The 144,179-nt window shown below is 40.4% G+C and overlaps 2 protein-coding genes across 6 annotated transcripts; one reads left to right on the forward strand and one right to left on the reverse strand.

Annotated features, from left to right (window-relative positions):
• Positions 1-11,771: 11,771 nt before the first annotated feature.
• IRX2 (iroquois homeobox 2) lies at positions 11,772-81,792 on the reverse strand. Of its 5 annotated transcripts, none has more exons than XM_058175467.1 (5): positions 79,738-81,791; positions 77,662-78,079; positions 76,274-77,032; positions 75,150-75,220; positions 11,772-12,032 (listed from the first exon to the last, which is right to left on the reverse strand). In XM_058175467.1, exons 1-4 carry the CDS (start codon positions 79,978-79,980, stop codon positions 75,177-75,179), a joined length of 1,464 nt encoding a protein of 487 aa, XP_058031450.1. In that variant the 5' UTR covers positions 79,981-81,791; the 3' UTR covers positions 11,772-12,032; positions 75,150-75,176. The 5 variants fall into 5 exon arrangements, with proteins under 5 accessions (XP_058031450.1, XP_058031449.1, XP_058031448.1 ...); XM_058175466.1 differs by lacking the exon at positions 11,772-12,032 and adding an exon at positions 73,524-74,195 and having other exon boundaries at positions 75,154-75,220; positions 79,738-81,792; XM_058175465.1 differs by lacking the exon at positions 11,772-12,032 and adding an exon at positions 73,524-74,195 and having other exon boundaries at positions 79,738-81,789.
• An 8,638-nt stretch (positions 81,793-90,430) lies between these two features.
• Positions 90,431-91,903, forward strand: LOC131194451 (structure-specific endonuclease subunit SLX4-like). The gene is made up of 2 exons (XM_058175470.1): positions 90,431-90,715; positions 90,805-91,903. Exons 1-2 carry the CDS (start codon positions 90,460-90,462, stop codon positions 91,107-91,109), a joined length of 561 nt encoding a protein of 186 aa, XP_058031453.1. The 5' UTR covers positions 90,431-90,459; the 3' UTR covers positions 91,110-91,903.
• The last annotated feature ends 52,276 nt before the right edge of the window (positions 91,904-144,179 follow it).

Here is a 144,179-nt window from a genome sequence, read left to right on the forward strand (position 1 = left end):
CAAGTAATCTCAAAGAAAAGAGCACCTGCCACGGTTGTTTTAAAATTAGCCGAGGCACCAAAGTGATCTATGGCCACAGTTCTTCCTGTGATACGGATATCATCCCTATGGGGTTTCATGAAGTAGAATTGTTCATATGGGCAATTCACATGGAGGGCAGGTGGAAAGAAAACAAAATGAGTTGATTTATTGACAGCAGAGACTCATCTTTCTTAGGCTATCCAGATTAGTCACTCATGCACAGAGGTATTATCTCTGCGTCTTTTTCTCTCTTCCTGTGCCTCCATCTGAGGGATTCTTTAAATAATATTTTTCTGCCTTGCAAATTAAATTGTTTCATTCCGGAACTTGGCTGAAGGGGAAGTGCAGTCAGCCCAGCCACAGGCCCCTTGGATACCAGGCTGGTCACATTTGTCTGAATGTTTTAGAAACCTTCTACAAAACAAACAAACAAAGAAACAAACCAAGAAGAGGCTTTGGAAAAGATAATCCAGCACTTCCACTATCAGCCTGATGCAGAACAATCGTATGTGAGATTGACTGGATTGATTCGTCAGATACTTTGACCACTCTTTATACATTAATTTAAATTAAATTAATTACTTGTTAAGCCCATATCGATTTCAGTGGCAGCCTTTAATATTTTTTCACTGAAACTATGGCTTAAACAAAAGGCTAACATTGCATATCCATGTTGTGACTACCATATATATATGGCAACTCAGAAACCACCTTATTTGGATTTATTCCTAAATAATAATGTGTTAAATCTGCAGCCTCTCCCACCCATTGGGGAGGAAATAGTACTATAGTATTAGATGTAAAATTGATTTTTAAACTTTTTTTTTTTACTGTTTGCGTTTTGCTTGGGGGGAAAAAGAATGGGAAGATCACAGGAGGGTCTGCAGTGAACCACAATGATGTCAAAACATTGACATGTGCAGGGTGACATGACATAAATGTTGCTATTATGTATTTTTATCATTGACTCTATCCCCGTGCATGTCCATAGTGACAGCTGCAAAAATTCACTGGGAAAGGCTATCTTCAACTATATGAATACAACCTTAGGTTTTCATCATTATCCCTATTAGAGTACTGTTGACTGATCTTCCTTAAATCTGTTATGTTCCATCAGGTTGTAACTAAGTCTTGGATACTGGATAGTTAAAACTCTTCAAGCTATCCTGTCTCTTGTCACATTACACAGTTTTTACAGATGTTTATCTGTAGGTTCTACTTCTCTGTATAGCCCCTCATGCGCTCTTGGTCTTTTCTCCATCCACTTTGCTCAACATTATATTCTTTTTTTTTATTTAATTTTGTCACAACAGTATACATAAACATTGTCATAGTAAAAAAAGAAAACATATCATGAAATAAATATATATATATATATATATATATATATATATATATATATATATATATATCTCCATATAGATGTCAGTCAGCCTGAAGGATCTAATAGTTTTTGTTTCCTGATCCTCACAGCCAATGAGCATCCAGACTTGATTTCCTTACATTGTGAGATCAGCGGGATATAAATTTGATACGTAAAAGAAAATTAAATAAATAGGAATGCAAATCAGCCCCCTCCAGTACCATCACCCACTTTCACTTTTCCACAGAGTCCCTGTGGAAAACAGGAAAGACTACTGAGTGGGTCATTCTAGCCTGAATTTTCATTGAAATGTCATAATCCTTCGTGGGTTTACGTCGGGTTTCCAGTGCTTTTATGCTCATCATTATTCTATTTTGAGTCTATTTTGTACACCCACTATTGTTATTCGTTCTGGAGAATAGCACCTGTCAATCACTTCTACTTTCTTGTGGTTTATCTTAAATTATTCTAGTTTTCTATCGTACATATATATTTGTTATCTTAAAGTTTGAAGAAAACTCAGCCTTTTTCTTCTCCTGTTTTACTGTTAGAATGATTGTTCTAAGGCCTTCTTCAGTTTCTGCAACCAAAGTGGGATCATTTGCATACCCCAGTTCATTGACATTCCTTCAGTGGGTCTTCCCTCAACTGATTCCAGCCTTCAATTCTTCCAGGAACGTAACATGTATGCTTTATTCACTCTATGGATTGAGTGTGCCACCTGGCCTGATTTTTGCAGTGCTAAACCATCCTATCTTATACGTTGTGGCTTCCTAATTATTGTAAAGATTTCCTATCAGAAAAATCAAGTGCTTAAGTACACTCATTGCTTTGAGAGTCTTCCAAATTATTTAATGAATGGCACAATCAAAACTTTAGAATATAAACAGGAGTAGAGTTCTTTTTAGTATTCTTCTGTTGTTTCCATCAGCTATTTAATACTAGCTATATGATCTCTCCCCCCGCCCCAGTTCCTCCTAAAGTCTTCTTTTTGACTATACTTCCTTTTTAAATCTTTAAAAAAAAATATTTTCAATAATATCTTGTTGGCACATGCATTAAGGACGTTGTCCTATAATTAAAATGTTCTGTTATCTCTCCCTTTTTTAGAAATTTGGATTCAGATATAGTCCTTTTCCAGTCTTTGGGCCATGTTGCTTTTTTCCATATTTGTTGGCACAGAGCTGTCATAATCTTCCATGCCAGCTTTCTTTTAGAGGTGCGTAGAGATTTCATCCACCTCGGGGCTTTCTTATTTGACAATTGATTTATACCCATTTGACTTCCTTTTCAAGCACTGTTGGTTTATCATCAAATTCTTCTCTCTCAAATGTGATCTTATCTGACTCGGTCTTCTTGTATAGGCTTTCTTTGTATTCCATCCACCTTTTTTTAACGTTATGTTCCGTCAGTAAATCCATTCCCTGATTGTTCCTTATGACATTGACATGAGCTTGGAGTGTTTCCATGATTTCTCTACTTTTTCTAATGTTCTAAATAGATTCCTTGTTCTTCCAGTTTTGCTATGTTCTTCTACCTGAACATTCCAAATTCAAATATGTCGTTATCTCTTATTGCCTACATTAAGTTCTCTAGTTTTCTTAAATCAAATCTGGGTTTCACTACTTTTCTTTCTTTAATAATGTCTATACCTTTGTTTGAGAGCCAGCATTGCCTTCATTTTTTCCTAGTTCTTGTAATATACTTTCCATCTTCCTCTTTTACAATTATTAATTATTAATTTCCTCCCACAGTTTTCCAGGCTTTCTATCACAAGATCCAGGTCTTGGAATCCCTTTCTAACCTCAATCATATATTATTTGGAAATGAGTATAAGGATATGTCTCATGGGGATTGGTCCTTTTTAATCTTTGTCAGTCAGTTGCATATTTCTGTGATGAGTAGCTGATGAGTAGTAGTGTTAGTCCGCAAAAAACTTTTTGAACTGTTGCTAAATACTTGATAACAGTGTTATCCATTTGGAGATGTTGTTTGGGATGTTGAAATTAAATATTAGCAACAAACAGGTCATTTTCTGCATATCAACCATTGTCCTACATTATTGCAGTTTCCTAGTCTATAGTTTCCTACAGTTTTTTGTCCAGCCTTTGAATTTAAATCATCAATAATCATTAGAACATCCTTTATTAGTGTTTGATCCATTACTTATGTTCATCTTTTGTAGAATTCATTAACCTCTTTTTATTTAGCATCCAACATTGATACATATGCCTGCATAATCATGAATTTATCCCTGACTCCTTCTTGGGAGTTATTCTGTTGCTGACAATATTGTATCCCATTACACAGGCGACAATATGCTATGAGGGGAAAAAAATAGCTACTCCATTTTTTTCTATGAGTTTTATTTCTAGAATTGACCTTAGTGAAGTTCTGGATATCAGATAAATATTATATAATACTGAAAAAGATGTATAACAAACTGCAACAAACCTTACTGAGGAAAAGCTGGGAAAAAAATTCAAGCTAAGAATTTTTATTTTAAAACTGGTTGCTGTGCTTGCTACATCCATGCTGATGCTTTTCCAGTCCGTATGTAAATTTAAATTCATAGACACAAATATATGTATGTCCAAAAAAATCCTGCTCACACAAATAAAAGCAATTCAGGGCATGAAAAATTGCAACATGAGCAACAGTCGAGGGGTAATTGTTCATCTGTCCAGACTGAACACTGAACAACTTGCTATCAAAGGGGCCCAATCTGCACAAATATTTTTGAAACTGGTTTCAAGGGCAGTTGGGCATTAGCACAGGATAGGAGCACCTTAAGGGTGGATATGCAAGCAGAATGACATATAGCAGGGGTCTCCAACCTTGGTCCCTTTAAGACTTGTGGACTTCAACTCCCAGAGTCCCTCAGCCAGCTTTGCTGGCTGAGGGACTCTGGGAGTTGAAGTCCACAAGTCTTAAAGGGATCAAGGTTGGAGACCCCTGACATATAGCACTTCTTCTAGTTGAGAGTTTAGGAGACATAGATAGATAGATAGATAGATAGATAGATAGATAGATAGATAGATATAGATATATAGATATATATATATGTCACTGAGCTTGTCGATCAGAGAGGTCAGCATTTTGGTTGTTTGAATCCCTAGTACAGGTCTCCTGAGTGAGCAGGGGGTGATGATGACCTCCAAGATCCCTTCCAACTCTGTTACTGTTACCTCTGTTGATGTTACAGCCAACAATTGATATTTAGATGCCTCCCTTCTTGGGTTTTGCTACCTAGCAATTCAGAAATCTTGAGTCAGATTTGATAGCAATTGCAAGAGCACATATGGCAACTTTTGCTGCAGTGACTTATACTGATCCCATAGGTTTCAACTGCTAAAATGAGGGGCAACTGAGATGCTACAGAAGCCAACAAACTAGGGGAGAGAAATCATAAGCATTTAACAACAGGGTTAACACTTTACAGATTTTGTAAGAATGACTTGCCATTCAAGATGAGATACCTTTTCAGGTGAAGCTTTCTTCTGAGACAACAGCAACAAAAAAGCTGCTTCTCTTAATGAATGACACTTCTTGTTGTAACTGTTCTCCACACCAAATGCCTCCAGGCTGTCATTTAGGCATTTGATAAAATCTCAGACCAGGTGCTCCAAGTCTTTCAACATCATAAATTCCACTCTGACATTTTAAAAAAAATAAAATAAAAGGTTAAACTAGTTTGATGGAGAGGCACTCTCCCAGGTGTTATTTTCAAAGTGCCTGACTAATTTACAGCAGTGAGTAATCATTATAAATGATAATGATCATGTAAATTACCCAAATTAGAAATATGCTTCATTTTGTCAGGAAGGCAGTAAATGGTTTTATCAGGCCTTGTATGACATAGTGTTTCTAGAAGATTGTTCAAAATATTTGTTAAGGGGGAAAAATTGAGAATTGTTATGCCAAAGACAATGCATTCAGTTTGAACTGCAGAAATTTGGGTGAACTTTCATTGAACAAATCAGTTGGCCCATCTGGAAACAGGAGATACACAAATTTACAGTATTTTTTTTTAAAGAAACATATTTATATAAGGCAGTTGCATCATGATTTTTTGCAAGGATCTCATTTTTCCTTTGCCCACAACCAATTTTATTCAGTATCTGAATAAAGAACAATATTCAGTGTCTTCTACCATAGCTAAAACGAAATTGCTAGATATCCCCAAGGAGTTGTAGGGAAGTGCATTCTATTCCTAGATCAGGAAGGATCCTCTTTTCTCTCAAGAGCTGAATTTACTTAGATTATTTTGTCTGCAGAAATACCTGAACTAGAGCCCAAAGTTGAAACCACCAGTTATTTCTCCCTCCCTCCCTCCCTCCCTCCCTCTCCCGCCCTCTGTCTCCTATAAGGCAAAGGGCATTCTTGCCAGAGGGGCTAAACAGATCACTTGTAAGTGCTTTTGCAATTAGGCCAATGGCTAGGTGTAAAAGCCAAACAATCCCCCTTTATTTAAGCTCCAGATTGCATGGTAGCCATCACACATACAGCTGTATGCATAAGTACAGGGAGCTAGATATGTCTAGCCTATAAAAGAAAAGGATTTGGGGGGGGGGAGGGGAACATAACTATATTCCAGTACTTAAGGGCAGTCACAGAGAATAGGGGATTGACTTATTCTTCAATGCACCAGAGGGCAAGACAAGAAGCAATGGGTGAAAGCTTGTTAAAGAGAGATCCAACTTGGAAGTAAGGAGAAATTTTCTGATAGTGAGAACAATTAGTCAATGGAATAGCTGGCCTGTCAGACCTGGAAGCCATCTTTCTACCTTTGTGCCTTCAGGCTTCAGGCCTGCCACAAATTCTACTGTGGGAAAATGGGATGGGGGATTGAATAGAGTGAAGAGGATTTGTAGTCAAAATAAAATTCTTTCTAGAAAGTCAAGGCCGTTGTGCCCTGCAACTGTGCTGAGAAGAATGAGGAGGTATCTTCTGTTCCAGAGGGTACCTGATTGGGTGTGTGGTGGACATGTGGATGAGGGGCAAGGTCTTGAATTTTCTTTTGGGTGTGGAAAACCTGGAAGCTCTCAGATTTGGGTTTTCCTAGATGTGCCAGTATGACATCTCTAATAAAGTATAGCTTTGAGCCTTCTAGAATTGTGGTTGTCCCAACAAAAATAGACTGAAAAACTATTTGATTGGGATGGTATTAGACTCCTGCCCTGAGCTGGGAGTTGGGCTAGAAGGTCCCTTTCAGATTTATGATTCTATTTTCTATGTTCTAAATGACTCCTCTTTGCAAAATTTGGCTTGGAGAGTGTTCCCTTTCCTTGCTTAGACATTCATATTCACATACTCAGGGATTGTTCCCCTGAATATTTTCTAAAAGGATGGTAGAAAATTACTAAGTTGGCTGTCACTGAAATTAGTAATTAGTAGGTCATATGTGTGACATCAGTAGACCTAGAATTACAATAGTTCAGTTTATACCCCATGAGGGATCAGGCAGTTGTTTTTGTTAATAATTGCAATGAATAGATTGTTCTCTTCTAAAAACTGAGGAAGACAGTCACAGTATAAAGTGACCTATTGTAACTTGAAGGCAAGGGAATATTATGAATGATCACAAGGAAGTGTTGGATTTTAGTGTTCAACAGCGGAGGATAAAATTGAATTTGCTATGGAATTATTAACTTCCTTTACCCAATTTTCAATACATCAAAAAAATAATTATATAAAGGTTTTTAACCTTCCTTTGACAGTCACATATTATCCATGTAATGTAACATTTATATCTTAAAAATAATGCCAATATATCTACGGAAAGAATTTGGAGTATCCTATTGGGGGGTGTTTCGCTTTTGCTTTTCTAGGAGCAATATGTGGAGACTTCCACTGATGTCCAGACAGGTGCATTTGAAATACAATTTAAATGATTTATTCACTTATACGATAAACAGCTGTGCTTTAAATTAAATATTGCAGAAAACAGATATACAAGTAAAATCATGGGAAATATTTCACATGCAAGATACTCTTGTCCAACATTAGGTTTTCCCTTCCTTGTTTATTTATTTAAAGGCATTTATACATCCCATCCCATCCCACTAAAATCTTAAAGTGACGTGCAACAAAATTAAGTAAGATGTTCATGACAGTTCTAGCTGATAGGGATGGTATGGTAACCTTCAGCCAAGTCTTTTGAAAACCTATTTAGAAGAGTAGACACTGTCATCGCATCACATTTATTTATTATATTATATTCCATGTTCTGACTAAGAACATGGATTCCCTGAGCAATATGTAAAAGCTTGAAATCAAAAGATTAGGTTTGGTAATAATATAGTCACGTTGTGTAAGTGTCCTTTTCTAACTATTTCAATCCTTTTTCCTGATCATCCCAGACAATCAGTATTACATATTGGATATAATTAGTGTCCTATTCGAACATATGGTAGGAATAAATGTGGAGAAGCTGCAGAGTGAAAACTATGAGCCTGACTCCAGTATCTCAGTTCCTGTCAGCATCATTCCAACTTCACATGTTTAGAACATGCAAAGTGTTTAGATGAACATGCAGAGATACCTGATCACTGCAGATATTCCAATAACATAACATAAAATGGTCAAAAAATGGTCACTCCTTCTCATTTAACAACAATATATCATCAAATGTAGAAGGCTAGGGGTGCCCTAGAGAATAAATAAAATGAATAAAACACCCTCACACGCATCTTTAGAATGTCTGTTCAAAGTTTGTGTCACAATATTGTGCCATCAAATTGAGCAATGTTGTAATGTTATGAAAGATAAAAAAGATATTTTAGTTAGCGTGAGGGCAATAGCTCCTGGTAAGTAACATTAAATACTGATAATCCTACACAGTGAATAATTTCACAGTGAGTTCTCAGCACAACTAACTCTCCACTAGGTAATTGTGTACTCTAAAGTGAGACACAAATATATTCACAGAGAGTATAAATGAACTACAAATGCAAGATAATGTGATTGTTTCTCTAGAAGGTCCTTTTGAAATAATAATCAGATTTGCGAACATAAATAAACAAATACTCTTGCTTTTGTTAAAATATTAACACAGTCCAAAATAGTTAAACAAAGCAGAGATTCATCATGTTTCAGCACTGTCTCACAAAAAAAAAAGTTGCCTGAATGTAACATATATGTTTCCAGCCAATTATCATCACAAAAGCCTGTCTGATTTTGTAGTCGGTGTCCACATAACCCCAAACCATACGTATTTCTCTTCATGTTGATTGTACCCTAATTCCAAATCCTTCTTCACCAGAAGAAGATAAATTCAGAGGGGAAAAAAATGAGGCTGGGTTTTCACTTTCCATAAAATGAGGCAGATTATATAATATATAATATATATAACATCAGAGTTGGAAGGGACCTTGGAGGCCTTCTAGTCCAACCCCCTGCCCAGGCAGGAAACCCTACACCATCTCAGTCAGATGGTTATCCAACATTTTCTTAAAAATTTCCAGTGTTGGAGCATTCACAACTTCTGAAGGCAAGTCGTTCCACTTATTAATTGTTCTAACTGTCAGGAAATTTCTCCTTAGTTCTAAGTTGCTTCTTTCCTTGATCAGTTTCCACCCATTGCTTCTTGTTCTACCCTCAGGTGCTCTGGAGAACAGCCCAACTCCCACTTCTCTGTGGCAGCCCCTGAGATATTGGAACACTGCTATCATGTCTCCCCTAGTCCTTCTTTTTGTTAAACTAGACATACCCAGTTCCTGCAACCGTTCTTCATATGTTTTATCCTCCAGTCCCCTAATCATCTTTGTTGCTCAACTTGTACAACTTCAGAATTTCATGGCCTCCAAATAAACTAATACTCCCTGGATGTAGACAGCTAAGAAAGCTCAGACAATGCCAGACTGCCTGCTGGGCCACATTTATGCAAAAGGAGTCTTTATTTTGTTGTTTAATATGTGAAAGCATTCAGAAAGACTGCTTCTTGTACCTGTAATCTCATTTTGTTGTATTTGTCAGCTTATTCTTCTGGCAGAATTTAAGAGATGAAAGGGAAAAGGAAATATGACTTAGATGATCCTGCAAGGTGCACTTAGCCATGTTGGTTCAGTAGAACAATTTAAAAGCCATAGCCAAACAATACATTTCTGAGAAATGAAGGATCACAAATCTGTGATAAGAAAAAATACCACTACCTCTCAAATAACTTCATTTCTAATTCAGGTAGTCCTCAACTTCTGACCAAAATTGAACCAAAACTTTCTATTGCTAAGCAAGACATTTGTTAAGTGAATTTTGCCCTATTTTACGACTTTCTTGCCATAGTTGTTAAGTAAATCATAGCACTTGTTAAGTTAGTAACATGGTTGTTAAGTGAACTAGGCTTCTTCATTGCCTTTGCTTGTCAAAAGGAGATCACATGACCCCGGGACACTGCAACCATCATAAATATGAGCCAGTTGCTAAGTCTCTGAATTTTGATCATGGGACTGTGGGGATGCAGCAACGGTGGTAAGTGTGAAAAACAGTAGCTTTTTTCAGTGCTATTGTAACTTCGAACGGTCACTAAATGAACTGTTATAAATTGAGGATTACCTACAGTTTATTTAATAAGAAAAAAAGTGAGAATTCAAAACAGGATGTTGTGTTTAATTTATATATGGTATTGTAATGATATAAATATTAATATATGCATTATGAAATACAGTTAGGTCCTATGCAACTGTAGGGCCTAAAAATTAAGGTCTAATTACCTTGCCTACATTTATTTCTGAATAGTTTCATTGTTTTTCCTTCTGCCAATGCCATTTAACACACCATCATTAGCAAATTTTAATATATATAATTTATGTCTCCTCATCCGCTTTTTTATGACTATGGAAACTGATCCACTTAGTTATTTATATAGAGCCATTCAGCTCGCACACATTTTTAGGTTTCTTTAAAAAGTATACTATTCAAAGTAACTTTCCAAAGACCTACGGATGCATGTTTTCATTGTGGACAAAACTACTTAAGCTATACAGCTACAAATTGAAAATAGGCAGTAGAGATCTTCCTCCAGAGTGAAGAAATTGGAAGATGTAAACAGCTTGGTTTTGAATAAATGACTGAGGTAGGGTGGGGACAATGTATTTCAGAAAGTTAAAGATGTGATCACAAACATGTACAAGGAGATCAGGGTTAACCTTCAATCACTGCAAAGAGAGAGCGAAATGGAATTTGGTGTTAAAAGAGGTGTGAATACATCCACAAACATTTAGATGCCCTTCAATTGTAGAACACTAAGAGCCACATGTATTTCTGCAGGAATGCTCAAAGCCATAAAATGTTAACTAGGTTGCAATATTCATCTTGAGAACCTCAACCTTCAGCCATTCTGCTTTTATACCATGAAAAATTTGTACTCTAATATTTAAATAATATTGCAGAAAATAAGTCACCTTTCTAAAATTAAAGGTCCAGAGGGATATGTTTGAAAATTCATTGCCTCGTCCAGATATAGATAGTTCTCAATTGGAACTACCTATAGGTACAGTATCTATAAAATTTCCTTTTTCAGGTAAGAAGTTGCCCAATAGCATGGGTGAAATCCAGCAGGTACTGACAGGTTCTGGAGAACCGGTAGCGGAAATTTTGAGCAGTTCAGAGAACCGGTAGTGGAAATTATGAGTAGTTTGAAGAACCGGCAAATACCACCTCTGGCTGGCCCCAGAGTTAGGTGGGAATGGAGATTTTGCAGTATCCTTCCCCTGCCATGCCCACCAAGCCACGCCCACAGAACCAGTAGTAAAAAAAATTGGATTTCACCACTGCCCAATACCAAGTCAATCTGCTGATTGGTCTAGCCATGTTCTTCCTTAATGATAGAAATGGCAAATGTGTACTTCAAGATATTATTGAAGTCTAGTTCCCATCAACTTTATTTAGTGTGGCCATTGTTAAGTGTTTATGGGAACTGGTCTGTTTGTATACATAGTGTGAGGTAAGCAGGAATATTTTCCAGATAAAAATTAGAAATTTTTATTACCTTGATTCTTGCTTCATTCAAACAAATCATCTGATCATGTTTTATTTTTATTTTCCAGTTCCAGTTCACTCTCAATCTATTCACAATTGGCCATGAATATGAACATGGGTATTTTTTTTCTAGTTAAAAATTCAGATATGAATAGCAAATTATACTTTTTTTTATCTGAAATGCTATATTCTGTCTGGAAATCAAGATTGTGAAGAAACTTCTGCTTTGCTTTGTTAACAAATCCCCAAAAAAAGGGATCCCTCAGCTCATTCAAAGAAACCCTCCCCCCAAGTAACCCATAAGGAAGGTTCAGCAAACAAAGAGGACAGTTAAGAAACATGGTGATGGGCATTAAAACTGGCACATTTATTTTCCCCCATTGACATTTACAATGGCCATAACAACAACATATATAAAAACATTCCCTTCTCAACTTTATGGTTGGTCTTCAAGCTTATGGCTGGTCTTCCTCAATCTTGGGTCCTCTTCTGCAGAGGTCTCCAACCTTGGCAACTTTAAGACTTGTGGATTTCAACTCCCAGAGTTCCTCAGCCAGCTTTGCTTCTTCTCCATGATACTTCTCCAATTTCTTGTACTCCTTTTTCCTGATGTTACTGTCACTTGGGACCCACACATCTATTACTATGGCTGTCTTCTGGTCTTTGTCTACTGTTACATATATAAAAGAAACAGCAAAAAATCAATGAAACATAAATGTTTTTTATTAAAGTAGTCTTACATTAAATGTCATCACAGGGAACAGCTTGTTTAACAATGTGAATGGTGCATATGAATTAACATGGGCCACCCACTTTTCTAAGTAGTCCTCAGATGGGGCTTCTGGTAGCACTCTAAAAACTTTGTTCAGATATAGAAAGACAGATGAACTCAATGGGCTAATGCATAATTGATGGAATATGATTATTTTTCCTTCCTCGTAATATCCTCTTTTTTTCCCTCGCAAACTATCTATTTCCATTGTCTTCCTGTTTTTAAACTACTGTTGAACAAAGAGAATTTTGTTGCCGCAATTATGTACATGATCCCCTTGTCAGAGCACTGTTTTTCTTTGAAGAGCAGCTTTCTATATAATGCAAAGTAACAATTATTATCTCTCTGATGTAGTCATAAAGTTTACTAAATAAGCACTGGGACTAGTTATGATCTCCTATTTGCACAGTAATCATAAATGAGATCCAGTCACTCAGCTCTTGATTTCAATACACTTCTAATGGCAAAACCAGTTGGCTCTAGTGCAGGGGTCTCCAATCTTGGCAACTGCAAGCCTGGCGGACTTCAACTCCCAGAATTCTCCAGCCAGCTTTGGGAGTTGAAGTCCGCCAGGCTTAAAGTTATCAAGGTTGGAGATCCCTGCTCTAGTGGTTAAGACACCAAGCTAGAAAGCAGGGGATCATGAATTTGAGTCCCTTCCTAGCCATGACAGCTGGCTGGGTGACTTGGGGCCAGTCACTCTTTCTGAACATAACTCACCTCTGAGAGTTGTTGTGAGGAAAGTAGGAGGAGAAAGGATATGTTCACTGCCTTGAGCTGTTTGTAAAAATAATAAAGGGTTCCAAATAAATAAATGGAAAATATCCATGCCAAAAAATACTGCCATCAAAGAAGGAGGAGAAAAGAATGACCACTATTTATTCAGATAATCGCCCAGCCACCCTGTTTAGGGTGACCCACTCCCTGCTCACGCAGGAGGCTCGGGAAGACCCCTTATAGGGACGCGCTGAGGATTTTGTTCAGTATCTGTCTGATAAAATCGCTCAGATTCGGGACGGCTTGGACACTGATTGGATAGATTCAGGTGGGATGGCGGAGACAAGTCTTGAGAATGTTATCTGGGCTGAGTTCGATCCTGTGACTCCTGAGGAAATGGACAGGTTGTTGGGTAGGTTGAACTCCACCACATGTTTATTGGACCCGTGTCCCTCCTGGATGGTGCTGGCCACTCGGGAGGTTACACGAGGCTGGCTCCAGGAAGTTACCAACGCTTCTTTGTTGGAGGGTGTCTTCCCCGCCACTTTGAAAGAGGTGGTGGTGAGGCCCCTCCTCAAGAAGCCCTCCCTGGACCCGGCTGTTTTAGCGAACTATCGTCCAGTCTCCAACCTTCGCTTCTTAGCGAAGGTTGTTGAGAGTGTGGTGACAAATCAGCTTCCTCAACACCTGGAGGAAACTGTCTATCTGGACCCATTCCAGTCCGGTTTCAGACCTGGTTACAGCACCGAGACGGCTTTGGTCGCGTTGGTGGATGACCTCTGGAGAGCCCGGGACAGGGGTTGTTCCTCTGTCCTGGTTTTATTAGATCTCTCGGCGGCTTTCGATACCATCGACCATGGTATCCTGCTGTGACGGTTGGGCGGATTGGGAGTGGGAGGCACCGTTTATCAGTGGTTCTCCTCCTATCTCTCTGACCGTTCGCAGACGATGTTGGCAGGGGGGCAGAGGTCGGCCCCAAGGCGCCTCACTTGTGGGGTGCCTCAGGGGTCTGTTCTCTCGCCTCTCCTGTTCAACATCTATATGAAGCCGCTGGGTGAGGTTATCCGTGGTTTCGGGGTGGATTATCATCTGTACGCTGATGATACTCAGCTGTACATTTCCACCCCAAACCACCCCAATGAAACCGTTGAGGTGATGGGCCGGTGTCTGGAGGCCGTGCGGGTCTGGATGGGGAGGAACAGGCTCCGACTCAACCCTTCCAAGACAGAGTGGCTGTGGGTGCCGGCATCCCGGTACAGTCAGCTTACACCATCGCTGACTGTGGGGGAGGAAGTACTGACCCCCAAGGAGGGAGTGCGCAACTTAGGCGTTCTCCTGGACGATCGGCTGTCCTTAGAGGATCATTTGACAGCCGTCACCAGGGGAGCTTTTTATCAGGTCCACCTGATCCGCCAGTTGCGCCCCTTCCTTGACCGGGACGCCTTACGCACGGTCACTCACGCCCTTGTCACTTCCCGCCTGGACTATTGCAATGCTCTCTACATAGGGCTCCCCTTGAAGAGCACCCGGAGGCTCCAGTTAGTCCAGAACGCGGCCGCGTGGGTGATAGAGGGAGCACCGCGCTGCTCCCATATAACACTTATCCTGCGTGGCCTACACTGGCTACCGATAGTCTTCCGGGTGCAATTCAAGGTTTTGGTTACCACCTTTAAAGCGCTCCATGGCTTAGGACCGGGATACCTTTGAGACCGCCTTCTGCCGCCGATTGCCTCCCAACGACCTGTGCGCTCCCACAGCGGGCCTCCTCAGGGTGCCGTCGACCAAACAATGTAGGTTGGCGACCCCCAGGGGGAGGACCTTCTCTGTGGCGGCACCAGCCCTGTGGAACGAGCTTCCTCCGGGATTACGACAACTCCCCGACCTCCGGACCTTCAGACGTGAACTGAAGACTCTATTATTTCAGCGTGCGGGACTAGCCTAAGAATAAAATGTTTTAGCTAAATTTTAATGGGGGTTTTACCGGTTTTTACTGTTTTAGTGATCAGGCCATGATAATATTTAGTTTTAACTGGGTTTTACTGTTTATTTATTATATTGTTTTTAATATGCCTGTGAACCGCCCTGAGTCCTACGGGAGATGGTGCGGTATATAAGTTTGATAAATAAATAAATAAATAATTCGCTTTATTTATTTATTTATTTGCTCATGCATTCACTCTTGCATTCACTCATTCAATTTATATGCTGTTGATCTTACTCTGCAAAGCAACTCCTGGCATGTCTGCAATGACCTCATATGCTCTCAAACATAATTTAATGAATTTCTAAAAGGGAGCAATGTAAAGGTTTCTGTATGCATATGTATCTAGTTTTAAAATTCTAACACTGATGTGAAAAATCAGATGTCGACGTTAAAACGTGAATTTTGAATTCTGACATTCAGTTCATTCAAAATCTTGTGCCTGTTTAACCTGTATAGATCAACGATACAGAATTGCTGCACACTCTGCACCTCTAATCACAATTCATTGTTGATGTTTATACCTTAATTATTTTCAAGACTCTCCATTTCTTGACAGCAATATGTTTAGAGACCACACAGAAACTGAAGCTTGGAATGGTGAATTCAGAAACCAACACCCTTTCAAAGTATGATTGTTCCACAGATAAGAACTTCAATGGAAATCATCTATCTGATCTCTACAGGTTGATTCAAGTCTTTCCACATAGTCTCCCACACAGTCATTTGACTTCATACAGTGCTTCTTATAGCACTAGCTTATCAAGAGAAAATAAATTAATCTGCTTTTAACTGTTAAGCATGCTCCTTAATGACTACAAATCATTTGAGCAATGGCCAGGTTTTAATTATTAGTAATAAATCTAAGTTCATGCTATCTTTGAGTTCCCATGGCAAATGAATTGTTGGGACTTGATTTAGTCATCCTATCAATGATTCCATCATCCAGATGAAAACTTGCTGATACCATGATATGGATAATGAAGGTAATTTTGGATATCCAAGAAGGATTTATATTATTCCAGAAAGCAACCTAAATAGATTGCGTGCATGGCCAAATGATTTGAGCAAGACTTTTCCTAGTAACAATAACAAAAGTTTGGAAGCCAAATTTAAGCTTTGGGGTTTAACCCTGGCTTTAATAGGTGCTTATTGTGATCCCAAGTGATTCCAAAGTGACTCACACCTGAGGAAAATCCAGCTACATATAATTAATATACAACATTATGAGGCCAAGGGGGTATATTGTTCTTATCAAAACATGGTTGTATACTGTTAAAACTACAAGTGCAAACAAGGCCTTCATTAGAGCTTAATGGAAAAAAAATCACATAACTAAAAGGGGTTATTTAAGTCATTAAACTTTTTCAGTACAGAAATCCAAATTAAAATATTGTTAACAAATAGCTGTCTATCATGCATTTAAATGCATCCAGGGAAGAGGACCTCATGACATGCTCTGTGTAACTTATTGAATGTTAGAAAGCTTTTTTTAAAGCCTTCTTATAATTTTAACCAATTATTCTGTGGTCTTGTACTTTGAAGTGACAGATAGTTTCAGTGTTTCAAGAATGCTGTAATATACAAAGCCCTTCTTTACTCATTGTTAAAAATCACCATTTCCACTTCTCTTTCTCTTCATTGGATTTAGTATCTTGAAGTACTTTTAATACCTTAATTTAACTTCTAGTACCTTGAAGTACCTTTGGTAGTTTATTGCCCTTCCCTAAACTTATCCCAGTTTGTTTGAAACATTTTAACATTTTCTGCTGAAAACTAGAACCAGTGTTTGATATTAGATTTAATTAATACAGAATATGGTGAAACAATTGTTATTCAGAATTTAGAAACTACTCTGTTAATGCAACCTAAATTTGGATTTGCCTTTTATGTAAAAATAAAAAGTTGAGGCTGTATATTATTATCTTATTCTACTGTGCTAAAAAGAATTGGAAATCAACGCTTTTCTTTCTTTTTCCCCCTTTCCCCCTATACTTTCTTCCTTTTTTCCTCCTCTATTTTTCCACTATTTTCATTTTTCTTTGTATTTTATATTTTGATAAACTAATAAAAATAGGGAAAAATGGAACTTGCTGAATATATAGGAAATAAAGCATGAATATTGAAATAATGTAATAAAACATGAACAGAATGCTAGTGGGAAGAACATTATACTGTCAATTTCTACAAAAGATCAAGGGGAAAGTAATTTTGGCTGCTCAAAAGCAGGCTACTTAAACCGATGCAATTAAGGCCAGAACTGAAAAAAAATCATCAAATGATTTAAAGTGCAGAATGTGCAAAGAAGCAGAAGAAATAGTAGATACTATTACCAGCTCATGCAAGAAAATTGCACAGAGTGATTATAAACAACATAATACAGCCTCCAAAATGATTCATTGGAACATCTAGGAAAATTACAACAGAACAGAACCAATGAGAATAGAATAGAATTCTTTATTGGCCAAGTGTGATTGGACACACAAGGAATTTGTCTTTGGTCAAATAATAAATATCATGTGCCAATAATAAAAAATTGGTGGGAACATATAGTTGAAAAGTAGTTAAAAATGAGCATATTAAATTATTGTGAGATTTCCAAGTACGGACTGATAAAATCTTGGCTCATAAGACACCGGATATCACTATAGTTGAAAAGAAGAAATTGTGGATAATTGATGTGGTAATATCAGGGAATAGTAGAATTGAAGATAAAGAATAAGATAATAAAGTATCAAGATCTAAAAATCAAAGATGAAGATTATGCCATAAACCACCAGTGGTGGTCGCTGTAGTTTATTGGCAGACTGGATGCTATACCAGAAAACCTTGGACAGTCTTTAGAAAATCTGCACATTGACAAAATTGTCATCTATTAATTATAAAAGACTAGTGTTCCTGCTTCTTAAGAGCTGCAGTGGCACAGTGGTTAGAGTGCAATACTGCAGGCTACTTCTGCTAATCACTGGCAGCCAGCAGTTTGGCAGATCGAATCTCACCAGGCTCAAAGTTGACTTAGCTTTCTATCCTTCCATAGTTGGGAAAATGAGGACCCAGATTGTTGGGAGCAATATGTTGACTCATTAAAATGCTTAGAGAGGGCTGTGAAGCAGTATTGATATTCCTATTCTTTCACTTCTTATGCTAAGTCTTCTTTATTAGATAGCATCTCTTTTGGTTCTCTTTCTCCTCACACAATTTTTTTAGCAGCTTCTGCTTATTTAGCAAGAAGCAATCATTTAATCAGGGACAATGGGCAATCAGTGGCATTCAGGCCACCCTCTTTGCAGTGGCAGAGATTTAAGAGAGTGAGAAAAAAATTGAGAGCTAAGGGAGATAGGAGAGATAAAGCTTTAAACTGAGATAAGTTTACTCATAAGTCAGAGATAAGACAACAGGGATGTAAGATAGAAAATAAGTGACAAAAATACTTGTGAGTAAGAAGTAAGATAAAATGCTCAAGGGGTTTTGCTCTGCATATGCCTTGCTGGTGTATCTGCCTATAGATGGAATTCAAGGACAGTGGATTAGTGGGCAAAGGACTCGGTGCCTCAGCTGAAGAGACAATTGAGACCAAAAGAGCCAGAAGAACACATTTTTATTTATTTATTTAATTTGTCAAAAACATACTAAACAATATATTGCATTTTGGAACTATCATTAATTGTCATCATTTTTGCCACTCGGAGACGGACCCCCTTTTCGCCGATCTTAACTTCTACTGCTATGCGCTACTCCTCTTATGAACTCTTGCAACTGCGAGGTGCCCCCGCCTCGCAGGAATGGCCCTCCACACTAGCGAGGGCCGGCCTCTATGACGGGTTTTGGGACCCACAGAGGTGGCATGTGAAAAAAAAGAACCTGTGGGGTTTTTTAAATAGGGAATTTTTAAGGGGTGGGAGGGTAAGGTCAGGTAATGGGGGTAACCCGTCGGGGTTTTTTTTAAAGGGGGGGAGGGGATTGACGGGTAGGGGAGGAAGCCCATCAGGGAAGGTATGTCCAGTCCCAGTGCATGCTCACGGCACGATTTCATCGGTTCCAAAGACAGGGGGGAGGGGGATTTTCAGAGCGTAGTGCGTTATTCCATCTGTACGGTAAGTGGGAGAGGCAAATATGGCGGAGGCAAGGGGTCGTATCGTTCTCTGGGAGCACGTGCTCGATGTCTTAAAGTGATCACATGCTCCGGCCCCTCAGTCCTTACTCATTCCCCGGATGGTCAGGATCCTCAGAGCTTGGGTCTTCGGCTGATGCTATGCAATGCCCGTTCCGTGGTTAATAAGGCTCCCTTGATTTGTGACCTTATCCAGAGGGAGTCTGCGGACTTTACAGGCATTACGGAGACCTGGTTGGGCACAGAGGGGGGTGTTCCCCTGGTTGAACTGTGACCGCCGGTTTTCCGTGCATTTCATCGGCTGAGGGCTCAAGGTAGGGGTGGGGGGGTGGCGGTTGTGATTAAAGAAAGCCTAGAGCCGAGGGAGTCCACTGTGCCTCAGATAGCTGGTTGTGAATCCCTCCTTGTGAAGTGGGGCCATAGGAATCAGATGGGTCTGTTGATCGCGTACCTGGCTCCTTGCTGCGTGACTACAGCCCTACCTGAGCTGCTGGAGGTGCTTGCCGGGGTGGCAGTTGAGATTCCCAGACTTTTGGTCATGGGGGATTTCAACTTGCCATCGGCCGGCTTGTCATCGACAGTGGCTCAGGAGTTCCAGGCTTCCATGACGGCCATGGACCTGATTCAAGTAACTGATGGCCCTACACACACGGGGGGAGGCACACTAGATCTGATTTTTATCTCTGGACAGTGGATTAATGATCTGGAATTAGGAGATTTATTGACGGAACCGGTGTCATGGTCAGATCATTTCCTCCTTCGCCTGGACTTTCGGACCACCGCTCACCACCGCAGGGAGACGGAGCCAATGCGTTGGTTCTGTCCCAGGCGCCTGATGGACCCTGAGAGGTTCCGGATGGAGCTTGGGCCGTTCCCTGAGGATCTTGCCCACGGCACGACTGAAGAACTAGTTGCGGCCTGGGAGCGGGCCGCGGCTGGGGCTTTGGACCGTGTCGTGCCTTTGCGGCCTCTGACCCGGTGTAGATCTCAATTGGCTCCTTGGTTCTCTGAAGAGCTGAGGGAGATGAAACGCCGGAGAAGATGCCTAGAGAGTACCTGGAGGTCTAGCCGTTCCGAGGCTGATCGGACACTAGTGAGATCTTTTACTAAGACCTACCTAGTGGCAATGAGGGAGGCGAAATGTTTTTACATTTCCACCCTCATTGGATCGGCAGATAACCGCCCGGCCGCCCTGTTCTGGGTGACTCGCTCCCTCCTTCATCAGGCGGGGCGGGATGACCCCCTACAGGGATGTGCTGAGGAGTTTAACGGTTATCTATACGATAAAATTGTTCAGCTTCGGGATAGTTTAGACCAAAATTGCGATGATCCAAGTGGGATGGCAGAGGCACATCTTGTTGAGGTTGTTTGGGATGAGTTTGAGACTGTGACTCTCGAGGACGTGGACAGGTTACTGGGGAGGCTACATGCGATCACATGTTTACTGGACCCGTGTCCTTCCTGGTTGGTGCTGGCTACTCAGGAAGTGACACGAGGCTGGCTCCGGGAAATTATAAATGCTTCATTGTTGGAAGGGGTTTTCCCCACTGCCTTGAAAGAGGCGGTGGTGAGACCCCTCCTCAAGAAGCCTTCCCTGGACCCATTTTGGGAAATTATCGTCCAGTCTCCAACCTTCGCTTTGTGGCGAAGGTTGTAGAGAGTGTGGTTGCATGGCAACTTCCCCAGTACCTGGATGAAGCCGTCTATCTAGACCCGTTCCAGTCCAGCTTCCAGTCCGGTCACAGTACGGAGACAGCTTTGGTCGCGTTGGTCGATGACCTCTGGAGGGCCAGGGATAGGGGTTGTTCCTCTGCCCTGGTCCTATTAGATCTCTCAGCAGCTTTCGATACCATCGACCATGGTATCTTGCTGCACCGGTTGGAGAGTTTGGGAGTGGGAGGCACCGTTTATCGGTGGTTCTCCTCCTATCTCTCCGACCGATCGCAGACGGTGTTGACAGGGGGGCAGAGGTCGACCGTGAGGCGCCTTACTTGTGGGATGCCTCAGGGGTCGATTCTCTCGCCCCTCCTGTTCAACATCTACATGAAGCCGCTGGGTGAGGTCATCAGTGGTTTCGGGGTGAGCTATCATCTGTACGCTGATGATATGCAGCTGTACTTTTCCACCCCGAACCACCCCAACGAAGCTGTCGAAGTGCTGTCCCGGTGTCTGGAACCCATATGGGTCTGGATGGGGAGAAACAGACTCAATCTCAATCCCTCCAAGATGGAGTGGCTGTGGATGCCGGCACCCCGGTACAATCAGCTGCAGGCGCAGCTGGCTGTGGGGGGCGAGTTATTGGCCCCAACGGAGAGGGTGCGCAACTTGGGTGTCCTCTTGGATGGGTGGCTGTCGTTTGACGATCATTTGGCGGCCGTCTCCAAGAGGGCCTTCCACCAAGTACGCTTGGTGCGCCAGTTGAGCCCTTTCCTTGACCGGGATGCCTTATGCACGGTCACTCATGCCTTTGTCACTTCCCGCTTGGATTATTGCAATGCTCTCTACATGGGGCTGCCCTTGAAGTGCACCCGGAGGCTGCAGCTAGTCCAGAATGCAGCTGCGCGGGTAATAGTGGGAGCAACTCATTGCTCCCATGTAACACCAATCCTGCGCAGTTTGCACTGGCTCCCTGTGGTCTTTTGGGTGCACTTTAAGATTTTGGTTACCACCTTTAAAGCGCTCCATGGCTTAGGACCCAGGTATTTATGGGACCGCCTGCTGTTACCTTTTGCCTCCCACTGACCCGTACGCTCACACAGAGAGGGCCTTCTCAGGGTGCCATCCGCCAAGCAATGTCAGTTGGCGGCCCCCAGGGGAAGGGCCTTCTCTGTTGGAGCTCCTACGCTTTGGAATGAACTTCCCCCTGGTTTACATCAAGTGCCTGATCTTCGGACTTTTCGCCGTGAGCTGAAAACGCATCTATTTATTCAAGCGGGACTGGATTAAAATTTTATTGGGGTTATTTATATTTTAAGGTTTTTAAATTGTTTTAAATTTTTGGCCACCTTATAATATGTTCTTTTTAATCTCTTTTAATGTGTATATAGTGAATTTTTACTTGGCTGTACACCGCCCTGAGTCCTTCGGGAGAAGGGCGGTATAAAAATCGAATAAATAAATAAATAAATAAATAAATAAATATATAAGCATGAAATAAACACACAAAAAGAATACAACCAAAGGGAACATTAGGACAGGAACGGTAGGCACGCTGGTGCGCTTATGCACGCCCCTTACAGACCTCTGAGGAATGGGATAAGGTCAACAGCAGACAGTCTTAGGTTAAAGTTTTGGGGATTTTGAGATGAGACCACGGAGTCAGGTAGTGCATTCCAGGCATTAACAACTCTGTTACTGAAGTCATATTTTCTACAATCAAGATTGGAGCGGTTCACTTTAAGTTTGAATCTATTGTGTGCTCATGTATTGTTGTGGTTGAAGCTGAAGTAGTCTTCAACAGGAAGGACATTGTAGCAGATGATTTTATGAGTTATGTTCAGGTTAGGCCAAAGGCGGCCTAGTTCTAAATTTTCTAAACCCAGAATTTCAAGTCTGGTGGCATAAGCTATTTTGTATTTTGTTGCGATCTTCTTGTAAAATATTTCTGGATACACTCAATTGTATTAATAGATTTTTTTTTAATTGGCCAAGTGTGATTGGACACACAAGGAATTTGTCTTGGTGCATATGCTCTCAGTGTACATAAAAGAAAAGATACGTTCATCAAGGTACAACATTTACAACACAATTGATGGTCTGATATGAAGTGTGGGTTCCAGACAGATGAGCTGTAATTGAGAATTGGTCTAGCAAATGTTTTGTATGCTTTAGTTAGTAGTGTAATCTGTCCAGAGAAGAAGCAATGCAAGATTAGGTTTACAACTCTTAATGCCTTTTTGGCAATATAGTTGCAGTGGGCTTTGGCACTTAGATCATTGAGAACTCCAAGGTTTTTGACAGAGTGAGGGTCATCTACAAGGTCATGTCCGTCTAGCTTGTATTTAGTGTTCTGATTCTTTTTTCCAGTGTGTAAGACAGAGCATTTGTTGGTTGAGATTTGGAGTTGCCAAAGTTTTGACCTTTCCGACACAAAGTCAAGGTCTTTTTGAAGGGTAGCAGCATTGTTGGTAGTGTTAAATAGTTTAACATCATTGACGAAGAGAACACAATTACTTATAATATGATCAAAGAGGTCATTTATGTATAATATGAAGAGTGTTGGTCCTAGAACGCTGCCTTGGGGGACACTGCTATTAACAGGAGCAGGATTTGATAGGGCACTGCCTATTTTGACCACTTGTTGCCTCTTTGACAGGAATGCAGTTATCCAATTATGGAGGGGGTCGGAGATGACGAAGGATTTTAGTTTTAGAAGTGGTTTGTCGTATACCACTCAGTGTACCACTGAGTCAAAGGCTTTACAGAAGTCTATGTAAATTGCATTTATTGCTTTGCCCTGATCAAGATTTGTAGTTGCGTGGTGGCTAAGAAAACAGACCAGGTTTAGGCAGAGCCAAAGACAGACAAGAAGCTGACCTTATCTAGAGGAGTCAGCAAATAGCAACAGCAATAGCACTTAAACTTATATAGCACTTCATAGTGCTTTAAAGCCCTCCCTAAGCAGTTTACAGAGTCAGCATATTGTCCCCAACAATCTGAGTCCTCATTTTACTGACCTGGGAAGGATGGAAGGCTGAGTCAACCTTGAGCTGGTCAGGATTCAATTCCTGGCAGTAAGTAGAGTTAGCCTGCAATAATACATTTTAACCACTGTGCCTTGACCAAGTTCAAGAGAGTGCAAGTCACTAGAAATGAGACATTTTGGCAAGGCAGCTGTGGTGTGAGCATCCTTGCCAAGGAAAGAATTGGACTCACTGTGTGCATCCTATGTGGCTGAAAAAGTATTTCCCCCTTTAAGGAAACTGTTGGGATGAGTGAGAGAGATATTCAGCAAGCCTCCAGACACAGAGATGTGGCCCACTGACTTCAGTAGTTAGTGCTATATGAAATTATTTTTAAATTTATGTAAATCTGGCTTCAAACAGTACAGTTATTGTATTAATGAATATAGTAAAGTGGAATTATTATTTAGCTTTGGTGCCATTACACATAACAAAACAAAAGTTATTTATTGATTTGTTCACAATCAGAAGTTGGTTTTGGGACTTACTGGATCTGGGGGGAACACCCCTTAGAGCCCCCAGTTGGTTGCAGATTTGACAGCAGTTTAGTTGAAGTATTTTGGTTGGAAATTAAATTTTAAAAAATGATCCTAACAATTGGGAGCTTTCCCTTGAGGGACAGTTTCTCAAACTCAGGACTACAATAGTCAGTGTGAGGCAGGGTGGGTTCTACTTACATCCACTACCGGTTTTCAATGGGAGCTCACATGTACACATGCACAGAAGCTTCTGCACTTGTGCAGATCATTCATGATGACGTCTGGGCGGGTGGGCAGGGCCTCCCACCACCGTTACTACCGGTTTTCAAGAACCAAACCAGGAACAACCCACCACTGGTGTGAAGGAAGAACAGGGGGGTGCTCAAAGAACTATATTTGATTTGCATATTTCCTGGAAATCACAATTTAATATAAGTTAAACCAGTTCTTTGAATAAGTGTTTTATTTGCATTAACAAAATAAGCGGGAAGCTATGAATTCACCAACATGTGCCATTATTGTTCAATGGCAAAGGAGCCATGGTGATTTTATAACACCTTTATGTCCCTGCTTGTAAAAACAAGCATACAAACAAACATAGGTTTAATGTATATTGTTTATTTATTTATTTGCCTTTGAGTCACTGTTGTCTCCTGGCAATTGTCCGAAAGTAATTTGCCACTGTTTCCTTCCTAGAGCTGAGAGAAAGGGATTGGCCCAAGATCACCCAGTTGGTTTTGTGCCTACATCAGGACTAAAATTCATGGTCTCTCATTTTCTAACTCCATGCCTTAACCACTACACCAAACTGGCTCGATGTAATTTATTTACTGAATTTATAAAAGCTGCCCATCTCACACATGTGAACTCTCAACAGTGCTAAACGATCAATACACAGCAACTCAAACAAAATTATTAAAATACAATTTAAACATTTTCAAAACTATATTTTGCCTATGCTTTCTATTTCCTCCTGTTTCACTTCAGAGAAACTGAGCATCATCATCAATAACATGTTGCACAAATTCTTCCAAATATGTAATTTATCTAGAGTTAATATATGAACTTCATTTGAAAGTACTTGTTCAGTTAGTTCCGCCCTTTTAAGAAAAGGGATTAAAATTTTATTTGAGTTCAGATTTTAATTGAATTATCCATGATGCCTCAGTGTCATCTTCCCATCCTAGAGACCGCATAGCTCAAAATAACCTTATATATTTAGGGGAATATGCCTATATGCAATAGGGAAAGGATTCTTCCTCCAGGTCCTTCCATCAGCTTGGCTGCTGTTGTAAACAGAATGCCGTCCTACCTTGGACCCCCCACCAGCTTCCTACCAACCCATTTGATGTGCACAGTGTTGGGGGAAAGTATTAGTGGAGATAATAATGGAATGCTACCCAGATTCAGTTGTCACTCTGCACTTCCAGGAGTGAAGGCAAGCATGAGACTTCTGCAACTGCTAATTAGGAAATTACACCACCGTGAATGGTTTGGATTCTACTGGCAGCAAACCTCTTCCCCCCAGTGTTCTAAAGTATTTTTTGAATTGTTTGCTGTCAGCAAAACAAGCCAGCTACCTGTGATTCAACAGACAACAAAGCCCAGCAGCAAGATTTCAGTCAGATGATGTCACCCAGGTAAAATTGTACTGACAAGCTTTTAATTAAAGTTTTCCCACACATCTTTTGCGGCTGGTCCCCAAGAGCTATTATTCATTATGTGCCGATTGTCAGCCAATTGTGGGTTGGGAGGGAAATGTTTTATTTCCAAAGCCCTTGCTGACAGCTACAGAATACTTTGTTATGCAATGTTTACTTCCCCCCACCTTCTTTTCCTACAAGCGGGTTTAAAAAAAACACACACACACTAAAGGGGAAAATAAGCAGGTAGTTGTGTTTCTTTTAAGTGGAAATCATATTAAAATGCATCTGTGAGTGGAAGCTGGGAAGGAAGGATGTGTGCAAACCAAGGTCTTGTGGGGAATGGTGTCCGCTCTGTCTGGTGAACGGCAATACATGTAAGTACACCTCTTAAGGCCCGAAGCTTATTGTGGGCTCATTTTGGGGGGGAAAGACAGGTCTTAACAAAAGCATTTTAGAAGACAGGGAAAAATGAAGATGTTCTGAAGGCGGAGGGAGGATGACATATTTATCTGAGACAACTTTTTCCATTTTAAAAATAAGACTTACAATATTGTTTCAAAAATAACCAAGATAAACACAAGTAAGTAAAATCCAGCCCAGTGTATGCAAGTCTGCAATGAGATGAGGTTTCCTGCTGAAATCTATGAAGCTGAAGATGCTTTATATTTACAGAAAGGAAAACTTTCTGAACAATCCATCAGTGGAGAATAGTCATCACAAAACAGGTCAAGTCCCAAATAGCAACATGTTTCAAGGTACAGTAGTGGGCCTCTGGTGGCTCAGACTGCTAAGACAGTCTGTTATTAACACAACTGCTTGCAATTACTGCAGGTTCAAGTCCCACCAGGCCCAAGGTTGACTCAGCCTTCCATCCTTTATAAGGTAGGTAAAATGAGGACCCAGATTGTTGGGGGGCAATAAGTTGACTTTGTATATAATATACAAATGGATGAAGACTATTGCTTAACATAGTGTAAGCCGCCCTGAGTCTTCGGAGAAGGGCGGGATATAAATGCAAATAAAAAAAAAAAAGGTACAGTAGTGAACACAGAAGTATGTCCAAACATGTCAAAGCCTTGTGATAACGGAATGGGCAGGAGAGGTGCACAGGTTAAAATAGTTAGAAGGGCCACAATTTCCTCTTCATGCCAATAAAATTGCTTGTAGTAGATACAAGCAACTACAAACAATACATGGAGGTCCCTCCCCATTCAAGTGGCATCTTGTGGAGGATAAAATGTACCCTCAGCACAGCTGAATATCTTGCCCAGTTCATTTTCAAATAAGGTCATATACTTATGCAAATGAGTCAGGTATATGGCTTCCTCCCCACCATGCTAATTTTCTAGACTTAAGGAGTGAATCTCCTAATCATGATTGACTGAGTGGCACAATACCAAATTGTTGTATGAATAGTCAGATGTCAATCTTACCATCTGAAATATAGCAGTGCCAACTATTCTATTGTTCCTCTTAGAAATCCATTTTCTAAGCAAAATAATCCCTATCCATTTGTCTCTTTGTACCTAAGAGATTTCTTACAGCTGCTGGCCTTGCTGACTGAAGCTTTGGGGATTTGTAGTTCCAACACATGTAGAGAACATTTAGTCAGGAAAAGTGGGTGTAAAACATTGCTGGAAAACTATGTGTGACTATGTCAAATTTCAGGTGAGTGGTAGAAGGAAGAATATTTTGGGTTTTTTTTTATTTTTTGGGAAAGTTTGTTTTTATTATGTAGTAAATAAGTACATCAAGCAAAATATCTGTCATTTACACAGTCCTTCATACTTTCGAAAGCATTTTCTATTAATGTTTCCAGGAAAGCTTATTAGAGGATATGACAGTATTGTATCTTGCCCATACTATGGATAAGGTGGAACCAAGAAAGAATAGTTTGCAATAAAATCATTGCAAAACACAAACAAACATACATACAAACAAACAAAACAGATCTTATTTTACCTGCCACTAATCTGGAACTTTAGCAGTTAGAAGGTTTTGTTTTTCAAATGAGATTGTTTTAAAAATAAATCTGATCCAATCACTCAGAGGAGCCATAATAAAAAAATCAAATAAAAGTCCCTTGGAGCTCCATTCTATCATTCTATATAAATGGCTTGCAGTTGGCAACCAATGAAAGTGTTAGTTTTGGCTGCCTTTTGAAAGATGGCCTTAAAAGCCAAGAGCTTTATTATGCCCTGGTTCATTTTATTTCTTGTAATTAAAATCCAACCAATGTACATTCTGTATAACTACTATGACTATTATATGCCCTTTAAGTCTTTAAAACTCTCTCTGGTATCTGCTTCTAGAATATAAATAATTATGTATTAAAGTAAAAATTGTAATGGTCAGTGAAATGCTTTATTATTGCAAAATCAAATGTAAGTACTTTGTTTCATTGGAGAACTGCCATAATCTTGTGACAGTTATACTGTAAGTTATGGGCTGGGAGACAGATCAGTGCATTAGATTAATTCCTTGCCTTTTAAATCTATTAATCTACCACCTTTGGGACAAGTTTTTAAATCCACTCCAGACTGAAGTGACTGAAAATCATTCCCGCCTGACAGTTTTAAAAGATCAGAAATGAAATGTGTTAACATCTCCTCTTGGCTGATACTGAACAGAAAGAATCGTATCAAAATAGAGTCAGTATAAAAACTATTTTCATATTTTCGTCTCTTAAAAATAGAGAAACACGTTCCCAGAGTATATATATATTTTCTCCCAGGCTGGAGTCTATCATTAATACCAAGACTGAAATATACTGTCTTGGCATACAGACTAAGGCTATTCAAAAGTTAGTGATAGATTAAAATATTGGACAGAAAAAATGCTTTTGTGTCATAGATATGGTATTGTTCAGAAGTTTATTTAATTATGCCCCAAATTTTCTTTTCCAAATTTCCCTATTGAACTGAACAGGATCAGTGTTATAACATAGGCTAATTCCTGCTTGGGCGTACAAGGCCAGGAGTCTTGCATTGTTATTTTGCAGGTTAAACCAGGACCATAATGCATGTTTAAAAAGGCAGACTTTGATTGTGTGGTTGTGCTCACCATCTTAATATTTATTTTAGCTCCTATCACCACGGATGCCCCTGGAGCTGTGTGAATTCTGTTGCATGCAGATAAGCTGCAAGAACAAGTTCTACTATTCATACAAGGCACAGAGCTCCATCAGAGGCTTTCTGTTAAAGAGAGGAAACATTTACAGATTTCTCCTCTTTCCCTTTTCCTCACAAAAGCCCCTTTTCTGAAGCAAAGACACAAGAGGAAAGAGGAATCACAACAATCTCCATCTTTTTCCACTTGTGCTGACAAGACATGGATCTGCTTGTGATACATTTTTAATCTAGTCGATGTAAATCCACTGTCAAGGAAATCTGAATACTGCAACCCATATATGTTGCATATTTTTTCCTGGTATTCTCTTTGGTATATTTTATTCTACATTTTTATAGTTTTGTGAGATCTGCTTGAATTTGTTTGCTGATCAAAGGGGAAAAGCTACAACCTCGTGCTTAACCAAGAGGGCTTTTATTTTGCCATTTTATATTTTGTGTCTGGGTATTAAGTTTCCAGCACATTTTTCTATCCATAATGATAGGTATACATTTTTGATGGGGTTGTTTTTTTTTTTTTTTGCAGCTAAATACTGCATTTTGAAAAAACTGTTGGCTATGAGCCAATGTGGGAAAATACATAAGGTGCTTGGATGAGGAACAAGAGCCAGAGAGAGATCTCAGCCACATTACTTAGTGACTTTGGGCAACTCTCACTTCCATGAGCTACTGGAGAAAAACTAGGATATAGTTCAAATGAATGAATGACTTGATGTGAGGGACAAATTGAGGAAATGAAGTTGATAAGTAGGTGTCTTACAATTTGCGGTTAAATTACTTATTTTACAGTTTAATACTGTTAAAATATAAACAAAACATAAAAACATCCTGATTTTTGTGTTTTTAAGACGAGATTGGACAGCCATTTTTTTCCAGAATGGTATAGGGTTTCCTCCTTGAGCAAAGGGTTGGATTAGAAGACCCTCAAGGTCCCTTCCAACTCTGATATTCTATTTGCTTAAAGGTCAGATTGGTGTTTTCAACTCTGTAGGCTTAAAGTACCCATTTCTTTCTTCAAAGCCCTCTAGTTTTTTTTTAAGGTAAACCACCACCTTCAAGAGGGCTTTGGTGCTAAAACTGGTTTTTTGAAGGGCGCCTTCAAATCAGTGTTGACTCCTGGTGACTGCCTGGGCGGGCCCCCACGTATTCTTGGCAATGTTTTGGAAATGGTTTGCCATTACCTCCTTTCTAGGGCTGAAAGAGACTGACTGGCTCAAATCACCCAGCTGGCATTGTGCCTCAGGTGAGACTAGAATTTTCCCAATTTCTAGTCTCATGCCTTAAGCACTACACCAAACTGGTTGTCTTTCTCAGGTTGTCTACTCATGCCATAAACATTAGTAAATTTATCTTATCAAGAAAAAACAAGAGCCAAGGTTCTCAAGATGGAATCTGCATCTAACATCATATTTTATACTTTTTCCTGAATTCCTGAAAAATCATGCGATAGAAGATAGAAGAAGAAAGCTTATTCAGTCAACGACCAGCATATAACAGAGTACCATAAAACAGTCAGGCAAGAATAAATAAAATATAACTGGATTCACAAAATACTGACTAGGTTTAATATGAGTTTCAAATTGCTGATTGCAATGTAATTACTAGATGATGTTCTTATGCACACCTTCTGCACAGTGCTAGTGTACTAGCCTTTGCACTAATGTAGGAAAACTGATTTCCAAAAAAAAAACAAAAAACCAATGTGGGTATATAAGACCATAAGATCATTAAGCTCAGAATTATCTGCACTATAGGAAAAAAGCTTTCCAGAGCTTCAGATAGATTGTTGCTCAGTCCAACAAGGAAAGTCCAGGGATTAAGACAGTAAAATTCTGTATGACAGGCAAATTCTGCCACAATAGATCTCTTAGCTTCCCTGCATGGGAAGAAAACAAATGTTGAGGAATTGGATCACCTTCTTTCTTTCAACCTAGCAGTGTCATCAGGAGCACTCTACATTGTTTTTCTACCACTCAGGCTTCAAGCTACATAAGCACATAAGAATTTTTTTCTGAATTGTCTCAGCCCATGGCTAGAATGCACAGGTGGTAAGAGCCATGGTGGCACAGCAGTTAGAATCAATAGTGCAGGCTGAGTCAGAATTGAAGAAGCTTCTTGGATGAGAAGTGAAACGTCTTCAAGGAAAAACAAGGATGTCCAGTTGCCTTTTGAAAAAGCACCTTTGGGACATATAAACCAACTAGATTCATTAAACAGTATAGAGGCTTATTAGCATAACCTCTCAGGTCATGGCTTCAGTCCTGTCCCTTGTACAGATTTTTACAATCATTTTCCTTCAAGAGGATTTACAAAGGACATTACTTCAATTTATGTTTACAAAGCACCAAATACCATTACAACTATTAATACTTTATTGTGTCAAGGTTTACATAAATACTGTAGTAGTCTTTTCCCCATAAATTTGAATGGGGAAGACTCCAAGCAAGCCCATTCAAACCTCCTTAGGAGTAGCCCTAGTGAATGTAATAAACATATATTTTTAGTGTAGTCTTAAGAACACTATAAGAGAAAACAGAACCCAGCACTTAGCTCAGAAAGGTTAGGAATAAAGTACAACTCCATCTGCTTTAGTTCTGATCTGATCTTAATTAATTAATTAAAATTATTAAAAAAAAATTGAAAATAATGTAGATCAGAATAGGGTAAATCTTTTCTGATCTGTTAATCTTATTTGTTATGAATTAACTACACAATGGGTAATGTAGAAATGCATAATATTATGCCCCATCATTCTTTCTACTCTTTTAGACCAGGCAGTATTTAAGTGGCCTCATGCTACCACTGCCTCCTCCTTTTCTTCCTCCTCCTCTTATTTTCCAGTGTAAGCCTCCTTCTTGTGTCTGCAATGTAGGCTTCTCTTTGTGTTTCCTCCAGCTTCTATCAGTCAAATTTTCTCCCTTAGAAAATGAGGGTACATTCAGATACAAACAAAAGCAGCATTAATTAGTGTTTCTGAATGTCATATTTTAATTAAATCTTTCTTACTTCAGGGAACAATAGCAGTCTTCTTTTAATAGGATCTTCCAGATGTTGTTGCTAAGGCTAAGCATAAAAAGAAGACATCTGGACATTAAAGTGTAAACATATTGTGAAGATTTGAGAGAAGGCAAACTCTAGTTTCATGCTATCACAGTAACTTCAAGATAACATTGTAAAAAAAAAAGCCAACAATTGTCCCCTAGCAACAAATAAAATTGATAGTGTCCATGATTCCAGTTTCATATCTTTTTTTTTCATTTTAAACTACTACAAAGATATAGCTATTATATTGGTCTACAGAATGCTCAAAACGCTTCATCTGCATTACATCAGATTTCTCCTATAGTTGTAACTTCTTACGTGCTTTAGAAATGTCAAGATTACAAATTTCAGACTGTCCAGTTAATATGACTGCATCTCTCCCTGCATTTTCTCTACCATCCAGGCTTCCAGGTGAAAGTTTGAAGAGAATACTTTGCTCTACAACTCTTCCTTCTCTTTGTAGCATCCTGGTGATTTAAAGTTCTTTGTACAGGCTCATGTCTTCCACTTTTGAATGATGGAGAACAAGATCAGTGAGGATGGAGCCAACCAATACACCCTATCCCATTCTTCCACTCACATAATAGTCTGATGAGAAATGACTCTAGATATTATATTGGGGGAAAAAATAATTCTTTCTTGATCTCACTAATTCCCAGTACATATTTATATTGTAATAACATTGAATCAATGAATTTTATAGGATTGATGGGGGGAACATATTGGGCAGCAATACACAGAAAAAATATTTGGGTGCTTTGGTAGGTTACAAACTGAACATGAGTCAACAGTAAAATGTTTCCACAAACAAAACAATGCAATCCATAGATACAGGCTGTATCAACAAAATGTAATATCAAGATCAAAAGAACTTTTCTTTTTTTCTATATTTTTCATTGGTCAATCTGTATCTAGTTCTGGGCATCATATTTTAGAAATGATATCATTAGCAGGCTGGAGCAGAAGAGATTAACCAAGATGATAAGAGGCCCCACAGGAAAAATTTACAAGGAATGATTGAAAGTGTTGGGTATGTTCATAAGACTTCAGGGAGACATATAGCTATTTCAAGTATCTGAAGCGTTGTCATGCAGAAAATATGGCAGAATTGTTCTGCATTGTTCTGGAAGAGCAGAAAATGAACAATGGAAATACAATTACAGAGAAGTAAATTTTCATTCTACGTGGAGATAATGTTCCTAACAGTAGGAGCTGTTCAACAATGGAATAAACTGCCAAGGGAAATATTTAAAAAGAGGTAAAATAACCTTCTGGGTGAAATCCATATTAGGAACACAGATTATTGTCTTATCCTAAAGCTTGTTCTTGGTGTCTTGCTCAGAGTTAGCTACATTGATGGGTAGAGAGGCTCAAGTCTTCAAGTGGGAGGAGAGATACCAAGAAATGTACCTGGATTGATGGTCTCCCATTGTGTATGTCAGAATGACTTTGGGAGACTGTAGAATAGAATAGAATAGAATAGAATAGAATAGAATTTTTATTGGCCAAGTGTGATTGGACACACAAGGAATTTGTCTTGGTGCATATGCTCTCAGTGTACATAAAAGAAAAGATACGTTCATCAAGGTACAACATTTACAACACAATTGATGGTCAATATATCAATATAAATCATAAGGATTGCCAGCAACAAGTTATAGTCATACAGTCATAAGTGGAAAGAGATTGGTGATGGGAACTATGAGAAGATTAATAGTAGTGCAGATTCAGTAAATAGTTTGACAGTGTTGATGGAATTATTTGTTTAGCAGAGTGATGGCCTTCGGGAAAAAACTATTCTTGTGTCTAGTTGTTCTGGTGTGCAGTGCTCTATAGCGTCGTTTTGAGGGTAGGAGTTGAAACAGTTTATGTCCAGGATGCGAGGGATCTGCAAATATTTTCACGGCCCTCTTCTTGATTCGTGCAGTATACAGGTCCTCAATGGAAGGCAGGTTGGTAGCAATTATTTTTTCTGCAGTTCTAATTATCCTCTGAAGTCTGTGTTTTTCTTGTTGGGTTGCAGAACCGAACCAGACAGTTATAGAGGTGCAAATGACAGACTCAATAATTCCTCTGTAGAACTGGATCAGCAGCTCCTTGGGCAGTTTGAGCTTACTGAGTTGGCGCAGAAAGAACATTCTTTGTTGTCCTTTTTTAATGATGTTTTTGATGTTAGCTGTCCATTTGAGATCTTGCGATATGATAGAACCCAGAAATTTGAAGGTTTCTACTGTTGATACTGTGTTGTCAAGTATTGTGAGAGGTGGAAGTATGGAAGGGTTTCTCCTAAAGTCTAGGGAACAGTCTCTCCTAAAGTATAGGGAACAGTCAGCTAAGAGACAGAATTGTCTACAGCGGGATAGTGGACAGGGCAAAAGGCTGAGAACAGACCCTCCTAGTTTCTCAAGAGACTGATGAGAACTGTACTTTCAGACTTGCAATATAGCCTTACAATGAAGTAGAATTAGCTCATCTGGTCATGTTTCTTGTCTGGTCTACCTGGTAAAGCTGACACATTGAGTTGCAGCTTTGCTAAGATAAAGCCAATCACAAGTTGCCACCCCCACAAATTGCAGATAAACTCCAGAGGGAGTTATTGCCATCATTACAGTTCTCTGTCAAGAATGGTAAATAACAGCAGTGGGATGTGGGAAGGATTGTCTGTTTCTTGGGCTGCACAGGTGGGTTGAATCCTCCTTGCTGTATAAAAAGCATTTGATGGCTTTGGCACATATTATTTATTTCAATTATGATAATGTTTTATAACATGTTAGTAAATGTTCTGCAGTGTAAGTAATTATTATTAACATGAGACATCACAGCAGGCCTCTGCTATTAAATTTCCATCTATTTTCTGTGGCTGAAATTACAGGGTGTGCCTATTAGCAGTATGCAAATGAATGCCATTCTTTAGGCAGAATTCAGCAAGGAATACATATGTTGCCATTCCCCAACATCCATTCTTTGTTTCTCTCCTGTAAACATAGAGGAAGGAACTTCCATAGCCAGTCATCATGCCAAGTGATAGTTATATTTTGCAAAATCCCCACTTGGAAATTGTGCAACCAACTTTGAATTTGACTTGTTTCACCTCTGATATATATGGAAAGATTAGCCCCCTTGATTTCTGGGATGTGGTTGTGGCTATTGTCTTAATGTACCCTAACGTTTGAGCCAGGGGAGAAATCCAGCAGGTTCTGAAAACCAGTAGCGGAAATTTTGAGTAGTTTGGAGAACCGGCAATACCACCTTTGGCTGGCCCCAGAGTGGGGAGGGAATGGAGATTTTGCAATATCCTTCCCCCAGGAGTGGGGAGGGAATGGGGATTTTGCAGTATCCTTCCCCTGCCATGCCCACCAAGCCACACCATGCCCACCAAGCCATGCCCACAGAACTAGTAGTAAAAAAAATTGGATTTCACCACTGATTTGAACATTTTCCCACTGTGGGAATTTAGTGCTTCATAGGGTTGCTCTTCCTAAACATTTAGGTATCAGACCATTAAATGAAAAGGGAAAATATAGGGAGAGGGTGTCCAAATTTTAAGTAGAACAATGGATACCAAATGCATCACTGGCAGAAATAAGGGGAAAGACTGATATACCTGAACTAAGGTTTAAAGAACTTTAGCCTTGTATATGACATCCTACAAACATGCCCACTCAGTTATATTAGGCTTTCTGGCAGCATCTGATAGACATCTAAAAAAGCTATAAGTCAAAACCAAATGCTTCCATGTTTAAGCTCTTGCCTGCATGTAGAATTTCAACCTGTAATCATGGAGGTAGCAGCAGTTGAGGCCATTGTGGATTGCCATAGGATTCAAAACACCCATGTTTTTTTTAATAGGAAACCACTGGAAGAGGTCATTTGGTGATTTGGGGTAAAGTGACATCAATATAAGAATGAGACTCATTTATATATTGCACACTGACTCAGGAATTCTGGGAGTTGAAGTAAAGTTGGCCTTAAAGTTGCCAAGGTTGAAAAAAAATGTTTTATGCCGAAACCAATAAAATACCTTATTCCACCAGACTTGATATCCTGGGTCTAGAAAACTTGGAACTTCGTCGCCTTCGGCAGGACCTGGGTTTAGCTCATAAAATCATCCATTGTAATGTCCTTCCTGTCAATGACTTCTTTAGTTTCAATAACAATATCACAAGAGCTACCAACAGATTTAAACTCAATGTCAACCGCTCCAGTTTAGATTGCAGAAAACACGATTTCTGTAACAGAATTATATATGCTTGGAATGCATTACCTGACTCTGTGGTTTCTTCTCATAACCCCAAAAGCTTTACTCAAAATCTATCCACAGTTGACCTCACCACTTTCCTAAGAAGACTCTAAGGGGCGTGCATAAGAGCACAAAGTGCCTACCGTTCCTGTCCTATTGTTTCTTCCCCTATATATATATATGTTTATAGTACCTTGTTTTTTTCCCTCATATATATGTTTATATATTATATAATCCTTTATGCAATGCTTGTATATATTGTTACGACAAATAAATAAAATAAATAAATAAATAAATATGCTGCCAATTACGTACAAGAGCCAGCTTCTGATACAAATGCAAGGTATTTATTGCAGACATTAACTCTTAGTTGCAATAATTACAAACTTTCTGCTTATAGAATGAAGACACAAAAGTTTACTTTTCAAATAATCCAGAAAGGCCAAAAAAAAAATAAAAAATCAGAAATGATCCTGGTCAAGTTCCAGTCCAAAGTTTAGCTGGGAAATCTAAGGAACATACAGTTAGGACTATAGATAGGCAGTGGAGTGGATGTGTGTCAGTGGTGAAATACGAAGGTTTTTTTACTACCAGTTCTGTGGGCATGGCTTGGTGGGCATGGCTTGGTGGGGGTGGCAGGAGAAGGATACTGCAAAATCTCCATTCCCACCCCTCTCCAGGGGAAGGATACTGCAAAATTCCCATTCCTTCCCCACTCTGGGACCAGCCAGAGGTAGTATTTGCCGATTCTCCAAACTGCTCAAAGTACCTGTCAGAACCTGCTGTATAATTTGGTGTTTCTTATTACCAGAGATTTGACTAGGATGTTTCTATCTACATGTTAAAGTAACTATTCTACCGTGCTTTTAATCATGTTTCTGGATGGCATCAGGAAGCTTGCTCTTAACTATATACCTTGTTTCTCCAAAAATAAGACCCTGTCTTATATTTTTTTGAACCCTGAAATAAGCGCTTAGCCTTATTGCCATGCACTCAAAAGCCTGATTGGGCTTATTATCAGGGGATGTCTTATTTTGGTGGAAACAGGGTATCATTCTTTTTATGTTTTTGTTCTGTTATATACCAACCAGAAGCTATATCTTGGGTCAGGTTACAAAATTGTGAAATAAACAAAGCCCTCATTTCCTGAAGTGGTTATTCATTTCTTCTTCAGGATTCACCCACTGAATGAAGCTCTATGATAATGAGATATCTGACTAGATGGCTCAGTGGCTAAGACCCTGAGCTTGTTGATCAGAAAGGTTGGCAGTTTGGCAGTTGTAATCCCTAGTACAGGTCTCCTGCATGAGCAGGGGGTTGGACTAGATGACCTCCAAGGTCCTTTCCAACTCTGTTACTGTTACTGAGGTCCTTGCAGTCTTAAATTTACAAACTAAGATATTGGATCAAAAACACAAAAAAAGTATTCATTTCTAAAACATTTGTTTGTTATTTGCTATAATTATTGTTATGATAATTATTATTATTATCATCATCATCAATAGTAACATTACTTTTGAATTCTTAAATGCTATCCCCAGTAATTATTAAGAAAACAAAATTTAACCCAGAAATATTCTCAATATCTGACTGGAAAAGTGGAATGAAGGGGAATCTCTGCCTGAATAATTTTATATAAGACTGGGACTACTGATCTACATTTTCAAGACATACATAGAACCTGTTTGCTACTGAAGTTGTTGCTTTGAACCACTAATCAAGAGGCGAAGCTCGAAGGACAGAAAATTAACAGCATTTCTGTGAACCTTTTTTTCCCTCTCTTTAGCTGCTCATGGAACCACATCCAGTTCTCAAAAAATCTTTGCATTCCGTGGAACACAGCTTGAAAAAAAACTGACCAAAAAGGATGACAGTTAGTAGAAGTGATGTTTCCATATAGCCTTTTTTCTCCTACTCTTCGTGACCGAGGAAATGCATAATTGAATATGCATCATCAAGTTATGGAGAGGAGAAACGAACAAACACAGAGGTGCCAATTGGGCATGGTAACCCAATTTCATTTTAATGCTAGTTTTGTCACTGATTGATTGATGTATCTGACCAGCTATTGTACCATTTTACCAAAAATTGCCTTCCAGGCAGCAGTGAAACCAAAACCATAGACATCTCTTTCAACCCTTAAATAGCACATCTCTAGTTTTCATTCAAATAAATTCCAGCAATTCAGAATATTTCATTGTAAGTTGAGGTACTAATCAAGGATCTCCAATTTCACCGTTATTGCTAGCTATGGAAACCACCAGCGACAATCTCTTTTTTTAAAAAAAAATCAGTTATCAGAAGCATGAAGATTAATGAGAGGAACATCTGATAAGTCATTTTGTAAATAATGTGGCCTTATTCATTTCAGGAAACATTTGGGAGCTGAGGGTGGAGTGGGGATTTGCTTTCCAGAGATCTTTTGTTTACGTTTTTTCCCTTTCAAAACCAAAACCGAAAGTAACCAACAAAAAACCAATAACAAAATCAGATCACCCTGCTGGCCATTTTGTCACTAAATTTTGTGGTCCAAAATCGGGGCAGAAGGATTCCCTGTGGGGGTGTTGGAGGGCTGCATAGGATGTATGGGGCCTAGTAGCTCATTTTATACCAGAGAGACAGACCAGGAAGCAATAGCCTGTTTTCTACTGGATTCAGTTCTGATTGCATGAGGAGATTCAATTACTACAGCAAGTGAAAGGGATTCATGTTGTTCCACTTGTAATCAAATTATTCTTGCCTTTACCTTTTATTAATATAGGTTAATTACTAGAAAATTCCTCTTTAGGAAAAGGCTGGAAATTGAACAAAATTGGAATAAGAATTTTCATCCCTGTTATCTGAGAAGACCTTTGGTTCGCGTATCTTGCTAAGCTATAATGGGAGGGGTTAGTTGATGTGTGAGCCGCCAATTATGGCTTAGCATGATGCATAAAACTACATACACATGCAACCTTTCTAGCGACCTTGAATTATACTTTAAATCGTGCTATTAGCCCAGAATCAAGGCTAATGCATATCCTCTGATTGGAGTGAATAATAAATTCAGGCAAAGCAAAATGACAAATTTATATTCACTTTTAAAATACATTACAACAGTTGGTAGTTATTTATGGGGTTTACATTCTACTTTTATTAAAATAAATCTGAAAGCAATTTATATTAAAAATAAACAGCAGATTGGCTAGATTATCTGAAAACCTTTCTATTTTTATATAAAGCCACTCCTTAGGTTCTTGTGCTAAAGAAGCTTTTTTATTTATTTTTCCCCCTTATAGATTTTTCAGGGGAAATGTTCTTAAAGTTTAAAGCAGATTTTCCCTCCATTTATATCAAAATGAGTGCACATATGCCATTATGCTGTGCCAAAAAAGTTTTTTTAAAAGAGACACTTGGTTCCTCTTACTTGTACAGTTTCGTTTGATGGTGCATGTGGGTTGCAGAGATTGTAACATTGGCATGTTATTGGAAAATATGGATTTCATCTGGTCCCATTCTAACACTGTCTCATCTACTAGTGTATACATCTGCTGGTTGAAGTTTTCCTCCTCCAAAACAACATTGTTTCTATGTCAGGAAAAGTATTAACAGAAAACAGGGTACGAGCATAGACCTAAGACTAATAGTTTGTCACTTGATTTATTTTAAACTCGCATGTTCAGTTATGAGATGGCAGGGAACAGGGAGAGAACAGAAACCGTGCTACCAATTTCCAATTCTTTTACCATTTGGTAGGCGGCTTTTTTGACAGTATCCTTCTAAAGCATTATCATGCTCCACTTTCCCAAACCAGGGCACCCATTTTCTTTTGGGGGTTTTAAATAGAGAATAGGTTGAACAATTAATGACAGAGACTCTGCCTAGAAATAAATAGCACCAGTCTCAATGGTGGAAGGTAGTTGAACTAAACTGGTATCACTGGACAAAAAAGATTTAGTTTCCTAAATACTTTTAGGTGTATCTTACAGGTTTTTGGCTGCTAATCCCAAAAATAACCTTTAACTTCATCTTTCACATACCATTTTATATAAATCTTCTGTTTTTACAAAGTGGCAATGTATACCCTTCAGTACTTGTTGCCTTTGCTGCACGCAAGAAAGAAATATATGAGAACATGAAACTGTCGTTGAAGCACATTCAGTAAAACTGGAATATCTGTGGAAATCTAAAAGTAGTGGCTGTGCTGGTTGGAATGCAGCTCAGATATGCCAAGTACTTGGTTGTTACAGATATGTGCATTATGTGCATGGGACAACTATGCAAGAGAATCACATTGCATTAAAAAAATGGCCACTCTGAAAGAATTCGATTCCAGGACAGAAAAATGTTGGAATGGGACAAACATCAAACAAGAAGACGACCTTCTGCACACAAAATCCAATCGCGCTTTCTATAATTTTGTAAACAACAAACTTAAAGACTCGAGATCCATCCCACCCCTAAAAGGATCTAACGGTAAAGAATGTAATGATGAAACAGTTAAAGCAAACCTCTTTAACACTTTCTTCGGCTCAGTCTTTGTTAACAGTGATGGCTCATACCCAAAATTCCCCAGTCGTACCAACAATGATTACAACGATCTAACACAAATAGATTTCACAGAAGATAATGTTGAAAAGGCCCTTCACAGACTGAAACCATCTCTATCTATTGGACCTGATGGTCTATGTGCATACTTCTTAAAAAAGCTTTCCACTGTTATAGCAAAACCCCTAAGCATAATCTTTGAAAAATCTTTCAGGACCAGCTCCCTTCCCAAACTATGGTCACTAGCCATGGTCATCCCTGTCTTCAAAAAAGAAGACCCTAGCGTACTTGAAAATTACAGACCAATTTCTTTATGCTGCTAAGTAATGGAATCAATCATCAACCAATCCATCACCTTCCACCTTGAAACAAACAATCTACTCTCTAATAAACAATTTGGTTTCAGAAAAAAATTATCCTGTAATTTACAACTTCTTCACTGCAAAAACATATGGACTACAAATCTTGATCAGGGCAAAGCAATAGATGCAATTTAAATAGACTTCTGTAAAGCTTTTAACTCTGTGGTACATGACAAACTTCTTCTAAAACTAAAATCCTATGGCATCTCCGGACCCCTCCACAATTGGATAACTGCATTCCTGTCAAACAGACAAGTAGTCAAAATAGGCAGTGCCCTATCTAATCCTGCACCTGTCAATAGCGGTGTCCCCCAAGGCAGCGTTCTAGGACCAACACTCTTCATATTATACATTAACGACCTCTGTGACCATATTATAAGTAATTGTGTTCTCTTCGCGGATGATGTTAAACTATTTAACACTACCAACAATGCAGCTACCCTTCAAAAAGACCTTGACTTTGTGTCGGAATGGTCAAAAATTTGGCAACTCCAAATCTCAACCAGCAAATGCTCTGTCTTACACATTGGAAAAAAGAATCAGAAACTAAATACAAGCTTGATGGATATTATCTTGTAGATGACCCTCACCCCATCAAAGACCTTGGAGTTTTCATATCAAATGATCTAAGTGCCAAAGCCCGCTGCAACTACATCGCCAAAAAGGCTTTAAGAGTTGTAAACCTAATCTTGTGTAGCTTCTTCTCCAAAAAGATTACACTACTAACCAGAGCATATAAAACATTTGCTAGACCAATTCTTGAATACAGCTCGCCTGTCTGGAACCCACACCTCATTTCGGACATTAATAAAATTGAGCGTGAGAAATATTTTACAAGAAGAGTTCTCCACTCCCCTGATCACAACAAAATACCTTATGCCACCAGACTTGAAATCCTGGGTTTAGAAAATTTAGAACTACACCGCCTTCAGCATGATCTGAGTATAACTCATTAAATCATCTGCTACAATGTCCTTCCTGTTGAAGACTACTTCAGCTTCAATCGCAACAATACATAAGCACACAATAGATTTAAACTTAATGTGAACCGCTCCAATCTTGATTGTAGAAAATATGACTTCAGTAACAGAGTTGTTAATGCCTGGAATGCACTACCTGACTCTGTGGTCTCTTCCCAAAATCCCCAAAGCTTTAACCAAAGACTATCTACTATTGACCTCACCCCATTCCTAAGAGGTCTGTACAGAGTGTGCATAAGAGCACCAGCGTGCCTACCATTCCTGTCCTAATGTTCCCTTTGATTGTATCCAATTCGTATGGTTATTTCATGCTTATACTTATATATACTGTTGTGTTTGACAAATAAATAAATATAATAAATAAATAAATAAAACTTGCCTTAGTTAACTCGCTGAGGTCAATTGCCATGGCCATTTATTTAAAATAAATAAAAATATTTTAATTTTTGCCACTCATATTTATTCTGTCCTTTCTTTTGCATTCTATTCCACTGTTTCTTTGATATTAATGTAACTCTTGTCCCGCAGCAAGTTGTCCTGCAGTGCGTTGGTTGTGGCAAGTTAGCTGTGGTGAGATGGCTCTGGCAAATTATCATACACCCAAAAAATGTGGCATATGAACCACTTGTTGACCCAACAAAGATATTTTTGCCTCCGCTTCACATAAAACTCAGATTGATGAAAATTTTTGAGAAAGCGATGAACAAAAGACAAAGAACGTTATGACTGTTTTGCATATCTATTTCAGAATTAGTTTTTTTTTCACTCTTGTTTTCTTCTCCACTTCATTGATGATTCATTGTACTTTTGTGCAATACACAATAATGCATCCATAACCTGGTGAAAATATGAATCTGGCTGTAAAGCCTGATAAAGTGCTCCTCTTGAGCTAGGTTGGGGGCAAAATATTTAATACTGTGGCTGTTTCAACCTTCATTTATACATTAGAGAGAAAATTAAATATGAATAAACTTCATTGGATCAGCAATGTCTTAATAAAATGTAGCTAAAAGAGGATAACATATGACAGGGCCATAGTAATTATATGCATTGGCCCAACTCTCTGAACATAAGATAATATGGCAGATCCTTGAAGTTAAAAAGCAGTATTTACCAACTGAATTTATCACCTTTGGGTTTTTATCTTCTAAGAAGCAACAAATATATTTTTTTAAAAAAACCAAATATATACTGTGATGTAGCAGGACAATTGAAATAGATGATTATTGGGTTGTCCTACATAATGTACCAGAAGGTTGAAGTGTTTTTTGTTTTAACTGATTAAATTAGATGTTGCCAATTTTGAATGGTTGTTTTCCTTTTCTTTTTATTCAATACACTTTAAAAAAAATTCTTTTGATTCAATCAGCAAATTTCCATTACTAGAAATACTGGTCAATTAGTGTGAGTTAAAGATGAGATAATTTAGATGAATTGCACACATGGGAAATAAAATATGTCCCATGCCTACAGCTCATACTGAGCTTCACTTTTTCCTGACAACCTTAGGTAACCAATCCTGATAAAGGATTTAGTGCAATCCAATCAGAGGTGGGTTTCAGCAGGTTCTGACCAGTTCTGGAGAGCCGGTAGCAGAAATTTTGAGTAGTTCGGAGAACCGGTAGTAAAAATTCTGACTTGCCCCGCCCCCATCTATTTTCTGCCTCCCAATTATTCCCAGCTGATAGGGAGGAAATGGGGATTTTGTAGTAACCTTCCCCTGGATTGGGAAGGGAATGGAGATTTTTATAGTATCCTTCCCCTGCCACGCCCACCAGTCATGCCCACCAAGTCATGCCCACAGAACTAGTAATTTAATTTTTTGAAACCCATCATCAAGTGTGAATAATAAAAAGTGTGAATAATAAAATCACTGAATCCAATCCATAATTTCAGTGAGTGGAGGGATAATTTTATTCTTCCATCAAGAGTCTCTGGACTTGCACAACTATCCATGAACTACATAGCTGTCAGGTTTCCCATGATCCATGGGACATTACTCTGTGTGCCAGACCATGTGACCCCATATGGAGGTGTTTTATTAAGTATATTGTCTTGATATATTACACTATGCTCAGCAGAGAAGATAGAGAAGGTTTAGCGCTGTTGAAGATGGGTTCTGGGTCTAAAAACATAAAGGATATACAGAAGTATACCTATGACTAATCAAGAAACCTTTGAAAGAAAAATATTAGTCAACTTCATGTGGCGTTATGGTATATGAGAGGAATTTATCTAGGCTGTGAAGGGCCTTCCAAGAAGAAGTGGCCAGTTATAACTTTCACCTATATTCAGAAGCAGAAATATATAATAATTAAAAAAACCTTTAGAGCTACACTAAGTTTAAAATAAAAAGCAATATGAAATCAATGCAAAGATTTAATCAAAGGAGGATAACTTAACTATTGGTTGATAAATAAGCAGAACATATAATGTAATGCATTATAGTTTACATTTCTATAATTAATAAGAAAAAGCAGGAAATAAACCTGCACACAATTGTTCTTAGGAAAGATCTGGCTCATTTGTACATTTTACTGATGATTGTTTTCAATTCAATTTACATACTCCATCTCACTCTGCTGGGTAAAGAGTGCATTGGAATTAGCTTTAGCCATTTAAACATCTTCAGATTATACAACAAATGTTAAACCAAGTGAAATCCCATTGATCTTCATAGGATTAGCAAAAGGAAAATCAATGGAATATTTTTGCTTAATGTTATGTCTTTTGTTAAACCAATTCCAATATTTCTACTATGAACTTTGGAAATTAAAATATTTTCCATAAGAACTTCCAATTGTCAAAGTTTTAAAAAAAGGTTACATAATGTATCAAGAACTGATGTTCATTGCTTATGATTATCTTTCAGATATTAAACATTTAACATCGTTTTTCTGAATCGCTATGAATATGCTTGACTTGTTCTCCTCAATTTAAGAATGATTGTACCATCCAAACTAATTCACATCAGATCAATTATACCAAAATCTGACCATTTAGTTCTATACTTGCTTAAATCTACTTGCTCCAGGAAAAAAAGTTGAAGAAAAGTTGTTAAAGCAGGAAAATACAACTCCTGGTTTGCTCCTACTGCTTCCTCTTGCTCTTCAGTCCAGAACCAAATATATTATTACTGAGAATCTAGCACTGGGATCTTATGGCAGAATAACTTGCCAGGAATACAAGCAATGTCAAGCTAATGTAAGACTTGGGTATCTGTGGGATAAGCTGTTTTTGCTTATTACTTATGTGGTAACAGATAATAATAGGGTTACTTTCTGCTGGATTGGTTCTAAAGTTTTCACCCTCAAATTGTTCTAGTGTGTTACATCCATTTCCTCCTGATATCCGTTGGTTTCTTCAGCAATAAATAAGTTACGATTCAGGCTTACCACCAAATAAGTAGATTCCAGTTTCTTTATAAGTGAGGGACTTAATTATTTGATTATAGATAAATAAGAGAAGAAAATGAGAGCAGCTGGCAGAATGTTCCAGCTGACGGAGGCAAAAGCTCACCAGAAAGAGTCAGAAGAGAAGATACATGGTTAATCAGTCTAGATAGAGAGAAGGAAGAAAAAGATGACTTGAGGCCCCATTGCTCCTTCTCTAAATTCTCAGTGAGGTACCCAGAGATGCCAGTGGTCTCAAAATAATCCTGGCTACCTTTCTGACTCTTAAAAAGAACATTTAGGTTTACATTAAAAAAAAAAGCCTTGGGAAATGATAAGGTCTGTTTAAATCAGGGGACTCCAACCTTGGCAACTTTAAGACTTGTAGACTTCAACTCCCAGAATTCCCCAGCCAGCTTTGGCTGAGGTATTCTTGGAGTTGAAGTCCACAAGTCTTAAAGTTGCCAAGGTTGGAGACATCTGGTTTAAATGGTCTGCCCCAGACAACTGATAGACTCAATGGAGTTCCAAGAGAAACTTAAGGTTTTCTCTGGGGATATAGTGGCTGGTTCAGTCTTACTCTCTGCCTATAATGGGCAGCTAGCTGGGACCTTGGAGTGCATTGCCCCAGTGCAGCCTCTGTATATGAACCCAGTACATACCTTGGTTTCCTGAATGACTTCAGGAGTTGCAGCATCAGAAGAAATGACTGGGGTGCTGCTGGAGGAAAACTTAGAACAAAGTCAATCAACAAAAAAAAATGCAGATAAGAGCCCATATTAGGGGTTACCTTGTGGCAATAAGAGCAGTGATGTATTAATATTAATTAATATTAATACCTTTATTGCATCTGCTGACAGCCATTCATTTAGAATGAACTGATCTCTGATGGGCAGAGATGGACCTTGGGATCCTTTGTCCATGGGCCACAAGATCATTTGCAAGGCATCTATAAAGAATATCCTAGTCATCTAGGCAGATAAAAATGCTCAGACCCGATCCACATTTCACTCAGATTGAGCAGGTGTGACCAAAGGGCCAGCAGCCTGCTCTTGTAGTAGATGACTTTAACCAGTGGTCTTGATGAGGGGGACTGGCTTCTTTGTGCTACAAGTTTGGTTTCTTCTTTGTTAGATGCAGAGTTGTGAAGAAAGCTAAGCAGGTGACCTGTGTCAGTTCCATACTGTGATGATAACCTCTTTGTTGGAGGAGGTGGTGCCTCTGACCTTGAAAGAAGTAGTGATATACTTCCTTAAACAGTTATTCTTTGACCAAACAGTCTTGGAAAATAGTCTTCCATTTTCTCTTTCTAGGAAAGGTGCTTGTAAAGATGGTCATAGTGCAGCTCCTAAAAACCTTGCAGAAAATGGATTATCTAGAACCAATTCAGTTAGGTTTCAGGCTGTTATCTGGTATGGAGACAACTTTATTTATACTTCTTGATAAGTTGTGGTGGTGCTGGAATGGAGGTAGCGCATACATCTTTATGCTCCTTAATCTCTCAGTAACTTTTCATACCATCAGCCACAGTATCTTTCTGGACTTCTCCGGGAATTTGCACTATCTCTAGCTCTATATCTAGCATTACGTTTGTCAAGGGAACAAAAGTAGGACCCACCTCTGACAATAGTTGCATTACGCATCATGTTCACAGAGAGGCAGATCCCTCGCATCCTGGACATAAACTGTTTCAACTCCTACCCTCAAAACGCACTGCACACCAGAACAACTAGACACAAGAACAGTTTTTTCCCGAAGGCCATCACTCTGCTAAACAAATAATTCCCTCAACACTGTCAGACTATTTACTGAATCTGCACTACTATTAATCGTTTCATAGTTCCCATCACCAATCTCTTTCCACTTATGACTGTATGACTATAACTTGTTGCTGGCAATCCTTATGATTTATATTGATATATTGATCATCAATTGTGTTGTAAATGTTGTACCTTGATGAACTTATCTTTTCTTTTATGTACACTGAGAGCACATGCACCAAGACAAATTCCTTGTGTGTCCAATCACACTTGGCCAATAAAATTCTATTCTATTCCATTCCAGAGACTTCTTCTTAATTCTTAGGAGGGTGTCTCATCAAGCAATCAGACCAGAAGGGAAAATGTGGCTTTGATAAGTGTAAAACCAAGAGAAGAACCAGAATGAAGTCTAGAGATTGTTTTTTACCCAATTGAGTAATTTTACAGGAATAACTATTTGGGAGACCAGAGTGGATGTATATGTCGATATATATGTTGCTCGAAAGGTTGGCAGTTCAGTGGTTCAAATCCCGAGTGCCAGAGTGAGCTCCCATTACTTGTCCCAGCTTCTGTCAACCTAGCAGTTCAAAAGCACGTAAAAAATGCAAATAGAAAAATAGGGACCACCTTTGGTGGGAAGGTAACAGCATTCTGTGCACCTTTGGCATTTAGTCATGCCAGCCACATGATCACAGAGATGTCTTTGGACAGTGCTGGCTCTTTGGCTTTGAAATGGAGATGAGCACCGTCCTCTAGAGTCGGGAACGACTAGTACATATGTATGAGGGGAACCTTTACATACATATGTGTGTGTGTGTGTGTGTACATATATGTACACACACACACAGATATATATATATATATATATATATATATATATATATATATATATATATATATATATATATATATATTTATATATACAGAGAGAGAGAGAGAGAGAAGAGTGTGAGAGAGAGATGCTGTAGAATTCAGAAGGCATTTTTGAATATTTCAGATTACCTGAACCAGTTGAGCAAGGTAATCTGATTTGCTATGCTGAGATTTAAAATCCTTAAAATACTGTCCCTGATATCCTTATGGATTTAATCATGAATGTTCCATTGTTGTAGGTGAATACTTGTCTATATGCCTCAGGGGAAAAATCTAAAAAAGATGCATCTAGAACAGGGAAGAATACAAAGGAACAAGTATCATAACAAGAAGGAACACTCTGCTGGGAGGTTTTTACAGTTTAATTCCTAAACAGAGAAGCTAAAACTCCTTGGAAAGGGAGCAACTGATCCTGAAAATCCCCTGCACGTAACAATGTGGTGTTAAGGCAACCACTTTAGGGACACATAGCTACAAAGGCTAAAGCAGGATCTCCTCTGGTGGTCCTTTGGGATCTTCTGAATTTCAGGAGGGATTTCCTGAATTCTCACACGTACATAACCCAAAGGTTTTGGGAATGGGACTGATCCTTTAATATGAGTCCATGAGATGTCATTTTAAATGATAAGTGAGATAGCTGTAAACTCTGAATCAAGACAAGTCAACTAAGCAAATGCTGAGGAAGAATACCCTTAATCTGACAAAATTACAAGTTGATGCAACCTCTTGAGGAGATAAAATTTTTCTTCTCAAAATCCCAAAAGCTTTAACCAAAAACTGTCCACTATTGACCTCATCCCATTCCTAAGAGGACTATAAGGGGCATGCATAAGAGCACAAAAGTGCCTACCGTTCCTGTCCTATTGTTTCCTTTCATTATATCAAATTAGTATAGTTATTGAATACTTTTGCTCATATATATGCTTATATGATGTGTTGTTTTATGTTGATGCTTGTGTATACTGTTGTAACAAAAAAATAAAATAAAAAAATATATATAGTGGCTAAAGGGGCTGGAATGGAACCCAGGAACATAATCTAGGTGGTGACTTTGGTCTAGTCACACTTTTATTAGCTCTAGGAAGAAGGTGATAATAAACCACTTCAGAAAAATCTTGCCAGGAAAACTGCATGGGCTTGTAATTGCTGGGAGTCAAGACTGACTTGGAGGCTCAGACAAATTAAAAATAAATAAATAAAAGTCCTTAAAAATTGTATAGTGCTATTATTTTGCAACCCCCTCACATAAAGTATGAATCTCAATGTTTAGTCTAATCATATGACAGAAAATGCATGTCTTGCGTCCTACGTGAAACTGATTTCCATAGCCAAAGAAAAGAGATTCCAAACACAATTCATGTGATGACCCAAACTGACTTTCGTACGAGATTCTTTCTCTCAACCTTTGATCATCCTTCCTGTTTTGGTTGTACTAGTTCTGATGAGGCAATCTGAAATTAGGACTCTGAGAGTTTTCCTCATTAAGAAATGCTACTAATACTTTATCTTGTTTGAATGAAATGTTGTAACTATTCTTACAGAGTTGAACAGAAAGATCATCAGATGAATCACCATATCAAAAGCGGTCTGGAATCAACTATCTGGCATGTAAGAAGTACACATCCAGTTGGGAAATCTGCATGCAGCATGATGATAAACTTGTTCTATGTCTTCACATGAATGAACATTTCTCTTGATATTTGAGAATGCAGGACAATCAGTTAATTAAAAGGAAGTTTCCTTTCCAATCCATATTTTCCAGTTGAAAGAACTTATGATTAATCATTTTAAGGAAAGCTGTGCTTGTGGAACATAACACTGGGTGTTACTTTCCCATAATTTGCTTCTGTGGAAAGTATAGAATTAGAGAGAGTGAGCAGGGAAGACTCACATTTCTAAGTTTAATAACAAAGTAATAAATTTAGCGTTTCTCATCTACAATTAATTTTGTGCACATATCAAATGGATCATGTGTAATATTGATATTGTGTAAATATCAAATGGATCATTTTACATTAAATGTTCAAATATTCAGGGCATTTTGACTGTTGATATGCAGATTTATATTGATATTGTTTCCTGATTGCTTATTTGTAGCCTATGACTATCATTAAGTGTTGTATCATTAAATGTTAAATTTGTACCCTATGACCAGCATTAGTGTTGTAAATGTTGTACCTTGATGAAGGTATCTTTACTTACGTACATTGAGAGCATATGCACCAAGACAAATTCCTTGTGTGTCCAATCACATTTGGCCAATAAAAAACTATTCTATTCTATTATTCAATGTCTTGCTATATTTTGCCTGCAGAAAGTGTTTGTGAGACTTGCCGTACTATCCTTTTATCAAAAATAAGATCTGGATTATCATTCCTGATATTCAGAAAGCTTTTAAAATGTGGCTTTTCCAATCTGAATTTGGATATTGAGAAATCCACAAGAGATGGTGAGAAGGTGGAAGTGATAAAATATGAGTCATGCATGTTCTGCCGCTAACAGATATGCAATATTTTGCCAGGTCATATATAAATGGGTAAAGTTTATGTTGTGATGGTAACATGCACATTTTGTCGTTTTAGTATCATCATCACTAGCTGCAGACACCTGATTCAGGGACTGAAGCATGAATAGTTAGATATCTACCCATGACATTAAATCTAAAGGACTGACAATAATAGTGGCAATTTTAAACAGATATTGATATATGTGATGATATGTTTTAAAGATAGTGCTATATTTTATAATCAGGAATAACTAAGACTTAAACTACTACATTATAGTATAGTTCTATGATTTGGGTCTTCGCTTTATGATCATCGTAATTTGAATCAAATTTTGTATTTTTCTTCTTGAGAATCATTTATTATAGAATTATTGAAACTGCATAAACACATTTATAATAAATGAATAAATTTGGAACCTTGACTTGTATTTATCACCCCAAATATTTGTTAATGGGTTGACTTTGTTTTTCTTCTGTCTTCTCATTTGAATTGTAAGATTTTGGTTAATGTGAAATACTAATAAACAGCAAATGGTTTTTTTTTTAAATTATTCAATAACAAAGTTTAGGATATAGATTATTTTCATCGTCAGTGAGAAAGTTCTGTGAAGGGATGCTTTGTTATTTCTCATTTGGGATTTCCTGACAATGAAATTCTTCTATAACCATTAATTTTATTGATCCATCACTCTTCTGAGCTCTCCATCTGCTCAATTCCTGCTGCTTTCTCTTGTGAGTATCCTTTGCTGTGGCCAGATGAGTCTCATCAGGAAGATGAAATAAAAGTTCTAATTTTCCCTGAAGCATTTACCATAATGTGCGTCTGCTTTGGAAGCCATAGTAGGCCAGAAGCCTACTATATACTGCCACCTTCTCATGTGTGGGAAAGTAGGAGGGGGGATTTAGTAGAGGGGTTGTCTTTAGACATAATAGCATTCTTCCTGTCGGTCAAGGTCAAGCCGATCCTGCATCTGGAGGAGGAGTGGTTGGAGTGCTGTCTCGAGATGGGACGTATAGTGATTGGAGCATGTGATTGACTGAGGAGTGAGGGGATAGTTTTGGGGGTTTTGATTTACTGAGGGAAAACCCGGACCTCTCAGATTCAGGTTTTCCCAGATGTGCCAGTTTACCTATTCTAGTAAATAGAACTTTGAAAAATGCTTGCTTCAGAGTTTTTACTTGGAGTTGGGGGGGTTTTCTGGAACGTTGACAATGTGCTTATTTTGAGAGCTGTTATGTCTTGTCTTAAATTCCATCCACACTATTGAGGTTCTGAAATCAATTAATCACTACTCACAGCTGTTTTGAGTGTGTGTGTGTATGTATGCGTGTGTGTGCTAAAACCAATTTCTACTGTCACAGTCCAGTTGTATTACAACCATGCTCACACAAAATTATGCTTTCACATTTATATGTAACCCTTGCCCCCTAGGGTCTACAACAACTCACCACAGCCAACTTGCCAAAAGACAATTCATTATGGCCAACTCACCATCAGACAACTTGCCATGGGACAAGAGTTACACTGATATTGAAGAAATAGTCTAATACAGGAGTGTCAAACTCAATTTCATTGAGGGCTGTATCAGGATGGTGTGTGTCCTTGGGGCGGCTAGGGGGGGCATGGTCAGGGTGGGCATGGCCAGCTCAACATCACTCATTTGGGGGCACCTGTGGCAGCCTGAGTGCTCTGCCAACAAAAACGGCCTCCCAAGCTCCATTTTCGGCTGCAACAGCCTCCTGCAACCCTCTCTCAGCGAAAATGGAACAGCTCCATTTTCCCTGGCAGAGGCGCCATGGGCTGGTCCTTTGCTGCTTCCAGGGCAGCCCGACAGGCCAGTTCTAAGCACTCTGTGGGCCAAATCTGGCTCACGGGCTTTGAGTTTGATACCCCTGGTCTAATAGAATTATTAAAGAAAGGATGCCAAAGAAGGGACAAAATAAAATGTAAATGACAAAAATTAAAATGTTTTTTAAATTATTTTAAATAACTAAATTGAATTGTTGAATTGTCCCACAATTAGTTGTCCCGTGGTGAGTTGGCCATAGTGAGTTGTCCTGTGGTGAGTTGACTGTAGAGAGCTGGCCTTGGTAAGTTGGCTACAGCAAGGTGTCCCATTCCACCCTGCATGTCTATAAAGTCAGAGTGAGAACAACGTGCACCTAATTTAGTGGGATTTCAGTCCATGAGTGTCCATAGAAGTACAGCAGTAAACTTTTTACTTAACAAAAAGGACAGATATACTGCTGGTATCTATTTCTGTTGGCACTGGTATTTTACATCAAAACTGTATAGAATGCACTATGTTTATTCTCATACTATTAAACTACCATTCCAGTCCATATCATCAACAGCATTAGATTTGGAAGAACTGTCCATAAGAGTGGTGATTTACATAGCAAGCCAGCTCGGAAGCAGTGACATTAAGGGGAAAATATGTTAAAAGATGTCCAGAAATAGAAGCAGTAATATAAGCAAATTAATCCCTGTCCTGTCAAAGTGAATGAGATTTTTGGAGTTGGTGAAAGTATATCGGGAATGTGTTTTGCAAATGAAATACCATTCCATTGGTTATTATTTAGTTAGTGATTTTTGGATCTTAGAGTTGGGGTGTAAGAGTAGTAGACACCTGGGTTCCTTACTTCGGTTGTGAAACAATATTTCTCATCCCCCCGCCCAATAATTCCCATTTTTTAAATATATATTCCCAAAACACAGCAAAAGAAAATATCTCTCAATCCAGATAAAAGCAAATGCTTTGAATACATGCGTTTTCATATTTTAAATTTAAGGAGGCCCCAGTATGATTACATGTTTAATATGGAATTTAATTCTGAATTTCAGGCTGTCGTGATCAGTATTATCCTCAGTGGGTGCAAGGATGCCCAGATCAAGTAAGAAGTTAACTCTGGATTAGTTACCATCTATTGTTCATAATTGTATGGAGTTAGGGGCCATGGGCCAATGCAACTATACCATTGCATTTAATCTTGGAAGGCAATAGGATTTGAAAAGATTCAGAGAAAAAAGTTTATTGGGTTTTCTGCTCCCAAGCTAAGAAGCTCCCAGGGTAACCCATAATTTATCAACGACAGCAATTAGTATCATCCTTCAGAGACAAACAGATAACTCTTGAAAAGTTATTTTAGTGTGGCCATTATTTGGGGTTGGTAGTTCTCAGTTAACAAAAGTTTCCAAACAGCTTCTTGAAACTTGGTGATTGTCTAAAGATAGAAAAAAAGCCAAAACTTTGTGAAGAAAACATAACATTTAGGTAACTATTACCAGAAGTTTTATCACTTATGATGTGGTCAGTATATTAGAAATATAGGAAACTGACAGCAGAAAACACCTAATGATCTACTGAGTCTGCCCTTTGAGCTTCTTACTTATTTATTGTATTTTTTTCATTTTTTGTTGAATAAAGGACATGTGTTCAAAGCATGTTTAAACTCAGTTACTGATGATTGACCCCACTACCACCACTGGAAGTTGTCTTCAATGTCCCACTACTTTTCATGCAAAGCAATTCCTCCTAACATTACTTTTAAACTTCCTTCCTGTCAGTCTGAATTTATGCCCCCATGTTCTTGATTCTTGCTTAATATTGAAAATAATACCTTCTAGAACCTTATTCACACCCTTAATGCATTTAAAGCTTTTAGTCATGCCACACACACACACACACACACACACACACACACACGTGCACACACACACACACACACACACACACACACTTTCCCCCTTCTGTCCTCCAGGCTATACATATTCAGTTCTTCCAGTCTCTCCTCTTATGTTTTTGCAAGGTTTCTCAGACCTTGTATCATTTTCGTTGCTTGTATGAAATCTCATTGTACAAATCTCATTGACAACAAAATTATAAATTATGGTTTGTAAAGCCCAGCAGTTGGCTCATGTAATACACTAAGCAACAACCAACCCAACCCAATTACAGCTTAGTTCTTGGGCAAACCAGGCTTTATAACAGATTGACAAGATAAGAATCGAGGCTTAGGGAGATCACAAGTTAATGCCCATTAAAAGAAGGGTAAGATGACAGTGCAGAACAGAGACAACATAAGACTGCGTTCATTTGATGTAGGCTTCATTTAAAAAGTAAATAAGGAAACTTAGAAGGAAAATGTAGATAGAAATTTGTTGCAAAGAAAAGAACAGGAGCAGGTGATGAAGCAGCATGCAGCTATGGGTCTTAAGCTCCCTGCTTCATGTGATTATTATATATGAAAAATAGTTTTTAATTAAAAACTAGCATGCTACAAAATAGTCCTCTCTCTCTCTCGCTCTCCCCCCCTCTCCCTTCCTCCCTACCTCCCTCTCCCTCTGTCTGTCTGTCTGTCTCAATTTTCAAGGCTACTTCTTAGACTTAAACTAGTTTTCTTACAAAATAAAAATGATGGATGGCTGTATATATGTATTCATCTGCCTGGAAAGAGGACAACGTACCTCCACAGGATGGTGGCAAATAGCATTCTGGTGCTTTGTGATTTTGTAAGATTCCCCATGATACTCATTTTGTTAATTGGCAATCACTCCCCTGGCAGCCATTTTGCAAAAGTGCCTTCAACATATACTCAGAATTCTAAATATACCCATTACAAAATAAAAATAAAAATCCCTGGTTTAAGTTATGGAGATGGCAAGCAGAAGAAACTTAGATAAATGAGGTAGCTCAGTGTATATGTAGGTACCAAGCTTCAAGAACTAGAATATATCTAAGAGGAAGCACTAGAGGAATAGAACAATTAAAAAAAAACTGGCTGCCAAATGCTTCAGGTTGCTATGAAAGAGCACTCAGAGTCAATATAAATATTTAAGAAAAGGGAAGGATATAAGGATAGCAGGAAACTAAATTTTGTCTGCATAATAAAAATTGGTTTTATAGCATCACCACAGTCAATTTTTAAACAAACCTGAAGTGCAGAAAATTGTGCCTGACCCATTCCAAGCTAAGGGGGCTTTCCCAACACAACTAGAAGATCAAAGGGATAAATGCCATTGTTGATCTTGACAGCTACATGCCATGGGGAGATGGAGATCAAGTGTGCTTCAGATGGAAGAGACATCGTCAAAGACAGCTTTTCCCAATCTGCTGCTTTCCAGATGTGTTGGGACTACAACTCCCAAAATTCTGAAACAGAGTGAGCCTGTAGGGAAGAGTATGCTAAAATAAGATTATAAACTCCATTTCGGTAGGGGAAAAAGGGACAATTTTTCATTTATATTCAGAAAGTGTAGGGGAAAATGATATTTATCTATATGATCCATCATTCCTTTTACAACTTTATCACTTTCAAAAGTATGTATGGCTAGAAACATTTCTATTTTTGAAAAAGCAAATGTGATAAGAGTGGGAAACTGTATTAGAAATCAAAATATAATATATTTCATATTGAGAATCCCACATGACAGCTACAATTCTAGTAGAGCTCCCCTCCAGTTTCAATATTATCAAAAATCAAAATTTTAAGGGAATCTTAGGTCTGAAAACAAATGATAATAATGTAGAACATAATTATAAACCAAAAGAAAAACAAGATAAATGTTTAGGGAGAAAAATTAATTTTTATTTGAAGCTGACGACCAAATTATTTTATCTTTATAAGATTAAAAAAAGTATGTAAAATGCTCTACAGACAGAAAGAAACACACGTGAGAATTAAAGCCGAATGGTTTGGGTGCCCTGTTAGGATGTGTGCGTTTTTCTTTGACACTTTCCCATCCTGTAATGCAAAAATGCTTCAAATCCATTATACTTAGATAGAAATTTCTTAATCCTTCCTATAACATTTTTCTATTCAAGATTAGCCCCCAAGCTACTTTTCTCTTGGAGATGGGCTACATAAAATGCAATCCATGGCTGTGATAGATGTAACTGAAGTTATAAATATTTTTACCGTACACAATTAGCAAACTAACTTCTAGAAAGCTTCTCCATTTATCTCTGGAGAAGGTTTCAAAAAGCTAGTCCATATTACTAATAAGCTTCCTACAATACCTCATTAGGTCATATGATATGCTTAGCAAGTTTAAATCAACAGAGCCTCATGGATGTAGTTAGCTGTTCAGGGTCTATGGAAGAGTTGATGATGGTAGAGACATGGAAGTCAAGCTCAATGATTACTGGGAAAGACTGTATTGTTGGAAAATCACAACATAATGATGGAAAAGAATTGGAATAAGCCCTGGGTGAAATCATCCATCACTATTGGTTGAGCATATCAATATGCTGATGATACTCAACTTTACCTCTCTTCATCTGGTGAGCTGAGTGATGTTGTCTCTTTCTTGGTGCCTGGAGGCTATAGAGAAGGGGATGGGGGACAATGGGCTATGATGAACCCTGACAAGATCAAGTAGCTTTGAGTACATGAAGCTTCAAGATCCAGATCTTTGACATCTGTAGTTCTGGACCGGGTTGCACTACCCTGTTCAGATTCAATTTGCAACCTAGGAGGGTCTCCTGGACTCACAAATCCTGCAATTAAGATCAGGTGGCAGTCATGAGTAGGAAAGCTTTGCACAACTTTGGTTAATGAACCAGCTGCAGCCCTTCCTGGATCAGGACTCCCTGCGCTTTGTCACTCAAGCCCTCGCCATCTCCTGTTTGGATTGCTGCAATGCCCTTTACATGGGGCTATGCTGGAAATGCATTTGGAAGCTTCAACTGGTACAAAGTGAGCAGCATGAGAAGTCTTTGGGACCAGTAGAATGACCACTGTTACACCACTGCTTCAGAAGTTGCACTGGCTGCCGGTTTGCTTACGGGTGTGGTTCAAGGTGCTGGTTATGATCTTTAAAGCCCTTCATGGCATAGATCCAGATTACTTGATGAACTGTCTCATCTGGCTAAGACAGACCTATCCTATTTGTGCCAGCAGAAGTCTGATGATGATCCTGCCAGTCAAGAAACTCTGACTGACAGAATCCAGAAGAATGTTTGTACAGTAGCACTGGCCCTATGGAACATCCTGCCCTCTGAGGTTTGCCTCCACCCTCTTGTCCTTCTGCAAGGGCCTGAAAACCTGGCTCTGCCAACTGGCCTGGGGACCCAATAGAGAAGTACATCACCGGAAGTGCCTGTTGGACTAATTAGCTGACCTCTTTCTGCTCCACCTACACCCATCTTCCTTAATTTCATATTATTGCACTTCCTTTGTTTATTGTTATTGTTTTATTTGTTTGCTATTGTTATCTTTACATTTTTATATTTTTTCCCCCATTTTATTGTTATAAGCTGCCCAGAGTAGTCCCATGGGCAGCAAACACTTGTGACAAATAAATATTTAAAAGGTAAAGGTTCCCCTCACACATACGTCCTAGTCGTTGCCTACTCTAGGGAGCGGTGCTCATCTCCGTTTCAAAGCCGAAGAGCCAGCGCTGTCCGAAGACGTCTCCATGATCATGTGGCTGGCATGACTCTATGCCAAAGGCGCACAGAACACTGTTACCTTCCCACCAAGGTGGTCCCTATTTTTTCTACTTACATTTTTACGTGCTTTCGAAACTGCTAGGTTGGCAGAAGCTGGGACAAGTAACAGGAGCTCACCCCATTACATGGCAGCACTAGTGATTCGAACCGCTGAGCTGCCGACCTTTCGATCGACAAGCTCAAAGTCCTAGCCCTTGAGCCACCGCATCCCTCTAATAAATATTTAGAGGGTTCCAAATTGTTAAAGTAATTAAGCTTTAGCTTCTTTGTCCATTAACGGTACTCCATATACAAGAGGAGGTGGATATGTTTTGAATAGGCATATCCTCCTGGTCATCAGTCCTGTAAACACTAATATGGTCATATGACCCAAGAGGACAATGTGTTATTTGTAATATTTGCTGTGGGGAAAAAGTTGGGCCAGTTCTCTCTCTCTGAACAGGACTGAGTCCTTGATTCCCTGAGGTGGCAGCTATGTCGTTTTCAAAGATTTAACAAACAGTTCTACTGTTTACAATTTCACAGCATCTGTGAGATCATTTCCATTCATTAATGCTGCTCATAACAAAGGGTTTAAACCATTGTTGGATAATTTTTTTCTGCTATAGTATATTTCCCCCACTCATCTCCCAGTCTCCAAGTTCTGCAGGGAAAGGCGGGGGGGGGGGGGTTTCCACCTAAAAATATATAGAATTTCACTAGAAAACATTTTAGACCAAACCTTGATGCAATGGTTGATGACTTTTTTTAAAGAGAAAAAAAAAGACGTGGAATCAAAGACCACAATTTTATTGCTGAATTTTGTAACACAAGAGGCTCTGTACACCGCAAAAGTGAACTGATTTCAGACATACAGGATAGTGTATTCAAATGCCCTTGAGCAATAAACTTTAATACTGTAGAATGGAATATAGATAAGATGTTGCCTGTAAAAAAAACAGAATGAAAACCTTGAGTTTCTTGAAAGTATTGTGCAAATGGACATGAAACTGAATAAAAACTATCTTGCCTCCCTCCATCCAGAGGCCTGAAACCTCAGGTGAAACAGCCCCTCCACCAAACCCATGTATACACTTCGGATAAAATAGAAAGATGAAAAATACCCTTGCCCAAATCTATTGTTAGATAGCAGAGAAAATATTTGTGGGAAACGTAGAATTTCTCCCCTTGTCCTTCCTCTTCTTCTTCCCCTTTAGCATTGCCTGGTTGTGCCCTCAGGCCCCTGGACATGGTGTTGTGACCCAACGCAACACAGTTCAAAAAAAAAAGACTTTATTAGAACAGCTGAGAATTAACTCATTCTCAAAGTAGTCCAAACTAAATCAAAACAAATTCTTCATAACACAATTCTTCAGTCTTATCACCAACCTTGGTCTTAATTAGGCAAACTGCCAAAGGCTTTTCTTGGCAAAAGTTCAAAAGCAGAAGACGCCGACAAGAAATAAATGCAGCAAGACAAGGAATAAATCTATCAACATTGTTTTCCGACAAAGAGTCCAAACGCCGTTGCTGGTCTTTTAAGCCTTACTCTTGGCCGTACTCCCAAGTCGTCCTCTTTGCTTTAGTTGCTCTTGCCTTCTGGCAGCTCTTCTCATGCGTGCATTAGGAACAGGCTCCTCCTGTTCCTCTGCCTCACTACTGTCAGCCTCTGGAGGCTCTGGAGTCCACACATCACTCCCAGATGGCCCTGGCCCCATCTCTGCCTCTGACGCAGAGCCCTCATCTGGGCCTTTCCCAGCCTCCAGGACTGGCCCATGTTCTTCCTCAGCCTCATCACTGTCCAACTCTGCTGCCAGCTCCGCAGGCTGCTGGCAGACCACAACACATGGATCAGCAATGGGGAAAGCACATATCACAGTGATACAATTTTCTGTTGGGTCAGTATAGATGTATAGTGCTACTTCAGTGATGAAGAAAGACCATCCCCCTCAGAGTGATGTTAAATTTATGTCTAGCTTTTAGCATTTTGTACTTCAGAAAGGGGGTCGTGTCCTTGCAGGCTTTTCCTCACAAACAAACCTTTCTGCTTACAGAGAAATAAATGCTGTCAAGCATCCATATTCCTTGGACTTTTTCTTTGCATTGGCAGCTTGTATTGTATTGTATTGCTTTGTTACATCATATCTGAACTCTCACAATGAGCTCTGATAGGCCTGTTATTACAGAATATTGATTTGTTAGTTAGTTACTTTATTTGTTTATAAGAATTTATTACCTACTCAGTTCCAATGAACCCTGAGCAATGTGTTTTTAGTTTATTAGAATTTACTTACTGCATTGATGTGGGTGCTCATCTCATGACAGTAACTCTGGATGTCATTCAGTTAAGATTATTTAATTGCTAAAAAACACTCACCCACCTGTGATATCAGTCTTATCACTCTAATGTTGCCTTGTAATGAACCTGTATAACAAGATTTGCAGGAAAATTCTTTCAAGGCCATCCCTATTAATAATTGCCTATTTGTTGGGCCTACCTGAAAAAAATGTGTGGTCATGGCACCACATGAATGCCTTTCTTCTAGAGCAGGGGCATCAAACTCACAGCCTGTGGGCCGGATGCATCACATGCTGTTGATGCCCACCCCCGGTTTAGCGAGCGGGGAAAAAGTCACAATATGTCATGTGACGACAACGTGTCATCATGTGTTTGATACCCCTGTTCTAGAGCAAGGTTTTCCTTTCAGGTATTTAAAACAGAGTTGAGACACTTCCCTTTAATCTTTAGCATTTAGTAACCACAACTTTATAGTTTTAACACCCCCTTTATGTTTTTACAGTTTGTTACCAGGGGTGGGTTCTACTTACCTTTACTAATGGTTCGCAGCGGGATCGCACTCGGGCGCTCGCTTCAGTCTCTCTCGCTTCCTTCTGCACATGCACACAAGTTTCTGCTCATGCACACCAAGCTTCCTGATGATGTCGGGGTTGGTGGGCGGAGCTTCCCCCCAGTTTTACTACCGGTTCGCAAGAACCAGTCCAAACCAGGGGCAATCCACCACTGTTTGTTACTCTTTCCAGGTAACGTTGTTCCTACTTGTGTCCTGGCAATGTTTGCCCAAAGGTGGCCTACCGTATGTGAGCTATCAGAGGGATGCATTCCTTGGTCACCCTGCTGGAGAGGAAACAGGCCCCAAACATGTCTTCTGGGAAGTCAGTGAGGAGCATATTTGTTTTCTTCCCCCCAGGTGTTAAGTGTTGAGAGCAGACTAAGTTTGCCTTGTTGAGCCTTGTAACACCCCCCCCCACTTCATCGTGTAAATGTCTGTGTCAGCAGAAGAGGAAAGAACTTCAAAAGGGTCAGCACAGCCCCGGGGGAGGTTGTGCAGAGACGCCAGCAAAGAGATCCTAATCAGGCGAGCAAGCAATTGGGGGTTATATTTGTCTCAGAAGCTGGGACAGGCCAAGCCTTCTAAGGCAGAAAGAGGAGCTTGATTCGGCCTCCAAGCCCCTCAGAGAGTATTGGCTTTTGCTGGGCTCCAGGCATCGCTGCAATGCCAAGGGAACAGCCTAGCTCAAACTCAGGAGGCAGAGAGGAAGGGAGGGCGAGAAAATGAAGTACAGGAGCTGTTGGAGATAATGGCTTTCTAACAGGCTTGGGTAGACCTTGGACAGAAGCAAGAGATGTTATCATCCAAGCCCAGCATTCCTCTCGGAAGGGGGTGGGGGTGGGGGTCGGGTAAATGGTTGTCTCCCACCATTCCCTCCCTGTGCATTTCTTCCTAGCTAATATTAACATTCCAGCCAGGGCTGCTAAGCAGAATCTTAATTAGAGCTGATACTCTTGTGCAAGGATTTTTCTTAACTAATGGTTGCTGTCAGGGTATCTTGCTTCTGCTCTTCTTTGCGGGATATTGTATTCAGCTGCAAAAAGCATGACTGAAATGTAATGTGCATGCCAGGAAGAGAAGGGAAAGGAAGGGAAGGTAGGGGGAAGGGCAGAAGGAGAATAAATATCAGCAAAGCTGGAGTGGCTTGTCGCCTCCACCTCATGTCAGCATCACCCATCTCTTTCCTGAGAAACCCAAAACATGCTGTTTAATCAAAGAACACTTTGCTCTCGCTCACCTAAACAAAAAAAATCCACCAGCAGGGCATCCAGTCTGGTTGCCCATCAGCCACAGACACAGCAATCTGTGAGGAGAACTTAACTTTCTTTTGGGGGAGACAAGATGTTCTTTTTGGATTAGGAGGGATCTTTTTCCCTGGATTATATTACCAACACAGAATACCTAGACACTTGCTAGGAAGCAGGCACAGACTTGGATCCAATATCCTTACGCAGAGCAAACTATATGTTGTTTGGTTCTAGTCCACACAGTGATTTATAAGATGAATTGCCTATCTGGATGACAGTGCTGAGGCCAACCTTGGCTGATCTACAAGAAGTGAAACATTGCAGGATGTAGTTATTAGTCCTATAAAGTGATTCAGTTTATAGTTATTAGTCTATATATAGTATAATATAGTTATTATAGTTATTAGTCCTATAAAGTGATCCTAACAGGACCATAAGGGGCGTGCATAAGCACACAAACTGTCCTATTGTTTTTCTTTTCTTCTTCCTATATATATATATATATATATATATATATATATATATATATATATATATATATATATATATATATATATATATATATATATATATATATATATATATATATGCTTATACCTTTATATACTATATAACCTTTCTGTATGATAGTTACATATATTGTTGCGACAAATAAATAAATAAATAAAAATAAAAAGTTTGATTTCAGAAAATCACACCTGGGAGTATGAATATAGAGTTTGTTTGGAACTCTTTAAAGCAGCTGTATCTTTTCCCAAGCAGGAAGATCCCAGGAGAATGATGTGACTGCTTTAAAGAATGTGAAGGTCAGATCTATAATTTTTCTCCAATTAACTGAATGCTACCTTGATAGCTAAATTTGTTAGTATTTGGATTGGAGGCCACCACAAAATCCCAGAACTGAAAAGGATCCCAGGGGAAGGAGATAGCAAACTACTTCCATATTGTTACCAAGAAAAACACAACAGCACTTGCAGCAAATTGCAATGCCACTAAACTGTCAAAATGCACATGAAAAATCATTCACACACAGCCTGCATCACACATCAGGACATATGTAAGTAAGGAATGCCAGCAATGGCATCTATCGCAGCATTGGGATGATGGTGTCATCATGAAAATTTTATCATTTCCTCTCCTGTTCTTCTCGTGGATGCTCATGGGTGGATGTGCCCATATTTTCAATGGGAATTGAGTTTGACTCAAGAAAGCTTGCACTTCCAGGGCATCATGTAGCAATTGCTGTGATCGTATAAAGTGTCCTCGCCATTCAAGCTGTTTTCTCACTAGTGGCTTATAGCACCTTATGCTATCAACCAATATAAGAGTAACAAGGGCACACTTTACATGGCTAAAGGTGTGACTATAGCAATAGAAATAGCATAACTTATATAACAATAACAATAGCATTTAGACTTATATACTGCTTCACAATGCTTTATATCCCTCTCTAAGCTGTTTATAGAGTCAGCATATTGCCCCCAACAATTTTGGGTCCTCATTTTACCTACCTCAGAAGGATGGAAGGCTGAGTCCACCTTGAGCCTGGTGAGATTCAATCTGCCAAATTGCAGGCATCTGGCTGTCAGCAGAAGTAGCCTGCAATACTGCACTGTAACCACTGCGCCACCGACTATAAATCCTTGGGCACTCTTACCTGTAACAGAACTGCATCTTGCTACACTCAGCAAGATTCCTGAATAAATGTACTGTTGATTTGCATTACAGAGCATCTTAGGTTCTCAATGCTGTAGATCTCTTCAGTCCTGAAATCACTAGAGATTAAATTGTTCTAATGCCTGCTTTTAATATATGGAGAAAATAGCAATAGCACTTAGACTTATGTACCGCTTCACAGTGCTTTACAGCTCTCTCTAAACAGTTTACAGAGTCAGCATATTGCCCCAAACAATCTGGGTCCTCATTTTACCAACCTTGGAAGGATGGAAGGCTGAGTCAACCTTGAGCAGGTGGGACTTGAACTGCCAAACTGCTAGCAATCAGCAGTCAGCAGAAGTAGCCTGCAGTACTGCACTCTAACCACTGTACCATTGTTCCCACTGGTGTCCCTAGTCCCTGTTGAACGCCTACTCCCACAGCCTGTCTATCCAGCAAAGAGGCCTCTGAAGTCTTGGAATGAAGAAGAATTGGAAGTCTTGGAATGAAGTCCTAGCCTTGGCATTTGGGTACAGGGATCATTTGTGCCTGGCTGTCTGGAAAGTTTGTCCATAAGGGTGTCTGCAGAGGAATCCAAAAGTCAAGATGGCCAGAGCCGTAGGATCAAAGCCCAGAGTGTGGCCAACGTTTTTTACCCTTCAGTAAACAGCCCTGAACAGGTACTCCTCGACTTACGACCACAAGCGAGTCCAAACTTCCTGTTGCTAAGCGAGACATTTGTTAAATGAGCTTTGCCCCTTTTTACGACCTTTCTTGCCAGGATTGTTAAGTGAATCACTGCCGTTCTTAAACATTAGTAACTCAGTTGTTAAGTGAATCTGGTTTCCCCGTTGATTTTGCTTGTCGGGAGATCTCAAAAGGTGATTGCGTGACCCCAGCAGGCTGCAACTATCATAAATGTGAGCGTCTGAAAATTGATCACGTGACCATGGAACTGCTGCAACGGTCGTTAAGTGTGAAAAAATGGTCATAAATCGCTTTTCTCAGTGCTGCTGTAACTTTGGACAGTCCCTAAACTAGAGTTCTTCGAACTTGGCCGCTTTAAGACTTGTGGACTTCAACTCCCAGAATTCTCCAGCCAGCTAATCCACAAGTCTTAAAACAGCCAAGTTTGAAAACCTCTGCCCAAAACGAACTGTTGTAAGTCGAGGATTACTTGTATTGTCCACCTTCTTTTTCGGTTCTTGTGCACCACCCCAGTCCTCCCTCCATTTACTGAAAATTAGCAGGGCTCCCTTCTCGGTGTCTGGCCCATTAGCTCCTCCCCTTCCCGGCGACCAATAGAACCCAGCAGGCTCCACCAGGCGTCGCCTAATGGTTATCAGCCCTAGCTGCAAACCTCCAAGCTCTTCTCACGGCCTTCTCCCCTCTTCCGGCCGGCCCAGGAGCGAACCTGCCTCTGTGGATCGCGGCTTCTTCTTCTTCTTTCTTTTTCTTTTGCCGTTTGATGTCCGCGGCGAGAAGAAGGGAGGTGGGTGGGAGAGGCAAGCGCGGCCACCCTTCAACCCTGAGAGGCACAGAAAGCCGAAGCCACTACAAAGGACTCGGCTTCTTGCCCTGGGATCCCATTTCTCGGGAAAGGCTCCAGAACAAAACAGCCCTTTGTCTTACCCACCGGCCGTCTGCCACCACCCAGATTTTTTTAAAAAAACACAAAACCAGGTAGATTAGATTTTGACGGTAAATCCCATCCACAACTGCAACCGAGAAAGAGGGGGTGGGGGGCGGAAGCAGGTTGTATGGGAAAAGGACTTTTTTTAAAATCCCGGATTTCCCTCTGTGCTTTGGCGTTTCTCTGCCCTTCGGAGGTTAGGCTTTTTTTCCTTCCCATCTGGAACGGGAGGAAAGGCGGATTACAAAACCGATGGAAAGCCGGAGACGAGATTTCCCGCGGCCGCTGTCCCTTGAGCCTCGCTCGGCCGCCCGCCCGCCCTGCTGCCGTTCGCTCAACCAAGAGAGTGGTTGACGTGGGAATACCGGAGTGCGGGTGTTTAGGGGGAGGGGGGGTGGAGATGGGGAGAGACACCAGACGGACGTTCGCGGCCCTTTAATTGCCCCCTTTAAACTTGTTATTACGACGTTCACCGGCTAAGTAAACGCTGCTGCCTTTTATTGCCTTGATGTGACAAATTAAAACATACCCCTCTGAAAAGCGGTATTCTTTGGTGGACGGAGAGGACGGGAAGGAAAAGGGGTGGGGGAGTTCGGAGAGAGCTGTCAGGCTAAATTAATGTGTGTGTTGGGGGGGGGAGAGTCGCGTTTTGCGCCGCGAACCAAAGCGTCTGCGGTTTTGCTGCCGTTGCAATCCCGAACGTGCGCGGGTTTGAGGAATTTCTCCAGCTACGCTGGATTTCTGGTCTCGCCCACTCCAGTTTTTCCATCCCGACAGTATGTTATTGCCTTTGATTCGCTGTATACAGACGAATTAATTGGGCATATTATCCGCCTTATGGATCAATATATAAAGGCTTCAATCTAGTAAGAGCTGAGTTAATAAAGGCTATTGAGCCTAAAATGGTAAAGTATGGATGCGCCTGGAAGTAGTAGGAAGGTCAGCTGAGGTCACTCCCCGCTTAGTCCTATTTCAGTGAAATGCGAGGAACAAAATCAAGATCAAAATACTTGCTGACAGAATTTATCCAGAATGCTAAACCTTTACAAGTTTTGCCCGTTTCATGGACTTACATTAGGACGTAAGGTTAAGTGCATAACAGACCATTTTGGTTTGTTCAAAAAACAAACCATGATTTCAGAACAATGTATCGTCACTATGTGATAAAGCCAAGCAATTCAGAATAGTCGGTCTAGTTAATCCGAATTGGAAACACATTCAACGAAGAGTTTAGGATCCAAATAAGAATTACTAATGCTACTTTCTGAGAGGGGTTCCCCTTCCCCCTCTTCTCTACTTTCCAGCCTTAGGGTTTTTCTTCAGTGGGCTCACTACCGGTAGTAGTTACTCACTGAGCTGTTGGTCTAAAGAATACAGTCAAAAGTACACTCTCCCTTTGCTTTATGGGTGAACACAAAGATTTTTTTAGTTCATAAATATGGATCCCAGGCCTCTGATTGGGTGATACAGCTGAGAGAACCCACCACAAATGATCATTATAGAAACACTTCTGCCCTTGCAATGCAACTGTGATTATAATTGTGTCTGAAAACCCAATTGATTCTCTGAAATTTATTTGGTCCTACTTCATCTACCTGAACTTTGTATTTCTTGGTGAATTTCCAAAACCCTACTTGGAAAGAACCCCCTGAGGATCAGTGCCCTGCTTGATTCCAGTCCAAGAGCAGTTTCTACTTTCATTCTAGGCTTGGAGAAATGTTCTCAATTTTTCAAAAGTCAGGATAGGACAAGAGAGGGGAGGGGAGCGGAGGAGAAGAGGGGGAAAGGGGAGGGGAGAGAGGGAAAGGGAAGAGAGAAGAGAAGAGGGGGGAAGAGGAGAAGAGAAGAGAAGAGAAGAGAAGAGAAGAGAAGAGAAGAGAAGGGAAGGGAAGGGAAGGGAAGGGAAGGGAAGAGAAGAAGTTTGTTTAGCTTGAAAAATGACTGGACTATTTCACAATTGATATTCAACAAGGACATTTTTAAGGAAGCCACGTCCATTGGTGAAAAATGCTTTCTTTTTATCTTTCCATTTTTCCCTAGCGGGGGACCAAGACAGTTTAGCCGTGAGTTCAGAACGCTTTAAATGTCCCAGCCAACTCAACATTGCTTGGAAGGCTACAGTGACTCCGAGGAAACCTGCCTTTAGGATCGGGCTGAATGTCAACACTGGCCCTTCCTTCCTTCCTTCCTTCCTTCCTTCCTGGGTGGGGAATAGGAGCCGTACCCAATACTGTCCGGCTGCAGCCAAAGGGGAGGCTCTTGATTCCCCGAGGGAATGCATTCGCGTCCTCGGCTTTCCTCCGAGGAATGGACGAAAGAGTCGCCCTCGCCTCTCTCTATTCTACTGCGGCCTCCGCAACTTCTTTGGAGCTCTTCCTTTCGCAGCAGCGATCCCCTTAGCTGCCGTCCCTCCCCTCTTGAGCAAACCGATTCTGTGAGAAGAGGGAAAGACAGCGATGAAATCTTGGAGCGGCGAGGGGCGAGGGGCGCTTCCCCCAGACCAGACAGCCAGAATTGCCTGCCCAGAGGAGGCAGGGAAGAGCGCCGAGGACACTGCTGACATCCGAATGAAATCAACTCGGAGTCCATTACACTAGAGGATTAGCTAATTGCCAGATCAGAGAGACGAGGAAGAAAAATAAATAAATATGCCTTTAAGTAACCGAAAGTAATTATAACCCCATTGTTGACGCTAACGATTAATAATTGATCGGCTGTTCTACACAATGAAATGTCAGTTTACGCTCCTTTGAATGCACATATGGTTATTTCTTTCAGGGGAGGGGAGGGATCTGCCATTGCGGACCCTAAACATTTTATTTGGAAAGGCAGCCGGTAAGAGAACCTTGGTTTTTCGCAATACCAGAAGCTGAATATTCAGCTGGGTGCCCCCTCAGGGAAAGAATGGGCCCATTTTATTACATTTCAGACACTGCTTATTACAACACAAACTACTTGTTTAATTACAAAATCAAAGCTCTGAGCTCAGGTTCAGTTCTGACGAGGTTATGGTTATCTTTCCTCTCTTAAGGGCGAGGAAGCGAAAATGCCCCCACAGAAAACGATCTTAGAGGATCCTCTTGTCTGTCTGCCTGATAATTCAGCGCGGAGATCACTTAATGCCCGTCGTCTGGAAGTGGCGCGTGCAGGTGAGGTCCACCCTGAGCGGCTCTTTGCTGTCAAGGAAGCACAGGGAATGATGATGGACTCAATTGGAATAAGCAGGTCGCTAAAGACGTCGTTTTTTGGGGGGGGGGGAATACACGTCTTCTGGAGCCCACGGCGTTCCAACAGTCCCAGGAGGAGAATCCTGTCCCTTTTGAGAGGAAGGATCCTGTGAAGGGAGCGAAAAAGTAGGCCGACGTTGCACAAAATAGGCAGCCAGGGACAGCCACGCTTTCTCGAAAAAGAGCCGCCGGGTCGGCATCACAAAACGCGGAGTTGTCACCGCTTTTCCCTGTTCGAAAAGCCGCATTATCTCCCGCACATGCAACTCGGGCTTGGTTGTCGGGGGGGAAGAAGGGGGGACCCGACACATGTCTAGTCTTCAAAATTACAAAGGTCTATTGCTGAGATCTTCGAGGGTGTCATCTTCATCATCTGTATGTATGAACACAGTTTTAAGTGCATTGGTCAGAGTCTGTATGTTCTCTTGGGGTCTTTTCAGATACCACAGTACCTGGAGCTGTGGCAGTAAATCCACCCGGCTTACTCCCGGGTTAAAAACAAGCTCATCAGCCTTAACCTTTCCTTTAGATATAATAAGCAATCAGAACAGCTAAACTAATTCCGACCACACTTTCTTCCGACGACAGCAGCGAGTAACGTTTAGGATAAATTCATTCTGCGTTTGTCCCGCTTCAGGATCAGGGCTGCCAACAAACGGCGGCAACTCCCAAAAGTTTCTCTGTCTGCTTTTTGGGCTGAGGAATGAGAATCGATGCCTTCTAACACACACACACAGAGAAAGAGACGCACCATGTTGTGGCCCGCGCGCTTTGAGACGCGAGATCAGAGCCCTGCGCTAACTACAGGCACCCTCCGAAATAACCGCCACGATCCACTGCGCTCTTGGCAGGATCCGATTTTGCGGGAGGCTGCGGATGTACGCCTCGGCTTGCTCTGCTTTCTCCTAAGTAGATGCTGCAGTCGACAGGGAATGGAACGGCGCGTTTACCTGGAACCCCACCGGGCCAGATCAACAGAATCAAGAGACCCAGGAGCAGCGCCGGCGAAGGGGATCGGCTGTACTCTAGGAAAGGGCCCGGTGCACGTCGCCTGCAGGGTTATTGCAAATGGGAGAGAAGCGCGCTGGCGGCTTCCAAAGCCGTCTTAAAGGCAAGCAGTCTTCTGCGGGGGTGGGTGGGTTTGCTCAATTGCAAGCAATCTGCGAAGCCTCTTGTTCCGGGCCCTCTCCTGGACAGCTAAAACCCTCCACCTTGCAGCGTTCCGGTTTTGTTTTGTTTTTTTAAGCAAAAGCACCAAAACAGCAAAGCGATCACAATCTTACGCTTGACTGGGGAGTGCGGGGGAGAAAAAGGCCCGCGGAGGACTCTCTTAAATGCCCCTCTTTTCCCCACCCCGCTAGAACAGGACAAGTTCCGTTCTTCAAGACTGTTTCTTTCCTAGAAACAAGTTTTGTCTTATTGCGACAACACACGTTGTTGACCTTTGAAGTCAGGGCAGATAGAGAGCAGCGAAAATTGGGGGACAAGCTCCTCCCCTTCTTTTTGGGACAATCAGCCCAACCAGTTTCAGAGTGGCAGAAGAATGGAGAGAAGGCAGCTACCGGCCTCTGGACGCATTTCGTTCAAATTAGAGGCAGGCAGGGGGTTGTGCTAACCTAACAGAAGCTGAGTTGCAAAAGAAACTTGGAGAAAGCTCTTGGAAGGACAGTCGGATGGTGAAAGATCTGTGCCACTGTCTGGGCTGCAAAGCAGTGGGATATTACAACAATAGCACCGTTCTTTAACATAATTTAAGAAGGGATTGGATAAACCATTTCTGTGTGAAACGGTATAGGGTTTCCTGCCTAATCAGGGGGTTGGACTAGAAGACCTTCATGGTCCCTTCCAGCTCTGTTATTCTGTAATCTAAATGGCTTCCTCATGGTGTGATGGGGGGGGGGAGGAAAAATGAAACCAAAAAGAGCCAAATATGAGAATTGCCACGTTGTCCTTTGGGGGCACGTCAACACTTTTAATGTTATCGCTAGTCTCCGTCTTCATCGTCTCCAAACTTTTTTCAAATACAGGTCTGTCTAATCGGGGGGAGGGGGAAATCCCTCCGAAAGTTTTCCTACGAGTTGAAAGAGACTGAAGTGAAACTTCGGGTGATCTAGCGCAGGATTTCTAAATTAAACCTTCATTCAAATGCAGCGGATACACGCACCAGATTGTGCGGATTTAGTTCAGAAGAACTGCCCGGTAATTTTAGCCGTATTAGATGGGAAATGGATCCTGCTCTTCTCGGAAGGCGCTTACACCGCAAAACGTCCGCAAGGAGGGCGAGAAGAGCTTCCATTAGGGACCGCTCCGCGTTGGTATTCTTTCTCCGCTTCGACCCCGAGATTACACCAAACCGGCTAAAACTGACAGCGAAGAGGGAAGCATTTCTCAGCCTCAAGTCTTCCAACTTTTCCTTTCAGGGGGAAAATATATATATATATCCTAGATCTAAATTCCAGCAAGGGATTGAGTAAATTATGGAGATCCGAGATAATTCGTGAGCATATAAACATCGAAGTTAAAGATTTCCTAACCTTTGACACGAAATGAATTTAAAATAAAACCAAATGGAATGTGCATATTACCTGTAAAAAAAAAAAAGCTGAAATATAACAAGGAGGGGGGGAAAGGCAAAAAGATAGAAAAGTGGAGGTGAAACTATTATATAAGTGATAGATTTTAGGGGGAAAATGTTTCTTTATAAAGATCCCCAGAAAAAGGAAAAGAGGCAGTTTGGTCCAGCGATTAAGGCACCAGGCCAAAACCCAGGAACTGTGAGTTCTAGTCCAACATTAGGCATATAAGTGGGCTGTGACTTTGGGCCAGTCACCTCTCTCAGCCCAACTCACCTCACATGGTTGAAGTTGTGAGGAAAATTGGAGGAGGAAGGAGTATTAGATAAGTATAAGTTCAGGACTTAGAGTTATTTATAAGAATAATAAAGGTGATTTTAAAAAAGCGTTTTCCAGTCTCAGTGGTTTCCCCAATAATCTGACTAGGAGAACTGATTTGTACCCTAACTGGAGTGGGAGATTGTAAGGCAGTTCTTCAACAAGTTTCAGTCTGGATTTTAAAAAGAAAACATCACTGTGTTGTGTTTAAATATGAAATTATTTTAACACCACGTCATTCCTAATAAGAAATCTGTTTTGCCAGCCACACAGCAATGCACGTGGTTGAGTGTTATTAATTCCAATCTCGTTGTAATCTGGGCTGGTAGAAATAAAATGAATTGAAGGGAGGCAAAGCTAATATAGCACCTTTTATGTTAACCCAATTGAAACAAAATTAGGCACACCTTTGATTTCCATTCAGCTGAAGCTTTTGGGGTGAGTTTCTCCGTGGGCTGGTCCTCTACTGTTTCCCACAGATCAGTATAAAATATTGAATACTCTAAATTATTTCTTAAATGCAAATAAATAAATAAATAAATAAATAAATAAATAAATGAATGAATGAATGAATGAATGAATGAATGAATGAATGAATGAATGCACAGGCACCCTACAAAATAAGGAGTGGGGGAAATCTTTCAATAAATTCATTTGTGTCTGTATAATGAGCAGTAAGCAGTTTTTACTTAGTTGGAATAACTTCTAGAAAGGAGGATTAGCCTGAATAATTTAATTGGACATAAATTTAATTGCCTTGCCAAAATCCAAAGATGTATTTTAAAACATATTTATTTTGAAACCCAAGTAATTTATGTATGTGGGAACTTCAGGTAAAGAAAGGGAATCCCATTCGGATATCTCTCTCCCTCCCTCTTCTCTGCAAATTTGTCAACGTGTCCCGACAGTGTCTCTCATCTTTTGGTTAAGCTATTCTAAGCATCAAGGGACTAAGCTGCAAATACCTAAAATGTTTCTAGCCTTCCTGTAGCTGCAGCCTTCCCCTCCTTCCACCAGCCCTCTTTCCCTTTCTCTCTCTCTCTCTCTCTCTCTCTTTCTCACAACCCCACATTCTTTATCCAGTTAACATTCCCTTGGCTGAAGTCTGAACTATCTGAGATCACTTTCAAATGCCCTTTCTAACAAGCCCCTGAGCCAGAGGCCACTAATTTTCAGTGAACAAAAAGCCACTGGAGAGAGTCCCGTTTGTCAATATCAACTGTTCCAGCCATTTGCCATCTTCAGACACATCGGCCTATCTGAGCTGGCAGATGTTTAGACAAGATTTTATAAATGGTTCAATATCAGCCCATAATGAACCCCAACTGACCATTGCAAAGCAGCTAAAAGCATCCAGGATCTCTCCTGCTGGGATCTAATAATGCTCTCATGCCGGAACATTATTAATCATGGAATAAAATAGATGAGCCTCTTGAAAAATAAGTGTATGATTGATTAAAGGGCAGTCTAAGAAGCTATTATTCTTGTTTCATAACTGTAAGTTATATTCACTCAATTTATCTTTGGAAAAGAAAATAAATGGTTGTTTGTCTCTTTATTGAAATTTTTACTATATGGGAATTCTCATTATTTGCTGGGTTGGGTGGGAAAAAAGAGACTGTTGGGCTTCTTCTCCTTCTTTTTCTTTCTTTTTTGTTTTTTGAAAAAAAGCCCAGGATGGATGTCTTAGGTGATTAGTGCGTAGAAAGTGCTTGAAATGAGGGAGAGTATTTTTTACTGGGAGGATTTCTTACATTGTTTTTACTTTTTGATTAAAAACATAACTGCATTTATATAAAATTTGGGTTAAAACCACATTTTATATGAAAAATGTTGGTTATTTCTATATGTGTAAATTGATTAAATTTGAAGATTTTTTATTTTCCTAATAGTTTAACTAAGTTTTATTTAATCACATTAAACATCAAATTCAAAAGATTTGTATCTGTAATGCTTTGCAGATTATCATAAATTACCAAATATGCATATTTATAACCAGTAAAATGGAATAAAAAGGCAGCACCTTGTTGTAGACTAATCTGTTTTATTTACAATTATAGATATAAATTAGTAAAGAATTCTTGTTAAACAACAAGGGATTGTATAACCATCAATGTTTCAAATAAAAACCAGGCATAATTTATTTACAAAAGACTTGGGATTCCATTGCAATACAACTTGCATAAATTACTAGATTTTATATCATTACAAAAATAAATATCAAATATGTTTCATTTTGTAAGTACTTGCAGTTTCTTTAATTAATCCCTACTGTATGTATCTTTTACAAAGAATTTGTACAATAAGTCCTATCACACCTACAGAATATAGATATATAGATATATATAGATATATATGTATATACCGTGGCAATGAAGTGATCAAGTCAAGATATCCTGAGAAAAAACAGATTTCCATTTTTGTTTTTGTTTTCCTTTTTTTTTTTTTTTAAATCACACATACATTAGGGAAACTAGACTATACCAGCAAATGCACATTAATGTCCAACAAAATTCTGGTTCAATAATTAGAGAGAGTCTGTAGATCTAAGAGTGCTCTGTGGTCTTCTTTTATACAGTGGCACAAGATGTGATCCGGATTTAGAGTTTTGTTAGAGTTACAGATAGAGATAGATAGATTAGCTTGGGGAGAGATGATGGCTTGTTGACTTTTCTCAAAGCAATTGTGACACCTACCTGTGGACCAAGGAAAACACCAGATCATCCTCAATCTTTCATTTTACACAGAATGTGTTAAAACTGGCAGCAAAGTGAAAAGGTTATTCCCCTACCTTGCCTGAGAAAGACTGGGGTGGGGTTTTTGTTGTTTTTAGGGAGTAAAGAATATTTGATCATAAGATTTTTATTATTATTATTATTAAAAAAACCAAATTAATTGCAGCAGCTTGGAAATAGATGGGGCATAAACCTAGGTAATGAATGCAGATACCCTTTGGAACCTGGCCAAAATCTCTCTCATTGTCTGTCTCTGCTATTTGAAATGTATATCAGTATACCAGATAAATTAAAGGCTTATTTTGATGCACAGTTCTTTAAATTTAAGATCTATGTGGATACCTTATTGTACAGCTGCCCAGAATCAATTGGAGTCAGAGGGTGCCTAAACTGAATTAAATAAATAAATAAATACAAACAAGTAGGAAGTTCTCCTGCATTTCCTACTGGTAATATAACAACAAAGGCTTCTTGCAAAATCTATTATTTTGCATGCTTACTTCAAATAGTGGAGGAGGACAATGAGATCCATTCTGGCTGGATTGCAAAGTGAACACAATTCTCTCTTCCCACCACACCATTCATTTCATTGAGGTCTTGGTGCAATAACTGTCTACTCCCTTATATCTTTAACTTGCAAATAACATTTAAAAAGTCTAATTTAAGTATCCATTTCAAAATGGGCTGTGCTAGGTAAAGATGGTGTTCATATAAAACAGATGAACCGTTTTTTTCTGAAAAGTGAAACAAAAGGGTAAACATGCAGTTGGAGGTTCTGGGTAAAGTAGCAAGAAATGAACATTAAGCCAATTTACAGGCCTAGGCAATGTGTCTTAGGACCTGATGCCAACTGGTCCCCCTAACTAAGTGCAACAGAATAAAAGGCAGAAAGAAAAAGAAGGGTCTCTCACTTACTTGCCTGGCTGCTGTGTGATTGCCCTTCTATAGGTATGGTTGTACTCCTACTGTGCACATTTCAGTGGGGTCTGTCAAAATAGAAGCGTCAGTTAGTCACAGGACACAGCTGGCTAACTAGATTATTCACTCTGGGCACGGCTAGCTCCTTCTTGCACAAAAGCTCAGAGCTGGTTGTTTGAAAGGCCTGCCCCTATGGCATCATTTCTCAGCTGATGGAGATTTAAAGGGAGGGGTATAATTGCTCATTGGGAGACCACCTTTCCTAATGATCTCCTATTTAAAGCTAAGTAAGCTCATAAGGGTTTGACACGATTGTTGAAGCTGCGATCCTGTGCATCCAGAGTTTAATAACCCACTCTGACATTCTGCTGACTAAATATACTTAGGGAGGGATCTCATGCACACTTTCCTACTGAGAATTTACTCCTTCACAGACTGTCAAAACTTCTGCTTGTTTCAGAAAGTGAGGGTAATGAGTGTTATTGCTACTATACTACTGTCACATTTACTACTATTAACATTGTCTCCAGAATCTGAGATTTAGGAATATTAAATTTGTCATATTTATCCAAGCTGGCATTCTATCTGTGTATCTTTCCATTTTTTCAGGTATAAGAATTCATGACATAACTTTTTTTTTTTTAAACGAGTTTTAGCACTGGTTTTAAGCAGCTTTAACAATTTAGACTCCAAATTTTGTTTGTTCATTGTTTTTCTTTTTGTTTTGTCAATCTAATTTTGCTAATTTTGGAAAGGCATATTTGCATTTCCTTCCTAACATTAATTCTCTTGTCATCAGTGAAACGCGCTTGGGGCAGAATCTTGATTAGGATCGCAGTCCAGGACAAGGGCTGTGATCCTAATCAAAACAAACCGGAGGCTAGGCCAGTGGCGTCTCAAGGAGTTGATGCTGCGGACCTGATCTTTTGCTTTGCCTTCCTGAGCAACGGAAAGGCCACCTCTCCCTCGCCCTCAATTGCTGGACGGTCTACTCCGCTCCCCCCGCCCGCCGTCTTATCGGGTGACCTTGTGGGCTGATCAGCAAGGCCGCCTACTCTTGGAGTAGGCTAAACGGCTTTTCTATCCTTGGAAGCAAAACGAGAAACAAAGGATTTACTTACCTTTCTTGGGATCGGAACTGGGAGATTTGTAATGCTGTTCGAGGTGGCCTGTGATGGTTTTCAGCGAGTTTTCCGATCCCGCCTTCAGAGCCGCGCCGCCGCCGCCGGTTAAGACCGCTTGGTTGAGTCCCTCGTTGGAGGCCACGGCGGCCGAGTTGTACCTCAAGATGCCCTGTCCCTGGAGGGCGTTGAAGTTCCCGTAGTTTGTGTAATTGCTATAAAAAGGCGACGTGTAATAAATATGCCTCCCCAAGAGCGAAGAAGGCGAGTAGGCAGCGTTGTGTGGGGTGGAAGGCGGTGGGCCCGAGGGCGGGCAGCTCTGGCCCAGGCTGTGGGGATGCGAATGCGGATGCTTAAGGTCCGAGGTGGCGATTTCTGCCAGCGACCAGAGTTTGGGCTTGCTGGCTTGCGTGGTCTGGGAGGCCACCGAGGGTGAGATCCGGGCGTCCAGAGCAGCTTTGGCGGCGTTTCTGGCAGAATCCTGGCCGTGCGGGTGGCCCAGGAGCGGGGCTTCTACCCCAGTGAGAGGAGAGGAGGTGACGGGCTTGGGGGGGAGGCCTCTGCCCGCATCGTCGTCTTCCTCGTCCTCCTCGTCGTCCACATCCTCCTCGTCGTCGTCTTCCTCGATCTCCTCGTACTTGTCCTTACACTCCGAGCCTGACTCGCAGAGCGGGTCTCCCGCCCTGCACGGGCCCTTCTCCCCATCCGATTCGGCCGAGCAGGAATGGTCGGTGAGGGAATCCACCTGCAAGCTAATCCCTGCAGCAAAAAACCAGAGGAGCTGTCAAGGGAAAAGGGCGACAGGATCAGCAGCCCCAAATCCCGGCTCTCCTGCCCACCACCAGGGAACTCCTTCGAACCCGAAGCTCGGGTGACTCTTCTAGCGTTCCGTGTCTCAGCGCCCGTCTCCCTACCCGGCTCGCCAGGCCTTAAAGGGGATGCCACCCTCCGCAAGGCCCTGGTCTGGTTCAAGAGAACGGTCGCGGCTCATCTGGCCGGAACTAGGCCGGGAAGAATCCCGCGGAGCGGCCTCCCCTGGGCTTCCCTCTTTGCGCCTCTTAGTCGTAAGGCCGACCTTTTCTGCCGCCTGCAGACACTATGTTCCTAAAGCTTTTGGAAATGTAGCGTAAGGACACCGGCATTGCTACCATTATTCCTCCAGCTCTTCTAGACTATGCAGTAAATGAGGCCCTACCGGTGGGAGAACATTAAAGTACAAAAACTTCCGCTTAGTGGTGCGCTGATTGCGGTGTGTGTGTGTGTGTTGTCAACTAGACTGGAGAAATAGACGGCCGCTAACCCGGCTGTGTTCTTGAACTCAAAATGGAACGGTCCCGAAACAGGCTGCCAGCCGCCGGCGCGTTCTCCCCCCCACCTCCAACTCTCACCTTCATCCTCCGCCGACGTTTCGTTGCTGTCCCGTCCTTTGTCCGAGCCGGTCTCCTCCTTGCTCCGGATCCCGCCGCTCTCCCCTTCCAGGTCCTCGTCCTCATCCTCGCTCTTGTTGCGGGGCGCCCAAGTCATCTTGTTCTCCTTCTTGAGCCTCCTGCGGGCGTTGGCGAACCAGGTGGAGACCTGCGTGAGGGTCATCTTAGTGATAATGGCCAGCATGATTTTCTCGCCTTTAGTTGGGTAGGGGTTCTTGCGGTGCTCCTGCAGCCAGGCCTTCAGCGTGGCCGTGGCGTCTCGCGTGGCGTTCTTCCGGTAGGCCGGGTCATTTAGCTGATAGGGGTAGGCTGGGCTGCCGTAGGGATGGTAACTGATGGCCCCGCTCATGCCCGTCGTGTGGGCGTCGTAAGGAGAACCCTGCCAAGCGCCAAAGCAAAGTGTTTACTCAGCTATTTCTGCAGCTGGTGGTCGGCACAAATATATTATTATTAATAATATAAGCAAACAGAACAGTACTATATATAATGATTTATTTTTGGGGAACACTCCTACGCATTTTCCTTTATATATATATATATATAAAGCCGGGATAATATTGGAATCAGATTCCCTTCGCCTCCTGGAAAAACTGCTGAAATTTCCATTTAATAGTTTCAGTTTATTTAACACATTTGTTTATTTTCCTCTCTAAGACTTCTTTCTACTTTCCCCCTCCATGTCTACATGAATGGCTAAGATATTTTCCTTTTTGCTGGGGGGGGCGGGGGGGCGGGCGAGCGGGGAGGGAGAGATAGGAAGAGAGAGACAACAAAACCCCCCACTTAGCAATTCAGTCCGCTAATGCATTGCAAATCCAATTTGCAAACCAGGAGATATGCACCGTTTCGAATTGGTCAAATACGATATAATTAGCATTTTAATTCACCCTTTAAACGTTTAAATTACGCTGATTTAAAGTCTGCGTAATACGAGAGTATGGAGAAGGGAAGGAAATTAGTTGAGCAACTAGGTAAGTTTTATAGCCGGTTCAGGAAACAAAAGTACAATATGCTCCAAATCTACCTAATGTTCTTAAATAATCCATGGAGGAAAAAAAGAAAGACTTGGCAACTTGCGGGTGCTTCTCTTTTGCCACGAGAAAGTCAAACAGAAGAGCATTTGAGATGGGGCTCTCATTATCCTAAATAAAGATCGCCCGGCTGGGAGAAAAGGCGAAGGTTATGGGAGAGAGAAAGGGGGAGGGAGAGAGGGAGGGAGGGAGGGAGAGAGAGACTCCAGCCAAAGACTCTGGATCTGATATCTTGTGTGTAGTGAAAGAAAAAGAACCCTTCGCCCCACTTTCCCAGGACCAATTGGCTCTGCTATCTTTAATCCTTCATCGGTTTGCAATAGCTACAAAATACGCACGAACGCCGACATTAACATACTTTGCAGCAATCGGGAACTGGTGGACGTCTGCCCGAAGCTGCGCGAAAAGAAGTGGGAGCGCGCGGGCACAAGCACATACACACACACACGCGCCCACACACGCCCCGGCTTGGGCTCCTTTAAATCAGTGAAACGTCGGCACTGTAAATTACACAATCAGAAGTAAAAGTGGAGACAAAAGAGACAAATAAGAAAAAAACTTAACAGAAAAACAGCGAAAACATAAAATAGAAAGGAAAATGGGAAAGCAGAACCCAAGGAGAAAAAAAAATACAGAGGAAAAAGGAGGAAGTTTTTTAAAAACGCGGGGATACAAAAGGGAAAGAAAAGGAAAAGAACCGAAGAAAGGAAAAGTAGAAAAGCAGGGAAAGGTGGCACAAGCGAAAGAACAAAAAAAAGAAAAGCTTCCAGAAAGAGAAAGCCGACGAGGGAAAGACAGCTGCTCCCTCCTTTCCTCGGTTCACACGGGGAGCTTAGCGCGGGGTACATTCGCACGATCCGCCAGCCTAGCCCAGATGGTCTCGGAGATTCGAGTGGGGGGAGCGATGGATGCGGAGGAGGAGGAGGAGGAGGAAGATGGAGGAGGCGGCGGCGACGGTGAAGGATGGCGCCGAGGCGGGTCGTTCGCTCGCTCGTCAGTTACCCACCATGTAGGAGGGGAATCCCGTGGCCGGGTCGGTGGAGTATTGAAGCGGGCTGCTGAAGCCGGTGGCTGCCGCTTGGGCCGTGAACGCCGCTGATCCGGGATAAGGGCTGAACGCCGAGCCCGAAGATGATCTGGCCAGCTCTTCGCTCCTGGGCGCCGCCAGCGCCGACGCCCCGTAAGCCGGGCAGGAGTAGAGCGCCAGCGAGCCCGGGGGCTGGTAGAGGTAGCCCTGAGGGTAGGACATAGCTGGCCGGCCGACTGTCAGCGGGCGGGCAAAAGGAACGGAAGCGGGGGGCCCCGGGCGGAGAGGAGGACGGCTGGCGCTTCAGCGGCTAAGCTGCTGCTGCGGCCGTGGCCGCGGCCGCCGCTGCTGCTGCTGCTGAGCACTCCGGCCGCGGAGGAGCTCACAGCGTCCGCTCCATAGGCAGGAGAAGCCGGAGCCAAAAGGAGAGCCGGGCGCGAGGCGGAGGAAAGCCGCTCGCTCTTTCTGGGCGCGCGCGCGCGCGCTCTTTCTCCTTCTCCTCCTTTCCCACGCAGAAGTCACCCACTGCTGCAGGAGGAGGAGGTAGCGGCGGTGGGCATCTGGGCAAGAAAGGCGCGCGGGAAGAAAGAGAAGAGGAAGAGGAGGCGTCTCCCCAAACCCCGGCAGGGAAGAGGTCAAAAAGAAGGGAGAGCGGGAAGAAAAACCAGCCTCGACCGGGCTGCACCGGGTAAGCAGTCTCCGCTGGCTCCGCAATTCTTCCCTCCCTCCTGCGCTCGTAGCCCGCCAGTAAGGCAAGGCGAGCTTTCCCCCCCAGCGCCTGCGACAAGTCTTGGATTTTGGAGCAGGCATAGGAGCTTGGGAAGGCGAGGAGTTTGTGGGGAAAGGAGTTTCGGAGGGACATTGGCAAGGCGAGCTGTCCGTCACGACGACTCATCTGCATATGCGGGAAGACACGCCCCTCGCCCGGCTCCTTCCCAGATGGAACCAAGGAGGGAAGGAAGGACTTGGGCGGGACTCTGGGAAAACAAAATAAAATGAAATCCCGCCCCCCTCCCCTCGGCGGCTGCGGCTCAGAGAAAATCGCGCGCGGCGGCTTGAGGCCCAGCGGCGGAGCGCAGCGGCTGCAACTGAAGAAGCTGGCCGGACGCCGAGCCACGAAATGCATTCTTGTCTTCCTCTCTCCACCCCCTCTGTCCCCCCCCTCCCAGCTCAGGAGGGTTATATAGCGTCACGTAGTTTCAAAGCTGCCCGCGAGGGAGGCAGGAGGCGTTGAGGGAAGGGGAGAAGAAGAAGGCCTGCCAGCCCGCTACCAAACTAAAGGCATTCCCCATTGGCACCAGGCTGAAGCTTTGACAATTGGCATGTGGCTTCGTTCCGTTGCAGACCAGCCCCGGATGAAGGCCTGCAACGGACCTCGCCTCCCCTAAATAAATAAAGGAAGGGAGACTTGCATTCGGGCGGGGCGGGGCGGAGACTCGCTGCAGTGCGAGAGACTTGCTCGTTGAGGAAATACCTCTGGGACCCAAGAAGTGTTTGGGACGCGTTTGACAGGCTGCAATCCTAAACCCAACAGAAACTCGAATCTTAAGCTTTTTGCCTCGACCACGGGGCAAAATTACACGGGGACTGCGTAAAGCCGAATCAAATTCCAGGTGTGGAGCGCAACTCCCATTTGGAGGACTAGGACACGTGCTTAGGGTAGGGTCAGGAAATCTAAACGAGCAGCAGTCGCAAAAACGGTCGGCGGAAAAAAAAAAACCGCAACCATTAATCTGAGTTTCATGGGAGCATAAGCGATGGTATTGGCAGGAAGCAGTCCCTATTCCAATGAAAAGAGAAGCTGTCTGTGCAATTAATCCGTAGACATTTTCTATTGGGACGGTTTTGTTTTTTTTAAAAAAATTCTAACCTCAAGTAATTCTTTCCAAAACCCCGCGCCCCCTCCAACGAAATTCTGCCAACCCCTGGTACTTTGGGGTAGCAAAGGAACTCCATCGCCTTCTATTTTATCACTGACCTCTTGGAGGATTTTTCTCACGCTGGAGAAAAATCTATGTGGTCGCTAAGAATCGACACAGACTTGGTGGTATATAATCATCGATGCGTTGGGGAAATCGGATAATTTGTGTTTGTGTGATTAATTTTGCGCACTCCGTTCTGCTACGTTTGCTTCAGTGGGATGGGTGAGGGGACTTGAGGTACCTGGTGGTCTTTCTTTCCATTTAGCCCGTTTTCCCTGCCGTCCGCATTCCATCCAGATTGGCTTGAAGGAAGAGCTCTTTACTCGAGTGTCGTCCTTACGGCCTGCCACATGCTTAAGCGCTTGGCCCTAAAAGCCACTCTGATCACTTAGCTGAAGCCCTCGCGGCATTGCCCTGAATTACGGAGTATAAAGAAATAGTTTAAAACGACTGGCGTTCCTCCGTGATTCTGCACAGGCACAACGCGAGGCAATCTCGATGGGATGTCTTTCCGCTCAGTGACTCAACTCAGGGTAAAGATCTAAAGAACACCGCAACATCCATCCCGCCTGGTCGCCGAAGCTGCTCGGAAGCAACAATTTGCTTTCATCATCCAGCAGATGGCGGGGAGGGTGACCTGAGGTTTCATGGGGGAAAAAAAAACCCTTAAAAGTGACAGGTGGATTTACAAATTGTGGCTGAAGCTTCCCTCGAGTCTGATCGATTACCGAATAGGGCAAATCGAATCTGCGCACTTGGGGGATTGGCACTAAAGTGGCTTAATAGCAACCTGCTTTCTAACTTCCCTGGAACCCAGTGCTTGGCACTTTCTGTCTCTGCACAAAAGCGGGAAATTTGGTTCGAGATGCGCTACCGACCATTCTTTTCCTTCGCTTCACACCCTTACATTTGACTGCTGGAAGATCGTTCTCACTTTTCTTTTGCAATGCAATGGTCAGGCAGTAAGTCCACCCGCTCATAAAATTGGTAGCTTGACATCTTATCTGTATTTTAAATATATGTAACCGCAAATATGCAATATTACCTGGATGAATGTAGACAAAACATGAAGCATAGCTCAGAGAACAAACTTTCTCCCATACCTAGAGTGCCTGCGATTTGAACGCTCTTTGGAATTAAGTCAACCTGCTTACCTGTCGATTATAAAGTTTAGGACCGAAAAGTCAAATGGCTGCCTTTGCCACGAGTTGTGGCCTCTACATGAGAGACCCCTGCCCCAACCTCCTGCCCCCCTCCTGCCTCCTTATTCTCGACGCCCTTGGCAAGCTGGCATTGCAAAACGAATTGGGACCCCCACGCAGCTTTCCATTTCTTTTCTATACTAAGCAAAAAGGAATAAGCCGCTCGTTTCTTTTATTTTCATTTTTGACACTTGGTAAAGGTATTCCAAATATTCGCCTTGAAATCTCCTCGAATTGGAGTCAACCGCCATGTGAGAAATGGGCTACAAAGAGGAACGTCCTTGTCCTTTCCCTCTAAGAATTACCGAATATGATAATTAGAATCAAATACAATTGGAGGAGGGGAGATGCGATTATCTTCATCGTCACCCTGGCCAGCAGCCCAAAGTCCTTCACCCAGAATGGTTTTCCCCATTGCTTCCTCTGGTATATTGGACTACAATTCCCATCATTCCTGTTCCTGCTGGGTATTGGTGCAGGATGGGAATCAAATTATGATGAAACATGTGCGTGGAGGGGCGGCGGAAGAAGGTTAGCGAGGGTGGGTTTAGGAGCAGGTTCCAGCGATTCCCGACGGATTTTTCTGCTAATAATGTGTCTGAAACTGGATTCTTACAGTCACCGGGCTCGCAGTGGGAGATGGGATCGAAACATATCCCGGGTGTAGCAAAGAATTATCACTACATTAAAGGGAATAATCAAAGAACACCCCCCCCCCATAATATCTAGACAGTTTATATATCCCGTGTCATGTTCGTCTTCTTTTCTCATTATTTTGCTCTTCCTCCGAAGAGATAATGTTGCTTTTCTTGCAAAAAAAGAAAAAGGAAAAAGAAAGAAATAAAAGAAAAAAGAAAAGAAAAGAAAAAAATGGGGGAAGGGTGGTGGTTGAAGGGGGCGGAGGTGGAAAGCGGCTAGTTTTCCAATAAGTACTTAATGAATAGAGCATTACCATTTCAAAAGGCGATCGCTTGCTTTGGGGTTGATTTGCATAATTTTTCTATGGCTTCAAAACAGCAACACTACGTTGTTGCCATGCATTTCCAAACGCAAGCAGAACGCAGGCGGTGTGACAAAGAAGATTCCCCACCCCACCCTACCCTCCGCTCTCCCACCCACCCCCCCGCGTTTGACTCCGGGGAAGAACTAACCGGAGCGTTTAGCTATAAACGGGACATTTGGTCTTGTTTCGGAGACTGTTTACTGTAATTCTTTCTCTCCCGGAGTTGGACTGTGCGGGTTTGTAAGGAAACGGCGCGTTAATCTTCCATCTCCCACGCTTTCGGGGAATTTTCTCTTGAATGGCTAGTTTTTATTTATAAAAAAAACGCAAAACAAAACCCTACGGCCTCTTCGAGGCTTTAATTTCTCATTCCGCTATGATTATGCACCCCGTCTTTCCTTTTCCTTTCCAAAATTCGCGTAACAGGCAGCGTTACACTTCAGGGCCGCCTTTCGTGCGTCTATTACTGCTAATAAATGAAAGAGATGCAAAGCGACCACAGACGCTTCGACCTTGCCAGGAGGATCCTTGTTATTTATCTAAATATTTGTTTCTTAGCAGAGGACATTCGCCTCGTGCTTCTAAGCGCAATTAAGCGAATATCCAACATTTCTCACGGTGCACTTTAGCAGAATTGAAGAAGGCGCAGCAATCCATTATTTCTTGTCGATCAGATCTAGAAATAAAATCTAGGGCTGGGTGGAAGTACTAAGCTCCTTTTCCCAATAATTCATCCGCTCTCTGGATGACTTTAGAGCCATCCCAAGTATGAGTGTCTATAACTGGATGCAGCCAAAGTACTTAAGATCTCTTTAAATCCCATTGATTTCAGGTAGGGGAGAGCTGACTTAACTCTCTGCCACTAGGATCAATGGGATTTAATAATGCAAGCTGAAGATGGTCTGGGAAGACCGTCTCGTGGAAATCAATGTGGTTTATTTTGAAGGGTATCTGCTTGAGATCGGCCTCTGGAAAGAATATCAGGATCGTGCAGTTTGAGTGATTTGATTGGCCTTGATTAACAATATAGTCTTCTGTAATCTTCTCTGTGTTGGCCAAACTAGGAATACATCCCACTGAGCTCAATGGGGTTTGCATCTCTGTAATAGATCTGTATAGCGAGGCGCTGTTAATTCCCTGAGAAAATTTTGGATGAATCTGAAAGAAAAGGCAGGTAGGACTTGCTTCACTTATGAGACTGGGTGTCCCCTTCTCTCAGTGGGATTTTGAAGTGTACTAAAGGAACTCTTGCAAGCATTCTCTCTCTCTCTCTCTCCCTCCCCCCCCCCTTTAGTTATTTCTTATCTCAGCTAATCTTTCCTAGATAGTGTGAGCTGCGGAAGTGGGTGACATAGTCCAGGATGAGTCTTGCCAACCTGATAGCTTTCAGAGAGGATGGTTGCAGCGTCTGGGAATCATGAAACTGCAGGCCAGGTTTTCAAGAAAATCCGCAGGTGAAAATGTCTAACTTCAAAATTTGGCTCCCAATTCTAGTCCCAGATAACTCAACCCAACTACAGATGTTAAATATCTCAATAGTATGGACATCCATGGTACATCAGAGTAAATATAATTCAGGGTGTAGGGCTCAATCCAATGCATACTTCCTTGGGTGTAACATTCACTGAATACAATGAGATAGCCAGTGGCATCCAATATAATTTACATGCTAGTAAATCTCTTTGAAACAAGAATCAGACTTCCAAGTAAATATAATTACAATCATCCTGGAGAAGCACAGTGCAACCCTTCAAATGTTTACCTAGAAATTGCGTTTGAGCTAGGCATGTGGGCAAAGGGATTGCACTCATATTTGCAAGCCCCATGCTTTAGAAGCAGCCGTCTCCATTTCCAAACTGGATCACCCTAATCATCATCACGAACAACTAGAGGAATCATTTCAAGGATCAGTGGGTCACAGAGATGTTAGTGAGGTGAGAGTGCAAAATTCTTGTCTTGTGTTGAAGATGTTCAAGATTACATTTCAATTCCAAATCATCATCCAGGCTATTTTAATAGCATTTGGATAACAATACTTTATAATGCTTTATATTCATGTTAAAGATGTTTCTGAAGAATGTGATCTGAATTATAGTACTGTGTGAAGAAAGAGGATATTTTCTCCTCTGCACTACCTTCCCCAAGCATTTAATGTAAGGAAAGTTCAGTCATTCTTATTATGACCCGGCAAAGTGCCTCACAAATGATCAAATTTGCCTTCAAACAATACCTGTCGAAGTGGAAATAAATACAATGGTTCCTAATTCCAGCTGTATTGCTTAGCTTAATTGAGGCACTGCAATCTCCTTAAATATACGTTTAGCCTAAACACACTTGCTATTTATGCATGGTTACCTCAGGGCATGTATCCGTAGTGCCCATCCCTTTAAAAGCAGCTACTGCAAGAAAGCTAGCTTCATGATGTGTAAGTTGCTGGGATGAACTCAGGTGATCTGTGAGGGTTTAGCCTTAGTGGCTCCCTTTAGACTCACTATTCTAAAACTCACTATTAAAAGAGGTCCCTGCAGGGATGGGCCTCCAAGGGTAATATTCACAGCAAGGACTTCCGCACAACAGTATTCAGGGGAGTCACAAGATCACAGAAAGCTTCGGCCAGCTCTGAGAAATCTAAGATGCACGTGTGAACCAGCCACTTTGTTCCCTTAGGTGGCAGCAAGTCCCTTTAAATTCAGAACTTAATCTCTCCTTGATGTTATCAGGACTGTCCCTGCAGGCTGCGATCCTTAGAGGTAAAAAGGTTTCCTTCTAAGGAAATTCCATTGCAACAAATTAGGTATTTTTAACTAAAGAAATGACTGTCCTGCAGCCAAATTGGGCTGCGGATGGTGCTGAACTGATAGCAGCTCTGCAGGCATCAAATCAATGCCAATATATATTCACAATTATTTGAATGTATCAGATTAGAAATTTTAAAAGGCCACTTGGGCCATGGTTTACTGGTTTACTGAAGCGGGTGTAAAGGAAGTTCCATTTAATTCAGCCTTCCCAGACTGTCCTTCCCAGATGGGTTTGACAATAGCTGTAACAGCGAGCAAACCCAATATCATGCTGTATGTGAGTGATGGGGACTGTAGTCAAACACTTCCAGAAAAAACACAGGGCTAAGGAAATCAGGCTTGGTTCAAAGGGAAGCTGTTTGGATCTCAATCTGAAAAGCCGTTTTGCTTACAGGACCCTGAAAGATTCAGTCTGCAGATGATGGGACAACTAATCAAAACTCTCAAGTAGATACCTTAGAAAACTCTGGTTTTGGACAACTTCTCAGAAACAGAACCAGTCCTAACACCACCAACAGTAAACTCCCCAACAGCAAAATGGGTTAGGTGTAAGGAAAGACAAGTTTTGATTTATTTATTTATTTATTTATTAGATTTTTATACCGCCCTTCTCCCGAAGGACTCAGGGCGGTTCACAGCCATAATAAAATAGAACAATATACAATTAAAACAACAATTAAAAAACTTATTATATATGGGCTGAGATATAAAGCAATATCCTATTAAAATTAAACTCTCTAAAAATATAAAATTATAAAATTTAAAAATCACGAAGCCAGTCCCGCACGGATGGGTCTTGAGCTCACGGCGGAAGGTCCGAAGGTCAGGCAGTTGACGTAATCCAGGGGAAGTTCATTCCAGAGGGTAGGAGCCTCCACAGAGAAGGACCTTCCCCTGGGGGCCGCCAGCCGACATTGCTTGGCAGACGGCACCCTGAGAAGCCCCTCTCTGTGTGAGCGTACGGGATGGTGGGAGGTATTCGGTAGCAGAAGGCGGTCCCGTAAGTACCCTGGCCCTAAGTACCCTGATGATGATGATGAATAATGCTGATGCGAAAGTTTTTAGATAGACTGTTCCAGTGCTAAGGAGGTTACAGTATTATATCAGGCAAGCAGAATCCCTGCCCGCCCCCATCCATTGTCTGATACAACTAACCCACCCCCACCAGGAATGCTAAGTAAGTTGGATGGATTAGGTTGTGTGCACATGACAAATCAAATTCTGCCTGGCATGCTGCCCTTCTTAGGCTTCCCAGTAATCAGAATTGAGCACTTCATTAGTTAATTTTGCATAATTGAAGGTTGCACAGAGATTGCAAACTTCTGGCATCCATTTTGTACTCCTATCAAGGCTCCACCCAAAGCAGACACTTAATTCCTTGTGTTATGCTTCTGAAGTGTTTTTACAAATCTCATTGCAGACTCATTGAATTTAGTAGGCCTATTTCCTGCTAAGTCCACCTACCACTACTTTAAGCATGTTTATCTAGTATATTCCACTGTATTCATTTGATCTCCTTTTCATAAGTCTTAATGAGCACACACCAAGAGCCCTCCAAATTAGATCAAAAGTCTATTTGTAGCTCCACCAAGCATGTTTACTAAAGAACAAGGCTTATTTCTAAGTACAGGTATATAAAATGGTACTGTTAATCCAGCGCTTGGTTTCCAAAAGCCTCTGGAAAAAGCCAAGTATGAAATGTCTACTTTTTATCTCCAGCATAGATACTCTGCCTCTAAACAAGGGGACTCTGTTTATATTTTTTTATACTTGCTTAATACAGGGGTCCCCAATCCCCAGTCCCCGGTCCATGGATCAGCACTGGTCTGCGGCATGCCAGCAACGGGTCTAAAGCCCCATCCATGAGATGCAGGCAGCATGCAAAACCATGCTCCCCCTAGTCCGTGGAAAAATCTTCCTCCATGGAACCTGTCCCTGGTGCTCAAAAGGTTCGGGGCCGCTGGCCTAATATCCTTTTCAAAGCCGGAATGAGAAGCCAGAAGAGAATTACACAAATTATGATTTTGCTAAAATAGATCTTCCTTTTGTTTGCATGGTAGGCATAAATCTATTTTTGACCAGTTAATTTAAATCCAGTGACCCCAGGCTATGGGTTAGGAAAGGGAAGCCCCATAGATATTTCTGTCCTACTGTTGAGTATCTCTAGATAGGTTCAGGACAATTGATACCCTTTTCCTTTCTTTCATATAAGGAACAGCTTGCTCTCTCCCTCTGGCCTTTTCTTCTTCCTGACTAAATTTCACTTCCTCTTTTTCCTCTTTTTTAAAGCTAATAAAAACTGAGCTACCGTCCCTTCCATGCCCTCTTTTAGCTCCACCAAGTTCATTGTTTGTATAGTATGTCAGAACCATTCTCTAATGTCTTGTTTTATCTTTTCTCACTCTGTTTCAAAGTGGCCATTTGACAGGATTATCATCAGAAAAGTGAACTAAATATTAAGGCAAAATAACCCTTCAGCCCCACTAAAAAGATGCCAATGAGCAGAACTGGATCCTTGGTTGTCATTGTCATCTTCATCATCATCATTGACGATAAGTCCTAAATCTGGATGATTCATCCACAGCTGAGCTTTAATAAACGGCTTTCCAAATCTTTCTGCAAGCCCATATCATGTTTGGGTTAATTTTTTTTTTTTTTTTACATTTATACCCCGCCCTTCTCCGAAGACTCAGGGCGGCTTACAATGTATAAGGCAATAGTCTCATTCTATTTGTATATTTTTTTACAAAGTCAACTTATTGCCCCCCCAACAATCTGGGTCCTCATTTTACCTACCTTATAAAGGGTGGAAGGCTGAGTCAACCTTGGGCCGGGCTCGAACCTGCAGTAATTGCAGGCTCTGTGTTTTTAATAACAGGCTTCTCTATTGCCTGAGCTATCCCGGCCCCTATAATAAATCCTAATCTCCTAAATCAACATAAAAAAGTCACAGACACAAAGCAAAGTAGGGGAAGAGTGAGTGGAAGGTGAAAGGCATTTCTCTACCTATCCATTGACCTCAGCAGAATACTCAATGTGCCCCACTGTTGCTAATGACCGAGGTGGATCTGGTGAAGACAAAGAAGGTGGTGCGGGCATTTCCCCCTTATACCCATACCTTCAATAAAGCTGGTGATTTCCCCAATGTGAGCATCATGCAGGAGCAGCACAGAAAGGAGGAGGAAGTGAGGGACTTCCTCCTCCTTTCTGCCACTGAAACTAGGAATACCTGAAAGCTGGGTGAGGAGGGCCCAGAGTGTGTGATGGAAATGTGTTTTGACCTAGGCTTCCTTAGAAATTAAACAGCACAAACAGAGTCCCGCAAAACCTCTTTTATTTATACAACTGTACATTACTTTCATTTACAGCAGGGGTGTCCAAACTACGGCCCGCGGGCCAACTGCGGCCCGCGGGTCAGTTTTTATTGGCCCGCAGCAAATTCTGAAAATATAATTGAATATGGCCCGCACATGGCGCTTGAGCTCAACTCTGTTGCACTTCTCAACCAGCCCCACTACTAGAAACTCAGCAGCCGCCTGGGGCTGCCGCCTTCACCATTCTGCCCAGCTTCCCAGGTGGGGTGGCCTGGTGCAATAGAAGGTTGCGCAACGTCTCGGGTAAAATATGTAATAAAAATCGTAGATGGCTCCTGTTTCTGTACGTGACTCTTCCGTCCCGGCGCGGGGCTGTTGCAAAGAGGGTTGGGGCAGTTCAGCCGCCGAGCAGCAGGGGGAGCTCGCGCAGCGACGGAAAGCAGCTACGCAGGCGCCACCAAAATGGGCGACTCTGAGGATGAATTTCGGTGGCGGGATCCGCTGGGGCGGCGGCGGGGGGAAGCGGCGCGCGGGATAGGCACAGGCGCTGCTCCCGCCGCCGCCCCGTCCCCCGTCCCCCCAGAGCGCGGACTGAAGCGAGGCGGTGCCCCTCGGCTGCCCGGGAGGAAGAGGCGGCGGGAGGCGGACGGAGAGCCGCTGGTGGTTCCGGCCAAGTCCCGCTCGGAGGCCGGGCCAGGCGGGAGGCGGCCCAGGGCTGGTGAGTCAGGCGGGAGGCGGGGAGTGGGGGGAAGAGGCTGAGGGGATCGCCGCCTGGGAGCCACTGACTGCCACCTGCTCTCCGCCTAGAGACGAAGGGCCACGGGAGGCCGCCGCCCCCGCTGCTGCTTCAAGGGCCGGAGGACGCCAGCCGCGGACTCGAGGCCCGGGCGGCCCTACTGCTTTTGGAGGCCCCGGCCGCGCCCCGCACGCCCCCGCTGCCCACCAGCCGCTGGAAAGGGGCCCCGGCTAATGCGAGGCCGGGCTGGCTGTGGGAGCTGAGCTCGTTGACGGGCACCCCGGCCGTAGCTCCTTGGGAGGCCGATCAGGTGCGTGGCTGCGGCGAAGCGTCGGGCTCTTCTCCGGGGTCCTCCCTTCCCCTTGGGGGCAGCTGAGCCGTCGCTCTTTTGCGGCGTTTCTGTCCCCGGAGCATCCCGAGGCCGAGTTCGCCTTCAATCCAAAGGACAGCATCACTGCTCCCACTGAGAGCAATGTTCTTCACATTATAGGTGAGTTAGAAATACACACAGTAATCATGTGTCAATATGTCACCTCTTGTGTGTGGCCCGGGCCACACATGAATTTACTAGGCTTATATACTGTTTGTTGTCCAGCCGCATGCCTTTCTGAATAATTATATTTAAAAATATTACATTAAAAATCAACATAACACAAACACACACGTACACAAACATAGAGATACACACGCACATATATATAACTCACACACATATAGTATACTTAAGCCTAAACTGTGCATAGGGACTACCCAGACGGCTGAAAAAAGTGATTTCTGACAGGTTCTCACACTTTTGACCAGTCCTCACACTTATGACCGGTCATCATTTATGCCTGTTGCAGCATTTTGTGCATAAGGACTACTCAGAGGGCTGAAAAAGTTATTTTTGACCTGTCCTCACACTTTTGACTGGTCCTCACACCTACAACTATCTTTACATTTTGCACCCTATCTTGTAACCGTGGTGAAGAGAAGCAGTTGTGAAATGAGTGATATGGTTGTTAAAAATGCTGCAATGGGCATAAATGTGAGGATGGTCATAAGTGTGAGGACTGGTCAAAAATTACTTTTTTTAGCCCTCTGAGTAGTTTCTATGCCCATAGCCACATCCACTCAGTCACATGAGCAGTTAGCCATGCCCACCAGTCACATGACCACCAAGCCACACCCCAAAATAAGCCACGCCCACAGAACTGGTACGAAAAAAAATTAGCGCCCCCCCCCGTTCAATGGTGTGGCCCAGGCCTTTGCTTATTTTTCTGTATTTGGCCCTCACCAAAAAAACTTTGGACACCCCTGATTTACAGTCTGCAAGGCTTGATAAACAGTCTTTCAGAGGAAGGTTATCAACACCCACCTATCTCACATGGAACGCTGCCAAAGAGCTAATTTCCAGATGCAGGGCAAGGCCACACTTGGCACAGAGTCACAAACAGAAGTTTCAAATCTTGAATCGGCCAGATGAACTAATTGCTTCCTGCAAAAGCTCATAGCCCATTCATTTCTCTTTTATGTCTTATGGGACAGGCCAATCAACTCCAAGCCTTACCCCCAAGTCGACCCTGTTTCTTTAATTGTTCCTGTCTCCTGTCAGGTCTGCGCATGCGCACACTGGGAATAGGCTCACTCTGTTCCTCTGCCTCACTGATGACTCTGGAGGCAGCAAAGAACTAGCAGATGGCCTTGGCCCCCTTTCTGCCTTCGACTCAGAGCCATCATCTGAGCCTTCCCCAGACTCCAGGACTGGCCCACGTTCCCCCCAACCTCCTCACTGTCCTAATCTGCTGTCAGCTTTGCTGGCCACTGGTGGGCCACAAAAAAATGGACCCTTCGGAGCCTTTGGCACTTTCTCAGGTTTCAGATGTCAGGCCTGCTTTGGCTCTTCTCTTGAGATCCTCATGGGACTCAGGCAGCAGCAGTGGAGGAAGAAGGAGACACACAACCCTTGCTCTCAGATACTCAACCTGTGGAGATGGATTTGGCCCCGGTTTCCTTCTTTCTGAGGCTGTTTTTGCTGTGGAACAAGCAAAAAACAGTCACATAATTCTTTATTTCATGTTCTTTTAACTTTGGAGATGCCCATCTTTGGATGGGTGGGTGCATAGCCAACAAATTAGCCTAGGAAAGCTCAATCATTATAAAATCAAACCTCCTTGCTTAGTGGTGCCTTGATCTATGTTCTTCTATGTTCTGTGATGAATGGATATTCTCCATGTCGATTAGGGATATGCTGAAAAGGGTCAAGAGGAGAAAACCAATTACCTTGCATCAGCAAGTGGCAGGCTAAAACATCTGGACAACACAGTTTAGCAGTGATTCAGAAGAAATGTAAGAGAGACTGCACAAGAGTTGGCAACATTGTTTTGTGCTGACTCAAAAATGATTGGAGAGCACTTTAACTCAGCAGTGGGAAAAAGCCCTCCATCTGAATCTCAAAATGAAGTTCTAGGGCAGTTTATAGAGAGACCTGTTGCAGCCGAGACAATCCAAAAGCCATTTTCTTACTAGTGATTTACAGCATCTGGTGACATTATCCAACTATGGCTCTGCCGATATATCAGTAATGAAGACAGGCTTTTTTATTGTCACAAGGATGGTTGGGTGATACTATAAGACGCTATAAATCACTAATGAGGAAATGGTCCAAGACTCCCCAGACTATAAAGTTTACACTGCTCTTGCAGTATACACTTTCATGGACTAGCGCTCACTTTATCAGATTTGGAAAAGATTCTCCCTGACCAGGTCTATAAACAGCATAGCTTCTTGCATAGAGTTGGCATCAGTCTTCTCAACTTGGCAGCCTCCAAAATAGTTAGACTACAATTTCCACTTTCCTGAGGTCACTCCCTTAATTGAAGTTGAAGGAATTGTCCTTCAACATATATGCAGGACGCAAGATTGAAAAGGCAAAAGAATGTTATAAGCAATGAGAATAAAATGAATGAATGAAATAACAACAGAATAACACTATAAAAATAACAGCGTTGGAAGGGACCTTGGAGGACTTCTGGTCCAATCCTCTGCTCTGGCAGAAAACCCTATGCCATTTCAGACAAATGGTTATCCAATCCAGGGGTGAAATACTCCTGGTTCGGACCGAATTGCCTGATCCGGTAGCAATGATGGCGGGTGGTTCAAAGAACCGGTAGCAAAAATCCCTGCCCCCCCCCATGGCCAGCTGAGCCACGGGATCATCAGAGGTGGTTTTTTTTTACTTTTAAAGCATTTTTTCTTCAGGCAAAAAAATGCTTTTAAAAGTAAAAAGAAGAACCTCTGATGATCGCGTGGCTCAGCTGGGATCATCAGAGGCTTTTAAAAGCATTTTTTTACAACCTCTTTGGCCGAAGAGGTTGTAGAAAAAGTGCTTTTAAAAGTTAAAAAAAAAGTTGGCCACGCCCACCCAGTCACATTACCACACCACCACCAAGCTACACCCACAGAACCGGTAGTAACAAATTTTACATTTCACCCCTGATCTAATCTCTTCTTAAAAACTTTCAGTGTTGGAACACACAACTTCTGGAGGCAAGTCATTCCACTGATTAATTTTTCCAACTGTTAGGAAATTTCTCCTTAATTCTAGGTTGCTTCTCTCCTTGATTAGTTTCCACCTATTGCTTCTTGTCCTGCCTTCAGGTGCTTTGGAGAATAGCCTGACTCCCTCTTCTTTGCGGCAGCCTCTTAGATATTGGAACACATATATTGTGTCATCCCTAGTCCTTCTTTTCATTAAACTAGACATACCAAATTCCAGCAAATGAAGAACAGTTATGCAAAAATGTATATACATTCCCTACCCTGATAATTCATTACACAATAATTGTGCATTAGATTAAAGGTGTACAAAATATCTTATGTTCAAATTATCCCAAGCTGAAAATATTTTATTCCAACTTGATAATAGGCTATACTAAGACACCAGAAGTGGTATGAGCTGTTACAATCTTGAAACAACAGTTGGAAGTTGCATCACTTTTGTATACCTGGGGTTTTCTGGTCCTCTTTATAAGATGTTTCTATAAAACTCCTCTCTGTTGTTAAGCCCTGGACCAGCTCTTTTTCCAGTTTTGCTTGTTTGTCTGTTTTCCAGCACTTGGTTAAAGACTTTCATTATTATTATTTCATTATTATTCTTTTTTATGGACTTTATGTTTTATAAGATGACTTGAGGGATATACGTATTTATAAAAATATAGAAGTCATTTTTGTGGGCAGCTTTCAATCTGGAATTTGGCAGGTAGCAGCCCAAGAATGATTTTTTTTTTTAAATTTCAATGTTTCTTCCACTTTCTACCCTAGAAAGTTCACTGGACACTTTTTTTTTTTGCTGTTTTCTGGGTATTTGGTAAAAAGGTGATTCTGGTATTTGAAACATAGTTATGAATAAATGCATTAATAAACGTATTCGCTTTTCAGGTGCTTCAGAAGTCTCCATTCTTTTTACTGTAATGGAATACTGTAATATAGCCCACCCTCCCTGGAAATTTAGTATTTTTAATACTTTAAGGACAGGTACTTTGGTGCTATAATATTTTTCATTTAGTCTACCAGTCTCTGCAATCTATATTACATTTATTTTTATGCTATAGTATAGCTTATTGATGTATTTCTTAAAATATTGTATTTTAGTGGGCATGCACTTTTAAAAGTAACATCTTAAAACAGCATGTTTCAGAAATATCTGAGCTGCATATTCTGTCCCATGAGATAAAACGGGAAACATATTTCATGTTTCCATATCCCGTGAATTTTACAAGTCAATGAAGAGCAATATCTTAGAACAGTGCTTCTGAACTTTGGTAACCTTAAGATGTGTGGATTTCAACTGCCCAAAAATGGTACCGGCTGGGGAATTTTGGGAGTTGAAATCACACATCTACAGTTGCTAAGGCTGAGGCAGACTGTCTTAGAGCAGATACAAACCTTAGGTTTCTGTCTGAATTATTGTTTGAGGTGTGTTTGTCTCCACATCTGCACCTTTTGATACAGTGATGGGACAGAGGAATAAGTAGAAAAAAGAAAGAATCAAGCTGTTAACTATGTGTGGGAGTAGCAGGTAGATGTGTAGAAATGACATTGGGTTTGTAGGAAACATAACGTTTTAATTAATTTCTTACAACACATTCAATATTTGCATGCTTATTATTTATTAAACCTATTGGGCTGCTCACTATGCAAAGTTGTTGGTCTTTTGGGGTTTTTTTGCATAGTTATGCTATAAAGTTTAATAACAAAAGCATTTTTCGGCATTTCTATGATTATATTTAAAGTAGTTAATAAAATACAATCTTAAATGCATGTCAGACTATCACAGAATCAAAGGCGGTGCTTTAAGATGCAAAATATTATTGTATTAAAATCTCAGTAAAAGAACTGCATGAGGGAAATCAATGGCTTCAGGTGGTTGTTTCTTTTGTTTCTCCATTTTCTTTTTCTCATAATTCTCAAACTGATTTATAATTATAGATCTATTTACATTTGGGACACTTTGATTCAAATTTACACATTATTCTCCTTGAACTCCATTTTCAATATGGATTATAATTTATTTTCAAAGGCATTTACCCACACTCTCTTTTTCTCTTTCTGTCCCTCCCTTCTTATCTCCCCCCCTTAACTCCTCTATCAGAATTAGTGAAAATGGAGGTATACCTTATGCAGCAACCTAATCTAAAATTTCTTCACTCACTAAAATCCTTGCCATCTCTAAAAATGTTAAACGCAGTTGACACCCATGAAAAGATAATTCATCCCAAAACTAAATGAATCACTCATATTAGATTTATAAAAAGAAAAGCTGAAATAAAATATAGTTATTCATATTTTAATTTATATAGGATCCCACTTCCACAGAATAGGATACTAGTGGCCACTGTCTGTATCTTTATTTCTTCATGATGGGGATATTGCTGCTTACCTAATGATTACAACAAAATACTAAGAACAAAAATTTGAAAACAATAGCTGCAACACAATGAAAGGGCATCTCTAAAACTCAAATCTCAGAAGGCCCGGGTGAAGGGGGACGGGGAAGTGCATCTTAAACAGTTTGCAAAACTGGGCTTGAGTAGTGCTTCCAGAAACACACAATTTTATTGAAGGAGTTTCTTTGCCAAAATGCTGCCACCTCCCCACATAAGACAGGGGTGTCAAACTCGATTTCATTGAGGGCCACATCAGGGTTGTTTTTGACCTTGGGGAGGGGGCAGAGTGGGTGTGGCCAGGGTGGGCGTGACCAGCTCGATATCAATCATGTCAGGGGTGCCTGTGGTGATTGAGCACTCTGCCAGAGAAATGGACTCCCGAGCTCCATTTTCAGCTGTGACAGCCTTCTGCAACTCTCTGTCAGTGAAAGCAGAGCTCGGGAGGGCCACGTCCGGCCTCCCAAACTCCAATTTCACTGGCAGAGGCACCACAGGCCTTGAGTTTCCTTCACTGTTTCCAGGGTGGTCCCACTGGCCAGATATAAGAACCCCACAGGCCAGATCCGGCTCCTGGGCCTTGAGTTTGACACCCCTGACCTAAGACATTGCTCATTAACAGCATCAAAAGCAAAAGCACCTCTTCAGATCTTGCTTAAAAATCAGGACATAGAAGAAGCAGCCATTATTTAGACTTCAAACTATATAAGCCAACACTGAAACCTTGGCAAGTAAACTCAAAAGTAAACAGTCAGCCAAAGCAGGTTACAATGAATAATTTTTCACTTCCATAGCTATCAAAAAGGGTATGTTGGGAAGGAGTTAAACTAATATTGCTATAACTTTCTCCACCCCATATCACCATGATGTCTAGCATAGAACATAAGAGTAACAAGGTTGAAATGGTCCTTCGAGGTCTCCTAATCCAACCACCTGCTTGAGCAGGAGACCTTGGCCTATACCATTCCAGAAAAAATGACTGTCCAGTCTCTTGTTGAAAACCTTCAGTGATGGAACATCCACTTCCGAAGCTAAGCTGTTCCACTGATTAATGTTCTCACTGTCAGAAAAGTTCTCCTTAGTTCCAGTTAGCTCTCTCTTTAGTGATCTTCCACTCATTACATCTTGTCCTGCCCTCATGTGCTTTGGATAGTAGGTCAACGCCCCCCCTTCTCTGTGACAGCCCCTCAAGTACTGGAAGACTGCTATCATATCACCTCCTTCTCTTAGCTAGTCTAGACATACCAGTCCCCTCAATTGTTCATCAGTTCAACAAATCGTTCAACAGATTGCTTATTCCAAACTTGGAATAAAATCTACAATTTCTATGCCTTTTCCTTGCTTTCAAGATCTGTGATTCATTCCAATCCTAATTGCCTTTCCAAACTGCCCAGGAGTGATGGCAGGGTCAGTAAGGACGCCGGAAAGGTTAAAGGTCTGTTCAAGAGAAGGCAGGCAGGAAATACAGCTATTCTCTGAGTGGCAGCAATAGAGACTCCAGGAGAGAGAATGTACGATGCTTGGCTCACCTCTCCTCCTTTTTACAGTGCCTCTGTTACGACGTCCTCAAATAAACATGCAGAGGACTACTGTTTTAAAGAGCATTACATAGCATATCTGTCTGTCCATCCCTCTATCAGTGAAGAGAATCTTAAATGTACAGCATCTTTAAATCTAAATGGCAAATCTGTCCCCATTGACAAACAGTGATGTTTGATACATTAACTGTAAGGCATACTAGATATTGAAAGCTTATAAAACATCATTTGTATTACTGTTGGTTTATTATGTTCTTCTTCTCCACCACCACAAAGAAAGTTTGCTTTTGGTTCTCACATCCCTTGAGAAGAAGGAACATTCAGCAAGTGTTATCTGCTTCCTCAGGATCAGCAGACAGAAACGGTATGGGGGTAGGCAAACTTAAAGATACCCAAGCCCTGAACTATACAGGGCTTGATGGGCAATGATCAGAACCTCAAACAGCATTAGGAAACAGTGCAGCTCCCAAGGTAATGGTGTTACTTGTCAGTAATAAGACTGTCTAGTATGTGTATGACAGTGGTGGTATTCAGCCCATTCTATTCGGTTCCAGCGAACCGGTAGTGGTGGCTGCAAGAGGCTCCACCCACCTGCCCGGATGTCATCACGTCCTGTTTTTAACGCTCTGCGCATGTGTGGAGGTGGTGTGTCCTCACATTTGCAAACCAGTAGCAAAGGTAAGTGAATACCACCCCTCCACTATGTAAAGAAAATTATAGTAATCCATAGGAGGCTGTGAGTGACCATTTTTGATACTCCTGTAAGGCCATAGTCATCCATAGTATACTGGGGAACTACAGTATAGTGAGAGATGGTGTGATCCTAGAATCACTGGGCTTTCAAATGAATAACCAATTAGTCTCACTTGCTGCTTTTCATACAGATCCAAACAGTCATCAAAAAGTCCCCCCCCCAAAAAAAGTCTTATTTGCTACTTTCAAAGGTCAATGATATGCCCTGATACACACACACACACACACACACACACACACACACACACACACACACACACACATATATGAGTGGCCAAACTGCAACCCAAAACCCACTTATTTATTGCAAAGTGCCAACATGGCAATTGTTCTGTCCCCCCCACCTCAGTCTGGGAAACATGTGAACTGACTCAGTTAGCCAGCAATTTAATCCACGGCAGCTATCAGCTCTGGCAGCAGACCAGCGAACATCTGCCAAGGTTTTCTTTATCTTCCCTGATGCTGGCGTCACATAAGCTCGTTACCGGAGCAACCAGGAAGTCAGGAACAAACAGCAATCCAGGCCCAATGCTCAGTCAAATAGTTCAGCTCAAGTTTTCTCCAGTCAGTTTGTTTTGTCCGTCACGAAGTAGTAGAGCAGCCCCTCCTGCTTTTATACCTGTGGGGTGTGGCTCTGTGACTCAGCACTCTCTAGGCCTGCCCACCCCTTCTTTTGCTGTTCGTGCCTCTCTTGTCTATGAAACCTGGGATCTAACCAGGACTGATTGTCCACAGCTGGGTCTGGAAGCATTGCCTGGGCGGGGGGAGATACAGGAGACAGAGGCCTCGTCACCTCCTCCACCTGGCCTGCCTCTGGCTCCTGGAGCTGAGCCAGAGAGGCCGGTTCTGCAGAGGGGAGCCCTGACGGCCCTTCCCCTCACTCTCTAAGTCACTTTCTGGCAGGGGGCCAGGCCCGGGGGGGGGGGGGTGGGGCCACAACAGCAATTTAACCTGAATAATGAAGTTTTACTACCTAAAATAATGATAAACAAAACAGAGTTCAGCTAATTGTTCTAAGAAAAATGTGATAAATGCACTTTTATGCCCCTTCATTTATTTATGCTTTTGAAATATTATGTTTAGCAATAATATAAAAGAAAAACTTTTGTAATATCATTTCTCTTTTCCTCCCTCTTTCTCCCCCCACTCTCTTTCTCTCTCTCTCTCTCTTTCCTTCCCTCCCTCCCCCCCTCTCTCTGTCTCCCTTTGTTTCTATGTCTCTCCCCCCCACTGCATGTGGGGTGGAGGAACCCCTGTGTCAATGTTCCAGAAAACCCCTCCTGGAGAAAAGACTCCGAAACATCTTTCAAAGTTCTTTTACTAGCATAGGTAAAGCTTTGCTAGCTGAGGAACTCTGGGAGTTGAAGTCCACAAGTCTTAAAGTTGCCAAGGTTGGAGACCCCTGTCTAGATAGTCTATTTTTCCTGGGATTCTCTGTAACTGTTGCTCTATCAATTACCATACTCTATTACCTTTCCCAGAAAGGAGAAGTTGGATATACAATGATATTTGTCTAATACAATTGCCTCTTGCAGATTTCATCAAGAAGGGTTTGATTAGTTCTCCCTACTGGCTCCTGCTGGCATCACCCTCTCATAATTGACTGCCTGAATCCATTTGCCTGCCCACTCCCATTTGCTTAAATACCCAGAAAGGTAGGGGTCAAATCCCACAGTGGCAGAGTTACGGTTACAAACCTTAGGAGCCACTTCCACACGCCAAATAGAAAAAGCAAACACCTAATAGTCACAAAAGGTTCGACTAAACCATTGGGACTTAGGAAAAAAGAAAAGGTAAGACACAATTTACCAAAGAAGGTGTGGGAGGGACAGAGACCTTTCACATAAATATATCCCAAGTGTTCAGATTCAATGTAACATTAGGGAGCGTTTCTGCAGTAGTAATTTATAGTGTCACAGAGCCATTGATGTAGTGATATAAAGCCTTTCGCCATTAGTGATTTATCACCACCATGATGGCTGGATAACAGTATAAATCATTAGTGTGGAAATCTTTCTTGTCACCAGCTGCTTCTATTCTCTTACTAATGAGAAAACATCTGTACAAAAGTCCCATTGCATTAATATTGGCCTCTAAATCTGGTAACCGATATAAGCAATCACAGATCTAGAACCTGGACCTAGTGGGCCTTCTTTCCTTGCCTAGTATAAGATATCAGAGAGGTCCCAAAGCAAAGTCTTTGGAAACCAGCCACCCAAGCTCCTCCCATGCTTGCTATGGCTTTAAAATACCAGAAGGGGGAGCTGCTGCTTTAGTCCTGCTGCACTTCTGGACCATCATTGATAAGGATCAAAAGGGACCCGTTTTAGAAGTGGGCATATGCCAAATGGTATCCCTGTTTTTCCATTCAGTTCTATATTGTTTCAGAGGCTCATGTAGATTTTTAGGCTGTCCATCCCCAACAACCCAATCCAGTGTTCTGATTGCCAGGCTCCTTCCTACAGTGCCAAGGAACCCAGGGGATATTAAGTGACCTCCATTATCTCTGTTAGCAATGCCACCAAACTATGCAATGGTAGGGTGTGGAAAATATCTTCAATGTGTTCATAAAAACTATTGTTTTGAAACAAGCAATCCCTTTAACAGATCTTTGATTTGGCTTGTATTTCAAGGCAAAAAAGGCCATGATTTCCTCTTGCTCTTGCCATTCAATCACTTAAACGTCACTACAGCAGTGTAAACGAAAGTGCAAATTCTCCTCCTGTTTTTCCTTAGAACCAAACAAATGCCATAAACTTCTTCCTTGGTGCGTGCCAATCTTCTCATCCTACTTGTCCTTTGGGAAAAAAAACAATGAAACAGCAAGGTGGTGAAATGGGAACTTTAGATCTAATGTTGTCCAACTAATTAATTTTCTGATTAATCAACTGAGGTTTTAATCAATTAGATTCATGGTTGAGTTGATGAAAATTTTTTACATAGCTGATAATTTACTTTCCTTCCTATCAATTCTGGAATTTAAAATGACATATAATAATTTGGCTACATTAAACAATTTCTCTCTCTTTCTCTCTTCCCTGCCCACAAGATTAAAAAATTAAATCCTGTTTGAAAGATAGCAAAGTCTTTAGAACAGATAGAGAATTTGGGAATCAATAGATGGATAGAAACAGAGTTGTCTGTTTCTTCTTGGATCTCAGGAGGAAGTCACACGTTTGTGATTTAATTTTTATCATACTTTTTATCATATTGGAAAACCAAATAATTCTGATCCTGAATTAAAGATCCCTTTCTTAGGTGAATTTCCAACAATAACTGTTGAATGAATTACAAACTCTATTATAAATTTTCTACGGATGGCTATATTAAGTTAATATAGCTACGGGTATTATGCAGATAAACAACTGAGTGACAATACAATAAGAATAAATTTGACTTGTATAGCACCTACAATGTAAAAAACTGAGTTATAAATCTAAAATTGTATAATGAAAATGATGAGAACAAGACAAATGATCAATGCTTATTTTGCATACTGTAGATGCTGATGTCTGATATTTACTAAATACTACTAAAGAAATATGGGAATATTGCCCAAGTTTGCTTGTTATTCAGCATTAGAATGCGGCATCACACATGACGAGTGATGACGTCGTGATGTCACAGATGTGTACAAGTCCCATTTTTTTGGTCAGTTAAGGAATGACAAGAAGAGATGGATGTCACCATTTGTCCTCTGATTCCTTCCCCCATGGATGTTAATGATAGAAATTGACATTTGATCATTCTGCAATTTTGGTTAATATTTGACAGCATTTGAAAACTAGTATGCAGTGATCAGTATTACCTGACAGTGAGTAACACGGGGCAATCAGTGTCGTAGGAGATTGGCAGCTGACATACAGCAGTGATCATTGCTTGATAGCTCCCTTTCTTCCTGACTGCCTTCCTTCCACTGATTTCTGAAGTGGCTAACAAGAATAAAACCAGTCAGTGGGATCATAACTCCCCCCCACCGAACTTTGGGATAATTCTGTGGCTTTTCTTTATTTTTAAAAACAATTTAAGCATATTTCCCATGTTAATCACTTTTTGCCTTAACACAATTGGAAATGCCAGTGATCAAAAGGCACCTCCTTCCCCAAAGAGGTTGGTGGATGACGTCTAGCCCTAAATAGACCACTCCATAATTTACAATTATTAATGAGTTAGCAACACAGATCCATTAGATTATTTTTTAATTTAACAGATTTATATTAATAGGTTGATTTATTCATTTTCATGCTGCTCTTCAGGCTGGAAACAAAATAAAAAAGGAAAGGAGAACAGATTAAGTTGGAGACCAAGATCTGTTATTAAATTGTTGGTAGGCGGATTGGTACATTTCAATTTTAAAGTTCAAGTGTCATGTTCAGAATGAAGCTATTCTTTTTTCTTTCTTTTCCTTTTTTAAATATAAAATGCTGCATTTGGATTTTTCCCCAGTTCATTTCTTTGGAGCACAGGGTTCGTATGCAGACAATCAGAAACAACCTTTCAGCCCTTGACTAAAAAAGAAGGGCCTGTCAACTTACAGCCCCATTTTCAACACACCTTCCCATGATTCCCAAGCCATCTTTTTAACAATGTCTCTTTCTTACTTTTATTTTTTGCACTTTCACAGTTCAAATAAATAACATCCATACTAATTAAATTATGTGAGGGCAACTAAAAAAGTTCCTGAATATTCTTGTCTTTTATATTATATTAACGCATCATATTAGTTATTTTCTGACTCTAACTTAAGTAGACTACTGTTTGATCCCTAATAAAATAAAATAACTACCCAGTCCTGAGATTAGTGTGAGCAACTATGGGCTGCTTGGGGGTGAATTACTTTGTTGAAATCAGACTCATGGGATTAAAAATGAGTATATCCTCTGGGAAATCATAGTGCTTTCTAAATCCATTCTGAGTTTTCTTCAAAAGAACTTGTAAGGGAACAAGTAGTGCAGTATATAGAATGATTTCCCATGATCTTTGAGAAGCAATTCATCTAATTGTGTTACATTTACATAACTCCAATGCTATCTTTCTCTGCTGGGTTCTTTCCCCCCATCCATCTGTCATATTTTATTCATTAGAACAGAAACCACAACAAGCTTCAGAAAGTTTAATGATTAAAACTATTAACAGCACTTTTGCATACAATAGATACAGCCAGTGGTGTAAATATTATCAGGGAACATTGAAGAGTCCAGAATGGGAACCAGGAGCTTCAGTTCGTGCCCATCTGAGACTAAGTCAAGGAAATAGGCATTGATTAGTTCTGCTAAGATGCCAAATCTGCCTAGAATAATACTGTAGCTCAGCAGCATTTAGAGTTGGCAGGCGATATGAAGCTTTTGGATGGACACAATAAACATTATTGCCTATGTTCTACTATATGGTAACTGAAAGCTTCACCACTTTCAAGTTTTGAACTGACAAAAGTTGGAGTGACTCCCCTGTGAAGGTGAACAACGTTGTTGTTCTTTTTAAATCAAATCAAAATCAAAAATCTATTGTACACTACAAGTTAGTTCATTCAAAGATCAGAAACCTGATCTTTCGACAGGTATTATAATAAGGAATATCTAACTCGCTCACCCTCCTGATTCCATAAGTGTGCAACAAAAGGGGTATTCTGAGACTTCTTTTGTAATGGAGCAGAAAGTTGAAGCATACTTTTATTTAGGAAGATTTGACACCTGTAAATAGTTTGCCACTTTAATCCCATAATTGGAATTCTCAACACAGATAACAGGGAACAGATTTTATTTGCTTGAGATTGCATATTTTGGAGCTCTAAATCCCTAATTCTCTGTGACAGTAAAATTTTAGCCTGATTAGCTCCTGACATTATTAAAACCTCAGGGGAAAAAACGTAGTACGTATATCTTGTTTCAAGGAATTTCATTGAAGCAGAAATGTAAACTTCACTATGTAGTTGACCAATAACCCTTACTGTAACAGAATAACCTGAGGCACAGTAATAGGCCTTAGATCTCACTAGCTGGAATCCAACCTCCAGATTAAAAGCTAAATCCTCAACATATCCAAGAAAACCAAGAACAGAGCAGGGGCCAGTACCTGCAGCAGATGGCCCAACGTTTTCAATCAAGTTTGCAGCTCCGAATAGCAACTGGATAAGCGACTTAGACTGAACATGTTTGAGTGTTGAGAGTAGATGGGACACAGCTTTAGAATAAACAAAGCGAACAATAGAATTTGAAAGCTTTGTCATGCAGCCTTAATTTTGTCACTCTGTGACACCAACATTGGAGATTTAAATGTAGTCAAATATAAATAAGACCTTATCAATCACCGTACCTTTTCATTGCACTTCTTCAGAACAATTCTCAAATCTTTAGAAGATTTTGCAGTGTTAATTTCCTCATAATTAAACAACCATTGTTAAAATTGTAAACCCAAAATTATAAAAATTGGCATTTTTTGGGGGGGGGGAAAACAAAAATAGTAGTTAAGAAATGGGCTATCAAACAAGGATGTCCCCCCAAACCCTTTTTCTGTGGCTTAAAATGTTGTCAAATAGGCTTACTATACAAATGAAATTTTCTCCCAGAAATGAAAAAGATCTTATAACAATTCCTCGCTCTCTTTTGATGCCATAATATCTTTGCCCACATAGGGAATTTTTTTTTTTAAAAAAAGTGTAACTTTTGGTGCAACCTTGATGTGACATTAGAATTGATGACAACCAAGATGATCCAAAGTTTTTGCATCATCTTCTGAAAAATGTATGTAAGTGAATAAACACAGAAATGACAAAGGGGGGGAAATTCTCTTTCTCCCAAACAAAAACAGAGTCAAAGATGTGTTCTGCTTGGCCACGATGAAAATATAAATTCAAAACTGAAAACTCTATTACTGTTAGCCAGTTCCTGAACTACAACAGTATAGAGGTAGAGTTGACTAAATCAAAAGCAGTTAATGCACCTAAAGTTGACCCACCTTTACTCTGCTTGCAAGATGAAAGGAAAGGAAGCAGTAAACATAAGGAAAGAATCCTGGTCTAAAATCAGTTTAAACTTGATGAACTGCCTTTTATAAATCACTCCATACAGTATATACAATTATGCTATTTGGGGTAAATACGAGGCAGAGTGCAGAAAAGGTATAAGAAAGAGTCAGGCATAAGAAATTAAAGTGTAAGATGAGAAAGAGAAATGGCAATATAGATTAATTTCATTTTAACCAACACCATTTTTTTATACCATCCTTGGAAAGCTTTCTTGCCTCTCTTAAATTCATACATTGCTCCATACTTTGCACTTGTTCTTTAATCTTCTCATCTCTCTCTTCTTGAGGATTTCATCAACCCCCGTTTCTCCTTCATCTTCTCCCATCTACTCTTTCTTCATATGTTTGCTTTGTCAAGCCTCATTGATCGTCTCTACATGACCAAACCAGTTTGAGATCTCCTGGGACAAAGCGACAACAATGGCTTCTTCTTATGAAAAAAGTAGCTTTCATAACTTGTTAAAATGAGTCATTTGCTGACCCTACAAGCAAACTGTATCCACAGTTTAACAATTCTTTAATTATATCATCTATGCCCGCTGCCATATCATTTGGTAATCTTCTCATAGCATTTTAATTCCCTTTCATCCGTTTCCTTTTCTTGGACACCAACCTTTGTAATTTTTTTGTTTCAACTCCACTCTTCCACATAGCTCTGTTATCATCACATTCCAGCATTCCTTCAATTCAGTTTTATTAAATAATTGCTTTTATTTTTCATTCCACTTATTTTGCTGGAGGTCCTCTTCATACACAACTGAAACCCTTTTTATGCATCAAATTCACTCTGGGTTTTCTCTCCCCTTTTTGTCTTATTTATTAGTCTTAACTATTCTTTGCTTTCTTTCACTATGTTATTTACAGCTATCCTTTCTTTCTATACACATATATAGGAGATTTGTCTGATTCCTCACTTTTTGCAGGAACCATTCTTTAATAATATGTATGTTTTTTTCTCATCCACAGGCTCCTTACTTATTCTTCTAAGCATCCTTCTTGTGTTTCCAATTATCCTAATTCTACACAATTCTATGGTATATTGCAATACAATTCTTGTTACTCTGTTCCAAACTCTTCCATGTCTTCTTTCCTTATGTTTATTTTTTGGTTTTGGCACAGTTTTAGCCAAGCATGCCCATACTATTCTGTGCAAGTTAGGATCTCCAATGTAATGACTAGTTTGCAAATCAACACATTTTTGCCCACATCCCACCAACTCAGATGTATGTGTTGTGCACCACGATTCAAGATGTTGATGGATTTCAAACTATTGCAAAACACAGTTATATAGGAGCTTACCAAAGGTGGGCTGCTGTCAATTTAGACCAGTTCAGGCCAATTGGTAGTTCTGACCACCAGCTGGGCCCACCCACCCACCCACCCCGGCACTATCCCGCCCTGGCACTATTCCATCCTATATATCTCACTCTCTGGCTCGCTCATCCCACCCACACAGCGCAGCTGATTTCCGCACCTTGCCTGCTCTACTCACTGCAGCTGTCCGAGAAGGTGTGCTGGAAGCCGCATGCACATTTTCAGTTCTGCACTAGGCGAACCGCTTGTTAAATTATGTGAAGCTTACCATATTTTTTTTTCTGGTTATTGTGGATGGGGAAAGCTGAGAAATAGTTATTGGATTGTATTTATACTGTGATTCTACATATTTGTCCAAATTCTGAGGAATTCTAGGTTTTGAATTATAAGCAGATTACATAACTGAAAAAAGATGTTTCAAAACCCGTTTCAAATGCGAATTTTCCTGTGATCAGATTGTCAATATAAAAACTCTGTTTTGGTGATATAAATGGTACAATCCAACCTTTTGCTTTTGCCTGGTCCTAGAATGCAGAATTATTTTGCCTGCTTTATCAATTTACCAATTTCCTGTTTACAGCTCAGCTATAATAGCTCTCAGAGTGCTAAATAATGTTCCTTTAACAAATGCTTGATATTAGATTTTCTCCTTCTCCTTAAACATGAAGACATACGGGCTAGAAATTTGCCATCCAGAATAGGAACGTCTAGCCAATAAAGAAGTAGGTGACACAGCTATGTAAGCTGGTTCCACCCTTATCAGTCTCTTCATCCTTTGATCTGGCATTAATGGTTGCTATGAAACACCCACACATTTATTTTCCATTTTTAATGTGAAGAAACTAGTGACTCTTTTCCTATGATCTAGGATTTCCCATGTGTTTTCAATCCAGTAAAGAAAAACAGAAATTCTAAGTTTAGCCTGAGGCATAATTTTGCAATTTGGTGATCCAACAGGATTTGCTGTTTCTCAATCTCCATTTACTTCAATGGACTTTGTGAAAAGTTCTCTTGTCTGGGCCTAAAGAAAGTACTGGAATTAGTGCAGAAGTGATGCCCGGGTGGCTTGTACCCTATATTTATCTTATCACAATCTTCTATGGACTTAACTGCCTTTGATCTTATCTAATAATAGATAAATGGCTAAAATAATCACCATTTAAATATATTAGGTTGTTTGACATAGGTACTACACACAAGGAAAATCAATAATGATTATACAATCAGGAGATACAATGTAAACGGCATACCACAAATGCCTTTGCACAGTTAGATAACATCACAGATCTCCTAATGAAAGTCAATAGCTATTTGTTTTCAGAAGCAGCACTTGAACTTTGAGGGTATTCATTTTTGCAATTACTAATCCAGCTGTGTGTGCAAGGTTTTAAAACAAATGAATATCAAAGAAAGAATGACAAGTAGACTCAACAAACAAGTGTGTTAGAAAGGGCTTCGGTACGCTTTTGAAAAACAAGTAGCTCAATCAGTTTTCACAAGAGAAAACTAGTATTAGCCAGATCAGGTTGATGATGAATCACACTCTGGGCACAATATAATCAAAATTGTATGCTAACTATTTTTAAAAGGGAGAATATAAGTGGTCATTAATGGGCACATGGAAGTCAATGCTATATTTCTATTATTTTCTGCATATTTATTATATCATCTATCTATCTATCTATCTATCTATCTATCTATCTATCTATCTATCTATCTATCTATCTATCTATCTATCTATCACCACAAATTAAGTATTTGATTTATGGCATGTGGAGACCAGATAATTCTGTATTCATAGACTTTGATATTCGCTGTCCTGAGGTTGACAGAATGCCCAGCTCTGATTTGTATTTTTGTTGGTTTGGTTTTGAAGAGACTATAGTACCATGGAGAAACAGGTGTAACACTCTCCAACCAGAAGCACATATTGGCATCTGGGAATATGTGTGGAATATGCACACTATACTTTTTATTAGAAATTCACCAGAAGGAGTAGGAACAAGCCTGCTCTTCCAACCACTATTTTCATTCAATGCTTGAGAGGATATAGCTTAGTTTGTTTCTTCTCTTTAAAAAACCCCCCAAAAATAATGTCTACTGCAGAAGGTCTGTCTACTTCATTTTTCATTCATGTTATAGGCTAGTGGTGGGTTTCAAATTTTTTTACTACCAGTTCTGTGGGTGTGGCTCGGTGGGCATGGCAGGAGAAGGATACTGTAATATCTCCATTCCGTCCCCACTCCGGGGGAAGGATACTGCAAAGTCTCCATTCCTGCCCTAATCCAGGGGAAAGTTACTGCAAAATCCCCATTTCCTCCCGATCAGCTGGGACTTGGGAGGCAGAGAATAGATGGGGGCGGGGCCAGTCAGAATATTTACTACCTGTTCTGTCCCCCTCCACAGTCCGGGAGACACGAGCGATGACTTAATTAGCCGGCAACTATCAGCTCTGGCAGCAAACTAGCGAGCGTCTGCTAAGTGTCTCTGTTATCTCTCTTGATGCTGGTGAGTCAGCCAGGAAACCAGGAACAAACAGGACTTCAGCGCTAATTCTCCCTCTAAGCAGTTGATTTGCTTGCCACGAAAAGCAGCCCTTGCTGCTTTTATATCCTGTGGGGTGTAGCTCCATGACTCAGCACTTCCTAGGCCTGCCCCACCCCTGCTTCTGTTGTTCCCACCTCTCCTGCCTACAAAAGCTAGGGTCCAGCCAGGCCTGATTGCAATCAGCTGGGTCTGGAGGCATGGCCTGGGGGGGAAGAGTCAGGGGATGGAGGCCTTGTTATCTCCTCCACCTGGCCTGCCTCTGGCTCCTGGAGCTGAGCCAGGGAAGCTGGTGCTCCAGAGGTAAGTCCTGATGGCCCTTCCCCCTCACTTTCCGAGTCACTTTTTGGCAGGGGGCCCGGCTCAGGGGGCGCAGACACAACACTGCCAATTCTCCAAACTACTCAAAATTTCCACTATAGGTTCTCCAGAACTGGTTAGAACCTGCTAAAACCCACCTCTGTTATAGGCTGAAAAAGGCCATGTTCATTGTTTCAAGGTGGCCTAACTTATTGGTCTTTCAAAATGTCTAGAATTGTAGAGATGTTTCTGCTAAGAAACTTCTTAAATCTGTGATTATTTTTGTGAATACCTTTGTAATGCCTCTTCTCTTTCAGTATGCCCCTGAAAATTTATCTTTTTTTTTAAAAAAAACCTGATGTTTGGGCTTAATTTCTCAGTCTTCTCACATTGTAACCACTGGTGGGTTACTACCGGTTCACACTGGATCTGGCGAAGTGGTAGCGGCAGTGGTGGGAGGCTCCACCCATCCATCCGGATGCTTCTGCGCATGCGCAACTGCACACGTTCGCACGAGCAAACCGGTAGCAAAGGGATTTGGAACCTGTCCATGATTGTAGCCCAAAGAATGCCTACATAGCAGGATTAATTGCTTGCTTGCAACTACTCAGTCTTATTCCCCTTTCCTGCTGTCTTTTCATACTGCAGTTTTTGGATTGTAAGCTCTTTGCAGACTGCGGTCTTAGTTTTGATTATGGTCTTCCATAATGAGATATGCACATTGATGGTGCCATATAACTGGAGGCATATTTAGAGAAACAGCATTTTACTGTTCATGTACCTGTAATTGGAGGAGCTGCCCAAAATTCAGTGAGTAGGTGGAATCCAGCTGGAAAAAAAATATTAATTGGTAATTAATTCTCTTTGAAAATGAAGGACTTCTGAAGGTACAAAACCCAACATTCTGTATCTTTGATCTCTTAGTCTCTCCAACATGGCTGTCACATTTACTGTTTACATTTTTCTTTGTAATCACCTCTATTATGCACTTCATCACCTTCCCCGCCCCCATGATTCGACTTAATGGTTTTAAACGGGAAGGAAATGACTTGTCTTGGCTGCCAGCACTTGACACTTTTATGGGTCATTTGTAATGAAGCCATTCTTTGGTTTTAATGGAGACCTTGATTTGGATTGGTGTGAATAATCGTCAAAAGGTGATTAATTAAATAATCACCACAAGCAGCACCCTGTAAAATGAATCAACGTATTACGTTAATGTAATACACTGATCCAAAAGTTAGTTTATTTCTGCAGCAGACTTTGAATTCTATGCATTTAAACAAGCTTTAAGCCCAGCTGTATAATTTACTATACATTAATTATACATTGTGCGTGTCCAAAGAAAGTGTTTTACATCTTTTTTATTAAAGCTTAGTAAAGTATACTGTCATGGTGTTTAATAACAGAAAGCTAGATACTTGTGGAAAAAAATATAATTCACCTGATCTTTAAGCAGAGTCATTTGAAAATTAAATAAAATTCACTTCGATTTAATTTCAGGAAATGTCAGCATGTTTTAGAAATGTGATACCTTAGCTATTGAAACAGTCTATTATTTGTTGAAAGCAACTCCTAAATGTTTACTTATGTGGATTCAAAGACTTCGAAGAAGGATAGTTAAAGGGTTAGTCAGACATGAGATAAATTAATAAGCTCTACAGAATTATCAAGTGGTGTTCTTGAATTCAGGGAGTACTCCAAGGAACCAGGGTCTGCTTTGAATTTTTCCCTGAAATTAAACACACACATCTACTTAAAAGATATATAAAAGCACTATTGCCTCTGTTCTATTGACCTAAAGTTATTTTAAAAGGTTTAAATCCTGAGTAAATAAATGTGGTATTTATTTATAACAGCAGTGGCTTTTCTCTCTAAGGAAAAGATTTGATGTTAGGAACAGCAGCCAATATTATTAATTTATGAAGTACAAAAGATACTTCTGTACAGGAAATTTTGAACGAGGTGGCCTTGGTGTGCCTATTTACACTTCAAGTTCCAGGTGAGGAACAGCAAGCAGTGTAGCTCACGGTGTTAAAATTCACAAAAGTTTGTGGCATAAGTCACACAGATAGGGGGTAAGTGCTTGAAAGTTTTCTCTGAAGGACAAGCAAAGGCACTCCTTCCTAGTTCATTGGTCTACCTAACTTGCACTGAGATGTTTCCCCAGCTCCAGTGCTGAGATATGAAGGTCTGAATACTGTACAAGCTTTTTTTGCATGAGAAGCATGCTCTCTCATCAAAATATGGTCCCTCATTTGCAGCCTCTCATTTTATCCATCTGGTGCCACTATCATTTACTGATGCTTCATATGGAGTGTCACAAAGATGCTTTTTAAAAGGCAACTGGACTTTTTTGGGTTTCCCCCCCTTGAAAACACTTCTCTTCTCATCCAAGAAGCTTGTTCAGTTCTGATTGAATGATGGGGACTGGAAGGGTTTATATTCCTTAGCAATCACCTAGTTGTTAGAACTCTGAAGGTCAGTCGCTAGCTCTCTGAGAGCTGTTGAGGGCACTTGGGGATTTATCTGTACCTCAGGATCACCTGAATCAGCAAACCTTCTTGGAACAGCTGAAAGGACTATGTGGTAGACAAGGGATAAGTGGTGTTGTATCCCTCCACCTCTGTTGAGAGAGGGCTGTTCAATTTAAATATAGATGGCCTCTTTGGTTTGTACTTCTTCCATGTAGAGATTGACCACAATGGGAGACACAGGTGAACCCAAGGAGCAATCATGTTTTTGTCTGTAGAAACCTTCACTGCATTTAAAATAGGTAGTGGTCAGGCAGAGCTCCATTATGGCACATATATGGTCTGGGCCGAGGTTAGTTCTATCACCTAATGTGCTGTCTTGCTTCTTCACTACCATGACAGTTTTAGTTGTGGGAATGCGGGTGAAGAGCAAAGTGACATCATAAGAAACTATGGTCTCATCTGGATCCAATTTAATTTCCAAACCTTGCTCCCAAATCCTGTGAGTTGTTGAAGTGATGGGTGGTGTTGCCGACTAGAGTTGCTAATGCAGTGGTTAGATGTTTTGCAAAGTTGTATCTGACTGAGTTGATGCTGCTGATAATTGGCCTGAGTGGAGTTCCCTCTTTGTGGATTTTGAAGAGTCCATATATGCCTGAGGTAGCTTCCCCAGAATAAAAGTCGTAGTCAATAGCTATGTCTTTCATTAGTTGTTGAAGGAAATCAATGACCTTTTGCTAGTAGGATTGTAGGATTTCTTTTCAGAGCCTCATATGTAGTAGTTTACCTTGGCATTGTAGTCATCTGTGTTCAGGATGACTGTATGTCTTCCTTTGTCAGCTGGCAAGATGGTGATGTTTGGGTCTCGTCCTCTTCTGTTCAAGAAAAAAACCAAGAAAGTCCAGTTGCCTTTTGAAAAGCACCTTTGGAACAACCATGACCTGGATGATTGAGAATCTCCATAGACACTTTATATGGGATGTTTGAGGAGGAATTCATTCTGCACACCATCATTTTAGGGAAAGAGTCATATTTGCAGGTCATGTTTGCTTATTGGTTTATACATTTACAATGAGATTCCATTCTTCTATTTTTCACTGGAGAGACTCCCGAGAGTCCATGGGATTCAAAGATGCCTAATTTTTGAATAAATCATGCCTTTTGTATGCAAATTATTTTCAAGGATAAGGGTAACTTTAAAAGTAGATGGAAGAGGAAATGCCCAGATGCATGTACAGTGAACCTGTATCTCTGCCAAACATGCAAGGGAAGTGGGGGGGGGAATTCTTAAAGGATTATTTTGGGGCATAACATTTCTGCAAAATAATTCTGTCTACGAACTATTTCAGTAGGTTGACAACAGCCCCATTTCAGTCAAACATGGAATAGTTCCAATGTGTTAAGTGATGATGACAGAAAAGGCAGCACTTCAGAGAGAAAGGTGGGTGTCTGCTGTACTCTAAAGGCAAACAGCTGTTTTGAACTGTGAAAACTATTTAAAGGTTTAGTGTACACCTTGGATTCCTGCTGTCTACATAAGTACAGAGACCTAAATCCACTGCATACTGGGACTATCTGATCAAAGCAGTAGTTAAATCTATCCATGGAAAATCTAAGTAGCCTTTGGAGGCAACTCTTTGAATGCAGATTAGTGATTTCATTGAAGTAGTCAATCAACAGGGCGTTCCCCCCCCCCTTTCCTGGCTGTTAGAATGTCATTGAACAGAGAAAAAGCAAGAGAGAGAGAGAGAGAGAGAAAGAAAGAAAGAAAGAAAGAAAGAAAAGTGTCAAAGAGAATATGCTTGCATACACATGCACAAATGGGGACACACACACACACACACACACACACACACACACACTTGCTCTTCCTAAGACTTGATCCCATGAATCTGCTTGAGACTCAAGATCATTTCAGAGGTAGCTACAGGAATGAATCCCACAAAGGGACTAGGTTTAATCATCCAATCTCAGACTGTATTGATTTTGGAACTACTTGCAATGACTATATAAATAAGCCATTTCTTTGCAACTGTATCTGGAGTCGGTCATGAACCCAAAAACCTTCACAACCTAGTCCAAAGTGAATTATGCCCTGCAGAAATAAATTAATAAAACCAACACATCTAGGCTTCTCAACCAACTTATTTTCGCGTTTCAAGAGCTTAAAAATATAAAATCAATAATCATTTAGTCATAAGGGTAAATGAAGCGACAGAACATCAAAGTATACCCTTTAGCTATTCAAGTCATTCTTGGTAATTTATCTCATCAAAAGGCAGGGGTAATAATCCTTTCCACTCTGAGACAAGCCGCCACACAGCTGCTGTATTATCCCAGAGTAAACAAGTTTGGAGAAAATATTAAAAATCGATATCTGTTTCCTTCTATCAGGCCAGATGGCATCCATCATAAATCTGTTTTTTTAAGGAGTTCTTTAACTTGAGCAGACTGTGAAAGACAACTGCATTAACGACAGAAAACTGCTCCATTTAATGGGAATTGACAGCTGGATTTCCTTACACTTGCAATTTGAAGGCAATGAGACAATTTTCTGAAAATTAAACAGACATGCAAAAAACAATGTTACATTTACAGCGCAAAGGCACAGGAAGTGTGGCCAGGACTGGGGACTCCAAGCAGTCACAGTGGATTTGCAGAATGCATGAGAGCACAAATGGAGAGGGAGGGCTGGTCTGCTATGGGGAAGTTTTCACATTGGGCCATTTCAGATTAAAGTGACGTTGTGTTTTTCCTCTAAACAGTCCTGCAGGACTGCATTTAAGTAACCCTTAAAGGCAGAAATGTTCAAGCTATTTCTTATGAGTATCATTGGAGATGGTATTTTGCAAAGACTAATTCTTAGAGTATACAAGGTGTGCTAGGAAGACACTTAAAACCCTCTTAACCTTTCATTCTCACTCATCCAGCAACCTGCATATACTGTGCATCCAATAATGCAAACTTCTTAACCTGAAGGCTGAAGTGGTACAATCTCAGGGTGATTTTGTCATCTCATTTGATGTTTATGTAGTCACAGATATACATTTATCAGGAGCCACTCAAGCACACCCTGGGAGCATACTCCCTCCCTCACTGCCTGCCTGCCTGCCTGCCTGCCTTCCCTCCCTCCCTCTGTCCCCTCCCCTTTGTCTGCTTATTACAAACTTTAATAAATAAGTTTTACTGTAAGGTTCTGTAAAGCTCCTTCTGCTGTCTTTCTTGAATAATTGAACAATTGAATATCTTCCATCTCATAGCTGCTTTTGCCTTCCATTTTGAAAAGGGATAGTTAGCTAGAAGTGGGGTTTGTAGTACTCAAGCTCATCTTCCATTATGTAGAAAGTTTATGTTGCCTCCGGTGGCAGATATTAAAGACCAGTTTAGACAGAACCTGGCGTACCACCTGATCTACCACTTCACCCTCAAGGCTAGTTTGATGTTCTCAGAGGCTGTACCTGACACTACCGCTCTTTGAAAATAGGATTTAGCTGTCAATCCATCTGCCTTTTGAACGTTGGGATTTTACCCATTTTCCATTGTCTTTCACTTCAGGCTGTAACCTATCTTGGTTGAATTCTGATGATGATCTTTTGCTCTGAAGTTTTTTTTAAAAAAATAACACAATTCAATATAAGTAAAACCTGCAGCAACAGTATTGCATCAGAGCTGAAACCCTAGCTCTAGAGCAGGGGTGGGGAATTATGACCCTTTTATGACTTGTCGACTTCAACTTCCAGAATTCCTCAACCAGCCATACTGACTCAGGAATTCTGGGAGTTGAAGTCCACAAGTCTTAAAGGGACCAAGGTTGGAGACCCCTGCTCTAAAGGATTAAACCCAGCTAGAGCAGACAGACAACATGGATTAAGCACGTTGATTAATCATACTATACAATGTTTATATATGCATTTTTCTGATATCAAAGATGCTCTGAGATAGTGGAGATGTTTCATAAAAGGAGTAAGAAAAATGTTTGAAACTTCTTGTACAATGTTTTAATTTGTCAGCTTGTTGTACTGATTTCTCAAAGCTTCTCAAGGCTCTTTTTTCCTCATCAACTATTTATTTAGCTTTATAATTAAGAATTCTTTTCATGGGAAAACTGGTATAAAGATAGAGGAAATAAAGGTCATGATCCATAATACGGTCAATGAGTTCTGCAGAGACATTTCCATCTTATTTTTTCATGTTTATTTTCATTGTTAAAGATACTAGAGAGGGCTGTAAATACAATGAAGCGGTATATAAGTCTAAGTGCTACTGCTACTGCTATTGCTACTGTAACTTTATAGAAAATATTCATTTTTGAATTTTGTAAGAAAACCAAAATTGTGTTATTTATCATATGTCTACGCAATCCATGTCACCTAAAGGACCCAGGACAAATTTCCTTTACAAATAAGAATAAGAATAATTTAATTTCTATACCGCCATTCTCCCGAAGGACTCAGGGCAGTTTACAGCCAAGTAAAAACACAATAAAAGTATACAATATACAACTAAAAACCAATTTTAAAAAACCTATTCAATTTGGCCCATTAATTAAAATACACATTAAAACCATAAAAAAACCCATTAAAATTACTAATAGTTTTTAATTTATGCCAGTCCTGCACAGAAGAATAAGTATGCCTTCAGCTCGCGGCGGAAGGTCCGGAGGTTAGGGAGCTGTCGAAGTCCTGGGGGAAGTTCATTCCAGAGGGTAGGTGCCCAAAATTCCATTTTGATTCCTTGATACTTCTCCTCTAATTATGTTGACTCTATACAGTTGTAGTTTATGTTCAATTATCGTAGCCTATCTCATTTAATGAACCTTTTATTTTTATTATTTAGGAATATTACAATAAGTTGTTTCTGAATTATATGATACAGTGTTAGCCATTGGTTTTTGATAGATTAAACACATCTCTGATTTTCGTCATATTGTGACTGTGCTACTCATAATCTGTTTCATTTTATTGCAAATATTTGTATCTTCGGCTCAAACTGTGGAGTATTTGGTGCTCTGTAACCATTTTTGCAGATGTTTCATTATCAAACTAAAAACATCTTCAGTACTAATAAAGAGTGGAGTTTGCTCTCATTTTATATACTAAAGGCTTGCCCTGTCTGTATTGGTGGGAGTGGTCTTGGAGGTTCCTTGAACTATTGTTTACTCTTAACTTGTCTGTGTTGGTAGTTCTTTGATTGAAGTATTATTTGCTTCTTGATTGTCAAAATCTAATTTTAATCCTGGTATTAATCTCTGCTTATCTGAGTGTTGATTGCTGGTGAGGAGGTGTTTTGGGATTTTTTTGTTCCCAAAAGTCCCAAAAAATGCTAGAGAATTATTAGAAGCCTGGTATTTAGACAACTCAGTCATCAACAGGTACATAGAGATAAACAATATCTACATACCATTCAAAAGAGACAATCAAAAAGCTACATTAATAATTCTTTACGTCTTGGACTTAGTAATATTTGTTTAAGGCACAGCTGATGACTGTCAACCACTGAAGATTCAAAGGAGACTCAAAGGAAAAGTATTTGAAGAGATGGGTGGTCATATGAATGTTTTTTCTATCACATTTTTGTAACTCTGATGTTCAACAAATGAAACAGAATAAGTACCACTGTTTGCAACAAGGTAGATAAGAAAAAAGGAAATGAATGGAAAGTATCCTGGAGAGAAAACCTTAATTTGATAAAGGATAATATTGATTGTTCTCTTGTATATACATCCAAAAACTACTTAATGCTGTTATCTGAAGAAAAATGTTATTTATCCTGGGGTGCATGCTGGACTTCCATAAGAAACAAGACTTAAAACCAGGTAATGTAGACGCTTTGACTGAAAACCAGAATTCATTATTCATACTAGTAAACGTTTGCTTCATTCATTCTTTAGAGCAGGGGTTCTTAACCTTTGTGTGCATTAGACTCCTTTGAGAGTCTAGTGAAATCTGCAGACCTCAGAAACACATATTTAAATGCATAAAATAAAATATATAGATATAGATTGCATTACAAAAGAAACAAACTATGCTCAGAATGCTGCAATCAAAATATTAAAAAACAAAATATATAATATAAATATAGGTATTCCGTTATTAAATCAATTACATTTAAAGCAAGATACCGCCCTTTTTAGCATATAGCTAATTTAGATAATGAGATGCTGAGCTCATTTTCATATTTACAGAGATCTTTTGTCTTGCCTTTCTTTGACTTCTACAGAATTAGGCTCTCCAGCTACTCCAGAATAAATATGTATCAAAGTAGTGGTGAGAACACCCTCCTAATTTTCTGCTTTAGGATCTTTTCTATGATTGTTTAATGCCAAGACCTTGTTTTATGGCTAACACCTTCCTCCTCATATTTTCCCCATAGCAACAATCCTGTGAGGTGGGTTGGCCTGAGAGAGAGAGAGAGTGATTGGCTCAAAGTCATCCATTGGTTTTCCTGCCTAGGCTGAGATTAGATCTCTCCTGGTTTCTAGCCTGGTGCCTAAACCATGAGACCAAATGGGCAGAAGAAATTCTGAAGTCCTACTGCATTCAGAATGGGTCACACTAGGGAAGACTATTTAATTCAGCATACTTCATATTTTAATATTATTAAAGTGAGTCTTTTCATGTCTCTTTCTAGAGTGATAATTTTACCATCTGGAAAAAAATAAATAGAGCCATAATTATACTAAAATTAGACCAAAATTCAGATTTCCGTATTCTACTTACATGTGCATTCAGACATATTTGTATAGAATTGGACTGTAATATCATTTCTTGCTTTGACATAAGCACTTTCCCCCCTACAGTCTTCTACTGTAAAAGTCAATACACTTTAAATAGTTCACCTTAGAGCGTGTTAAGGTAATGTTAAATAATTTATCAGAAAAGTTTAAATTCAGCCCATGTGTATAGTATAAAGTGTGTGTATGTATACAGCTGAGTTGTACCTTTAAAATGGAAAATAAAATATTCATATGGAATCATGAGAAGAAAACAAGGGTATTTTTTTCCCTTTTTCTCCCCCCCACTTTTTCTTCCCTTGGCTATGAACATGGATCCTTTTGCTCCTTCAACATGGGGCATAAAATTTTAACTCAACTAATTTCTGCCAGCACTGATTTTTCTTTATTTTATTTATTTTATTTATTTGCATAAATTACTGGTTTTAAATTGTTAAATCCAACAATTCCAACCCCAGAACATTTCCAGCACTATCACAAAATCAACGTTTATAGGTAGCATTTAGATTCACTTGCTTCTAGGGGAAAGAGCATCAGTCATATGTTTTCTTCCCTCTTTGAAGGAGAAGCCAGAAATCCCAAATATCAATAAAATAAGGAGTAAGTAAGCAAGTTAGTAACACTGGAGAGTACATTAATTTAGATATACAATTTGGCAGCAGCCTATTTAGTTGATCAGTGAAGACGTAGCAAATTATTCATAGTCATCACACAAATTCTTTTCATTTGTGATATATACAACTGAGATAAAATATTTAAATGATGGAAAAGACTCTAACTACTAAATTACATAGTGTGATCCATCTTCCAGTACACAGGTAATGTGCTCCTGGTAGGAATATAACAATTTCCATAGTGCTGCAAAGGAGGCTGAGCTGCAACAGTAGATATGGATGGCTAGGGGGAGTTTTTCTGTGAATAATTTAGCCTTTGGAGCAATGTGAGCAAAAAGAGGGAGAAACTGAAAAGAGGGAAAGAAGCATTGATGTTACTCTGAATTGGCTTTCTGAGGCTCCATTCAGTGAATTTTATCTCATTCCCAAGAAAGAAACTGTAGTAGTCATATAATCCTGGGATTCCTTTCAGTTATTCTGCAAGAACCTGCTATTAAATGATGGCTAGATATTTTTTTTTATTATGGTGTTCCAATGATTACAGGTAGTCCTTGACTTAGAGTCATTCGTTTAGTGACTGTTTGAACTAACAATGGCACTGAAAAAAGTGATTCATGACCTTATGTCATACTTTTTTAAAAAAAATTATTTTGTCACAACAGTATACGTAAACATCGACATAAAACAACAACACATCATAAAAGAAAAACACATATATAAGCAAAAGTATGCAATAACTATATTAATTTGATATAATGAAAGGTAACAATAGGACAGGAATGGTAGGCACTTTTGTGCTCTTATGCACGCCCCTTATAGTCCTCTTAGGAATGGGGTGAGGTCAATAGTGGACAGTTTTTGGTTGAAGTTTTTGGGATTTTGATTAGAGACTATAGAGTCAGGTAGTGAATTCCAAGCATTAACAACTCTGTTACAGAAGTCATATTTTCTGCAATCAAGTTTGAAGCGGTTGACGTTAAGTTTGAATCTATTGTTTGCTTTTGTATTATTGCGATTGAAGCTGAAGTAGTCTTTTACAGGAAGGATATTGCAATAGATGATTCTGTGTGTTAAACACAGGTCATGTCAGAGTCGGCGGAGTTCTAAGTTTTCTAATTCCAGGATTTCAAATCTGGTGGTATAAGGTATTTTGTTGTTTTCAGAGGAGCGGAAAACTCTTCTTGTAAAATATTTCTGGACGCGTTCGATTGTATTAATGTCAGAGATGTGGTATGGGTTCCAGACAGGTGAGCTGTATTCAAGAATAGGTCTGGCAAATGTTTTGTATGCTCTGGTTAATAGTGTAGAGTTTCTGGAAAAGAAGCTGCGTAAAATTAGGTTTACAACTCTTAAAGCCTTTTTTGCAATGTAGTTGCAGTGGGCTTTGGCACTTAGATCATTTGATATGAAAACTCCAAGGTCTTTAACAGGGTGGGGGTCATCTACAAGGTAATGTCCATTGAGCTTGTATTTAGTGTTCAGATTCTTTTTTCCAATGTGTAAGACAGAGCATTTGCTGATTGAGATTTGGAGTTGCCAAGTTTTTGACCAACTGGATACAAAGTCAAGGTCTTTTTGAAGGGTAGAAGTATTAGTTAGTGGTGTTGAATAGTTTGACATCATCAGCAAAGAGAACACAATGACTTGAGATAAGGTCACAGAGATCATTTATGTATAGTATGAAGAGCGTTGGTCCAAGAACGCTGTCTTGGGGAACGCCACTTTTGACAGGAACAGGATTTGATAGAGCGTTGCCAATTTTGACCACTTATCTGTTTGACAGGAAGGCATTTATCCAATTGTGAAGAGGTCCTGAAATGCCGTAGGATTTTAGTTTTAGGAGAAGTTTATCATGTTCTACTGAGTCAAAAGCTTATGACATCCTATGGTTACTTGATCAAAATTTGGATGCTTGGCAACTGGTTCATATTTATGACAATTGCAGTGTGTCAGGGTTATGTGATCACCTTTTGCAGCCTTTTGGCAAGCAAAATCACTGGGGAAGACAGATTCATTTAACAATCATATTATTAAATTAATGACTGCAGTGATTCACTTAACAACTCTGACAAGAAAGGTCACAAAATGGGGAAACCCATTCAGCTGTTGTCTCAGTTAGCAACAAAAATGTTGGGTTCAATAGTGGTCATAAGTCGAGGACTACCTGTATAAACCAACCCTCAACTTCTCATTGAAAACAATGCATTTTTAAAATGAACTTTACTCTTTAGAAAGTAGAACAACTTGCATTTTCTTTCTACCTGTTGAAATGTCTGATCACCCAAAGTACAGCATGAAAGAGATCTGTTGAATTCATATCCTTCTTTTTTTGTCCAGGAACCCAAGACATGGAAGACTCCTCCAAATTTATTCGATTCTGTGAAATCGGATGAACTGAGAGAGAGAATAAGTGTCTCAAACGCACCCGGTGAGCATTTTTGCCTAAAGGTAAACTGGAAGCTAAGTGTCTCCTCTCCTAATCCACACCTTCGGTAGTACATCACACTGACTTTAGGTCTGCTATTAGAGTGCTCAAGAAATAGCTAACCTAAGCCTTTGGAAGGACCTGCTCTATATAAAGAAAGGAGGCATCTGGTGCTTACAGCAAAAGATTTTTGTCAATGATGTTAGGCTTAATGTTATTAAGGAATAATTAAGAAGCTGAAGTGTGGTCTTTTATGCCTGCTAATCTTGGTCACTGCTGTACATGTGATTGTTTGTTAAATGGCAAAGTTTATTGATTTGGCAAATTCTGCCTTACATTGTATATTTCCACCCAGTCAGTGTTTCTCTTTGTGGTTCAGCATTTTTAAATGTCAACAGCAAAGTATTATTGATCTGTAATTAAAAGTGCAGAGGAAAAATTAGCATAGTAGAAGTTTAAGGTCATTAGTACAAGTACTGTTAGACAATTATTTAGCTTGTTTTAACATTTATTTCCTTCCCAGATATTGACACCCAGTTCATTTCCCACTGAAACATTTCCATCTTGCTAAAAAGGCACATTTAACAATTGCTACACATTGGCAATACAGCAGGATTTTGGCATTTGACTTTCAAGCTGATGTGGCAGTTCTTAAAGGTAATCTCATTTGATGGGTCATTTTGAAAAACAAGACAGACTAGGTGTTTAGGAATATGCTACAGCTAATCATGTGACCAAATCGAGACTCCTGAAATTAAATAAGATGCCACATTTCTCTTAAAGATGGAAATGGTAAAATTATATATTGATCTTTCCTGGTGCCAAATGTTCCTGCAATGTATTTTGTCCCCGATTTTCCCCTTCTTTTGCTAATATTGCTATTTGATATATACTTATCTTATAAGTGTATATAGGGTACAGTATATATTTACTATATATCCTATAGTAACTAAATGAGTGCTGGAGAAGACTCCTGCGAGTCCCTTGGACTGCAAGGCAAACAAACAAGTCAGTCCTAGAGGAGATCAATGCTGACTGCTCTTTAGAAGGCCAGATCCTGAAGATGAAACTGAAATACTTTGGCCACTTAATGAGAAGGAAGGACTGACTTCCGCTTGGCGCCACCTTTCTCGCTGGGTGCTAATTTATGGCACTCCGCACTGGATATTGTAAAAGCCAGTGAAAACAGCAACGAACAGCTGTTCCCGGCTTCAATTTCCCTCTCTGGTTGAAAGAGAGAGAAAGAGCAGGGGGGAGAGTGGTAGATTCCCCTAGGGGCTTTGTTTTTGTTATGCAAAGTCCCGAAAGGTCGAATCCCATTGAATCCTCCTTTAATCTCCAGTATTCAGCATGGTCCTGCAAAAGCAGGAAAAGAGGAAGGTGTCCACTTCTGCTAACAATTGATTTCTTTTTGTGGATTTCTATAAGCAGACGGAAGAAGCATGAGTGAACAATTATTGGTTTGCAAGTATTTTTGATTTCCTGACTTCCACCTTCTTTAAAAAGAGAATTCCCCCCCCCTTCCTTTAACTGTTTAAAATGGCGTTTGAGACCAACTGAAAGTAGAGGGATAAAGGAAAGGGAAAGGAAAGGAGCCTTGCTGTGAAATCGAAACTGAATGGAGATTTTATGTTATTGTGTTGGACTGTGGATTGTTGGATTATATTACATTGTTTAAGTATTTTATAAGGGGATTTTCAGCAAGAACTTTGCCATGAAGGTTCTTTCAGAAGAATGGATTCGTGACTTTATACAGGATTACACAGAAAGAATGTATTTAATTATTCAAAAATATGAATTGATAAAAAATGGGGATGTTTTGGATGAAAGCTTGGAGGAAATTAACCAGTGTAATCAGGACTTGGAAAATGGAATGGAGGAGATACAAACAAAAGTGGATAAATATGAAGATATGATTGTGAATAAACAAGTTGATGTAAAGAAGTTTCCTTTAAATAGTTTGGATGAAATGCCTGAATTTGTGCTACAGGAGGCTGTCTCCCGAACCGAAAAAACTCACAGGGTTAATGCTTTCCAAGAGTTCTCTTTTTGGACTGATGGAATATACGGCAGTAATTTGTGGATTCTTGGACATAAGGAACTACTAGGAAATATTGTGACTGACTTTTCAAAAGGAGTAATGAAGGAAAGACAGAGAGTAATGTATCAAAAAAAATGGCAAGAGACAAAAGTATTATCCTTGAAACAAGGTTGTTTTGAAATATTAACAGAGAAGGAAGGACTCACTGGAGAAGTGCCTAATGCTGGGAAAGATTGAGGGCAAAAGAAGAATGGGACGACAGAGAATGAGGTGGATGGATGGAGTCACTGAAGCAGTAGGCATGAGCTTAAATGGACTCCAGAGGATGGTAGAGAATAGGAAGGCCTGGAGGAATGTTGTCCATGGGGTCACGATGGGTCGGACACAACTTCGCAACTAACAACAACAAATTAAATGAGTAGAAATGAGTTAACTTTTAATTTGATAAATTTTAAATGGATCATTTTAAATACAATTTAATGTTAAATTATATTTGATTTGACTATGTGGTATCTGATTTCACAGTGGACAATATTTGATAGCGGATATATGACAACACTAACCAAAGTACTCTTTCCTTCTGAGAATAAGTCTGCTATTTTCACCAAGTGAACACACTGAAGATGTGCTGATCTTCTGAGCCTGACCATCACATTTTATAACAAACACCTACTTTAGAACACATCCAACATTCTCCTGTTGGATCCTAAGTTTTCTTTTCTTCTAAGTGGAAAATCATATTGAGTGAAGGTTACTTCAACTCTTCCTCCTTCCACTATATTTTCCTAACCTATCTGACCTCATACATACCAAGAGAAAAAAGGACTATCTCCATCCATCCATCCATCCATCCATCCATCCATCCATCTTTATCCATCCATCATTTCTCTCTCCCCCCACCTCTTTCTCTGTCTCATTGGTAGGATAGCTTTTTAAATAATTCTACCTTTTGGTTTTGGACAAACGCTGCTGAATCGCAACTAGACTATCAGCCTGAATTTCTTATGTTATCTAATGATTTATATTGAATAGCATATATCCTCCCATGAATATTGATTAAAGTAAAAAACTTTTTTTCTGAAAAATGAGGCATGGATACCAGGCCTGTTTAATCATGGATGAAAAATAATGGAAAGTAGGAATGAGCCTTTCTTACCAAAGAAAACTGAGACCCAAAATAATTTATCAATCAACATATCAATTAAAAAATACAAATTTGGCAAATAAACTTACGGACTTTGTAATAAAGTGTAAGGTTTCTCTCCTTTCATGCATTTTAGTTTGGAAGATGAAAAAGTAATCTAAATTTGTATTCTCTGTTAGAGTTTCTACAAACTGCAGATTTTTACATGCCAACTATTTCCCCCCCCTTCTCCCAAAGTTAACCAATACAATACCTTATCGTAGGTTTAACACTGATCTTATGTTGTGATATTTCAATTGGCTTAAAGAAGAGTATTAGTTTACAGCATCTTTGAGATTTTTTTTTCTCACTAGATAATTTAATTCTTCTATTAATAAACAAACAAATAAACAAATCCAAACAATCTGAGTGATGCATTGTGATTCCCTCCCTTGACATTTTTATTTTTCAATTTCTTCCCTTTAATGATGCACAGTTGTCATCACTACATTTCTGCACTGACTGGCAACCCCTTTTGAACTGCAGTCTGTAGCTTTAGTTAAATTCACAAAAACACAGGCACATACACAAATAAAAAAAAACAAAAAACTCACGTCATCACACGCCTTTCCACTTTAACCTTTACACAGACTTTCCAACTTGTCTGGTCTTCCTTGAAGGTCGATTGGGTTTTCAACTCTGCTATCTGCTAGGTGTTTGATGGAGTGGTCCAGATAACAGAGGAGAGAGCAAAAGGAAAAAGGTTTTTTGAAGATCAAAAGTGGCTGTTCATTCTGTTATCTGACCCTATCTGTAGTCATAGTAACAAGTTTCTTTTAACCTCTGCCATCAGATGATTTGTCTCTATCTGTTATGAATTCTACTTTGACTGAGTAGCTGGCGATAACACACAAAGTAAGTATGTGTGTAACTCCCCCCCTGGGCCCCTCCCCCCAGTTTCCTATTGCAATATTAAACATTGAGAGAAAGCACATGTACATCAGTTACTCTACAACATGGTTTAAAAATTACCTTCAGGTCATTTAAAGCACATTAATTTAACAAATTAGATCTGCTTTTAAAAATGAAGATAAAGGAATTCAGATTGGATGATTTGTGAGAAATACTATCAGATTCCTGGACTGACTAAACCAGCAATTTATTTTAGATAGAAGTAGGAAATTAAAGTATTAAAAGCAGCCCAAATGCCTTTTTATCACTTGATGACCAAGGATCAAGTGGTCATTTGAATGTATAAATGACTGCTTCAATAGAAAGAAAACTGACACATCATCTCCAGGTTAGTGCAAAATCAGTTCTTACATTCAAAAATTATCAGGTAATAATAACAACAATAATAAAACATTGATTCCTACACTGAATATGGTGTTGAGCTTGATGGACAAAATGACCCTCCAATTCTAGGGTTTTATAATGCTGTAATTCCCAGTCAGGTTGGACAACTGTTCATTAATATAACCCATTATTATTATTATTCATTTGTCCCTTCATTTATCTTTCTCGAGCTGATTTTGGTGGCTAATCTTCTGCCATCATTTTAATTGCCCAGAATGCCCTACATATTGAAAAGTGGTCATCCAGAGAGGCAAATGAAGGTCTGCCATCTCTTAATAATAGTTATCAGGAGAGTAGTTCTAATCAACTGCATTCACACTACCGCACAATGATGGCATTGTGGGGGAAAAAATGCATGCAACATCATAATATCATTTTTTGAATTAATCAGTTAACGAATGAGTTTTTTCTTGAAAGAATAGATTGAACAATAATGAAATTGAATAGGTTCATGAAACCTGTACATATATCTAATTCAGAACTGATCCATGACTGTGACAACAATATCATACAGTACAATGTAAAGCATGCCACAAAACATGTTTATTCCAAACTGGAATAAGAATGTAACTTAATAGCAATTTGGTCATGCATGTATTAATTAGAAAGTAGAAAAAAACTACTGCAGAACAAGACCAATTACTATGAGTTAAAGAACCTTCAAATTTCTTACAAAAGTTCCAAATAATATTTCAGGATGAATGAATTTTATTTTTAAGCCGTAAGACGTATATTTTACATTTTCACTCTTTTTGTCACCTAGATTTCTGCTGCTCCAATATAGTAGCCCTAGCATATATAAAGTATGGTACAATAGATGGAGTCTGAGGTAAGACCCATTTCAGACTATGTATATTTGCAATGCAAATATGGCTAACAGGTGGTATGTTTCCCTAGGTTATTGTGGGTACACTTGTTTCCTTTTTCTGTATATTTTCAGGTTAGTAAATTGTTTCACAAAAGCCTTATTCTAGTTTAACAAAGATGATTTTAGCAATATTGCAGGAATAGAGAGTTTATTTACAACAGTCATTTAGAACCCCAAGTACAGTTCAACCCTTAGTTCCTCTTAGACTAAAAATAGTCAAATGAATCCATGTTTTCTCAACAATTCTCTGCCACAGTCAATTCTGTGTTCCCCCCTCCCCCCATAGACATATAGACGACATGAGGGAAAACATGAGGGATTCATCAGAAGGATAAATGTTATCAGCATCTTTCTTGCTAGTTGACAACTGTATGATTGTTGATGAGGCTAGCAGGCTAGACGTTAATCATGATTGGAACCATAGCTGAACTAATGTTACCTGTACATAATTGGCACTCCTCAACTTAGTGAACCTTTTATTTAGTGGATGTTTGGAAAAAGGAAGGACCATAGGGCAGTCTTGTTTTTGTTACCATCATTAAGCATCAATTTTAATTTTTTCTTAAGCCATTTTACATATTTGGAATTGACATTCTTTTCAACTTGGGCAGGCAAAAAATTGTCTGCTTCCAAAACATCATAGTACTTGTAACTTTCCTCCATTGTTAATGCTCTGATTTCAGTGTCATTCCATAGTTCAATTCCATCTGAGTATTCCATTTCTCCTTTTTTATTACCAGTGTTGCACTGTTACCCTATCCAAATTCCATTTAGATATCATAAGTAAATATTCAATCTATATTTAAAAGCAATTGCATTTCATTTCAAATCACCCATGTAGAGCAAATGGGAAGCTTCTGTCCTTTGCTTGGCTAATTCAAAGGCTTTTTATTCAAAATTATTGTCAGTGGAATCACAGTCATATTAAAAAGAAATGGAGGAAAAGAGTCTCCTTGACAAATTCCTCTTCCAATGTGACTTCTCTAAGTTCTTCTGTATTTATCCTCAACATTTTCTTCATTATTTTTAGTGCATTAATTACAAACTGCATTTTTCTTATGAATTGCAAAACAACCCCAAACATTATTTTAATCTAACCATGAGTCAAATGTTTGTGTAACCAATCCACGCTATATGAGATTTGTTTTATATCTTTTAAGGTTATTTAAAATACACCGTTGTTAATCAAAAATTGTCTTTTGTACCTCTAGAACTTTTTTAAAAAAAATCTCTTTTGACAGTGCAGTTTGCAATCGGACATTAATACAATTGAGTGTGTCCAGAAATATTTCACAAGAAGAGTCCTCCATTCCTCAGCTCGTAACAAAATATCTATGCCACTGGACTTGAAATTCTGGGTTTAGAAAATTTAGAACTACGCTGCCTTCGGTATGACCTAAGCATAGTTCATAAAATCATCTGCTACTATGTCCTACCTGTCAATGACTGCTTCAGCTTCAACCGCAACAATACACGAGCACAGATACAAACTTAAAGTGAATCGCTCCAAGCTCAATTGCAGAAAATATGACTTCAGTAACAGAATTGTTAATGCCTGGAATGCACTACCAGACTCTGTGGTCTCATCCCCAAACCCCCAAAACTTTAACCTAAAACTGTTTACTGTTGATCTCACCCCATTCCTAAGAATAAGAATAAGAGTAAGGGATGTGCATAAGAGCACCAGCATGCCTACTGTCCCTGTCCTAATGTTCCCTTTAATTATATTCCCTTTATGTATTCAATTCATACTTATATATATTCTCTAATATGTACTTGACAAAATAAATAAATAAATAAATAAATAAAACAAATACAATGAATTTGAAATCAGGCATTTGTAAATGTGATTAGCTATAATTCCTCTTCACAGCTTCAATCTTGTAGGGCACTGCTTCTCAACTTCAACAACTTTAAGATGGGTAGACTTCAACTCACAAAAGTCCTAGCCAGGATGTTTAAGATTCCTATGGTTGAGTAAAACCATTGTAGGCAAACAAGTAATTGGACAAAAAAAATGTAATGTATTTTTTCTTTTGGTTTTCTTTTTCATGTTCAAAAAAGTTTGGCTTATAGCGAGGCAGGAATTTATTGATCCTTGCTACAACATTTGATTGAAATAATTTGCAAGACAAGAATGTAAAATGGATTAAGATGTTTGAGCCAAAATCCATGAAGGTCATTCTTTCCTGGTACACTCCAATTATTCATCTTCTTAGCTTGCTCTTTTACAATTTATATAAAGTACATAAATTATGATTATGTTTATATTACATAAAATTACAATATTTTCCATTTATGTGATTTTCTTCTTTTTCTATACCAAGTATCCATCTGCTCATTTCACAAAGTTTTTATTGCTTTTCCAAATTTACAAAACGTCCTACTTGTTTACATTTTGTATTTTCAGTTCAACTTTGAGGAAAATTATGTTTTTTAAAAATGTCCTTTGTTTCTGGAATTGCTTGATCATATTGTTTAGTTTTCTTAGAAGATTCCACCACATTATGTTTTTATTCTTCCATGGCTTTTGCAATCATTTTGTTTTCTGAATTGTATTTTTATAATAATTATAAGCTCCCAGAGTTCCACTGGGAGTTGGGTGGTATACAACTTTAATAAATAAATACATACATGATTGAACCATGCAACTTTTCATTGAAAGGTATATATAGATGAATACATTTCAAAGGAGCTGTAGTAATCTTATCATGTTTTTCATGTATTTTAAAACACTTTCTCTTATTTAGTTGCTAGACCAATTTGCTAGACCAATTCTAGAATACATCTCACCTATTTGGAACCCTCACCATATCTCTGACATCAATACAATTGAACGTGTCCAGAAATATTTTACAAGAAGAGTTCTCCATTCCTCTGTAAACAACAAAATACCTTATCCCACTAGACTTGAAATCCTGGGCTTGGAAAACTTGGAACTCCGTCGCCTTCGACAAGACCTAAGTTTAACTTATAGAATCATCTATTGTAATGTCCTTCCTGTCAAAGACTACTTCAGCTTTAATTGCAATAATACAAGAGCAACCAATAGATTTAAACTTAATGTCAACTGCTTTAATCTAGATTGCAGAAAATATGACTTCTGTAACAGAATCATCAGTGCTTGGAATACTTTACCTGACTCTGTGGTCTCTTCTCAAAATCCTAAAAGCTTTAACCAAAAACTTTCTACTATTGACCTCACCCCATTCCTAAGAGGACCATAAGGGGCGTGCATAAGTGCACAAACGTGCCTACCGTTCCTGTCCTATTGTTTTTCTTTTCTTCTTCATATATATATGAAGAATATGATGAACGTGCCTACCGTTCCTGTCCTATTGTTTTTCTTTTCTTCTTCATATATATATATATATATGCCTGTACACCGCCCTGAGTCCTTCGGGAGAAGGGCGGTATAAAAATCAAATAAATAAATAATAATAATATATATATATATATATATATATATATATATATATATATATATATATATATATATATATATATATATATATATATATATATATATATATACTTATACCTTTATATACTATATAACCTTTCTGTATGATACTTACATATATTGTTGTGACAAAATAAATAAATAAATAGTTGTTGATATTCAAGCAATTGTATCATTATTTTGAACTATTGTTCAAAACATTCAATGGTGGCATCTAAATGGAAGTTTATCTTTTGTTCTACTTGTCAGGTAGCACATTTTTTCTTTGTCAATCTGAAATAATTTGTTTTTATTGTTTTTTAAAAAAATATCATTCCAATTCATTAAATTCAACATCTGTAAAGACCTTGTTCCTGGGAATGTAGCATCAATGAACCATATGTTGTCTTGTAGTGGTATTTCATTCTCAAACTTTGCTTTCTAAACTTCATACATTTGTTTGCAGCAATGGTGAAATCTAATTTTTTTTACTACCGTTTCTGTGGGTGTGGCTTGGTGGGCTTGGTGTGGCTTGGTGGGCGTGGCTTGGTGGGTGTGGCAGGGGAAGGATACTGCAAAATTTCCTCCCCACTTCAGAGGAAGGATACTGCAAAATCCCCATTCCCACCTCACTCTGGGGCCAGCCAGAGGTGGTATTTGCTGGTTCTCCAAACTACTCAAAATTTCCGTTGCTGGTTCTCCAGAGCCTGCTGGATTTCACCCTGGTTTGTAGAAACCAGGAGTCAGTGAGTTAGATTCTAAATAGCACTGAAGAATTTCTGGATTTTCATTGATTGTCTTATTATTAATAGTAGGCCATTTGTCATTTTTTCTTATGAAGAGATTTTTCAGATTAATTTTAAAAATGTAATCAGTTGCAAGATGATTCTGTGCCATGCTTTATATACTATAAAAATTATAAACATAATGCTTAAAAATAACAAGGAGGGCTGTAGAATGTACCATTTCAGTAGCAATTGTACTTTTTAGATTTTTGTTCTGCGGAATGCATTCCACCAGGATGGAATGATCTTAAAACTCTAGACAACCCTCCTTTTCTAGCTTGTTGAATATCCCATGGCTAGAAGACATGTTTTATTGTCATTGGATTGTTTTTAAAGGGTCTCTTATTTTTTCAAAATATTTTTTCCCCTTTTGTATCCAAATAAACTTAGTTAAACTTCTATTTTTTCTTAGCATTCAGGGTCAGAGTTTGCTGTTAGAAAAAGTAATAAATTAGCTCACTGTTATATCAAAGTCAAAATTTTAATTTTAGATTAATTTCTCTCTATAATTTTGCATTGATTTCACTTTAGGTATCGAGACATAACTGTGGACATAACTGGCCAATTGCAAAAAAAGATTATCTTCTATAAAAAATCATAATCTTTTTTAGAATAGTCTTTGCATGAGTTTTTCCCTAAGGGTTGAATCTAAAGAGCAAATTTCCAAACTTTCTCTTTTTCTCTCTTTCTCTGTGCATGTGTATCCTTTTGAATTTTCATGAAGAGAGAGAGAAAGAAAGAAAAGAAAAAGCGAGAGAAAGAGTTATTGTGGACATTTTTTTAGAGAGAATTTTTAATGAGTTTTCAAAAGGAAGCTGCAGTTGGTTCCCCTCTTCAGGGCAGGAGTGGATGGGTCTGATTCCTTTAGATCTGTAAACTGGGAATCTACAGGCAGGTCAGATCTCAAGAGAGAAGTTTGTCATATGGAAATGCTTAACAGTCCAGCTTACATTCTGTATAGTCTTGCTTTTATCTCTTCTGGGTTTGAACATGATCCTTTCAAAGCTAGATAACCCTGAAAAGAAAAATCCTCACTATTGCTTTGCTTGCTACCAGTTCCTATAATCACACTCCACAAGGAATAGGTTACTATGACAATATTGTTGCAAATAGTTGGGCAGAATGTTTCCCCTCCCTGCCAGCCTTCCCAGGCCACAGACTTTTCTTTTTAATAGAAGAAAGAAAAAAAAAACTTTTGAGAGATCTTTGCTTAAACAATTTGTTATCAACCTGAACATATCATTTGGGCACTTAGATCCTAAAAAATTATCATGTATGTATCCTAATATCCAAGCGAAATGTTGGAGGTGTGATTGTGATGACGCTACATATTTTCATATTTGGTGGACTTGCAAGAAAATTAAGGCCTTTTGGATAAGAATTTGGTGGATTATTCAAAATGTACTGAAGAAGAAGATAAAGTTCCTGCCACAATTTTTCCTTTTGGGAATTATAACGGATTGTACAGGGATTGAGACTAAACTGATTCTGAATTTAATAACAGCAGCAAGACTGTTGATTGGACAATACTGGAAGAAAGAAGAGGTACCTACAATAGAAGAATGGATACTGAAAGTCATTAATTTGGCTGAGATGGCTAAAATCTCAGCTTTTTTGAAAGACAATATGCAGGAAAGATATTTAATTGAATGGAAAAAATGGATTGATTATCTACAAAACAGATATCAGATTAAGAAATATCAGATTGCCTTTGAATAATTAGGAAGTTATTTTATGTAATGGGGAGGGGTTGGGAGATGAAAAGATTTGGATGAGGTTAATTGGATTGGAAGGGAAAATTTTATTCTATGTTTGGTTTATGTATAACAATACCTTGTGATTGACCCGGGAAGCCGGGGAGGAGGGGAAGTGGGTTTTCTGGGAGGGAGGGGGGAAAAAGGGGGGAAAATGTTTTTGTTTTTTTTAAAACTTTTTCAATAAAAACAAAAACAAAAAAAAACATATCATTTGGATACATTTTGGCCTCTCTTAATTGTGGGATCCTAAATGTAACACTTGCAGATAAGGCTAAAACTTAAAATATGATCAGCGTGTAGCTGTATAGAGTCTGCTTTCTTTCTCTCTTCCTCACCACCATTACTGTAGGAATGTAAAACATGGGTTATGGAATCATATCACAAAGTTCCTTATTTTGTGTCTTACTTCCTCTACTGTTCTAGAGAAGGATAAGAAAGCTGTCATAAAACTGGAGCTGACATAGGAGACAAGCATAAAGATCTGGAATTGTAACATCTAAGAGAAAGCAGGTCTTGTTGTTTGAGTTGCCTTGCAGGATCATGATGCCTATGCAAGAAAAGAGTTTGCTTTCATCATCATCCCCAACAATGCATATGCTAAGTGATACCTGTGAAACCAACGAAAGGTTTGCATTTGCACAATCACCGGTTTTGTAAGGGACAATCTTTCTGAAAAGTGCTCTATATTTAAATATTCTGTATTTAAGCAACATTGCACATATTATTAGAAATTTCATTAGTTTTTAAATCGATTGAACGATTTATTGTATTGCAGGTTGACTTTGCTCACAGTCTGTAGTTCGATCCTGACAGGGTTTAAGGTTGACTCAGCGTTCCATCCTTCTGAGGTCAGTAAAATGACAACCCACTATACAAACAATGCTTAATTTGTAAAATGCCCAGAGAGTGCTATAAAGCACTATGGGGTGGTATATAATCTAGAATACTATTACTATACCTTTTTAAGAAGAGTGGATATTATTTGGACTATCTCAAAGGCCAAAATATCTTAGATGATCTCTGAGTACACAAGCTTTGGGGATATGTTTTGAAGGCCTAAATCTCTTCTCTTATATTAAAATTTTCATTTTACTTAATTAGTTGTGTATGTTTTATCTAAACTATGACTTAGAACAGGGGTCTCCAACCTTGGCAACTTTATGACTTATGGACTTCATTCTGGCTGACGAATTCTGGAAGTCCACAAGTCATAAAGTTGCCAAGATTGGAGACCTCTGACTTAGAAAGCTTCTCAGAGTATACCTCTATCCATTTGTAATAGAAATGGAAAGATGTCTGAGAACACCAAATCATCTTTATCTCGATTATACTGTCTTGTGGTTTATGTATGAAATCAACTCACAATATTTTTGACCTACACAGCCTTTTACAACATAGGATTCACAATCCAAAGGGGCAACTTTTTTAGTCTATTAGGCCATGTAACAGTTGGATGCAAATGACCATATCCTACACTGTAAACCCTCATGATGAGAACTTGCAGTGGACTTAACCAAGATTGGGCATTTACTGTGGTGGCCCTTGAATGACCTGCTTTTAAACACATAACAAAGTTCAGCTGTTTTAAGAAGATAGGCAGACATTTGACTGGCATGGGAGTTGCACTTAAAAAAAAAATTAAAGTTTGCAATTTTATTGTCTTAAGCTTTTTTGTTTGTTTGCTTTGTTTTAAATAATGTATGTTGTTTAGCTGGAGAAGGAATCAAGCACACATTTTTACTGGAAATGTCCATCTTGTAGAATGAAAAATCCATTATGATTAAAATTCACGTCTTGTTATGAAGTACATCAGGGTACACTGTCTAAACTAGAAAGCTTGTTAATCCCAAGAGAGTCTGTCATTGGCTTATTTATTTCATTTATTTTAAAAAGGGGATGGCTGGATTGCCTTTGGGGTTGAGCTGTCCCAAGGTTCCTTACAGTGTATTAAAGGTATTTAAAAAAAATCACTGTTGAAGTAATCACACCCCCCCCCCCCATGCTTGAAAGCATAACCGGAATTGTTGGGATAATTTAGGCATCATTTTACATGAACTCAGCCACCCTGCCTGGCTCTATGCTGTTGTCACCGGCTTTAAAATGCAACCAATCTGTCAGGTTTTGGTTGTGTCTATACCTGCCTCTTTGTTTTCCCATTTATTTGCTTGAAGACAGGGGAAGTGGAGCAGAAGATTTGACCTGGGAGATAAGAAGAGCATTGCTTGCCCTCCAGGGAAAATACCATGCCATGGCAGCAGGTTTATAAAAGGAGGGGGGAAAGTCTCTTTAACTCTCCTTTAGTTAGAAAAAGTGATTTTGTTCTGTAGCAATCATCTCTTTATTATCTTCATGTCACAGTATCAACACTCTGGTGGGTTAAATCTTATAGAAAGGTTTCCCATCATCTAAAGTGGCAGCTTTTCTGTTTTCCTTCTGACATCTGTAGCTGGTACCATAAAGGGGAAAATAAAATAAAAGCAGAAATCTAAGAGAGAAATAGAAAATAACAGAGCTGGGAAACCCTTTCCTTTCCCATATCAACCTCAGAGAAAAGGGCAATTTAAAAGATAGTTCTTTTTTTATTTTTTAATAGAGAAAAGTTTGAGTTTTCTTTTCAGAGCCACTGGGAGTATTGTGAATGAATCATCTAACAATGTACAGACAGAAATGGAATCATCAATCATCAGCATCAGCATCCATGTCTTAATTCAAAAACATCATTGCTAAGATAAAACAGAAATTAGATTGTCCAAGAACATTTGATTACTACTGTGTATACAATTTCTGTACAATTTTTGCCTTCTATTGAGAGAGTTATAGGAATCAGCAATATTACTTATTTACTTCCTTACTTGCTATAATATGCTGCTTTGATCCAAATAAAGCTCCAAGTGTTTTTCCAAATGATATCACCATTATAATAAAATCATAGTAAAAATAGTAGCCGGACAAAATCACAGCATCCTGAGGAATACCCTACAGATTCCAAACCCATAGTGTAAGCCGCCCTGAGTCTTCGGAGAAGGGCGGGATATAAATGGAAAAAAAAAAAGATAGTCCCCCTCATCATACAACTAGAATAGAATAGAATAGAATTTTTTATTGGCCAAGTGTGATTGGACACACAAGGAATTTGTCTTGGTGCATATGCTCTCAGTGTACATAAAAGAAAAGATACCTTCATCAAGGTACAACATTTACAACACAAATGATGCAGGGGTGGGTTCTAATTTTTTTTACTACTGGTTCTGTGGGTGTGGCTTATTTTGTGGGCGTGGCTTGATGGTCATATGACAGTGGGCGTGGCTTGGTCACGTGACTGGGTAGGTGTGGTTTGGTGGTCATGTGACTGGGTGGGCGTAGCTGGGTAATCATGTGACAGGGTGGGTGTGGCCAACTTGACATCACTCATGTCAAAGGTTGATGTCACTGACGTCAATTTCCCTGTCTATTTATTTACTACTACTGAACATCCAAAATATACTATTAAATCCTATGTATATATGCTATTTCCAAGGCTCTCTAGAACAGCCAGATTATAATGTATAATCTGGCAATATTTTTGTCTTGTTTATAATGTAAAACAAGACAAAACACAAGCAAGCAAGCAAGCAAATAAACAAACAACAAAAAGAACAAAATACAAAGGGTGGGAACCAACCTGATCTGGAGAGAAATGTTATTCCATCAGAGGGGACTGCATCTCAGACAGTTTGCTCCTGAGGCTCTTGAACATGACATTTCTTAAATGAAAAGACCCAAAGGGAATTAATCTTTCCTAGTTTATTGGGCAAGCAAAACCTTCTGGAAGAAGGTGGCTGTCCAGGTCCTAGGCCACTTTCAAGATGACAACTAGCACCTTTAATTGCACCAAGGAGGAAGGTGGAAACAGTGCAACTCTCACAGTAGGGGTGCTTACATGGGAAAATCTAGAGGCTCCCAGCCTTACACACATCTCTACATTCTGGAGCAGCTAAAGCTTCTGGATGGTTTTGAAGGGGAACCCCATATGGAGTGCTTTGTGTACTCAAAACAAGAGGTGACTAAAGCATAAATGGCCAAGGCTTCCCGATCCAGGAAAGATCACAATTACTGCTATAGATGTAATTTTGCAAAGGTCCTGTAGCTATAGCTGCCACTTGTTCTTCAAACAGGAACTATGAATAGAATAGAATAGAATTTTTTATTGGCCAAGTGTGATTGGACACACAAGGAATTTGTCTTGGTGCAGATGCTCTCAGTGTACATAAAAGAAAAGATACGTTCATCAAGGTACAACATTTACAACACAATTGATGGTCAATATATCAATATAAATCATAAGGATTGCCAGCAACAAAGTTACAGTCATACAGTCATAAGTGGAAAGAGATTGGTGATGGAAACTGTAATGTATTTTGAACTTCGAGAGGGAATTTTGGGCGGGAAAATTGCACGTTGCCGATTGGTTGAAGCCTCAGCCAAAAGAGTATTTAAAGAGGGGTTTTTGCCGGTTGTCTTTTGCTGGGTCACAATAAACTAAAGAGCTGTTGCCACTCGTTGGTCTCCTGCCTCTTCATTGCCCGAACTTAACATTGGCGATGAAGGTGGGATGTTGAGGCAGTGAGATCAAAAGAAAGAGCTGAAGGAACCAGGAATTCCTTAACCCAGCCAGTTTGCGAAGGCAGAAAATAGCGATGTCCAGCTACACGCCACCAGCGCCATTCGACCCAGCCAAGGAAAAATGGGGGTCGTACATGGCTCGTTTCGAGTGTTTCCTCGAAGCGAACGAACTACAGGGAGTCTCGGACAATCGGAAGCGAGCATACTTCCTGAGCCACTGTGGTCCAGAGGTCTTCGATATGGCGGAGTCACTCTCAGAACCAACGCCGGTACAATCGGTACCGTGGCAGACACTACAAACAACACTTCGAGCGCACTACGCACCGGTACCCTCAAAGTTCGTCCAACGGTTCGAATTGAGGCAACGGGTACAGCGAGAAGGCGAATCAATAAGTGTGTACATGGCCGCATTGAGGAAAGCCGCAAACCACTGCGAGTACAGAGATTTGGAGGACTCCTTACTCGAACAGCTCATTTGTGGGGTCAGAGACATCAGACTACAAAGGCGGCTGCTGTCTAAAAGCAACCTGACTCTAGCGATAGCCCTGGACGAAGCCAGAGCTCATGAAATGTCCACCAAGGCGGCGGAGACCTTGCAAAAGCCAAACGCGCAGGGTGCCGGGACAAAGACTACACCGGTCCACAGCGAGGAAGTCCAGGCCGAATTGGAAGGTGAGGAAGAGGAAGAGGTGTTCCACACCGGGAGGCTGGAGAGAGGTGACCGGGACGAATGTGTGAGTTGTGGGGGGCAACACCAATGGCAAAACTGCAGATTCAAGGATGCGGTTTGTCGGCGGTGTGAAAAAAAAGGACAGATAGCTCGGGCATGCCGAGCCCCCCAACCTTCCCGCCAAAAATTCAAACCGACCAATTAGAGCGCGGGAGCAGCGAAGCGGCCAGGGATTGGTCCATTTAAAAAGGGCGCGAAGTTAAACCAGACCACTGTGAGAGTGGGCCATGCATCGACACGACTAGAGAAGAAGATATTTACCCAAGTCTACGTTGAAGGGGTGCCGTGTCCCATGGAAGTAGACACTGGGTCATCAATCACAATTATGTCCTGGGACACCATCATGAGAGACTTGCCAGCGATCACTAAACGTCAGCTACAAACCCAGAAGCTGAGGGTGCAGGACTTCCAGGGGAATCGGATCCCTGTTCGAGGAGCTACAGCCGTCCCAGTCAAATATGGACAATTCACAAAGACCCTGCTGATCACCATAGTAAACGGAACTCTACCGAGTTTGCTAGGGTTGGACTGGTTCCGAGCTTTGGGTATGGGAGTGACCGGGGTCCACAGGAGCGACGTCATCCTCAGAGACGAACTACTGAAGGAGTTCGAGGACGTATTCAAGGATTGCCTGGGCAAGTACGTGGGGACCCCTATTTCTTTCAACCTCGACCCCCAAGTCGTCCCTATCCGGTTAAAGGCTAGGAGGGTCCCATTCGCCCTAAAACCTAAAATTGACCGAGAATTGGACAAGTTAGTAAGCCAGGGAATATTAGTCCCCGTCGACCATGCAAAATGGGAGACACCCATAGTAACCCCAGTCAAACCGGACGGTTCGGTCCGAATTTGCGCTGACTACAAAATGTATGCACAGAAAAGTGCATACCCCGTTCCAGTGGTGCAACATCTGCTACACTCATTAGGGCAAGGGCAGGTCTTCGCCAAACTCGATTTGGCCCAAGCCTACCAGCAGCTACCTGTAGATAGCAGCACAGCTGAGGCGCAGACAATCGTCATGCACCGTGGGGCTTTCAAATGTATGCGACTCCAGTTCGGAGTTAGCGTGGCCCCAGGGCTCTTCCAGAACCTAATGGAGCGATTATTACAGGGCCTGCCAGGAGTGGTACCATACTTCGACGATGTATTGGTATCAGCTGAAAACTTAGAGGAACTCGGGGTAAAACTAAGAAAGGTGTTGGGCATTTTAAGCTCAACAAATGCCATATTGGGGTGAAATCTGTAGAATTCCTAGGATACAGGATAGACAGGGAAGGGATCCACCCCACGGAGAGCAAGGTACGGGCCATTAGAAAGGCCCCAGCCCCCAAAAATAAAACAGAATTACAGGCATTCTTGGGGCTTGTTAATTTCTATGCGGTATTCTTGAAGAATAAAGCAACAGTAGCCGAGCCGCTACATAAGTTGCTAGCAAAGAAAGCTGTGTGGTCATGGGGAAAAGAAGAGGCAAGGGCATTTGAAGGGGTAAAAAACCTTTTGTCCAGCGATAGCCTCCTCATCCAGTACAATGGCACGTTGCCACTAGTACTAGTTTGCGACGTTTCACCATATGGGGTGGGGGCAGTGCTTAGCCACAGGTTACCGAATGGAACAGAAGCCCCTATAGCGTATTATTCCCGGACTATGTCCTCTGCGGAAAGGAACTACAGCCAGTTAGATAGGGAAGCGTTGGCCATAGTCTCCGGGGTTAAGAAATTTCACGAATACTTATTCGGACGAAATTTCGAGATAGTCACGGACCACAGACCCCTTCTAGGGCTTTTAGCGGGTGACCGCCCAACGCCCGTGGCACTTTCTCCCAGGCTGACCCGATGGACTATTTTTTTTTTTTGTTTACATTTATACCCCGCCCTTCTCCGAAGACTCAGGGCGGCTTACAATGTATTTTCCTAGCAGCATACTCCTACAAATTGCTCTACCGCCCAGGAAAAGACTTAGGGCATGTGGATGTTCTGAGCAGATGCCCTCTACCAGAGTCAATTGAGGACCCCACCCCGGGGACACCCGTCTTACTAATTGACTCTTTGGACTCTGGCCCAGTCACATCCAAGCAGGTGGCTAGGGCATCGTATAGAGACATTACAATTCGGACTGTGATCGGTTGGGTGCAAAGGGGTTGGCCCGCTGCGCCGGGCGAGCGTTTCAAAGACTTTGCGAAAAAACAATCAGAACTGTCTGTTCAAGGGGGGTGTCTGTTATGGGGGGATAGGGTAGTTATCCCAGAAAAATTACGTGAAAATGTGTTGGAACTGTTGCATGAGGGCCACCCAGGGATTGTGCGGATGAAGAGTTTAGCGAGGAGTTATGTATGGTGGCCCTTAATGGATAAGGACATCAGCGACAGGGTAGGGAAATGCCAATCCTGCCAAGAATCGAGGTCGCTACCCCCTACAGCCCCAGTTAGAGAGTGGGAGAAACCCCAGGGGCCTTGGTCCAGGATTCACATAGATTTTGGGGCCGTTCCATGGGCAGACCTTTTAATTGTGGTAGATGCCTACTCAAAATGGTTGGAAATAATCCTCATGAAAAGCACAACGGCCGAAGCAGTAATCACAGTCCTAAGGCATCTATTCGTAACACACGGCCTGCCCGACACCCTAGTCTCTGACAACGGCCCGCAATTCACGGCAAATCAGTTTGAGAGGTATCTAGCGGGAGAGGGTATCAGACATGTCCTCTCGCTGCCTTTCCACCCGGCGACGAACGGACTTGCAGAACGTTTCGTTCGGAGCACCAAGGAAGCGCTATCTAGGATAAGTCCAGGTGACTGGCAAACGAAAATAGACACTTTCCTGGCCGTCCAACATAGGACCCCTTGTGTAACAACTGGCCGCAGCCCAGCAGAACTTTTAATGGGCAGGAAACTCAGGTGCCCGCTAGACCGACTAAACCCAACTTATACCCCAGACGGGTACAAGGGTATTCAAGGAAAAACCAGGGAAATGACAGTGGGTGACCTAGTATGGGCACACAACTATAGCGAGGGCCCAACATGGTTAAAAGGGGAAATTTTGGGCATAACCGGACCCAAATCATACGTAGTAGACATGGAGGACGGCCGGGTATGGAAACGCCACATAGACCAGCTAAGAAAACGTATACCAAACAAATTAGAAACCAAACAACCAGGCCCTGACTACCAATTGTTTGAATCTGCAGCTGACTCAAACCCGAGGCGAGCGGAGGACTTATCTGATTCCGATGAAGTCCAGCGACGCCAACCGGTTCCTCCTGAAGGCAACAGGAATGATTCAGCCAATAATCCAGGGCCGGACGGCCTAGAGGAGGAGCGGGGAGGAACAAACAGTCCATCCGACCAGCTCGACTCTCTCCCAGAAAATGAACTGCGCAGGTCAGAAAGAGTTAGGAGACGCCCTGTCTACCTGCGTGACTACGTAGAGAGATAGCATGTAGATATTATGTAAATAGAGGAACAAAGCGTTCTGGGAGGGAAGGAGTGTAATGTATTTTGAACTTCGAGAGGGAATTTTGGGCGGGAAAATTGCATGTTGCCGATTGGTTGAAGCCTCAGCCAAAAGAGTATTTAAAGAGGGGTTTTTGCCGGTTGTCTTTTGCTGGGTCACAATAAACTAAAGAGCTGTTGCCACTCGTTGGTCTCCTGCCTCTTCATTGCCCGAACTTAACAGAAACTATGAGAAGATTAATAGTAGTGCAGATTTAGTAAATAGTTTGACAGTGTTGAGGGAATTATTTGTTTAGCAGAGTGATGGCCTTCGGGAAAAACCTGTTCTTGTGTCTAGTTGTTCTGGTGTGCAGTGCTCTATAGCGTTGTTTTGAGGGTAGGAGTTGAAACAGTTTATGTCCTGGATGTGAGGGATCTGTAAATATTTTCATGGCCCTCTTCTTGATTCGTGCAGTACACAGGTCCTCAATAGAAGGCAGGTTGGTAGCAATTATTTTTTCTGCAAATCTAAAAACACACTTATTTATTCAAGCGGGACTGGCATAATAGTTTTGATTTTAAATTGGGGTTTTATTAATATTTTTAAATTTTAAATTTAAATTTAAATTTTTAAATTATCAGCCTTTGTAATTTGCTATGTTTTTAATTGTTGGTTTTAATTGTATATATTTTGTTTTTTATCTTTGGCTGTACACCGCCCTGAGTCCTTTGGGAGAAGGGCGGTATAAAAATTTGATAAATAAATAAATAAATAAAATAAAATTATCCTCTGAAGTCTGTGTCTTTCTTGTTGGGTTGCAGAACCGAACCAGAGAGTGAGAGGTGCAAATGACAGACTCAATAATTCCTCTGTAGAACTGAATCAGCAGCTCCTTGGGCAGTTTGAGCTTACTGAGTTGGCGCAGAAAGAACATTCTTTGTTGTCCTTTTTTGATGATGTTTTTGATGTTAGCTGTCTATTTTAGATCAAATGATATGAATCAAAAGGACCCTTGGATTGGGAAACATTTCTGCATAGGGAAGTGCAATCATGTCCAGAGCCAAAAATGGAATAAATACCTCTATTGGAAGACTTTCAAATTCACAGTGGCTCTGTCTTGCTAGGATCAAACCTGAGCTTTCCAAATTCTAAAGCCTCCAGATACTGGAATAAAACTTCTACCACATCTTCTGTTTGGTTTTACAAATTTACACCTTGGTATTACCAGCATAGTAGTGATACCCTTGTGCTGTGGGTAATGTCACCAAGCAGTTCAAGGGTCCTTTTGATTTATAGTTCCTGTTTGAAGAACAAGCAATGTCAAATTGGAAAAGGAAGCATGACCAACCCTATAGCATTCCATCATGGCCATCATATCTCCCCACCACTGCTACTGACTAGAATGTCCTGTTTGGGAAAGAGGTGAACCATTGTGAAATAGTGCCTTCCACTGTCAGTCCTTGGACACAGTCCAGTGGTGGGATTCTAATGGTTCAGACCAGTTCGGTCAAACCAGTAGTTTCCACTTCCTGCTGAGAGCAAACCGGTTCTCTTTTCTGTGAAAGTGGGCCCACCTGCCCGCTTTATAAATATATTTTATTTCTGCTTCTGAATCCCAGCTGATCAGGGGCAGCAGATTGAATTGGCCCTCCTCAGCTGTTTTCCTTGCTCCTTTTCT

The sequence above is a fragment of the Ahaetulla prasina genome, chromosome 3 (genome assembly GCF_028640845.1).
Source record: "Ahaetulla prasina isolate Xishuangbanna chromosome 3, ASM2864084v1, whole genome shotgun sequence".
Taxonomy (NCBI): Eukaryota; Metazoa; Chordata; class Lepidosauria; order Squamata; family Colubridae; genus Ahaetulla; species Ahaetulla prasina.

What these genes read in the sequence shown, in the direction of transcription:
- IRX2 (XM_058175467.1), bottom strand. Translation starts at nt 79,980, where the DNA reads ATGTCCTACCCTCAGGGCTACCTCTACCAGCCCCCGGGCTCGCTGGCG. An exon ending in CGGGATTCCCCTCCTACATG is followed by an intron (nt 78,080 to 79,737) that starts GTGGGTAACTGA and finishes GGCGCTTGGCAG; the next exon opens with GGTTCTCCTTACGACGCCCA. An exon ending in CAGTTCCGATCCCAAGAAAG is followed by an intron (nt 75,221 to 76,273) that starts GTAAGTAAATCC and finishes CTATTTTGACAG; the next exon opens with ACCCCACTGAAATGTGCACA.
- LOC131194451 (XM_058175470.1), top strand. Translation starts at nt 90,460, where the DNA reads ATGGGCGACTCTGAGGATGAATTTCGGTGGCGGGATCCGCTGGGGCGG. An exon ending in CGGGAGGCGGCCCAGGGCTG is followed by an intron (nt 90,716 to 90,804) that starts GTGAGTCAGGCG and finishes CTCTCCGCCTAG; the next exon opens with AGACGAAGGGCCACGGGAGG.